The sequence below is a fragment of the Rhodamnia argentea genome, chromosome 10 (assembly GCF_020921035.1).
Source record: "Rhodamnia argentea isolate NSW1041297 chromosome 10, ASM2092103v1, whole genome shotgun sequence".
Classification (NCBI taxonomy): domain Eukaryota; kingdom Viridiplantae; phylum Streptophyta; class Magnoliopsida; order Myrtales; family Myrtaceae; genus Rhodamnia; species Rhodamnia argentea.
Window position 1 is genome coordinate 5,838,046 of NC_063159.1, and position 143,123 is coordinate 5,981,168.

The 143,123-nt window shown below is 39.3% G+C and overlaps 9 protein-coding genes across 21 annotated transcripts; 4 read left to right on the plus strand and 5 right to left on the minus strand.

Annotated features, from left to right (window-relative positions):
• Positions 1-22,821: 22,821 nt before the first annotated feature.
• On the minus strand, positions 22,822-26,436 carry LOC115749290 (phosphoribosylglycinamide formyltransferase, chloroplastic). Of its 3 annotated transcripts, XR_007196783.1 has the most exons (9): positions 26,276-26,436; positions 26,095-26,184; positions 25,681-26,064; positions 24,812-24,923; positions 24,246-24,422; positions 24,009-24,135; positions 23,672-23,806; positions 23,490-23,557; positions 23,185-23,458 (listed from the first exon to the last, which is right to left on the minus strand). XR_007196783.1 is itself a non-coding variant. In XM_048271779.1 (8 exons), exons 3-7 carry the CDS (start codon positions 26,051-26,053, stop codon positions 23,693-23,695), a joined length of 903 nt encoding a protein of 300 aa, XP_048127736.1. In that variant the 5' UTR covers positions 26,054-26,064; positions 26,095-26,184; positions 26,276-26,436; the 3' UTR covers positions 22,822-23,149; positions 23,672-23,692. The 3 variants fall into 3 exon arrangements, 2 of the variants coding, with proteins under 2 accessions (XP_048127736.1, XP_048127737.1); XM_048271779.1 differs by lacking the exons at positions 23,185-23,458; positions 23,490-23,557 and adding an exon at positions 22,822-23,149; XM_048271780.1 differs by lacking the exons at positions 23,185-23,458; positions 23,490-23,557 and having other exon boundaries at positions 23,770-23,906.
• A 2,244-nt stretch (positions 26,437-28,680) lies between these two features.
• On the minus strand, positions 28,681-42,418 carry LOC115749254. 2 transcript variants are annotated; one of them, XM_030685989.2, is made up of 24 exons: positions 41,892-42,412; positions 41,270-41,341; positions 40,419-40,462; positions 40,232-40,343; positions 39,851-39,922; positions 39,233-39,295; positions 37,484-37,561; positions 37,300-37,392; positions 36,766-36,885; positions 35,797-35,883; positions 35,387-35,590; positions 35,252-35,299; positions 34,909-35,163; positions 33,712-33,818; positions 32,902-33,146; positions 32,638-32,706; positions 32,482-32,546; positions 32,154-32,323; positions 31,960-32,038; positions 30,801-31,056; positions 30,370-30,415; positions 29,698-29,806; positions 29,334-29,396; positions 28,681-28,882 (listed from the first exon to the last, which is right to left on the minus strand). In XM_030685989.2, the coding sequence occupies exons 1-24, from the start codon at positions 42,234-42,236 to the stop codon at positions 28,802-28,804; spliced, it is 2,883 nt and encodes a 960-aa protein (XP_030541849.1). In that variant the 5' UTR covers positions 42,237-42,412; the 3' UTR covers positions 28,681-28,801. The 2 variants fall into 2 exon arrangements, with proteins under 2 accessions (XP_030541849.1, XP_030541851.1); XM_030685991.2 differs by lacking the exons at positions 28,681-28,882; positions 29,334-29,396; positions 29,698-29,806; positions 30,370-30,415 and having other exon boundaries at positions 30,903-31,056; positions 31,960-32,066; positions 41,892-42,418.
• LOC115749276 (pentatricopeptide repeat-containing protein At2g38420, mitochondrial) lies at positions 40,111-68,588 on the minus strand. 2 transcript variants are annotated; one of them, XM_030686015.2, is made up of 7 exons: positions 68,281-68,588; positions 66,321-68,123; positions 66,196-66,271; positions 64,962-65,145; positions 58,185-58,199; positions 51,452-51,457; positions 40,111-40,122 (listed from the first exon to the last, which is right to left on the minus strand). In XM_030686015.2, the coding sequence occupies exon 2, from the start codon at positions 67,935-67,937 to the stop codon at positions 66,414-66,416; it is 1,524 nt and encodes a 507-aa protein (XP_030541875.1). In that variant the 5' UTR covers positions 67,938-68,123; positions 68,281-68,588; the 3' UTR covers positions 40,111-40,122; positions 51,452-51,457; positions 58,185-58,199; positions 64,962-65,145; positions 66,196-66,271; positions 66,321-66,413. The 2 variants fall into 2 exon arrangements, with proteins under 2 accessions (XP_030541875.1, XP_030541876.1); XM_030686016.2 differs by lacking the exons at positions 40,111-40,122; positions 51,452-51,457; positions 58,185-58,199 and adding an exon at positions 63,694-64,837 and having other exon boundaries at positions 64,983-65,145; positions 66,321-68,588.
• An 8,210-nt stretch (positions 68,589-76,798) lies between these two features.
• LOC115749261 (protein LURP-one-related 15-like) lies at positions 76,799-78,459 on the plus strand. Its single transcript, XM_030685998.1, has 3 exons — positions 76,799-77,044; positions 78,023-78,250; positions 78,325-78,459. Exons 1-3 carry the CDS (start codon positions 76,799-76,801, stop codon positions 78,457-78,459), a joined length of 609 nt encoding a protein of 202 aa, XP_030541858.1.
• A 12,977-nt stretch (positions 78,460-91,436) lies between these two features.
• Positions 91,437-98,526, plus strand: LOC115749230 (TOM1-like protein 6). 3 transcript variants are annotated; one of them, XM_030685960.2, is made up of 9 exons: positions 91,439-91,874; positions 92,580-92,658; positions 92,795-92,893; positions 95,409-95,522; positions 95,983-96,146; positions 96,273-96,354; positions 96,433-96,518; positions 96,741-97,040; positions 97,391-98,526. In XM_030685960.2, exons 1-9 carry the CDS (start codon positions 91,753-91,755, stop codon positions 98,232-98,234), a joined length of 1,890 nt encoding a protein of 629 aa, XP_030541820.2. In that variant the 5' UTR covers positions 91,439-91,752; the 3' UTR covers positions 98,235-98,526. The 3 variants fall into 3 exon arrangements, with proteins under 3 accessions (XP_048127270.1, XP_030541820.2, XP_030541821.2); XM_030685961.2 differs by having other exon boundaries at positions 92,584-92,658; XM_048271313.1 differs by lacking the exon at positions 95,409-95,522 and having other exon boundaries at positions 91,437-91,874.
• A 710-nt stretch (positions 98,527-99,236) lies between these two features.
• LOC115749231 (O-fucosyltransferase 1) lies at positions 99,237-106,776 on the minus strand. 3 transcript variants are annotated; one of them, XM_030685964.2, is made up of 10 exons: positions 106,405-106,776; positions 106,151-106,307; positions 105,265-105,343; positions 105,105-105,175; positions 103,091-103,179; positions 102,849-102,965; positions 102,425-102,715; positions 101,598-101,727; positions 100,737-101,438; positions 99,237-99,559 (listed from the first exon to the last, which is right to left on the minus strand). In XM_030685964.2, exons 1-9 carry the CDS (start codon positions 106,410-106,412, stop codon positions 100,818-100,820), a joined length of 1,563 nt encoding a protein of 520 aa, XP_030541824.2. In that variant the 5' UTR covers positions 106,413-106,776; the 3' UTR covers positions 99,237-99,559; positions 100,737-100,817. The 3 variants fall into 3 exon arrangements, with proteins under 3 accessions (XP_030541824.2, XP_030541822.2, XP_048141989.1); XM_030685962.2 differs by having other exon boundaries at positions 102,425-102,708; positions 102,842-102,965; XM_048286032.1 differs by lacking the exon at positions 99,237-99,559 and adding an exon at positions 99,582-99,889.
• LOC115732360 (pentatricopeptide repeat-containing protein At1g09820) lies at positions 103,041-123,352 on the minus strand. Of its 5 annotated transcripts, XM_048286030.1 has the most exons (5): positions 121,265-123,352; positions 120,767-120,878; positions 119,497-119,751; positions 114,724-114,729; positions 103,041-103,052 (listed from the first exon to the last, which is right to left on the minus strand). In XM_048286030.1, the coding sequence occupies exon 1, from the start codon at positions 123,280-123,282 to the stop codon at positions 121,414-121,416; it is 1,869 nt and encodes a 622-aa protein (XP_048141987.1). In that variant the 5' UTR covers positions 123,283-123,352; the 3' UTR covers positions 103,041-103,052; positions 114,724-114,729; positions 119,497-119,751; positions 120,767-120,878; positions 121,265-121,413. The 5 variants fall into 5 exon arrangements, with proteins under 5 accessions (XP_048141987.1, XP_048141988.1, XP_048141985.1 ...); XM_048286031.1 differs by lacking the exons at positions 103,041-103,052; positions 114,724-114,729; positions 119,497-119,751 and adding an exon at positions 119,839-119,936; XM_048286029.1 differs by lacking the exons at positions 103,041-103,052; positions 114,724-114,729; positions 119,497-119,751 and adding an exon at positions 120,023-120,162.
• Positions 117,170-119,384, plus strand: LOC115732359. The gene is made up of 4 exons (XM_048286033.1): positions 117,170-117,292; positions 117,375-117,597; positions 118,170-118,318; positions 118,995-119,384. The coding sequence occupies exons 2-4, from the start codon at positions 117,465-117,467 to the stop codon at positions 119,070-119,072; spliced, it is 360 nt and encodes a 119-aa protein (XP_048141990.1). The 5' UTR covers positions 117,170-117,292; positions 117,375-117,464; the 3' UTR covers positions 119,073-119,384.
• Positions 123,353-138,186: 14,834 nt separating the features above from the next.
• LOC115749262 (glutathione S-transferase U19-like) lies at positions 138,187-139,458 on the plus strand. Its single transcript, XM_030685999.2, has 2 exons — positions 138,187-138,504; positions 139,099-139,458. Exons 1-2 carry the CDS (start codon positions 138,187-138,189, stop codon positions 139,456-139,458), a joined length of 678 nt encoding a protein of 225 aa, XP_030541859.2.
• Positions 139,459-143,123: the final 3,665 nt, after the last annotated feature.

Sequence of the window (143,123 nt, forward strand, 5' to 3'; positions counted from 1 at the left end):
GATTGAATTAATATCTATGCAATAAGTTTATAGCTATTTTGTACGTTTCCCAACTCCTTAACAAGACTCAACCAACGAGATTTCCCTAGCTTGTGTGCTTTTCTTTTCACCATTAGCAAATTGGGTTACTCACTCATGTGATGCGATTGACACCTTAAATTTAAATGGCCCACCAAAAGGTTTGCTTCTTTTATTGATAGGAGATCAAGTTAGGTCAAGTTTTGTTAGTGAGTTATGTTAGGATTCGGCGCACAATCGCAACGAAGTAAAACGTAAAAGTGAGAAAGAGAAATCGAAACACGAGATTTTATCTTGATTCACCCTTAAAATATGGCTACGTCCAGCAGAGGATTCAATTATAATTAGCACCTCGCACCTATTATTACATAATTCAATTACAAGCGAAAAATGGTATTAACCTAAAAGAGAACAGGACCCACGTACTTCCCTATCATTGAAAAGTATGAACCACACCCCAACATTCTCCCACCTAGTGAATACTTCCTCTGCTTCTTTAGACCCAATATTGTACACCATTCAAACATTTCTGCACTCTCTGCCTTAGTAAAAAATATGTACTATTCACCCGTGTGTCAACTTTTTCCAGCACTACAACTTTCTATTCTACTTTCTCTTAGATGAAGTGATATTGTATGTTGAAGTGCTTTGTTCTTGCATGAAATCCAAGATTTTTAGCCAAGAATATAGCACTGTGGCTATCACGCCCAATCTTCATTTCTCCTTGTGTAAAGCCTAGCTCTTTACACAATTTATGCATCCAAATTATTTTTTTAGCAATATGAGTAAGAGCCATGTACTCTGCCTCAATAGTAGATTAAACAACCGTGTTACGCCTCTTGCTCATCCAACTCATAGCTCCACCGAATAAGGAAATAACATATCCGGTGGTCAACCTACTGCTATCAAGGTCACCTCTCCAATCAACATCCACAAAACACTTCAGCTCTAACGCTTGCTATCCATTTGAGCTTTTCATGCCTTCGTAACATACGTCAAAGTCGGATGAACCACGAAGATAACGAAGCACCCGCCATGCTGCCGTTTAATGCTCTTTCCCTGGATTGGATATTGTTGATACTTAAATTTTGACTAATATTTTCAATCATTTATTTTGCATAACAAATTAGGAATTAACTTTAATTCCGACCAAAAATAATTCATTCAAATTTCATTTTAGCATACATCATATTTGCATTTAATTGGACTAGCGGCGGGAATTGAGCTTAAATTGACAAGCGTTTGGACCCAACTCAACATGAAATTTTCAACCAGGTATGGGGAGGTATGTGCCGAAATTTTGAAGCTGATGGGGGCCTATTTGATGCTCAATTCACCCCTTTTAAAGATCATTTAAAAGAAAAGACTTTAATTTTATTGTCTGGTTAATCATGCAGGGCCTATTTAAGCCCAAAAATTGTGCAACTCAGCCTACTATTTAAAAAAAAAAAAGTTCGGCTAGCCCATCAATGGGCCAAGCCGAATTCCATAGCTCATTCAAGGTTTAAAATTAAGCAATTTAGACTTTCCAAGACTTAATTAAAATCAGATTTTTGTTTAGGGGTCTATTTTGCGATAATTAGAAAACTTAGGCCCCAAGCTCGCTATCTTTCACTCTATCGCCTTGGGTTTTTTGGGGTGGGAAAATTTCATTCTTAGAAAAAAAGGGTGGAAAGTGAGAGGGAGAGAGACGATTTTCAAGAGAGAGTTCACGAGCAGAAGTTGAGAAAAGAGGTGCACCGCTTGCAAATCAACAACTCTGGTCCAAACAACCCGTATGGTTGCATCTCCCGGACTCTCAGTTTGCATAGCTTCTCCAGTCAATCCAGCCAGCATCCAAATCGGCGGTCTTGAAGTTCCCCTTGCGTGAAGATCAGCCATTAAGAAGCCCAGCCAATCCGAGTCCCTCACCGCCAGAACCATAGACTTCCACGACGACCTTGACGAGCTGCATCGGTCTCTTAACCTGCACTGAAAGTAGCTCTTGTTGCTCAATCCAGTGAGCCCCGTAGGCAAATCTGGACAAATTCTGGCCCCTCCAGAACACCCTCCACCGTCACAGCCGCTTGACAATTGGTTCACGTGTGAGTTCTCTTGCAGGACTCTTACCGAATTCTTCTTATTCTTCTTCTAGTGGTGAGACTAGCCTCACGTCCAAGGAGTCCCTGCTGCAAGCGAGTCCCCATCGAATCAGTACAAGATTCAAGTTTCATCCGCAAGCTTGACGCAAGTTCGAAAAGGAAAAAGCGATCTTGAGGGTTAAGGTAAATATTCCCTTTTTTGAAACTAGATATCTAATTGATTGATTTTTGACTTTCGCATATCGTGTTCAATCTTTTTCACATCTCAAATATCTTGTGAAAGACACTATTTTGCATGAATATTGACACCTAAATTTTGACTACTTTTTAGGATATCAAATTTTGCATATAAAATTAGAGAATGACACATAGTTCGCATTTAGATCAATTTAATTTCTGCATGCATCTCATTTATATTTTAATTTGATCGGTGGTAGTGGATATAGTTCACGTGAACTTAATTGACAAGTTACTAGGCCCAAAGTGAGAGAAAATTTGATGATGCCCATGCACGTTACGAGTGCCGAAATTCATATGGGAAATTGGTCCAATGATAAACCTCAATCGAAATTCATTGAACTTATTCACTGCATGAGGAAGATTTCGGGTGGAAAGTGTATACTTGAAAAAAGAAAAAAAATGTTTAGCCAGCATGAGGGTTGTAAATTGATTTTTCTTTGAGCAATCGAGGTTCGTGCTCGTGATTGGTGGTGACCATGAACAACACAAGAAAGAAATCAAAGCAGGATAGGTGCATTCGCGGCTCAAAGGAAGCAAGTAGAGATCAGAGGAGTCAATGTGGGAAAGAAAAGAAAAGAAAAGAAAAGGCAAGTTGGGACATTCCTAGTATTGTGAGATGGTTGGCCCACTTTACATACACTCATAGAAGGATAAAAGATAATGGAGGAATCCTGGGATTTTCCTTACTGCAGGAGGTAGTCCAGCTCACGAGACAGAGTCTCCAGAGGATTTTACGCAGCCAAATGAGAGAGCATTGATCAAGCAAAAAATTGGAAAAAAAAGGATTTGATTCAATGGCAATTTGATCATAATCGTGAGAGCTGGATATGTTATCAAAAGGAACAAACAAAGGCAACATAACTGTTTAAAAGATCTTCGCGCGTGAATAGGGGCAATAAGGGGGCCACGAGGGGGAATGAAATCTACTTTCCTCCCTTAACAGGTTAGACCTTTTTCACCTATAAGAAGGAACCTTCACAGACTAGATGGGGGCGGGGGCGTTTTGTTTGGAAAATCTTACTCTGAGAATGCGTGAAAGGGTTCATTCAGAGAGAGAAAAAGAAGAGAGAAGGTTCACTGCCATCCTTTTTTTTCACAGCCAAGAAAAGTGAGATTGAGGAGGGGTGATTCCGAAAACACCTACAGAGAGAAAAAAAAATGAGGGGACTATTGAGAGAAAAGTAGTGAAAAGCCACACAACCATACGGAGAGAGAGATTGAAAAGGAGGAGGAAAAGTAGTCGTTTCTTCATCCCCTTCCGTCAGATTTCTCCAGAGGAAGCGCTTGCAGGATTGCAAATTTTTCCTTGCGTTCCAATATCCCGCTTGCACCATCGAGTCTCCAAGCTAGAATCACATGTTGCTGTTTAACACTAGTTTTTGCGGCTCGTGTTAGAATGCTGAGCCCTTCACCGACAGCCAGGCAAACCTCCAGTTTGTGACGTCCGTTTCTATACAACTGTGATCTTTGAAGCGACTAATTGACGCAGCATTCAGCGAATAACGCAAGAAAATCCTTGCTAAAGTAGAGAAATCTCGAAAATTCTGTGAATATTATTGATGATGATTCAAAAAACATGATAAACCTAACCCTAGTCCAATAGGAATCAAAATATCAAAAAACGGAAAATTACAAAAGTGCCACTGAAATAAAATTAAGCTCTAAAAATACTAAAAAAAATAGGAAAACCCATCTAGACATTCTCGAACCGCCAAAATTCATCGTTAGTCACGGCCAAAGGCGGTGAGTATTGATCAGGACACCGTTTCGCTTTAGCTTGCCGAATTTGAGCTCAATCCGACGTCGTCAACCCGATCTGCTGGTTCTAGCTGCAGCACCGTTTCGCCTTCCGATTAGATTTATGTAGATCCAATCGATCCAGGAACGCATTACTAATGACATCCGCATCATTCTCCTCCACTTGAGAAAAACTCGTCCTCAAGTTAGAATTAGAATCCGGATACATCGGCTCGATTGACTCATGGAATGGCGACAAATCAGCAACATTAAAAGTGTTGGATATGCCCATGCTATGTGGAAGGTCTATAACATAAGCATTATCATTGATTCTCCTATTGACATTATAAGGCCCGTACTTCTTCTGCTGCGGTTCTTTGTAAGATCCAGCTGGTAACCGCTCCTTACGAAGAAACACCATGACCTAATCACCTACCTCAAACACCTGCTTTCGCTTGTGCTTATCTGCGGCTGCCTTATACTTCTTATTAGCTTCCTCCGGCTTACGTCTGACTTCATGATGCACCTCTACAATCTGTTTAGCCATATGATCCGCTGCAACACTCTTGTCTGTTTGCTTAGGCAAGCGTATCAAATCTAGAGTATGCTGAGGCGCCTTTGTATAAACAATAGAAAAAGGCGACCCGCCAATAGAACTATGAACTGCATTATTATAAGCAAACTCTTGCACGAGATAAAGCAATATCTCACTGCTTCGGCTTGTCTCCACAGATGCTTCGAATCAAGTTGCCCAGAGTTCTATTGACCACCTCTGTCTGACCATTAGTACGTGGGTGTGCTGTGCTACTAAAACTCAAAGAAGAGTCAAAGAGCTTCCACAAAGTCCTCCAAAAGTGCTCCAAAAACTTACTGTCTTTATCGGAAGTAATAGATTTAGGCACTCCATGCAAGCGAACTACTTCTTTGAAAAATATTCTGGCCACACTTATTGCATCAGACGTTTTCCTACAAGGAATGAAGTGTGCCATCTTGGAAAATCTGTCTACCACAACAAAAACAAAATCCACGCCTCTTTGGGTTCGTGGAAAACCAAGCACAAAATCCATAGACAAATCTTCCCATATATTGCCGGGAACAGGTAAAGGCATAAATAGACACGTATTCTTAGATTGCCCCTTAGCAATCTGACAAACATAACATTTTTGCACGTGCTTGCTGACGTCTCTACGCAACTGGGGCCGGTAAAATCGCTCCCTAACGGCAGCAATAGTTTTGTCGCGTCCCGGATGTGCAGCTAATCCTCCTTCATGTAAATCACGAATTACCTTCTCTCGTAATGAGGTCCAAGGAAGGCAAAGCTGATTACCTCGCATCAGATAACTATCCATGGCATAGAATTCTTGCACGGGTTGACCCGAAGCACATGACCCCCAAATCTGCCCAAAGTCATCATCGCCCGCATAACGGTCTTTCAGTTGCTCGAATCCCAGAATGTCTTGGCTTAACGTAATCAACAAGCCGGCTCTCCCGCTTAACGCATCGGCTACTACATTCTGCGCACTTGACTTGTGTTGTAATCCGAAAGGAAATTTTTGCAAAAATTGACACCACAACGCGTGCATGTCTTTGCTAATCCTCTTCTCACTATTCAGATACTTCAAAGCTTCATGATCAGAATATAACACGAATTCTTTTCCAATCGGATAATGCTCCCAAATCTTCAAAGCCCTTACGACCGAATAAAATTCTTTGTCATAAGTACTCCACTTCCGCCTCGTGTCGCTAAGCTTCTCACTGAAATAGCAAATTGGTTTGCGCTCTTGAGATAAAACAGCTCCTATGCCCACTCCACTAGTATCACAGTCCACTTCAAACAGTTTATCAAAATCGGGTAGAGCCAGAACAAGCGCGGTACATAACTTTTCCTTGAGAACAACACAACTATTCTCGGCTTCCTCCCCCCATACAAATTTACCTTTCTTCATACACTCTGTAATTGGGACCGCAATAGTACTGAAATTTTTAATAAACGACTATAAAAGGTAGCCAACCCATGGAAACTCCTAACTTCAGAAACCGTTTTAGGAGCTGGCCACTCTCTTATTGCTCTTACTTTCACCTCATCCACCTCTATTCCCTCAGCGGTGATAATAAATCCCAAGAATAACAACTTATTAGTCAGAAAACTGCACTTCTTAAGATTTACATACAGCTTATTAATCTGCAAAGTTGTTAACACCTCCCTCAAATGCATCAAATGCTCCTCCTCGGTTTCACTATAAATAAGGATATCATCAAAATAAACTACGACAAATTTGCCAATAAAAGATTTCAGAACCTAATTCATATGCCTCATGAAAGTGCTTGGAGCATTAGAAAGGCCGAACGGCATCACCAACCACTCGTACAGCCCCTCTTTTGTCTTGAAAGCTGTCTTCCACTCATCGCAAGGCTGAATACAAATCTGATGATATCTGTTCTTCAAATCCAGCTTCGCAAACCACTTAGCGCCATGTAACCTATCCAGCATGTCATCCAATCTTAGAATAGGAAACTTGTAGCCGACGGTTATCTTGTTGATGACTCTACTATCTACACACATCCTCCAACTCCCATCTTTCTTACGAGTTAACAGAGTAGGAATAGCACATGAGCTTATACTATTTTGAAAATGCCACTTTCGTAGCAACTCCTCCACCTTCTCCTTTAGAATCTCGCTCTCCTTTGGACTCATCCCGTAGTGCGGTAGATCAGGCAGACTAGCACTAGGAATTAAGTCTATATGGTGCTGAATATCGCGCATAGGAGGTAACCGGCCTAGAATCTCTTCGAGCATCAACTCGCTAAATTCCTTCGACAAAGGTCTAACTAATTCGGGTTGCTCCTCTACTTGTTGTTTAGCCTCTGCCTCAATTGCCTGCTTTACTATTAAAACATGAATTTCCCTGGTCTCCTTAATTTCAGAGTCAAATTTCCTTATAAGGGTAAGGAAATTACTTTCGGCAAACTGTTTGCTTTTGTTCTTCGGGGGCAGCAATGTATACTTCACACCATCCTTCACGAGACTATACCGATTGCTCCTCCCCGAATGCTGAGCATCTACATCAAATTGCCACGGCCTGCCAAATAACACGTAACATACATCCATGTTTACCACATCACAATACAATTCATCAAGATATTTACTAATGGAGAATGGAATTTTATATCGCTCGGTCACCTGAATGCCATCCGCTCCAGATTTAATCCATCCTAACGTGTATGGGTTAGGATGCTTCTCCACAGGTATTCCTAGCTTCTTCTTTGCCTCTTTCCCGATAATGTTCTCCATGCTCCCCCTGTCAATGACCACAGCAAAGATTTTTCCTAGAATAGTACATCCGGTTCGGAATAAGCGATGGCGCTGCGAATCATTCTTCTGTTTTGGGGCTAACATCATCATGGGCACAACATAATTCACCTCCTCCTCTTCCTCTTCTTCAAAATCATCCTCGTCGCCATCCGGTTCACAACAATATCCATCTTCCTCCTCTTCCCTTGCGGCCACATTAATTGTCTTTCTCTGAGGGCATTCATTAGATCTGTGCCCGGGTTGATTACACATGTAGCACTTTATCCCCACTAATTTAGCGTAAGGATTTGGGTTTACTGATTTCTGCACTTGCGTTCCCTTATCCCTTGTCTCGTTCATAGGGCGCTTCTCCACCACCTTATCATCCCAACTCGCTCTCGTATTATAACGATTGTTGAAGCCGCTCTTCTCTAAGGAACTATTCGAATCGCTACCTCTATAGTTCTCGTAGCCCCTCTTACCCCGTTCTTGCTACATCATCTCCGCCTTCATCGCCATGTTCTTCGCCTGGACGCATTCCGCAAAAGCTGTACTCCAATCTTATCTCGGATGAAGGGCTTCAACCCATCGAGATATCTGGCCACCTATTGCCCCTCCTTCTCCGACAGATTATTCCGCTCCGCCAACCTCATAAATTCTGTCGTGTACTCATGTAGAGACCGATTACCTTGTTGGCAACGTTGATATTGTTGGAACATGATCTGCTCATAATCAAGAGGAAGGAACTCCTCCGTCAACAACCTTCTCATCCTCTGCCAAGTTCGAACTTGCTCTTTTCCTTCTCTCTCTCTCTCTCCTATTCTACAATCTCTCCCACCATGCAGACGCACCCCCCTTCAATCTACGGGCTACTAATCGCACCTTTTTCTCACTAGGGGTTTCCATATAATCGAAGAATTTATATATATCAGCAACCCAATCCGGAAATTCCTCTATTCCCGGACCTCCATTAAAATAAGGGATATCGACTTTTAGTTTAAAGTCATTACCTTCACGATCGTCATAGCGTCGCCTGCCGTCACTTCTTTCATGATCGTTGTAACGTCCCCTTCGAATTCCTCCATAATTGTTCCGGTTTGCATAATCAGCACGTTCTTCATCCAAAACTTCGGTCTCCTCTTCTTCCGAACTCTCTGAATAAAGAGGATTATCCCGCCTGCGAACAGGAACAGGCCTATCGACAGGGTCCCGCGAGCAAAATCTGCACCCGGCCTTCTACCATGTCGCCGATTCCGATTCACATCAACGCCGAGACCCTCGAATCGATTTGCTACCTCGTCAAATCGCTCTTCGAAACGACAAAGGCCTTGATCAAATCGTTGATCTATGCGTTCCATTAAACGCTGCTCCAAACGTTGCAGCGCGTCGTCCCCAAGGATTGGGGCTCCAGGTGTCTGAGCATCGTCACGAAGACCACCGCCGGTCGCCATAGGCTCTGATACCACCTGACGTAGCGTTCGGCGAATAACGCAAGAAAATCCATGCTAAAGGAGAGAAATCTCGAAAATTCTGTGAATATTATTGATGATGATTCAAAAAACGTGATAAACACCTTTTATAGGGTGTTATCCTAACCCTAGTCCAATTAGGAATCAAAATATCAAAAAACGGAAAATTACAAAAGTGCCACTGAAATAAAATTAAGCCCGAAAAATACTAAAAAAAAATAGGAAAACCCATCTAGACATTCTCGAACCGCCGAAATTAAACGTTAGTCACAGCCAAAGGCGGTGAGTATTGATCGGGACGCCGTTTCGCTTCAGCCTGCCGAATTTGAGCTCAATCCAACGTCATCGACCCGATCTGTTGGTTCTAGGCCGCAGCACCGTTTCGCCTTCCGATTAGATTTATATCGATCCAATCGATCTAGGAATGCACTACTAATGACATCTGCATCACTAACCCAATGACAAAGCCGCTCGGCCTCCCTGTTTAGCCGTGACACTTCTAGTTATGCTCCAATTCCCCTGATTTGTGAGGCTTGTTGCTAACCTGATCTGTTGTCCTTGTCATTGATCCTTGCTGCGAGACAATCCCCGCACGTAAGGATGAATTTCTGGTTCCTGTCGATGACAACGAAGCTACCGTACAATGATGACCTGCTACGACCTCCTTTGGCAAAATTCACGTTGCTGATTTCCTGTGGAATCTTTTAGCTTTTCCATAGCGTGGAGACTTCTTTATTTTGCGGGTTTTACGGAATATCATCTTGAAAGAGCTGCTGGGTATTTTCCCCCATCATCCACCACGGTAACTCACGAGCATCGTCGATTACGATCCAAATCATCTGCGATTCGTTATCTATCATTACGAATTGGAAATCAAATTGTTCGAAATTAGGTGATCATTTGATCTAATTTTAAATTCCATTTTTTTTTCTTGATTTGGACTAATCTGATTTTATGTGATTTTAGGCATTATCCGATTAAGGGTTATCGCATAAAAATCAAATTTGATTATTAATTTGAGCCGCGAGACGATGGGTCATTTTTCTAATCAAATTTGAATTTATGCTGGTCAATATTTTGTCAAGATTACGATATCCGTTAATTTATGACGTGATACGATGGATTATTATTTTTCGGATTTCTTAGTGTCTTGCACGGGATCTCGCAATATCTTGCTGCAGATTGAATTGTGTTATTATCCTATACTCAACCTTTTTTTTTTTAAGGCATAAAGAGAAGGTTGCATTTTTTTCAATACAAATCGATAAGGAGCATGTTAAATTAGGTTAATTGTAGTTAGATTATTTTTTTCATGCCACGTGACATATTAGAATAGTTGCATTTAATTTTAATCGTGCATCTCATGCATTGCATCTTAGCATAGTCATCACTTAAAAAAAAACTAAAAAAAGAATTAAGTAAGATTGCATTTTGCATTAACAGTTTAGTTTGCATGTTAAGACCGAACAAACCAAAAAAGAAACTTGTTTTGCTTGATTTTTTTTTTCTCTCTTGCAATTTATCTATCATTTATTTTTATTTTTTCATTGGTTGTATTGCGTACCTGCATGGACATTTTCACATGTTAGGAGATAGGTTCTAAAATGAATCCCAATTGTCTGCCAAACATTTTTTTAAAAATGGTACCGAAAGGACGTTAGTGTAATCTAACGAAACCAAGTCCTCGGATTCAAAATCTCTGGTTCGTAGGAATTTCTCCCAATACTTTATTTAGGTGTCTAATCGACCTACCGTAAACAGATTAGTGACAATTCCAAATAAAAATCTTTTGCATGAAATAATTGAAACATAAGTCGTGAATTGGTATGGACTTGAGGAGAGTCCGAGCTATGTTTAACAGCTTAGCAATCCATTAACCTGAAAAATTCTGATTTTTTGGTTGCGACAATGGAATGTGAACCTTATGGCATGTTTCGGATATTTGCTTGCTTTAAAAAATCCCGTTGCTTGATTTAGAATATTGTGATATTCAAAAATTGCCTAATTTGGAAGATCGCACATCAAAATTGGATCTTCGATATCTTTGAAAATTTTGAAATACATTATTTTCCTAATTGGGGATATTGTGATTTCGATTTGAATATTCTTGGAATCTTGTGATAATCTGGGTAAATTTTGAAATCTTTGAAATTTACTCAAGATACTCCAAAATATTTACTTATGTGATCAATTAGGATATTTCCTAATTCCCAACCATATATATGGAAACAATTCTATATATTAGGCTTTAGATAAAATTATTTTCATAGCGGGTATTTCAAATCGCAGTGTTGATCTATAAGGCGTTATATCAAAACTTGATTCGGAAGCAATAGCGAAAATTATCCTTAATGGCTTATCTTTTAATTTCATGTCACAAATTCAGAATTTTTTTTTAAAAAAAATGTAATAAGATATGATTTCTTAAAAACCATGTCTTATAAGTTTATTAAGAAAGATAAGATTTTGTTGTGGATCACATTCAATATATAAAATTCTTTTGGATCCATTTTAACTTTAACAAATGTACACATATGGTTAAAAGATTTTTCTAAAATTTTTTGGGCTTAATGCGAATTAAATCCAAAAATTTTAATATAATCTTGAACCAATTCACTCTCATTTCTCATTTTTTTTTAATTTATAAAATACAAAAAAATACAAAAAAAATCATAAAAATAAAAACCAAGAATTCCACCTTTGAACTTCAAATCAGAATTTATCAAAATTGACAAACTAAACATTTTTTTTATGAAACTGGTACCAAAAGGGCATTAATTGAAAAATTAATGTAACTAAGTACATGGACTGTTACATCACTGGTTCGTAGAGATAAAATAATTTTTCTCGCGCTATTTTATTTAAGTTACTAATCAACCTACCAAAAAATTATTAGTGACGGCTTCAAGATTAAAATATTTTGTTCGAAAATCCCTTGAACCTTAAGTTGCAAATTGCTAGAGCTTGGGAGAGCTCGAATTATGTTATTTAATCTAATTAATTAATCTGGTAATCTATTAACCTGAAAATCTGATTTTTAGGTCGCGATAAACATATATATGCTCAATACTCCCACTGCTTGAGCAATATCTGGACGAGTACACACCATGACATACATCAAGCTCCCTATTACGCTTGCACACGGAATTGTTGCCATCTCCTCAGCTTCCTCTTCGGTCTTGGAACACTAAAACACTATAAATTGGAACTTGAGGACATGGGGATCTTCACTAGTTTACAGTATGTCATGTTGAATTTTTTTCAACACACTTTCAATATATTTCTTCTAATTTAGCCACAACTTTCCATTCTCATGCTCCCTTTTTATTTGCATGTCTAAGATGAAGTTTGTTGGGCCTAAATCTTTCATCTCAAACTATTTTCCCAACAGTCCTTTCACAATGCCGATCATTATCATATTGTTCCCAACTAGCGACATATCATCAACATATATGGTTAAAATAAAAAAATCATCATCTAACCTCTTTACATAGACACAATGATCAGTATCACAGCGAACAAAGCCAAGCTTCAAGGCATATGAGTCAAACTTCTAATACCACTTTCTTGGATATTGTTTCGGGCCATATAAAAACTTGTTCAATTTTCAAACAAAATCTTATTTTCCTTTTACCTTAAACCCTTTTGGTTGCTTCATGTAAATATACTCCTCCAAGTCACCATCGAGAAATATTGTTTTCGCAACAACTTGTTGTATCTCTAGATTGTATGCAATTGCTACAAATAAGACAAGTCTTATGAAATTTAATTTAGAAACAAGAGAAAAAAAATCACCATAATCAACTCTCTCTATCCGTAAATATCCCTTCGCAACCAAATAAGCTTTATATAGTCCTATTTCTCCATCTACAAATATCTTCTTCTTGAACACCCATTTACAACCAATTGCCTTCCGATTTGTAGGTAGTTTTACCGGACTCCACGCTTTATTTCTATCCAATGAGTCCATATCTTCTTTCATGGTTTTCTCCCAATGTTAGCATCTTCCACGCTTCTTGCTTCCTTAACAATATTTGGATCATCACCTGTAATAGTTAGAGCACAATTTTCATTACTAGCAAATAGGGTATACCTCTCAAGTGGTCTTGTTACCCGTGTAGACCTCCTCAAAATTAGTTAAGGTGGTCCTTCAATTTCAAACTTAGTATCAGAATCTACCATATCATCCTCCACATTAGGCTCATCGGCTTGAGAATCTGAATTTTCTGTTAAAGCTTGTGTAGCCTTTGTCTTTTTCTTCAAACCAACCTCTAACTCAACTGTTTGTGGTTGTTTAAGAGCCTGTGAAACAATTTGATTTATCATAAATTCTCTAAACACTACATCCCTATTGTAAATAATATGTTTAGTATCAGAATTCCATAGCTAATACTCTTTAATATCATCCTTGTACCCAATGAAGATACACTTCTCTGACTTGCTCTTAAACTTGTTCCTCTTTTCTTTTGGCACATGCACATGTGCTTCGTAACCAAACACTCTGACATGGGATATGTCCGGCTTCTTCTCAAACAGTACCTTAAACAATGTATGATCCTTCAAAGCTGATGTGGGAGACCCGTCCTTGAGATAGCACACGGCTGCCACTATTTTTGCCTAAAATATAATTGCTAAGTCTGCACCACTTAACATATTCCTTGCCTTCTTCATGAGAGACCGATTAAACCTCTCTACCACCCACTCTACCGATGAGTATAGGATTTTGTCTTCTTCCTTGCTATGCCACTGGTCACACTGAATTGATCAAATTTCGCTGAATAGAATTCTCCTCCATTGTCAGTCCGCAAAACTTTAATATTTCTATCAAACTAATTTTCCCCCAAAGTTCGCGAAAATTTTCTAACATATCATATTTTATCTGTAAGGAATATATCCATACATATCCGGAATAGTCATCAGTAAAAGAAACATAATACCTTGATTTTCCAAACGATCTTTGCGGTATAGGATCGAAGACATTATCGTGGATTAAATCCAAAATCCGTTTCAATTTCCCTGCTATGGATTCAAAAGGTACACGATTCTATTTCCCATGTAGATAATGTTCACAAAATTCAAAAACCATAGAACAGCTTGGGATTCTATCTACGGGTCACCAGCCCTTTCTCATTGATATAACCCAATCTCCGATGCCACAACATTGCGGGATCTTACGCTAGCTGCTCCATGATATAGCTCTCACTATCGATCATTGTGCTTCTTGGTAATTTCTATAGTCTTACACACCGTTCTCCTCTAGTAACCACCATAGATCCACGGGTTAGCTTGCATGAATAATTTTCGCTGGTGAAAGCAACACCAACACCTGTTATAGTTCCCACGTAAATAAGATTCCTAGTAAGACGAGAAATATGCATCACATTCTGAAGATTCTTGATTGTCCCTTCTTTCATCTTTAGCTTCACCTTTCCGCGATCGACAATATCAAGTGTCATATCATCTCTCATCCATATTGTATCTCCTTGTTGTGGCTCATAACAGCAAAACCAATTTTTATGAGGCGTCTTGTGGAAAGATGCTCCAGTATCAATTATCCACACACTGTGATCAACCTAAGATGAGTTGCGGATGAGATACATGTCTTCCGTGCTGCTGTCATCACCCTTCTTTGTACTAGAGAATTGTGCCTCATCTCGTTTTTCTAGACCCACACTTTTACTTCTTCGGTCCTTCTTCAAGTTTTCAACTTTTCCACACTTCCAACACTTTATTTTAGATCGACCGCGGCTTTTAGATCTTCCTCTGGACTTCTTCTTGCTAACAAATATGGATTTGGATCGTTCACTATTCCTTCCTCTTACGAAAAGAGCATCATTAGTTGCATTATCATACCTGCTTTTCTCATATTCTCAGACAATAACGCATATACTATGCTCTCAAAGGATAACGTACTAACACTAGTGCCAATAGAAACAATTATATGATCCCATGAATTCGACAGTGAACACAGCAAAGTACATGCTTTATCTTCCTCATCTAGATGAACATCAATAGATGCAAGCTACCCAAAGTGTGCAGAAAAAGAATCATCTTCACTCATTTGAAGGTTGTATAGTTGTTTTCGCAGAAATAACTTGTTCACGAGTGACTTGCTCTAATAAAGGCTTTCTAGCTTAGTCCATAGATCCTTCGTCATCTTCTCATAGGTCACATTCACCAAGACGTTGTCAGTGAGACATAGCCAGATCGGGCTTCGTGGCTTTCCATCTTTGCTAATCCATGCATTCAATTGATTGGATGTTGTCGTAATCTCTTCCTCCTTCTCTCTCTTTGGTACTCACCTCATGTTTATCTTCTTCGATCACGTACCACAGATCTCTGTCCATGAGCAATCACTCCATCTTCAACTTCTATAACTCGAAACCCTTTCCTCCGAACTTCTCTACTTCAATCCGTGATTGACCAACCAGCATCTTCTCAAGATTCGATTTTTGGGATCTCTCTTCACCAAGAAAACCATAACCTCAACCTCGCTATGATACTAGATGTTGGATTCGGGGCACAATCACAATGAAGTAAAGCCTAAAAGCGAGAAAGAGAAATCGAGACACGAGATTTTATCCTGGTTCATCCTTAAACTAAGGTTACGACCAGCATAAGATTCCACTATATATAGCTCATCGCATCTCTTCTTACATTGCTCAATTACAAAAGAAAAAGAGTGTATATAGCAGCAGCTATTCATGAGCCCAAACCCAAATTACCCATGTGCTTTCCTATCATTGGGGAGTATGAACCACACCCCCAATAAGTTCTAATGTAACATTTACGCTTTGCCCATTTCATTACCAAAAAAATAGGGCCCCTCGCATTTTATGTTTTTTCCAATCGAGTCCCCATGATGACACAAACTTCTTTGAATAATTTCATGTGGTTAGAAGGCTTATGAGATTACACACTGGCTTAGAATCTAGTAGAAAAAATTATTTCTCGCGATTCTTACATGCATTTAGTAAGGACATAATCTTTCATAATTATTATTATGATAACCCAATCTTTCGATTCCACTCCAAGTTTGAATCACAAAGATTGTGTCTTACATGCATTTGCTCGTAATATAGTAAAATTCAAAGAACTGTTCGTCATTGTCGATGAGTAACTGAAGCTTTTTGGTTTCAATTTTAGTTATGATCTCTCACTTATTCACAATAATTGACCTCTTTATGTCATTCCAATCTCAACTCAATGTCCTCTACCATTCGTTTTGTCTATTAAGACTACTATATTAGGAGTGGTTCATATTTCACATCGATAGGAAAGCAGAGGTCCCATTCTTTGGTGAGCGGGCGAGGGTCTCAAGGGGACAGTGCTCCCTAAACACCAAATGGCTTTTATAATTTGAACTCATGTTTTTTCAATGATAGTTTGGGCTTAAGTTTATAAATAGCTACTGTTATATATACTCTTTTTGCTTATAATTGAGTGATGAAAAAATAAAAGGTGTGATATGCTAATTATAGTAGAATCATCTACTGGACGTAGCCCTAGTTTAAGGATGATCTTCGAAAAAATCTTGTATCTCGATTTTTCTTTCTCGTTTTTACACTTTAATTCTTTGTGATTAGGCATTAAATCCTAACATGTAGTATTAGAGCGAGGTTTGACGTTAGGATTTCATGGTGAAAAGAGATCCGAAAAATCAAATTTTAGGACGATGTTGGCTGGTCAATTGCGAATTGAAGTAGAGAAGTTCAGAGGAAAGGGTTTTGTATTATGGAAGTTGAAGATATAGGCTTTTCTCATGGACAGAGATTTGTGGCACGTGATCGAAGATGATAAATCCGAGGTGAATCTAAAGGGAAAGGCAAAGGAGTGCAAAACGCAAGAATCCACATCTAATGTATTGAAGGAGTGGACCAGCAACGATTGGAAGGCATGAAGTCTGATTTGGCTATGTCTTGGCGATAATGTCTTGGTGAACGTGACCTCTAAGAAGACGACGATGGATTGCTGGACAGAGTTGGAAAGCCTTTATCAGAGCAAGTTGCTCATGAATAGGTTATTTTTGCGAAGAGATTGCACAACTCTCAAATGAGTAAAAGTGATTCTTTTCCTACACAATTAAAAGAAGTTAATACTATCTGTAGGCAACTTGCATCTATTGATGTTAATTTGTAAGAGGAAGATAAAGTATGTACTTTACTGTGTTCACTGCCGAATTCTTGTGAATATAAAATTATTTCGATCGGTGCTGGTGTTCTTGCATTGTCCTTTGAGAACGTTGTATTTGCTTTATTATCTAAGGAGGTTAGGAGAGTTGGTTCCGCCAATGCAAAAATAAAAAGAGGCTCTTTTCGTAAGAAGAAGGAACGATAAACGATCCAAATCCATATTTGGAGACAGAAATAAGTCTAGATGAAGATTTGAAAGCCAAGATCCATCCGAAATAAAGTGTTAAAAGTGCGAAAAAACTAGATACTCGAAGAAGGATTATAGAAGCAAAAGTGTAGGTTCGGAGAAGCGAGATGAGGCACCATCATCTAATCGAAAGAAAGATGATGACAACAGCGTAGGAGGCATGTATGTCGTTTAGAACTCATCTTAGGTTGACCGCGGTGCATGGATAATTGACACTGGAGCGTCCTTTCACATGACGCCCCATATTGGTTGGTTCTATTGTTATGAGCCATATCAAGGAGGTATAATGCGGATGAGAGATGATACGATGCTTGATATTGTCGATTGCGGAAAGGTGAAGGCAAAGATGAAAAAATGGTACAATTAAGAAGATTTCGAATGTGATGCATATTCTTGGTCTTATCGGGAATCTTATTTCTATGAGAACTATGGCAGATGTTGGCATTACTTTCACCAGTGATAAATATTCATGCAAGTTAACTCATGGATGTATGGTGATCGCCAAAGGTGAACTGTGTGAAAAACTGTGAAAATTATTGGAAAGCATAGTGATCAATAGTGAGAGTTACATCTCCAAGCAAGTGGAAGAAGATCTTTCGATGCTATAGCATCAAAGATTGGGTCATATCGGTGAGAAAGGGCCGGTTACCCTTACTTTAAAGAAGACGATGGATGGGATCCCATGTTGTTATATGGATTTCGAATTTTGTGAATATTGTCTACAAGAAACAGAACTGCGTAACTTTTGAATCTTTAGGATGGAGAGCGAAAAAAATTCTGGATCTGATCCATAGTACTATCTTCGATCCTACATCTATAACATCACTTGGAAAATTAAGGCATTATGTTTTGCATTTCGATGATTTTTCAGATATGTGTGGATATTTTTCTTGCAGAGGGAAGATGATGTGCTTGAAAAATTTCGGGAGTTCAAAGCTTTAGTGGAGAATCGGTTTGGTAGAAAAATCAAAGTTGTGCGAATTGGCAAGAAAGGAGAATTATCTTCAACGAGATTTGATCAATTCTATGCAACAGATGGCATTTTAAGCGGAAAACAACATTGTATTCACCTCAGCAGAATGGGGTGGCATGGAGGCTTAATTGGTCTCTCATGGAGAAGGCGAGAAATATGCAGAGTGGTGCGGGCCTAACAGCAAAATTTTGGGCGGAAGTAGTGGCCACCGCTTGCTATCTAAGGAATAGGTCTCCCACATTAGCATTGAAGGATCAAACATGGTATGAGACATGTTTGGGAAGCAGCTAGACATATGCCATGTTAGAGTATTTGGCTGCGTAAGCGTATGTGCACTTGCCAAAAGAAAAGAGGAATAAACTTGAGGGCAATTTAGATAAGTGCATCTTCATTGGGTATAAGGATGCTCTTAAAGGGTATAAGCTGTGAAATCCTTATACTAAATATATTATCCACATCAAGGATATGATGTTCAAAGAATCTATGAAAAATCATATTGTTCCGCAAGCTCTTGAGAAACCACAGACAATTGTGTTAGATGTTGGTTTCAAGGAAGAAACGAGGGCTACACAAGTTGAAAGAGAAAATTCATATTCTAAAGCTGATGAGCTTAACGTGATGGATGGCATATTAGTTTTAAACTTGAATTTGACACCTGAACCGATATTAAAGAAGTCCACATGGCTGAGAAGATCACTTGAGAGGTATACCCAATTAGCTAGTAATGAAAATTGTGCTCTAACCGTTACATGTGATGATCTTAGTACTGTAAAAGAAGCAAGAAATGGGGAGAATGTCAAATAGTGGGAGGAAGCCACGAAAGATGAGATGGACTCGTTGGATAAAAATAAATGTGGAGTCCGGTAAAATTACATGCGGATTGAAAGGCAATTGGCCACAAGTGGGTATTCAAGAAGAAGATGTACGCATATGGAGATATAGAACAATGCAAAGTTCGTTTGGTTGCAAAGAGGTACTCACGGATAGAGGGAGTCAATTATGGTGGGATTTTTTCTCCTATTACGAAATTAAATTCCGTAAGACTTGTCTTATCCGTAACAGCTGCATACAATCCGGAGGTAGAACAACTTGATGTAAAAACAACATTCCTTCGTGGTGATTTGGAGGTTGAAATTTATATGAAATAACCATAAGGGTTCATGGTCATAGGAAAAGATGATTTTATTTGTAAATTGAGAAGTCTTTGCATGCCCCGAAATAATATCAAAGAATGCGGTTCCAGAAGTTCGACTCATATGCTTTAAAGCTTGACTTTGTTCCTTCTGATGCTAATCATTGTGTCCACGTGAAAAGGTCGGATAATGATTTTGTTATCTTAACCTTATAGGTTGATGATATATTGCTAGTTGGAAACAGTATGAGAATGATCTATACTATGAAAGGACTTTTGGCAAAACAGTTTGAGATGAAAGATCTAAGCCTAGCAAACTTCATCTTGGGCATGCAAATAAAAAGGGAGCGTGAGAATAGGAAGTTGCGGCTTAGTTAGAAGAAGCATGTTAAAAGTGTGTTGAAGAAGTTTAACTTGGCTGATTGTAAATCGGTGAAGACCTCCATGTCCACAATCCCATATGTGAATGCAATAGGGAGCTTGATGTATGCTATGGTGTATACTCATCCAGATATTGCTCAAGTAATGTGAGTAATGAGTAAATATATGTCCAATCCGGGGAAAGAGTATTGGATGGCAGCAAAGCGGGTGCTTCATTATCTTTGTAGCACAAAAGAAGCGATCAAACAATAAATAGACAGAATAAGAAAATAAATCGGACACCGGATGTACATGGTTCGGTCGTAGAGACCTACGTCCATGGAAGAGCAACAAAGAATTCCACTATAGAATAAGCGATACACGGAGATTACGGACCAAACTCGAGTAACTCAAACACTCTCGGTATTTCCCAGCCCCAATTATATTCAAGAGCGCACACAATATTTAGCCCCAAATTCCTAACGAAACAATCTTTCAATCTCGCAAAGGAATTACACAAATCTAACCTTAAGATTTAATCGGCTTCGACACTTGAATTCTTGATGTAATTGAAGCACTCATATAATGGCGCTTCAAGACCTCTTCTACAAAATCCAACTCGCAATAAGCATATATATCGATCGACCATGGTCTTCAAGTGCATGTTGGATTTCCTATTTTAACCGTGATACCTACTTGACATAGGAAAGAATATTTTATTCTTTCTTGGCCCAACTTTCCTTTTCTTGCATGGAACTTCAAGGGCACCAGGAAATCCGTATCTCATGCATAGCCAATCTTCGATGAATCCAAGTCCAAATTTGAACTTTCTTCTTTTTGAAACTTGTTAACCGACTTCTGCTCCAACTCAAAGTCCACATAATCTAACTTTTCGACTCTGACCCCGAACAAAGAATATGAATGTTGATCGCATATATTTCAACATGGACAATTTATAATTCATCTCGGGTTGGAGCTTCGCTCGCAAACTCAAACTCAAGACATATTCTAACAATCTTCACGGGGTAGAGTTGTAAGTTGGATGAGTAAGAGGTAGAGAACGGTTGTTTTATCTCCTATTAAGGCAGAGTACATGGCTGCTACTTATACAGCTAAGGAAGTAATCCGGATGTGCAGATTATGTAAAGAGCTTGGCTTTACACAAGGAGAAGTGAAAATTGGGTGTGATAGCAAAAGTATTATATTCTTGGCTAAAAATACTGGATTTCATGCAAGAACAAAGTACATCGACATACAATATTACTTTATCCGAGAAAAAGTGGAACAAAAAGTTGTAGTGTTGAAGAAAGTTGACACACGGATGAATAGTACATATTTTTTTACTAAGGCGGTGAGTGCACAAAAGTTTGAATAGTGTACAACTGTGTTGGATTTGAAGAAGCATGTGAAGTACTCACCAAGTGGGAGAATATTGGAGTGCAGTTCATACTTTCCATCAACAAAAAAGTACATGGATCTCAAAGGGGTAGCGTCCCTTGGACACCAAAAGGCTCTTTTAGTTTGAGCCCATAATTTTTCATTGGTAGTTTGGGTTTGAATCCATAAATAGCTACTGTTATATATACTATTTTATCCTTGTAATTGAGTGATGAAAAATGAGAAGTGTGAGTTGTTACTTATCGTGGAATTCTCTGCTTGATGTAACCTTAATTTAAAGATAAACCGGGATAAAACCTTGTATCTCTGTTTTTCTTTTTCTCTCTCCTTTATGCTTTAATTCGGTATGATTATACACTGGATCCTAATATGCTAAAGATACAAAAATGTAGTAGCTCGTGGCGATGACGACGATGGGCTAAAGAACCCAAATTGGTGGTAACTCACTGCTTACAGCTAAATCCTCAAGAAAAACTGCAGAAGGGAAAGGTCCAAAACCACAATGATATAAATGCGTTAGGGTTAGATGTTCTTACAGACCCTGTACTTGGAGTTGTCTTTGTTTTTCTTCGGTATGGGTTAAGGCGGTCCTGCGTTTCATTAGCCCAATTGGTGTGTTCCGGTCCGTGCTTGATTGACCGATAGCATTTCTGGCTGATACAGGACTTTTGTGGTATGTGTCTTCTGTTGTACGGGAGCAATGCTCAGAAGGGCAATAATGGCAATGCAACTTCAAGAAAATCGACTAAGCCTTGGGAAGACTTTCGAATTCAGAGTCTTGGGACACGCAGGGGAAGGTGAAAGGAGGATCGCACGGACAGCTAACACAGTACGCCATATTATTTTGACAGCGTGAAAAGAAGATGCAACGAAACCGAGCAAGTCAGGCTCCGAAAGGGTGTACATTATTAAAAAGCCACATTGCCGCCCAGTAGTTGAGAACCCGACCAAATCGAGGCCCGATCTGTTGACCAGAAATAGTTCAAATGTGTTGTAGCCAAAGGCATGATAAGCTAAGGCTGGTTCAGTCTCTTTCCGTGCAGAAACTCTTGGACTCATAACATGGTCAGAGAGAGAGATACATGAGAAGCTGAGAAAAGCCCCTGCATAATGCATATACTTAGCTCAAGAATGCAAAAGAGATGGATCATAAGATATGCTGAGAAAAGCCTCAGATGTAAGCGTTAAATTTTACCCATCTTGGCGACAGCAAAAGCATAAAACACTTCAATCACATTACACATTCTATGTTTTAATGACACGCAAATAACCCGAAAGAAAAGCCTCAGATGGGTACAAGTTTCATTAGTATGATCTTTCGCACTTCATTAGTGTGATCTTTCGTACTTTATTTCGACAATGCAACATTTTCATCCTGCTCCAAGTATGAATCACAACAATTGCGTCTTACATTCATTCACTCATGAAAAGACCAACAAGCTCCATTTGTCATTCCTAATGAATACAAGAAACTTCTTGGTTTCAACTTTAGTATGATCTCTTGCTTATTCATGATAATTCACCTGTTCATTTCACTCCAATCTCAACTCAATGTCCTCTATCGAAGGTTCCATCAGTTAAATCGACAAAGATGCAACTACACATTCCTGGAGATTAAACAGAGTACATTAAATGGAGTGAGGCCATACTTAATGAAAGCTCCAGCTCTTCTATCTATTGCCACATAAAAAAGGGTGCTACCATAGGAAGAATTGTGCCCTACTATTGCCACAAAAATGAAAAAGGGCAAAAGAAACAAAGAGTGCCACAGAGCTCATTTGGGTCTTCTGTCCAATGCAGTATACAACTTGGAGCTAAGACCTTGGTTCTGCAACTTCTAATTAGCTAAAGAATCATCAACTCACCATTACACAATGGCATTGAAACCTTGTCACGGAAGCTACATTGTCAAGCTCCATGATATAACCAGAGACTTTCCTAGTCTTAATGCATGCATGTGAAGGAGAGGAAAAGGGGTAGCCATTGATTTTCTCCACTTAAGAGTAGAGAAACCGTGCTTTGCTCTCTAGTTAGAAAGCATGCTCACCTGTATAAGTGCCTGCAAAGAACCTGAGTTCAGTGATTTAGATATGTGATCAAGCTTGAATGCCCCTTATTCGATAGATCATGCACAACCCGTAAACTCAAGACTTATAACATCTATGTATAAAAGTACATTCCCAACCCCAGAAAAAGAACTGAAAAACTACTCTATGAGGGCCAACAACAGCGGTTGCCCCTACTTCAAAGAGCAACGACTGCGAAACCAATCTACTCAGCATTCCAGGGAGAGAGGCACACCGAGAAATTTCAAATATCTTCAGATTGAAAGAATCTGAAGAAAATTGAAAACCTCAATATTCCAAATGGCAATGTACAATTTCTTTTTTTTGGCCTAATGCAACCTACAGTTGAGCTCTTCACAATTCATGCATCTAACTAGCCTCCAAGATGAACAATGGGTGCAGATCAGGCAGCCTTCCAAAAACAAGAAAATTTCTCGCTTCAGCATCTTAAACTTCCATTTCTCTGTGAGCAGGTATATCTGATGAGGCAGATATATATGTCACAATTGAAAATATTAAGCCATACCAATTGCTGATAAATAGTCCGCTAGCTATATAAATTGGGATTGTCTATGCTCTGTATGAGGGGAATGCCGTCTTCCCTCCAAACTATCCGTTCTTGACATATTGCAGCAACTGCCTCCACATATAAACGATGCTCCTATATACAAACAAGATGTCACCTAATAATTAGCTGAAGGCATTCTCTGTTTTCTTTTTTACCTCAAAATAAAAGTTCACGAACAATATTTATCTAGCACCTGCTAGTTCGATAAAATTGATCAGAACAGAATCATAAATAATGCTATAATGAAATAATTGGGTAGAACTTCAGTAAAATCGCTATAAAAGTATATCATTACCTCTTTGAGAACCCTTGCAGCCAGTTCCTCCGCAGTGTCACTAGCCAACACTGGGACGACGCTTTGAGCAAGAATGCGTCCTGTGTCGTAATGCTCATCAACAAAGTGAATCGTAGGCCCTGAATATCTACCAAGAATATACAAGAGAATAAATTGCAAAGGAATGATAAGGAACCAAAAAAGTATGAAGGAGGACAAGACAAACAGGGACGTGTGGCGTCAAAGTTGGGAATCTACCTAGCCCCAGAAGCAATGACTGCTTTGTGCACCTTCATTCCAAAGTAACCCTTTCCTCCAAAAGCAGGAAGAAGTGATGGATGAATATTAAGAATGGATTTGGGATACGCCTGAATCAATTCGACAGGTATAAGTTTGAGGTACCCAGCAAGGAGAATGAAATCAACCTCATATCTCCTGATCAACATAAAAAAATAAGTGATTGTTATTATTGCTGTATAGTTTAATCTACTTTGCTAAGCGCTTAAAAGATCAACATGAAAGCTATCTTGTGGAGCGAGTGACAGGATTTCATCTAATCATTTCAAATTTTCTTAATATATTTTAACATTTGGCAGAAAGGCAAAAAATTACCTTTTACTTTTACTTAAGCTGAAACAAACAGGCTAGTTTCTTAATAAAATAACAACAACAAAAAAAAAAGCAAACTGCAATATAAATGATAGATTCTTCATTAAAAACTATAAACATGATTAACAGTTGAGTGGATTGTCCTTTCACATGAAACAAGCATAGCATGCAACGATTAGAAACTAAATCAATAGGTTAATGCTACAACAGCTCACCTAAGGGCAGCTACCAGATCACTTGCGAATAGTCCATTGGGTTCTTCTTTAGTTCTAGGGAATAAAACAACTGGGATGTCGTTGTCTCTAGCATAGACTGCACCTCCACAGCCTGTCATGCATGACATTCAGGAACATTAGCCATTATTTAATTACCAAAATCAATAGTAACTAAGGACCTTCTTACGAAATTGAATATGTCCTTGCAGCACATATGGCAAACAGGACTGCATGCAGCAAACAAACAAAATAAAATCCATGGCACTCTAATCAAGGAATAGCATTAGGAATCAGTTAAGGGGTAATTTAGAATATTAATTCAAAATGCTCCTGATATCAATGCTGTAGAGTGAGCGATAAATATAAACTAAAACTAATGGTGAATGCCATTGAATTTCATTCAGCAACTCAGAGAGGTAATAATTTTCAGATACAAGACCTTGTAAATAATCAGGTTATAAAAGAATATCATACTGGAAACATGTACAAGTAGATAAGCATGATGAACCTAGTATTAATTATTAGTATGCAAGGTAGAGCTTTCAAGACAATTCCACAAAATTGTGATTTTGTATCAAACAACACTGAAACATACGGAGAGCAGAAGATGCGTTTTGAAAGAAGAATGCCATAATCAAACAAAAGAAGTTGACTCATAAGCAGCAGACGAAGCGACAGATGGGTTATAAACAGATGATTATAATTTCCAAAGTCGTTCTCAGCACTTTTGAAAACACGGAAAATGTATATTCCTCCAAAAACTCCTTGCTTTTACAATTAAAAATAGGCATCCAAGGACAAAACATATATCTGATTGAGGATGATGAATGCTAAACTGTAAAGGCTGATGAGAGATGGTGAAGCCGTACCTCCTTTGTTAGTGACCAAAGCAACGACTTCTCCATGAACTGATCCGGCAACACAGGCCTCGTGGATGGACTGAAAATTGGATCCCCCTCCAGACACAAAAACTGCCAACTTCTTCTTCACTCCATGTTTCGCGTCCTCACCCTCAGAACTCAAACTCGCCACTATTGCCACGCCACTACCGGACTCTAACCTATTGTTCAGACAAGAACCTCGAAAAGCCAAGGGGTTCTGGGTTCTCAATGACAAGCAATCACTAGTTCGAGCAAGAGAGTGAGAACAAAACGAAGGCCGCCGCAAAAACAATGAGTCTTGTGTGTTTCGGATTACTGGAAGTTTTAAACTTGTACAAAACCCAGGACCTAAAGACTGCATCCTCACCTACTCTTGGCCGGGGATTGAGTCACGAGAAACTAGAGTCAAGTCAAGTACTCAATTTTCCATTTCAGCAATATGCAAAGGTTAAGGTAGTTCAATCAACTAAGCCAACCCAACACAAATTCGACCTGCGAAAAGAGCGAGAAGTGATGATTACACACTCCCAGAATTGATTTCCTATGCAGCGAAAAGACGGCGGGGAAATATGCGGGCGCGTACCGTCGAGTAGCTTCCGCTGGTTGTGGTTACCCCTTTGTTCGCCGCCGCAGTCTAGCGCCGTGGTGGGCGGCGACGGCGGTCGGAGAGAAGAGAGACGAGGGAGGGAGGGAGGGAGGGAGAGAGGCAGGAGGCGTGGACTGCGGAATGCGAAGTGGAGGGAGGGGGAGGAGACGAGGGATTTTGACTTTTGACCGGTCGTCAATAATTTTCCACTTTATTTTAGATTTAATTGCAAATAATTACAATATGCATAAGTATAAATGCTACATAACAATATTTAAAGTAATAGATAAGGATGAAATATTTATGATGTAGGACACTATAAATAAGATTAATACCACGAAAAATTCAAAAACAAAAGAAGAACAGAGGTATGTTTGTTAACGTCATTTAATTATTTTGTTCTTGGGATCGGATCAATAGCTAGGGAACAAATTTGTAACATAAACAAGAAGCCAAAAAAAAAAAATTCTACTTCTTTGTTTTCGAGAACAGAATTAGAAAAAATCATTTCTGTTTAGAATTGTTACTAAATAGACCCGTTTATGTTTCTCTGTATGTGTGTGTGTGTGTGTGTGTGTATATATATATATATATATAATATGTTTCTCAATTTAGAGGCAATCAGAAATAAGGTGATAAAAACAAAATGAAAAGAGTGGGAGGGACCGAGGGGAATATAAAATTCATGATCAAACAAAAATGAATATGCAAAGTAATGCTACACTACAAGAGTAATTTTGAAAAAAAAAATGAAGAGAGTGAAAGGAGCAAATGCAACAAATAAGGTATGGCTGTATTATCTTTCCAAATATTTTTTTAAAAATTTTCTTTAGGGCATGTTCATCAACACCTCGTTTTTCGTTATTAAATTGTTCAAGTATGTCGTCACGAGTTAAGGTTTGTATTATCTTTCGAGTACGAATTTATTTTGTAACATGCAACGCGTGAGCATATTTGCTAGCATGTTACTTTCTCAAGACACTCCCATGCCGAACCAACGCGCCGGATCATAATAATCTTGTAAATTCAAAAATGAAAAGGGAAAAGAAAATCAACAAAACTGGAAAAGAGTGCAAAAAGATAAAAAGAAATATATTTCAATGATATGTTGTTCATCTCTTGTATATTCTTTTCTTTTCTTTTCCTTTTATTCTTAAGGCCGGCCACTTGATAAGGGTCTGCGAGCCCTCCTCGGCCACTAGCGGGAGCTCGCGACCATCGCTCGGATCCAGCCCCACCGATATTCACCTTTGAAGTGTTAGTTGAAGGAAGCCCCTATATGCTTCCTTTGATTCTCTCACCAAGTGTTAGAGAGCTCTAACAACTGCAAACCATAGATCCTATCTGTCTTGCTCAAAAGTCAAAACCCAGATCGTCCCTCTGTCTCCGGATATTCCATAACGCCGCAACGACTAAATCGACCAATGTCAACACCATAGACATTCCGTACGCCTAGCCCTCACCGGCGGAGCCGGGGCCTAAAACTTTAAGCCATAGAATCCTTTTGCAAACAGGATAGATAGGAGTCGTTCTTTCACTTTTTATTTATTGGAAGATACTCTTTTCTTAGTAAAGGATACTACACTCATACGACTTAACTTTCTCTAGGTCTATAGCAAAAGGCTCGTCAAACGTTAACTCTTTTCCCGTTTTCTTGAAGATAGTTGCTCCTGTGTTATCAGCTTGTTTTATGATTTCTTTTTCTGAGGGCAAGAGTTTGAACGGCTTGAGATTGAACTTGGGCTGCATTCAACATTTGTTACTTTTCAATCTGGCTTAATTTAGGTTTAATAAGGTTTGAGGTGGGGAAAAACTAAGATTTTGGAGAAAATGATGTCGTTTTTTAGCATTGTAGACACCTGAGTTAAAGTTAACAACCATGTATGAGGGAAAATAACAATAAAAAGATCACGCCAACATTTTCTGTTAATCGAATCAGATAGAGTTCACATGGGGACTTCAGTGCACCCATTTGATAAAATTTAGGACTCAGGTGTATTATCTTTCGATCTTTAACTTCAAGCTTCAGTGAGAGCACAACTATAACCCAGTTTGAGAAGAAAAAAAGCTTTAGGCACTCCAAGAGCATGAATATTCTCTCATCTACTCAAGTTTCTATTCGATTCTTGAAATTGTTATCACTTCCAAAAGGAAAATGAAGAGAAATTCGTAATATTTGACACGTGATGATTGACTTAGATGACGAATATACCATTCACTTGGACTGCCTAAAGATTTTCTTATTAGGGGACAAAGTAAGTCAATGAGAGTTCAACAACAGAAAGAACCTGCTGACATGACATTTTCATCAAATTGTTTGAAGCTAAAGCAGCTAGTTATGCTAGCTGAAAGGATTGAGATGACTGTTATAAATATGTTTCTAATGTACCAGCAAAATACAGTTGCAAGAGCTGATTTTCCGAACGGAATCGACAAGGTTCAGCATCATCACAAATCCATGGTAATTTTGGTTATTCCCCCCCAAGATTTTGTAATCGACACTCGGAAACTTTGCCAAAAACTCTATGCAAACCTCTCAGAACCCAAATCGAGGAGGGTACGGAAGAATTCATGAGGGTACATGGGAGGCTTCTCAGCAAGTGCCTGAGAAAAAACACAGAATGCTTCTCAGGGAAAACATAAGGGATGTATGACACTGCAGTATGAGCACAAACGAAGTTCGATTTCTAAAAAGACCGCATTGGTACAGCATTGTGAGTGCATTAAATCGCCACGCTAGAGATCAATTGTGATTTTTGCTTCTTTTCAATACTTGCAACCATTTCTTTACTGAGAGTGATCTTAGGCAAACTATGCACCAGTTTACAGCAAGAAAATTCATCAGTTTGGAATCCTGTGCTTTATAACTTGTGATGGATAAGAATAAACTTGGACTGTAACGCTCGTTTGACTAATCTACTGCTCACTGTTCTTCCTCACTGGACCGATTCATGAATCCGTCTTTTTTTTTTTTTTCCTTATATCGTGTTCTATGTTATGCATATCTGCTCTCACTTATGCATTTTGCTTATGATTTGAGAACTCTAAGAACTACCTGATGAATCAATACGGTGGAAGGTGTCATTCCGGGTACAGTATTGACCTCAATAATTAAAACCTGCAAACAAATGATACCACACACATTACTTTGAGAAGGATTATGATATCAGAGACTGGATTGGGCTAGATGATGTTCTCATCCATTTTACATGTCATCAAGCAAAAATCTTTAAAAATTAGAATACTTTTCCAAAAGGAGGGGCTTAATTCTCGGTTCCCTCAAAGGATTAATTATGCTGACTATCATCAGCCATTGGACTTGGAATTAACAAGCATAAACACTGTAAAAATCAGGAGAAAGCTGTGCTTTCATTCCAACTAATATTTAGGACATCATGCACTCCTTAAATAAGAAGTACCTCTCCTGTATCGACATTGACAAATGCATCGATGCGTGAAAATCCTTCTAACTGTAGAGTGTTTGCGATCAGCTCAATCCTTTGTTTACATCTCTCTAAGGCTTCATCACTGCATCAATCACAATTCGCTCAGATGAGTTCCAGAAAAAAGTTAGTGGAAGAATTAGAGGATAACAACCACCTGGCAGTATTGCATAAAAGAAGATAGTCCACAAAAATCGAATGTCTCGAACGGAAGCAGATATAGTTTCCAATTTAGAATAGCAATTACCGTGGAAGACATTAAGTACAGAGACGAATCATGCGAATAAGCAGAAAAGAATGCCTGAAATGCCAAAAATTGTGAAATCCACTAGTTTGCATTGCTGAAAATACCTAAACAACGTAAAACTAAAATGGCAATACTGAATTTGCTGCAGTCTTTTCACTCCTATAATATCCACGCAGACAATTTAGTATTCAAGGATTCCCTTGGAACAACTCAAGTTCAGTGAAATATGAGGACCATACAGGAGACAGGCACTTAAGTACTCAGTAGTTCATTGACCCACTTGATGCTTAGTGATAAATATACTGATTCAGCCATCAAAGCAGAAATCATCTCGTGAAGGACCTCATTGTCCATAGTGAGAGTGATGTGTATCGTATATGGAATAGATGTTCGTAACAAACCTCATAATCGACAATGGTGGTGGGGTCAAATTTATGCCAGTTCCACCTGTCAAACACGTTCACGCTATGTTAGATTATCAAAGATAAGATATGGAATACCTTCAGGTAAAGTTTAAAAAGTTCCACCACATGAGAAACGAAAATGCAACCAGCACAAAAATTCGGGAAAAAGAGTTAAAAGGGATTGTTCTTCTCACTTTGTTGTTTGACATTACTTTCTGAGTGTTAAAGGCAAAAAGTGCAGATTTCAAAGCATTCTACCACTGAAAATAATCATTAGCAACACATGCAAAGCTTGAATTGAACAAAGTTTCATTTCAAGATCCACTGCTATCCTCACTGAAGTATATCTGGCTACTGGAGACAAAATAATGAGGTACAGAATTAGGTAAAGTTATGAGGCATGAATGAAGCGATTGTTGATAGCACACCTTGGAACTTCTCTTCAAGTGATAGAATGTCTCCAGTTTCCTTGACAGTTACGCTAGGACTTAGTGAATGAATGGATCCTCGCTTTCCTATAACTCCGGCTGTAATTTCTACCCATCGGCTGCGTCCTTCCCACATGAGGCCAGAAGCATTTTCATTTGTGGTTTTAGATGACATAGTGATCTCATCAGTTTCAATAAATGGTTCGAAAATTAGGAACTCTGGAGGAGGGTTCGGCATCTCAATCATTCCATGAGCCTAAAAAGTAAGGAAAAGGTTAACTCAAGTATGGCTAATTGCAAATACACTTCCTTTCAGTTGATACTTAAGAATAGTCAATGTAATTGCATGGTGAATAGACGAGTTAAGGAAATTTCAGTTCAAAATTGTTTATCAGTCAAAAGACAGCTACAAGTAAATTTATTGTGCTCTATACAAGCAGCAAGAATAGTTCACAATATTAAGCCTGGTGCTCCAACACATTAAAAAATGCAAAGCAAATAGGTAACATTCATCATCTTCAAGGATGCAAGCATTATGTTAGCTACTTAGCTATGAGAATTGAAGGCTTGTCATCATGTCCATAAAAAGGTAGGAATGCAATCAGCATAGGCAAATGCTTCATTTGATTATGAAGAGGAAGTTAATTCAAACCGACTGTATGATTTTCTCATCGTTGAAATCAAATAATTGTTGAAAAAGGGCAAAAAGCCTCTATATAAGTGCTGGTGGTTGGTCACATATTTCATACCATGAAAGATTTTCACTGCACCATTTGAAGAAACTTGAGTCGTCTTTGACTTGGGTTCAAGGATATCAGATAATTCAGAACCATCTATGGACATAAAAAGACAAGCAGATGCATGTGCAATATATAGCTAACATGTTTAATCAATCATTCAGGAGTACCAAATAACATTTCCTTTTTCATGGCATGCATGTATCTTGAATTGTTGTTTTGTATAGTTTCTTCTTATAGCACCAGAGGCATTAAGTTTTTTCTTAATTCGACAGGCATATTAGTTATTTTCTTTTCAAGAGGCGTTCACAAACATGACAACAGTCTTAGAGCAATTGGTCAGTGACGATCATGCACAGAAGTACGTTTGGCAGAAGATACTTCTGAAATGAGCGATACGTGCTGCAAGAATGAGTGCATACCTTTGAAAAACTGTTTGGAGGAATACGTAGAAGGCCCTCTTCCAAGGCTTTTACATACACTTTCAGGTCTTCGATACAACTGAAACGACAAGAAGGTCAAACTTCTTCTGTTAAAAATAAAAAAAAAACGAAGAAGAAATATCAAGAATACCAATAGAGTGTAGCGGCAAATTTGAAGAGCGTCAAAAACCTACCGAAGTCTTGCAACGCCAGTAGAGCATCCATCCCTAGCTGGCTTTATGCATATACTTTCACACTGTAGCTTTGAGATTACATCTTGCCATACATCAAGTATTGGTGTATCTAGCAGATCCTTTTTGCTCCATACTTCTTTCTTTATGGTAAGAACTCCCAAGTTTTCTAACTAATAACAAATTACAGATTTCAGTCACTTCGGATCAATTTTTGAATCTTGATACAAAATGGGAAATTAAAAACTTAAGACACCCGTTTGCATTTTCTTCTCGTCCTTCATTTTTCTTTTTTGTATTCCAAAAATGCTTAACAGCACCATCAACATACATTGCTTAGAGAAAGAGATGTTGAAACTTTGTCCATACACGTCCTTGAAGCCATCACACCAGGGCCTGTGAAACAAGACCAAAAAAGTAAAAGAATTGAGCAACTAAATAGCAGACATTTACAATCTCCTTGAATTATGTGTTGGTAACTGAAAACCTGTATAAGGAACTCCTTCATTCTCTAGCAAAGACTGTAATGTACCATCCTCGCCAATGCCACCATGTACTGCAGATGATATGGAGGAACACAGAATGTGAATTTACTAAATAAGTATCACTAGCTAAAGTTTGTACATTGAGACTTAATGTTCCAGTACATTGACCTTTCTGCGCTCAAATGCTAAATAAATTGCCAAAGTTGGTGCAACTCAGTGAATATACATCTATCATATTCAGAAAAATAATGACTTCTGGAAAAAACCTGCAATGAAAACAGTGGCTTGAAGTTCCTTGGCTTGCAGGATCCACTGCTCAAGTGAATATCTGACTGGCAGTTCATCAGCTATATCAAATCCTGAAAACCACTTTTGTTTCCTCAGACCTTCCATGAGATCGCTAATAACCTGTTTCCGCAAAAGAGATGTCAATGCAGCCCGGGATGGTTCAATTGCCTCAACACATGCGGCAAGAACTTCTTCAGCTGTGTGTCTTAGCACCAGGGAGTAACTGCAGCCATCAAAGAAGAGCGAGATTGTGAATTAAAGAACAACATCAAAGGTATATTCTTCATGCAGTCATTTAAACAGGTCTCATGTCAAATCATGTGAGGGATGGTGCATTCCACAAATACTCGAAATGTCCAACAGCGGTTCTTATCCAAATGACAAAAAAAATTTACACATTTATTACCAAAATAGACATAATAATTAGAGATTTGCTAGGATTAGAGATTGCTAAAGTGACCATCAAAAACAAATTATTGGGTAAAGCTTGCACGTGAGCATAACATGTGGCTTAACCCCGCACGAGATTTATATTCATATACTGCTGAGGGAAAATTAAATGAAAAGTTTGGTGTAGTAATTGAGAAACAAAAGGACTGAGGCAAGAGGTCCAACAAATTATCATTGGCCAAAAAACTAGAACAAATACAGCGAGAACCCTCAAACTGTTGCATAATTTTCCTTGAAAACCACACAATTTGCCAAAACATGGAACCCTATCTCCACTATCAAAATATGTATCATCAAGCATGACTAATATTACAAAACAGGCGTAGAGTTACACTCACGGTAGAGACCAAACTGCCCATGAGCTCAACTGAAAATCCTTCCCACTCAAAGCTGTGCCCAAAGGATGTTGATTTGAGGGAGCAAGCAAACACGGGATCACTTCAAGCTGTAACCACCAAAGTTCTACTTAGCACAACTTACATGCACTACAGTAGTAGGCAAAAACATCGATTACATGAAAATATTGCATAGTGCCTTTTTCCTGTAACAAGATCCACACGTCAAAACGCTAAATCCTTCGGGAAAGGCCAGTCAAAACACGAAGGTAAAGCAGGGATAAAAAGTAAAAGCACATAAAGTAGGGATATTTTTACTAGCCCTTGATCAACAAGATGACTCATGACTTGTTTAGACCAACAGGCAACAGCCATAATCCATTCATAAGTGTAAGAATTGATGGGACCACAGCCAATTGCTCTAAAAGCTTAAGCTGTTAGAAGAAGGCGTGGTTTAATATTTATATATTCTAACACTCCCCCTCACGCTTAGTCTGGTCTTTTTGCCTAGTACTAAGCGTGGAAATATTCATTTGGGGAGGCAAATAGGGGCCTGGAAAGATTTGAACTCGGGACCACCTGCTCCGATACCATGTAAGAATTGATGGGACCACAGCCAACTGCTCTAAAAGCTTAAGCTGTTAGAAGAATGCGTGGTTTAATATTTATATATTCTAACAATAAGGACAGTAATCAAACTTATCCAAGTCAAGGCAGCAACCGACTCATCACAAATATTCTTATTGCAGCCTCCTCTTTATTTAGCAGTTAACAAGTGGAAGTACACACAGGTCGAAGAAGGAAAAAGATCCAAAGGCTTTGCGAAAAAAATCAGAAAATAAGTACTTTGTGGACGTAACAAGCTACTTAGTTATGATGCAATAAAAAGCTGATATCTGAATTCCAGGAGTAGTAGGATGACAAAGGCTATTTGAGATACCAAAGTCTGCCTGGCATTTTTTGCTGCTATGGTTTTTCTTTTGTCCTCTCACAAAAATACTGTTGCTCTCATTGCCATTTACAGATAGCTATCCCAGGACTAACGCTCCAAAAATTTATCATCTTCCATTAGAGGCTTGCCAACCAGAAAACTCAAAAAAGGGATTTATAAATCCTGCATGCTGAGTAGACATTCAGTGGTAAAAGAATTGGCATTCATTTATATGATTGTAAGAGATGTGTAAGATGTAGGAGCATTACATCATCAAATGCTTGCAAGTTGAGCCAAACATTAGTGCCACTCATGAGGGATACTTGTCTCTCAGAAGTGTTTCCGCCGAATATAACAAAGATCTTGTGACGTTTTTCCAGTTTTCTGGAAGTTTCAGCAAGTTGTGAGGAGTTCTCGACTCTGGGCAAATGGCCAGATAGATCTTTATGATATGCAAGATCCGGAAACCTCAAACAAGCATGATTAATAATGCTCCGAAGGATGTTTGAGTGAGAAAATCCCACCTGAACATATTAAAGTACCCATTAATGCGGAGCAGTTGTATAAAGTCTAGAGATGCAATTCTTCTTACCATACATAAAGCAGAAGTACCTTCGAAGCTTGCTGAAATAGGAAGCTAGTTTGCTCCATCCCACTTATCTGGCTCATATAGGAAAGTAGTGTCAATTGTCAAGTGTAAAATACAGATATTGCTAATATTGGGAGGCAAAATGTAACTCTTCTTACCAGATTTATGTCGGTGAAAACTATCGTACCATAGCCAGTCGCACCAAATACTTCCTTAGAAGGTGATAAATGTTTGGAAGGCAAAAACCAGCCATCAATCCTGGCAAAGTCACGTAGACCCAACCGTTTAAACAACAGTGATGCTCCTTTGCGTATGTCTTCTATTACGTCTACTGGAAAACGAGGCGGAGTGTGGTATGCAACCTGTCAATGATTGAATACACTTTCTACTGAGTGAAAGAACTAATGGCCATGTGGAAATATAGTTATGACATCTCAAACTAAAGAACTTTAAAATTGTACAGTGTATCCCAAGATGTCCCAAAGCAGATATTCACAGATATGCCTGGTATGCTATCTAAGAAAAGTAAAGAATAAACCTTATGGCAATATCATATGGATATTCCTACCTGTTGAGTTGGAAGATACTTCCTACGGTAATTGAAAATTGCATCTTTCTCCCTCACATCAACATCGCCACTAAACTGGAGCTCCACCTGCACACACATGCTAAAAACATTGTAAAACCCTATCATGATTTTGACATTTGAATTCCCATCAAAATCAATTTTTAAAAGTAAATACTATGTGTGTGACAACATTATAGCAAGTGGATAACCTGGTCAATAAAAGGTGTCTCCCAATGATACTGTCTCGCGTGCCAAAGTTTGTCCAGTGGCAGATCGTGTCTATGGCCACACCAATGCCAAGGATGTTGAGGAACAATTCCATTTATTATAGATGTTTCAAGGCGTATTTACAATGTAAATTATGCATTGTTAAAGGAGCACAGTGAACCCCAAACATTTATTGTTAAGTTTATTTACTAGATTAAGTGTTTGCGATGGTATATTGCAGATAGTTGTGTATTACTGTTGTAGTTCATTGAGTAGTGTTAGCCATTAGTTGGTATGTCTGTATTGAATTAGATGGCTATGGCTTTATGTAGCAAATATGAGTTTGTCCTTATGCTCTATGAATATAGTCCTTTCACCTTTGAGATTTATCTCTCTGTCTCTTGCAATCCTAAGATTGTATCATTTACAAATAGACAAGGGATGCACAATAAAACCCAGCAATCCAGAATTTCATTTCTCACTTGTTCTTCACTTTCATAGAGGTTAACTTAGTGCAATCCAGTAGTATTTCATTTCTCACTAGTTCTTCACTTCCATAGAGGTTAACTTAACTAACCCTACAAAGCACCAACCAACCTAAACAGTGCTACAGTTCTTTTCTCTTCTTGCTGCACAGTTACTTCACCAAATTAAAGGGAGCCATCCTTTCAAGGAGTAGATGAAAGGCTCTACAAGTTCAGGCAATTCAGCATGAAGCCAACTGATAGGGTGAAAGACATAATCCTTTAAATCTTAAAGTACCTCAGTTGGCAATAACACAACAGGATGGCTATCGAACCCAGAGCCAACATCAAGTACAATGGCAGTGAATTCATTTCCTCCTTCAAGAAATATCTCCACTACGACCTTACTATCAATTCCCTGCAGATAATTGGAAGGAAAGAATAATTGCATGTTTAGAAAGTGACAAGAAACCAATGGTGTATTGACAATTTCAAAGGCTGGCATTCACTTCCGATCATTCAGGCTACTGTACTAAGAGAAGAAGACGATCCAAAGACCAGAATGTCAAGTGGACTGAATCAAATTGCAATTCCTGCTTGGGATGGTACATAAAAGTGTCTTCTTTATTGGTTTCTCTGCTCTCATGGCTCTCTACAGGAGATGTATTTCACCAAACAAAAAGAATGCAGTCACATTAAGAGAAAATGTATTCCTTGCCTTGAAGTCTAATTGAAAATAATCTGCACCCACTTATTAATCTTTCTAGGCTCTCCAGTGGCTTTGAAAGTTCAGAAAGAAATACTGCAGAAGTTTCGGACCAAGCTCAAGTACCTCTGAAATAATTTCACTGGCTTTTTTGAGAGAATCAGCAGTGCCGTAAGCGACTGTTACACCAATGCTTGATCCAGCTCTAGCTGGTTTGACCTAAAAGAGAATGAAACAGGGAAATTTAAAACTTGAAAACTTCTTCCTCCTTTTTAAGGCATTTTAGGCAAACAAAGGTAGTTTTCCTAACCACAACTTTCCCAGAGACAGGATCCAGTTGGTTTCGCTCAAACCACTTTGCAAGTTCAGCTTCATTCGCCTCCAATCCCTAATGCAAGAGAGAGCCAATGAGAATGATATTGAGAAAAGTTAATTATACAACAGAACAGCACTGAGTGACACTAATCTAACCAGATATCATGCATTTTTTCTAATTTCCTCGAATCTCTGAGAAAGCAAGGTCTAAACAAGAATCTGATTGCATATGCAACTTGAGAAATGACAAGAAGGAAACTAGATTAAACATTTGTGAAAGCTCGTATACAATTAATAGAAAGACATAGAAACTTATGCAAAAAGAAGATGAGAAAGTCTTTGTGCTTGAATTTAATGTGCCACTGCGAAACTTAGATTATAAAGGCAGGCCAAAAGGACATGGATACATTCTGAAGTAAAACTTCGCCAAAAATCCCCATCCTCGGTCACAAGCCAATCAACACATATGTGGGCTACTATTGATCTTTACTCGCAGAACTTTCTTGGGTTTTCTATGGAAAAATGCAGCTTGAATCTACTTTAATATTCCAAGCAGATGACTCTAAGTAAAAGGACCTAGAATAGCTAGCTACTTCATATCTAATACATGGAAAGGGAGCTGAGACCAACCGAAAAAAAAAAATGAAATGAAGCGAATCGTAACATGATTCATATGTAGAATAGATGTGCAGGACATGCCATGCCATAATCAAATATTCTGGGCCAAGGCACCAGTTTTATCTGTTCATGTTTCATCAAACTAGAAAATGCAAGATAGTATCAAGATATAAATTCTCGAAAAGACCACATAATGACTCTGAAGATAATAAATCAACATGCTTTTCAACATAATCCTCAAGGGAAAATACTTAAAACTAAGGAACTGATTATAAAAATCAGAAGTTCCACAATTTAGTAACTAAATGACGATGTACATCCATAAGAGAAAATTAATTGTAAATTAAAGACACCAGTTTAACTCCAACTGAGATATAGACTATCCATTCTCCCTGAAGAAAGAATTTACAGATGAAAAATAAAGCAATGTTTTTTTTTTTATCAAAAAAAAGAAAAAGAAAAAATCCAGCAACGCAAAGGCTATCACTGACAAAAACAAAAAGATTTGCCTTACACTCTCTTTCATAGTTAATAAGCAAATAGATACATAAAAAGCCAAATCATTTGCCTAGTAGCCTAGGAAGATCGACTCAATTTTCAAAATCACTTTTAGATAACTACAAAGAACATAGGACCAAAACAGCAGAAAACATTCTCATTCCACTACCACAGGCTGAGGTTCTATCTCAAGCCAGTATATGGATGACCAAGGAAAAAAATCAGCACAGGACAAGAAATACCGTATAAAATAAGCAAGCATTTGCACAACACAAAAACTTCAAAGCATATCAATGCGGAAAAATGACATTGGTCTACATTACATAAGAAACTGATGGACCTCGAAGAAATGTACTCTTGAATAGGATGGGAATGTCTCTGAGGCATATCAGTCAGCTAAAGCTGATTTACAAAGAAATAGATACTTGATTTGGAAGAAGCAATTACATGGACAAACGATTTTCATTTGTTTTGACTTTCTCACAGAATATTCAGCATGTAACAGCATTTAATGCCGAACGTAGAGGTAGTTTATGGTAAACTGAAAAAAAAAAGAATGACAAGTGTAGATACTGTCTTTCACTATTGGGGTTTGACAACCAAGTAATAAAATTCTAAAAAGGCATACCTGCACAAGAAAACTGGGTACTGTAACAAAACCATGTTTGCTCAGCTCCAATGATGCATGGTACTGCCAAGAATTACAACAAAGAATCTTTAGCATGACAAGAGCAGAGGAGAGATAGCAAAATGTATCCGTCTCACACTGACCAAGTGTGAAGGTCTTTAACATATATAGCGTCACTCAGAATCATAGAATTCCCTATTCTATGAACTACTATCTAGGATGATCATTACTCCACAAGGTCAATGTAATTTAGGCACTTTACAATTGGCAGTACACAAACCAAAAGACAGAAAGTAGCTTATATTTCAGTTTGTGGTGCAAACTGCTAAGTAGGTAAAAAGTTAGCAATGGTATTTTTTCAGAATCTTAATACAATGTGTACACCATAGCATAAGTGGTTGTGACTTTGAAATGAATAAAAATATTCAATTTCAATTGGAAGGCTCTGCTCAAAAGTTCCCGAGTTGATACTGTTAATATGGAAATCCAATTGGCTATTTTGTTTGGGCCTTTAGTACTGAAATTTGAGACATGCATCTATTGTCAATCAGGTCGATGCCTCAGAGTTGTCACCGAAAGTATTAGAACTTTGGCAGAAAATAAAGTTAGTTGGCTAACCTTGTCAAATGCTTGGCAACACTCACTTGATCCAGTTCCGACAAATGGAATATTGTATCTTTCCAGAAGTTCCTGACAATTTCAACAGACGCAGTTTTAGAGGTGAAAAAAGTTGGAAGACAAGGTGCAAATGTGGTGCACAGGTTGATTCATTCACAAGCAAACTTTTTGTTGCGAAAACAGATGTCTGAGTGACTGTATCATTAATCCAAACCTGTGTTTAGATAAGTCCAACTCTAATTGAGTATGCATGCGCTTATGCATGGTCAGAGCTAATGTATGCTCAATCTCATCACTCAGGCTCAGGATTGGTCTCAGATATTGTATTAGATACACCACTATCAGACTATCAGTCCCTTTTATAAAGAAGAAGTACTACACCTGGATGCCACCATCTTCACCAAACTGACCATGGATTACGGGGAACACTATATCTACGGAAGCTGCTAAATGCGCTGCAAAGTCAGATAGAGAGCGGAAACCCTGGGCCAGGCTGCATAGACAGTAAATGCGGCGTATCAACATCTTCATCACTGTAGCTGAGCAATATTGGGATTTGCCAGCTTACCTTTCAAGTTTAAAATCAAAATCTGCGGGAGTGTTTGAGTATGCCTGTATAGGGTATGTATGAGGAAATCAGAACACAACTTCAGCAACGGAAATCAAAGATTGACTATAGTTTTGGGGAAAGAGCAACATAAGTATGCGGGGCTCACTGGCCGTTATGTAACCAAAATTTGTATCTGAAGTCAGAAGCAGTTGGAAACAAAGACCAGACACTACATATGTGACTAACGAACAGCAACATATATCAGACAAGGAGCAGACTTTACTCAGAGGCTCATTTTCAGAGACATAAAATTTATCACCTTTGGTCAAGCAAACACATCACAAATTTTCAGCCAAGTATCACCTTTATAGCCTCTCTAGTGGCAAATGTCTCACTTGAAATTCATATCCTAAGCCATGCCCTTCAAAATGACTAATCCTTAACCCAGTAAAAGTACACAGCATTTACTTGTCATCCTTGTGACAATAAGCAACTGTTCAAGCAATTCTGGGTAAAGCTCTAGTCACACATCCTGACCTCCAAGATGTCCATCACCAGGTGATGTAGATTAGTTATGATTGCCCTGTACTAGCCTCTCAATTCTCAAGTCTCAAAATAACAGCAGACGGAGTGCTTTCCCTACATAATGTAATGAATTATCTTGATCTTTTCACACAACTGCATCTGATTTCAGAACATACTCGCACAATTATGCTTCTAAGTAGCAAATAAAGACAAAATACATTAGACAAACGTTTAGCAAACTTGGTTTTTAATTTGATCTTCTATTCTAATTGCCACACACGTGTAAGCCTAACCCATTAGCTGATAAAAAGGGCATGAGATTACATATAAGTGCACGTACAAACCTGAGAAGATGATATAGCATATGCATTTAGGTTGCAGTCAATGTAATAGCAGCTGACTTGCAAATCTTCCCCCTGTCAGGAGAAAGAGAATTATCACCTCAGTCACTGCTTTCACTCATAAATCAAGGAGTAGCAGTATCACAAGGAAGCTCATAATTAATAAATTCATGCCTAAACATCACTTGCTAGTGATGCTCAAAGGACCAATTGGTACAAGAAGATTAGCGTAAACAAATTCATATTCTCTCTACCGAATGCGTAGCTCCAAAAAGATTCTCCCAAGAGCCTACTCATTCCAGAAACTTTTTTCTGCTCTATTACAGTAGTTCAAGTGTACAATTTCCTAACAGGGAAAACATCGATTGCAGGTCCCTGAAACACCATGTTTTTCCACATGTTGACGGGTTAACTAGCTTTTATATCAATAAGTATAAGTTAACAATGGCATTGTTTCAGTATCACCACTCATTGCAAAAAGTAAATGAAAGTAATATAAACAATTAAATTCCCGAACTTAATTTGAAAATAAGAAAAATAGCATCTTTTTCTGCACAATCCATTAGCCATCAGCACGAATTGTGAAGTCTACTGTGCTATACCAATATAGAATCCCAACGATCACCTGAATGTGATCAAGCACCGACCGCGCAGAATTCAGAGAAATCCCGCGCTCCGCGGAGGGACCTCCGCAAATGACTCCGACCCTCAAAACCCCATCTCTCTCCTTCTCCCTTGCAACTCCATCATCCACGGCGACCGCTGTGGCCGCTCCTGGAGCGGCACGCGGGATCCCAACTTCACGGAAGCACGCCCTTAAGCTCCAGTCCTTCGGCTTCGAGTTCGATTTCAGCAAGCCAAGGGAGTGAACCAGCGGCTTCGCAGCAGCAACGAGCATTCTCAGGTCAACAGCATCACTCCCCCTGTTCTCCACCGGAGAGAAGTAAGAGCTGAAACCGAGAGACGCCATTGCAGAGAGCCAGAGGCGGGAGCCAAGAGAGAGAAGGTGAACAGGAAGAGTGACCCCAGAAGGGCAAGTTTCAGTGAGTTATAGTGAATGGAGTGCCACCAGGCGAGCGATCAAGCCCCCTCCGTCTCTGTCTCTGTCTCTGTCTCTTTCCATTTTTTGAATATTAGTTTCAGACGGCAGACCAACGCTATTCGAAGTGGTCGGTGGACATTGGTGATTGTCGTTTTGGACCAAACGCAGAAATTAAATTGATCAAAATGGATTGATAATCAATTCGTTTTTTCGCAGATTATTCGTAATCGAGGATGAAGGAAACGACAATTGATTGGGAGGTAATCTGCTTAGTGGGAAAACAAGAGCTAAACGACAGAGGGAAGCGACACTAATTACAGGACTTTTTTTCTTTTGTGGGAAAAATTGAAAGAGACTTTGGAGCAACATTGTAATACTTTATTGTTTTGGACCGGACCTATATCGGTTGATAAGTTAGGGCGCATACGGTGTCACTGCTGAAATAAAAATCGTGTTTGGTAACACAATTTCTGAAGCAGAAATTCGTTTGATCATACTATTTTATTTTTCTACTTTTGAAGCAATTTTTTTATTTAGAAGTTATTTTTTAGCAACTTTCGGAATGAAAAAAAAAATTACTTCCCTTTAGAAGTTAAAATTAAACAAAGGCAATCCGCCACCGGTGAACGCCATCCGCCACCACAAGTCTCCTCCGACTGTTAAATAAAAAATAATTATTTTTTAAATAATAATAATAATAAGTTTTCACTAAATTTTATATGCATGAAAGTGTTTTAGCAATATTATTTTTTAACGAATTATAAAAAATAAATGTTCCATGATATGATTAACGGCATTCCCCAAAGACATAATCATGGCAAAGTAGATTGAGCAATTGACCCAACTTGGTTAAATGGCATCCCACAAGTATTTTAAAGTGGAGCAAGCAATCTCACAAAAGACATAATTAAACTATCGTTATATCTGTCTTTGAATTTCTCAAGTCATCTATCTTGTTTCTCATATTCTTGAAAGCAAGACAATTTGATATTGAGAAGGCAAAATGCATATATATTTCTGTTTGTCGATACTCCTCACACCCTTAAAAGCACTATGTAGAGTTTGTAAATGTCATTTTCAATATACTCACTTAGAATTTCTCCTTACGTTCTTAGCAAGTACCAGACCAAATTATTGGAAAGCATTTTTGCTTGTTATAAACCAACTTGTTCAATAGTATGGTTTACTAAATGTATCATGATGCACCTCTGAACTAGAGATGGTTTAAGCATGAAGAAAGTTCATATATTATGTCCATTGGGACATAAACCATGCTAGAGGCATAGCGAGGAAGCACTGGAACTACCCGTGCTTTTAGCGTGGATATATCAGCTCAGCCATCATATTCATTAATAGAATTTTCCCCATATAATTGATCCCTATTTGCATAAAATAATTAAATGATAAATTATACATAAATCCGTCAATATTTGCATTTTACTTTTCTCGAATAACATGCATTTTAGGTTAGAATCAATAATTTTTCGCAGAAGATTTTGTATTAATAATATTCCAGAAGTAGAAATTTTTAACCATTACCAAAGGAATGTCTGTTCCAACGGCAACAATTTTGTCATGTTATCAAACGTCTTTATCTTATCAGAAATTAACTTTTGAAATGCGCCCTTACAGCCTCAGTTTGCCGAGATTCGATTTTAGGTGAGAGTTTGCCTTTCATGAAATGGTTTTTGCTTCCAACAATTTCACCCGTCTTTCTTTCCGGAGTCACATTCTTGTAGGCGTATACACCTAGTCTTTTCCAAGTTAGATGGGCTCTTTCTAACGTAATCTTCCCCTTTCTCTTTGCTCAAGACAGGGGCGTTGGTGGACAAGAGGAGGGAGCGATCGGAGCGCGTTGGTCATAATAAGGAAAAAGATGTCTCCAACTCAAGCATGTGGAGATATCCATTAACGAAAGTTCATCGTGCCCACCTAGTAAGGTCCTGAGGCCATCGTCGATTCACTGCCTATTAATACTTCGTTCTTGACTTTTTAAATTTCACGATTATTTTTGTTTTTCGACTTTCTGTATTCTATCAGTACATCATATTTACACCCATATCTCAAAAGTAAAGTTCTAACTTTGCGTCATTTAGAATATGACATTATTATAATATTAAAATGATTTACAAGGACGTATGACTTACATGCGTCATAGACTATGTTTGAATTTATTGTTATTGCAGAAGTATATTTGGAATATCTATTTAAACTGGGTAGATATGTTATATCATTCAAAATGTGTTAGAGATGGGCTTATAATTTAAATAAAAAAGGTAAAGTAGAAAGCCCAAATCCAATCCCATAATTTTTTGTAGTTAAGCCTTAACCTACTCTTTTTTCTCTCAGCAATTGATGCAAATTTCAAAGTAGGGCCCGAAGTCCTCTTATTTTCTCAAATAAGGGCTCCAAGTGAACCTTATTTTAAATAAGAGTTCTAAAATGCTCTCATTTTTTTAAACAATGATCCGAAGTGAAAGTTATTTCAAATAAGGGCCTGAAGTGGCCATGAAATCTCAAAAAAGGGCCAATGGCATTTTCGTCTTTTCCCTTATATGATTTTTTCTTACTTATTAGACTTTCTTTTTTCTGTTTCCTTAAAAATTAACCAAAAAAAAAGGGAAAACAACATGCAAAGGTGGTAGGGATGCCCCTCTCACCTATGGTCGCTGGCCTACCCCTAGAAGTGGGGTAGCAAAGGCCGGCAGGGTCACCGGTGCCTCGGAGAGGCTAGCGACCTTGCTAACAAAAGGCAACGGCCTCGGGGAGAGGGTTAGGCACCATCCCAAATCTGGGTGGGGGTCGTTGGCCCCCTCCCTAACCAAGGGAGGGTCGACAACCCCCTCCCGGGCTAGGCGAGGATCGTGAGGGTCGGTAGTCCCGCTAGCCATAGGTGAGAGCCTCCGGCGCTCTCCCGATTTTGGCAAGGGCCAAAGGCCCTCACCTCTAGTCGATAGGGTCACCGGCCCTCCCCCGGGCGCTTAAGACCCCGCCGACCAAATGCTTCCCCCGCCAACCCCCAAAGTAGTGGGTCGATGACGACAAGCGGGAGGGGCGACCCTCCCGCCCGTGTGTGGCTGTTTTTTATTTTTTATTTTAAAAAAAATGAAAAAATGGAGAAAAAATAAACAATAAATAAAATTGAAAAATGGTGAAAATGCCTTTTAGCTCAAGCCCTTTTTTGAAATTCTATGACCACTTCAAGCTCTTGTTTAAAACATAATATGTCACTTCGGGTTTTATTTTTTTTTAAACAACGTTCACTTGGATCCCTTATTTGAGAAAATGAAAGGACTTTGAACCATTATTTGGAAGTTTTCCTAAGAAAAAAGATATCTCGAACTCACGCATGTGGAGACATCCATTAAAGAAAGTTCATCATGCCTACCCAATAAGGTCCCGAGGCCATTGCGGGAAGAAGGTGAGCACTCGAGGAACACGAGTCAAATTGATACTTCGCTCTTGAATTTTTAAATTTCACGATTATTTATGTTTTTCGACTTTACGTACTCTATTAGTACATCATATTTACTTCATATCTCAATAGTAAAGTTCTAACTTTGCGTCATTTAGAATATGACATTATTATAATATATTACAATGATTTCCAAGGGCATATGACTTACATGCATTATAGACTATGTTTGAATTTATTGTTATTGCAGAAGTCTCTTTGGAATATCTATTTAAATTGGATAGACATATTATATCATTCAAAATGTCTTAGGGATGGGCTTATAAGTTAAATAAAAAAAAAGGGAAAAGTAGAAAGCCCAAATCCAATCCCATATTTTTCTGTGGTTAAGCCTTAACCTACTCCTTTCTCTCTCGGCAGTTGATGCAAATAAAGTATAATAGCAAAAAAGAGAACATTAGTCGGCAAAAATTAAACAAGAAGAAGAAAACGAAAGAAGAAAACTGAATAAAAGGACGAGAAGAAGAAAACGAGAAAGAAGTGCTCATTTAATCTTTGAAGGGATAAGTATATTAAAGTGTCATAATTTTCATATGACTTTCACTTAAGTAGCATAACTTTTTTTTTATAATATGATTAGCGTGACTTGTAAGAAACATTCATTAGAGTGTCATAACTTTCAATTAATTACTTGAGTGCCTTAATTTTTAAAAAGACGTTTATCCAAGTGCCAAAGATTCGACATGGCATGTCACTTTAGTGAACGTTTTTCAAAATTTATGACATTCTCTCTCCCCCTCCTATGCAACAATCTCTCTCTCTCTCTCTCTCTCTCTCTCTCTCTCTCTCTCTCTAGGGTTTCCATTGCCGCCAGTAGCACCAAATGAGGGAGTGAGAGGGATCTCTCTCTCTCTCTCTCTCTCTCTCTCTCTCTCTCTCTCTCCGTCCCTCTACCTGTTTGTCTCTCCACCTTCAAGTTTTTACTTTTTGGGCTTTTCTCTCCCACTCTATTTTGGCAGTTTTTATGTGTGAATAAATTTCTACATCCGATCTTAGATGAATGTGGAGCCCAGTTTAGCTATTCGTCCAATTGGCGACCATCGACGAAGATTTTTCGTAGTGTAATTTCACAATCGCTTCAAGATTAGTTTACTCTCCCATCCCGATTTAGATATAGGTTTACATTCAAGGGTTTTACTCTCTTGAACTAGATTTACATATAGATCTAAGAGTTACTTGCAGGTATTTGATCAGTATTCTTCCAAAATATTGATGTTGGTCTTGTTGCTTGGTGATGGGGATGAAGATGTAGAACCTAAACGCATGCCACAAGCCATTGTAAATGACATAAGAGATCTTAGCGTGTGCTTATCACTAAATATAGTGATCAGCCATGGAACGTTTACGGTAAGAGATATGTTCTTAAGAGATGAGAGCGCGCTTCGTTATATACTTTATGGTATCTGCTTTGTTCGACAGTAAAAATCCTTCTATGTATCTCTCGAGCGTTATTAAGCAATGAAAATTTCCTTTAAAAAAAAAAAGCAATCTATTTGAAAAGTTAAATGATACTCAAGTGACCAAGAAAAAAATTATGTCACTCAAATGAGCGCCACATATAAATTATGTCACTCAAGTGAGTGAAAAAAAAGTCATGACACTCGAGTGAGCCCTATATGAAAATAATGTAGCTTCTCATGTTCTTTCCCAATCTTTGAAGTTTCAACATTTGTTTTAGAAAAAATTTCAAATAAGAGCCCGAAGCATCCTCATTTCTTAAATAAGGGTATTGAGTAAACTTTATTTTAAATAAGAGTTTGAAGTGTTCTCATAGTTCAAATAAGAGCCTAAAGTGAATATTATTTCAAATAAGTGCCTGAAGTTGTCGTATCAATCTCAAAAAGGGCCTAACTCATCGGATGGTTAGGGGTATTTTCATCATTTATTATTTTATTTTATTTTTATTTTTTCTTCTTTTTTATGTTTTTAAAATTTTTAAAATAACTAAAATTTAAAAAAAAAAAAAAAAAAAAGAGAAAGGAAACAATACCAAGCTTGCAGCCACCATCCTATTGGGGTTATCGGGGTTTAGGCGAGGGCCAGCAATCCTCTCCTAGCTCTGGCGAGGTCGCCGTCGACCCCACCACCCCTCCAGCTTGTGTTTACTTATATTTTAACTTTTTTAATTTAATTTAACTAAAAATTAGGTTACAATCATATTTGACGAAAATGCTCTTGGCCGGTCGAAATATTTAATTGGTCAGCAGGCCAGCAAGGCCAGACTCTTATTTGAAGCAACCATGACTACTTCAACCATTTATTTGAAATTGTTATGCCACTTCGGGTCTTTATTTAAAATAATTACCACTCTAGGTCCTTATTTGAGAAAATAATAGTATTTTAGGTCTTTATTTGAGCCTCTTTTTTTTTTTTTTTGTCTATGCAGCCCTTAATCTTAGAAAAATTTTCAATTGGTGAACAGGTCAACGATAATCACTATTTTTTTTTCAGCTTAGTGATACTTTAAATTAGTTATTGTTCTTAAATTTTCAAATGTCACAATTACTGGTTGATCTTTCTCGAGTTACCGTACTTTATTGTCTATATTATAAAATAAAGTTTCAAGGAGATATGACTTATATGCGTTATAGACTATCCTTGAATTTATTGTTGTTGTAATTATATCATTTGGAATGTGTAAGAGATGGGCTTTTGAAAAATAAAAAGGAAATGAAGAAAGCCCAAATCTAAGCCCATATTTTTCTACAGCCAAGCCTTAGCCCACTTTCTTTTCTCTTTCAACAGTTGATGCAAACGAAGTATAGAAGGAGAAAAGTGAACATTACTCAGCAAAAAATATACAGTAAGAAGGAAGGCGAAAGAAGGAAATTGAGAAAAGGAAGAGAATATGCCCAAAAATCGTTCTTAGGGCCTGCATGGTAACCATTCTCATTCTCTGATTCTCTTTCTGATCCATAAAAATTGATTCGGGTTCAAATGAATTTTTTGATTATGTTACTGAATGAGTTTTAGAGAATCATAACGTGTTTGATAACTGCACAAAATTTATGTTTCAAAAAAATGATTCCTTCCCTATTTTTTTTCATTTAAGTCAAATAACTATGCAGTTAATTTATAAAATTTCATCCTAAATTAAAGACTAATTTTCAATGCACACTCAAATAATTTAAAATACATTATTATTTAGCATGTCATGAATGAAATATAAATTTTAATACATGATGTTTAAAGTTCTTTAAATGTTGCGTTTTCTAAATACATAGAAACATCTTGTGACGCACGGCTACCAATATGCATGTTGGATGCCCTCATCCTCTGCAATATTCTTTGTAAAAGAGTGAAATCTATGAAATTTATGAAATTTAGGCCCAACTTTATGAAAATAAGGTCAAACTAGCATAATCTAAGCTTTTTCTATTTTTTAGGATTTTCTAAATTTTTTGTTATTTTCTTAAAAAATTATTTTTTATTTTTATTTTTATTTTTATTTTTATTTTTATTTTTATTAGGTAGAGGGGAAAAAATGACGAGAAAATTACAAGGAAAAAGTGAGAGATGTGAGACTTTATTCTGTTTGCTATTTTCAAAAGTCATTCTTTTTTCGAAGTAACTTTTTTTTTGCTTTTGGATTTTACTTTAAAATTGATTCTGATTCTCCAAAACCGATTTTGAGAACAGAATCAGAATCATAATTATTTACGTTACCAAACAGCATTCTCATTTTTTACTGTTCTGGAATGAGAATCAAAGAATGAGAATGGTTACCATACATGCCCTTAATGTGCTCAATATTGTCTCGCGTGTCAATAATGAACTTAAAGATCATAAAAGTCTGATAATACCATCTCGAGTTATTGATCACAATCCGATAGAAGCAATACGATCTCTAGTATCTTAAAATGTGGTCCCATGTTTCATGTTGAAGCAACTCCGCCGTACTTATCTATTCACGGCACAAAGCTAGTCCAAGAAATTCAATGTCTCATGCGATCGAGTAACAACAGCAACAACCACCAATTAGCTTGCTCTCCTAGCATCGAAACTTCAGAGTCCTTTTAGGATCTCCCGCTCCATCACAGCACACAAGGCCGCAATGACCACGGTGGAGATCAATGGGGAGGGGGAGGAGGAGGAGGAGGAGGAGCAGAGGCAGGGCCAGGATAGCTAAGAACATACGGACCAAGCTGCCCGGTCGCAGGTCTTGTAAGTCAGGGTGGAACCCATACAGGATCAACCCGATCTTACGACCCTTAAATTTCGTCCCAATTCACTTGAGAACTTGCTACTTGCGAGTCTGCATAACCCTTTTTTATTCCCAAATGCAAGTGGATCCAGAAAATGGTCCGTTTAGGTTGGGTGGGCTTCGTCACAACTGAGCAAATACATTTTGTCATAGTTTGGCCAGCTGAGCCCTTTCCTCTTGCCGGTCTTATTATTCCATATGCAACTGATTTTATGAGTTGCTAAGTTCATAAGTTCTTTTAGGTGAGAAAAAGGGACGGAGAGGGGCGACTGGAGCTAGTGATTCCCATTGGGGGCGTTGTCCTAAGTGCTCTGAAGCCGCTACAAAATGTTGGGTTGAGCCATAGCTACTGTGCATCGCTCGCAACCCCGAAGCTATCAGGTTGGCAAACCCATCACCGTATTCTCATCGGAGATGAGCCAGGGAGTCCTCTCCATACGAGATATGCCACAAACAGACAATGATGGAGCACAAGCCGTTTGTTTAGATGTTCGCTTACGATGTGTATTGAACTCGTGATCTTGTGGTAGACGGGTGATCCATTTGCCACTAGGCCAACTACTTGATGGAAATAACTTAATAAGTTAACCATATGAATTTTTGTAAGAAAAAAAAAGTGTACCACATAAATTTCTTTCACTGATTACCGTCGTCTTACAAAGCATTCCTGTGCTAAAATACTCCGTCTTACCCCATAACTAGTCACGGCCGGTTCGGTGGAACCGGCCGTGAAAAATGGCGGTTCCGGGCCGGTTCCGGTTCCGGTTCGGAACCGCCGGTTCATTCCGATTCATTTTTAATAATAATTTTTAAAATAATAAATAATAAAATAAATATAATAAATTATAAATTATAAAATACAATTAAATTGTACATTGTAATAAAATATGGGAAAAAAAAAAAAGAAGAAATGGGCTTGAACTTAATGAATTATCATTAAGCGGCCTACATATCTTCTTGGGGATAGAAGAATCAAAGCCCATGTAGTTCTTTTTACCTTTGAGAACCCCAACTTACCTCATCGTCAATCGTCGCTACCCGTTGTGGTACCCGTGGCGGTGGTATCTCCAACATCATCGCTAAAAAATTCGTGTTCACGATCTAACTCTTGGTGTCGATATTTCGCCCTCGTCCAATCGCCGACACAAGCTTGAGCTTCCACAGAATCCGGGCTTAATCTTGAACGGCGAGAGTCCAAAATTAATCTTTTAGAACTAAATGCTTGTTCAACCGCAACCGTTGAAGAAGGGGTTGCTAATATTTGACGAGCGATGAGGGCGAGAACTGGATACTCGATTTGGTGACTCTTCCACCACTTCAGGATTTCAAAATCTGTACTATGTTCTGCATCACGAAACTCAAATTGAGTGGTTAAATATTTTTCTAATTCAGAAATATTACCCGTTGCCCCTTTTTGTTTTTTTTGCCTACTCTTAAGCATATTATACCCTCTACTAAGTGAACTACCACCTTCGCTACGTGATGCAGTAGATTGTAAAGATCCGGAATCACTTAAACCATATCTACTACAAAATTCTCCATATAATGCTACTATAGATTCTTTAACATGTCCTAATATATTTGAAATATCTATTGAATCATCCAAATGTAAACAATCATGATAATACACATTCAAATAATCTTGTAAACCGTCTAATTTAATACGTGGATCAAAAACAATACCAACTAAATAGACAAGAGGAATTTGCAAATAATAATACAACCATTTTTCTCGCATTACTAAAATAGTTTGACCTAATTCGGTATCTTTTTCATATTCACTAAAAACACTACTAATATTAACACACTCTATTAAAAATAAATACGTTGTATGATAATAAATACCAGATAAAGTCTTAGTAGCATCATTAAAAATTTTCAAAATATCTAAAATTTTCTTGCAAACGTCCCAATGTTGAGGAAGTAAAGTAATTTCGGGAATATTTTGTGAAATAAACATACATAATAAATCTTTATATTCAAAAGTTTGCCGAAGCAACTCGTACGTAGAATTCCAACGAGTCGGAATATCTTTTGGAAATCTTCTTGGCCTTCTCCCATTTTGTTTACAAAATTTTCCCCACGATTTCATACATTGGGGACGACTCCATAAAAATTTAATTGCACTTTTTATTGGGGCGAGAGAAGTGTCAAGAGTTCGTAAACCATTTTGTACACATAAATTTAAAACATGACAAGCACATCTAATGTGAAAAAATTGTCCGCCAAAAGTGGGTTTGCAAATATTTTCTAATTCGGGAATAGAAGCAGTATTTGCGGCGGCATTATCAAAACCAATTGAAAATACTTTATTTATTAAATTATATTCTTCTAAAACTTGCCTAATTATTTTATAAATATTATGAGCCGAATGGCTTTCATCAAAAAACTCGGAATGCAATAAGTCTTTTTTGAATCATCCAATTGTCATCTATCCAATGACACGTGACACCCATATAAGAATGAATTTGCCAAGGATCACTCCAAATATCGCTACCTATATGCACACGTCCATTGAATTCCGCAAAAAATTTTCCTAAAGATTTTTTTCCTTTTTTATAAAGATGAAAAACTTCGCGTTTAAGAGTATTTTTTGGAATAGTTGGCGCTTCGGAACCAACGCAGTATTTATCAAATATTTCATATTAAAATTTTCACCAAGTATTAAACGGAGCATGATCAAGGGCAACATATTCACCTAATGTTTGTTTATAAAGTGCTTCGGTGAAACGAAATAAAGGATGAGGCTTAGAAGTGGCGTACCCGGAAATTTGTTGTTGCGTATTGTCGATCCCCGCTTGCGTTGGATGTTTTTTCGTCAAATGCCGACGGAATGTTTCGTAGCCGTCTCCTTTCGTGAATTTATAAGTTTGCGAACAATATTTACATTTTACATTTTACTTACCTTCGACTTCATCACGTACCTTGTCGAAGTGTAGCCACAAGTCCGATGTATTATCTCGGCCCTTCCGTTCCGGCTCATTTGCCGTTGACGTTTCTTCGACACCAGTGGGAGGATGAAGACTTTCTTGTGTTGGGATGTGCTCGACGTTCGGAATCGGGACATAGTTGATATTATCGTCGTCGTCTTCCCAACTTGCATACTCACGAGGATCGTATTCATGAAAGGGATACTCGGAATCTCCCATAGCCATCTTGCCCTTGTCGCATTTCGCTTCCACTTGCCATTTTTGAGAGAATTGATCGGAAATCCGATTGAGAGAATTGAGTCGGGATTGAGAGAATTGGGAGAATTTGAGCGATTTGAGAGGATTTCGGAGAGAATTCGAGAGATTGTTCGGAGAATTTGTGACAAAAATGAAAGGGGAAGCATATGCATTTATAGGCAAGAATCATTTTTTTTTTAAAAAAAAAAATTGGAAAGCAACGGCCCAAAGCCGCGGGGGGAGGGGGGCCGGGGCGAGAGCCCTCTCGCCCCGGGCCCACTTTTATTTTTATTTTTATTTTTTTTTGCGATTCGGAACCGGCCCGGAACCGCCGGTTCCGGGCCAGTTCCCACGTTTCCGGAACCGTGGGCCCGGTCAACGGGCCGGTTCCGGGCCCACGGGCCCAAATGGCCCCCTTTACCCCTAACCCTATGTTGTGACTTTTTCCAATTTCTTTATTTTCTCTCCTTAATCGAGACCCGACACCATAAATTCTCTCTCCTCCGGTTCTTCCGCTAATCTGACAAAATAATATTCCACGCTTGTCTTGTCATTCCCAACGACTGGTTCTCTTCTCTGTCACAGCTTCCTTTAAAGTTCAAAAATGTATTAGGGTTTAACCAAACTTTTTACCTAATTAACCACAGCTCAGAAGAAAACCCTCGAGAATTAATGAAGCTTGCGTTAGCATGACTCTTGCATGATTTATTTACACTTACTTAAAAAATCGCCCGCAAAAGAAGAACAAAAATTCTTGCACATAAAGATAAGCGACCACTACGTAGTGGACATTATATCTGAAGCTATTCAACACGTCTACAGATGATAAGAAACCACTACATTGGCTTCAAATTCACCAAAAAAAAAAAAAAAAAACCAAAAAGGACAACAGACACTTGACATTGTAACTAAAGTCATTGTCGTAAATACAATAGGGATTCGAATTAGTTTAGTTTATAATACGCATCAAGTCGACATGCTCGAAGAACAGAAGTCCTCTAGGGTTAGCCAAGCGAAGCTTGTTTTAAATCGGCACCGGAAATTTAGCTTTGAATCCCGACACTTCCTTTCATCTTTGTGATATCTATTGCTCGTATGAGTTTACCTATTCTTATCTCTAGTTATACATCCAATACGATTAAGCCTGCATCACGCGTGGTATCGTGTTAATAAATCTTATGTCCATGCATTGCTTATTAGATGAATTTTGATAGATTATAACTCATGGCTAGTAGATAATGATCCACAGAATGGCATTAGTACGATATCTCTTCATTGACGTGACCCGAAGAGATTGCGCCGGATAAAATACTCAAAATTTATCAATTATGGAGAGCTAATAATTGAACCAATTCTTCTTGAAGAGAGACCTAACTTGCCCCAGTGCTTGAAGAAAGACAAAGTGCAATTTGTTCTTGATTAATTTGTCGGTAGCGCTGCAAACTTCGAATCAAAACATTCCTTTTGCAGAGATTAGGGAGCTTGTAGGAGGATTTAGCTAACCCTGTATTAGTTGATTGGAGATGGAATTCCTCAAATTACGGAGAAAAAAGGACATCAAACAAGGGGGGAAAAGACCAGGAAATAGCCCTAAAACCACAAACGTGATCAAGTATTCATCGATCATTGACTTTACTTTTGTTCTTTTGTAATGGACTAGAGACAGGAAATGACACATGAAATGAAGGAGGAAAACCTTAATCATTCCAATGTTGGACTCGAGCTTGGTCACACTTGCTGAATCTTTTTGACTTGTCCAAACCCTAATTGACAAATTCGCACACCCATTGATCTGAAAGGCATCAAATTAAATTCGATGCCAGTTTAATTAATTATCAGACCCGTCATTGTCTTCCTCCACTATGTTATGCATAAATGAACCTAAGTAAGTCCTTAAACTGCTTTATCCGAAACCTCGTCTGAATTTCAGAATCCCTCGTATATAAAGAAAATAGAGAGTTATTTCATGCACCATCAAGGAAAAAAAAAAGATATGATTGGCAATTGGGCATGCATAATAGACGGATACCAACACGTTGAAATAAGGAACACATCTAGGCAGTTCGCTGGATTACCGAATAGGCACCGGAAGTCCCTGTAGGAGAGAAATCTCCCTTCTTTGATGAGGTAACTCCTCAACCACACCAATTTAATTAATTATGACACCCATCATTACCTTCCTCCACTGTGTTGTGCATAAGATTATGCTCTTGGGTGATAAGTCCACTGTATGTGTTAGCGTGCCTACTGGACAACCTTTACCTAAACACCATGCTTGTGCTCTCCACTAGATTAATTATCACATAATCTTAATTAATTACCACCTCACCCAACCACTAATTTGAACTTTTTCCCATCACTCACTATTTTCCCTCCCCCCTTTTCTCAAAGCTGATGTCAAGCATGGCTTGTGAATTGACATCTCTAAATATTTATAGAGTTTGTACCATAAAGGCTTTCTGAATTGTTGTCTTGCTTTCTGTTCATGGGTTAGGGTTTTGTTTAATGGAATGGTGCGGACAACGGAGATCGTCTCCTACTCGTGTCATTATCGTTGTCTGTCAGTGTATGCCAGGTCGAATCGAGCGAATTTGGATGCATGTAAGATCACAAAGCCCACCATCCAAAGATAAAGGCCACCACCATGGCATATCCTTATTTAAATCCAATCTGCACTAGTCTAATGGTACATAGAAAACTATAGATTATATGTTAGATAATTGAGAGCCCATGCCCTTCATTCTCTTTATATGATATCCATAATAAGCTTGTCAATTTTTGCCTTCTCTGTTGTTGACACGAGTTGAAGCCCCTACCCCCAAGAAGAAATTATTTGTAACTTAGTAACATCAAATCAAGTCGATCACATTTGAACGAGAAGTGCGGTTCACACCGGAACAAAAGAAGTTATATCTAAACATATTAGTTCTTAGTGGTGTTTTGGTTACCACATTACTAAGCAAATAAATGGATTGTACACCATCTTTCCTTTATGAAAGTAACAAGTTATATTATTCCTATGCCTCTCCTCTAGGCTAGGGCTTGGCCAATGTGCTTATTTAACCCAGAAACATGTAATATTGCACCACTGAATGAAAATCAAGCTTGCTTGAAGGGCATGCACATTGGCAATTCTCTTTTTCATATTTGGGAGCATTAACGAGAGTATCTTTTATCCTTACCAAAAAAAACGAGAGTATCTTTTATGAGGTCTTATTAACGAGTGCCCTTGAGGCTGCGGTTAAGCATGTTTAGTTAGGATTACTTCAATCTTTGAAAAATTGATTACACATAAAATAGTAAAAGCAATCCATGAAAAAAAAATGTAAATTTTTCTTAATTGCTTTTGTTAGTATGTCTACACTCGTTAATAAAATCCTTTTTTGATGTAGTAAAATATGCCGAATACACGTGGCATTCGAATATTGATCAGGGTTTTCGGTGCTGTGTGACTTGAGCATGGAATCATTTCCCGCCTTCGCCGAAACCCTAGTTTCCACCATTTTTTACCGTACAAAGGGCTTCTCGAGAATCATCTCGTCGCCAAAATATTGTGAGATTGGGACAGATATATGGCGGGCCAAAGGAATCAAACGAAATTATGCCAAAAAAGAAGGGGGGACGTTTGCATGTTTATATGCCTTTGTCTACGGCTTATGTGCTTTTCCGCAATCTGGACCATGCAATTGATCCAAGATATTTGATAATTAGCACGCCTCATAGGCCAGAGGAAGATTTCCTCAATCTCTAGGAAAGAGATAGAATGTGGATGTCTACTCATAAGTTGTTTTCATCTCTTTCCCATCTCTCGTGCGTCCAAACGCCGAAGATCTTCACAAATAAATATCGTACATGCGCTATCTTTATGTAATACACATTAGGGGTGACTGCTCCCATTCTGGTCACATCCAAAAATCAAGAATCAGATCGGAAGGGCCGGTTCTCAATTTTTGGGACCGATCTTGTCCAGTTCCCGAGCAATCCAATAAAACCGGTGAATTATTAGTAAAAGTGAGCAACACGGACCTTAATTTTATCAAAAATCTGAAATTTGCAGTTTCGGACAAAATCCAAAACTTACAAGACCCATCTACCCCTCTTTCACGTAGGTCCACACTATCTAGAAGAGGCTAGACGGTGTTGCGCCGGGATGAGCCACCGGATAATTAAGGCTTGGGGTTGAGAAAACACTGGCGAGTCGGCGACGGCGACTGAAAGAGTTGGGGAAGAGGGAGGAGGAGGAAAGGAGGGGGGATAGTTAGAGTTTTAGGGCACCCTCGGGAGGAGGAGTGAAGAGAGTGATGCGGTGGAATTGATAATGAAACTTTGTTGAATAAGCGGACAAAGATCATTTTGGTGCGAGATACGAGTTGACATTCCGTAACGAGGAAAAATATGATGCAAAACATAGATTTTCAAAAGTGAGGATCCAAATTATGGTACGGTCGCAGAAACGAGGATGATAACCATGATGTTCCCAAAACCAAAAAATAATATGAAGAAAAACCATATGAGGCCGAGGGGCAATGGAATTTACAAGACGTGGCTCAAGTTCTCAGAGAACGACGGGCGGGCGTAGCCAGTAGTTCTCAATAATTGTGATTTTGAAATCCAATCCAAAACAAATTGCTAGTAGTTAGATGTCTATAGCGAGGACATGGCATATCGATGGATTGTCGCACGTCATAAGAACAAGAGGGCGACAAGCACACGCGAAAAGCAGGCTAGGTCTTCCCCGACTCTAATCCCGGGGCTTGCTGGCCAAAAACGTTGCATGAGCGGCACTCCGGAGGCATAGTACTTGCATAAGATCCCCCGGCACGAGTAATTGTCATTGTATTCGAGAAATTATAATAAGAAATAGCATAATTAGTTAGCATTAAATTGATTTGAATAAAAAAATTGGCCAAACATTCATTTTTTTTTAATAATTCTTGAAACTCTCATCCTTAATCTAACTTTAAAACGTTAATTTTTTGGAGATTAACCAAAGACCAATCCTATTCGTTTCCCCTGTTTTAAGACATGACAAGCATCTAAAGGACCTTTCACTGTGGTTGGAGGGAAGTGGACGTTGAAAGAGTCGGTGGGTCTAGTAAAAACGACATCGAGTGCGATCATGATTATCTTCGGACCACCTAATTAAACTAAGAAAATAAAAAAATAAAAATATTTTTTTAACCTTATTATTCAAAGAAAAAATGTGAAAAAATATATATATATTGCACTGGTCAGCCACGAAACCCCTACCACTTGTTCTTGGTCAACTTTCAATCACCTCATTTACCAATCTTAGAGGAATAATTGAGAAGAGGTGTCCGACACTTTCAATCGTGTTGATTTCGTAATGTCCGTTGACTTTTGACTGTGTGGAGGAACCTAAGATTATCCATATGTTGCGGTTATTGGAAGAATTATATGGTGCAATTTTTATCTGGGAAGTTAGGTTTATTTTACCATATTTTTAGCGTGCACGTACACAAAGAAAGCGGCGTTTGAAATATTAAGTAAAACCGCCATGTTAAGAAATATTTGCATTAAAGAAATTGACAAAAACACTTGATAAGAAATTACGATGAATTTTGATAGAAATACATGATGCGAGAACATTATACACACAGAAACAAAAATTCTTCCCAATTTCAATTTTTTAAGGTTGTAAGATAGAAAATCGGGATGTGCATGGTTTTAGGGTAGAACGGGAACCGGGTCGGTGGAAATCGGTTCTATTTGAAGTTTCAGAGTATGTAGGGTAGGTTCCGAGTTCCAAAAATTAGGAAAGTTATATCGATGGGTAGGTTCCGGATTCCAAATTAGTGGACCTTGGAATTTGAAATTTGGAACCTATAGCCTATAGCAATTTTTTGTGTTTTTCATTGTATATATTTTCACGCGATCTTGTAGTATTCCATGTTGGCCGATGATGTGTGTTTAATCTGGAACCATTAGTTTGAACTTTTATTTCTAATGATTCTTATGGCTGGGATTTTTACTTCGTTAATGTTTCAAATTATTTGTGTATCTATATATGAGTTGTGGTCAGTGGATTGTAGCAACAAGTAGTGGTCATAAAATATGATGATTCATTGCAATCGTTTGATTAGAAATACGAGTGAAACCTGGGTGGACCTTAGAACCAACACCGACACCTATGACAGGGTAGATTTTAGGTTTCAAGGTATGTAAGGTAGGCTGTAGCTTTCAAAAAATAAGAAACATGTTCCGATGGATAGGTAGTAAAATCAAAACCCGAAACCGCCCACCCTAAATAGAAAAGATTCAAGCCATCGTAAAGTGTTGAAATATCCAATCCGTAAATAGACACACAAGCAAGCCTAAAATGGCTAACAGGTGGAATTTTAAAGAAACTTCCCAATGCATTTCGTAAAATAAGGATCACAGCTATGTGGTGTCTAAATAAAAATTGTGATTAGTGCATTGTAGCAACAAGTGGTGGTTATAAAATGTAATGATTTATTGTAATCATTTAATTAATAACACAGGTGGAACATGGTTAGACTCTGGAACCAACATTGAAACCATGTCTAATGTAAAGTCTGTCTAAGTTTTCAAAAGGAAATTCTAACACAAGATCATACAAGAAGGATTTTACCTCTATTTGCTTATTTCTTCGTGGGCGAAAAGCTAAATCTATTTTTTTATGTTCTCCATATATTAGAAAACATGTATGATCTCGCGAGGTATAAATCAAGGAATTAGCAATATGCCTTGCGAATCAAAAGCTAAGCACAAGGAAAGATTGTCCAAAAAGCCTCAAATTTATTGCGTTTTTGTCAATTCAATTCTAAATCTTCTAATTGTACTAATTGAGAGTTAAATCTTTTCACGTTTTATCAGTTGGATCCATATGACCATGAACGAATGTCACCAAACTCTTGTGCATTTTACAAGCATTCTCTTTTCTTCTTAAACTCCTAATCTTTCTTTTTCATTTTTTTTTACTGGAGTAGCCATCGATTTCTTCGCGTGAGCCAAGATAGCAACCTCACGAAACAGGACAATAAAAACCACGCATGTTCTGTGGCGATCGGCAGCCTTCAAAGCATTCTAGGATTTGGACGTGACGATGATACAAGTGGTTTATGTTTCGTTTTCTCTACTTTGGTTCTGATATTTTTGGCCAGGCAAGTTGTTTATGTCGACCCATCGGAAAACTCCCTCCCTCCATAGGATTCTAAAACCATTTGCACGTTTTTTGTTTTTTTTTTCATTTTTGTGCTGTCATTAGTCAACCTCATCATTGCTTTCTTATTCACAAAGACATTTTATCCCATAATGTGAAAAAAATTACCCAAAAAATCATAAATTTGTTACAATCGTATCAATTTAGCTCTAAACTTTTTTTTTTTTGCCAAGTCAATCTTAAATCTTTTGCATTTGTATCAATTTAGTCAATCTAGCCAATTTTGACGAGAAATCATGACGCGACCGATGCCGACTTGGCCAATTTTTAATTGTATTTCAATATTTTTTTAAATTTTTTTTCCTTTATATTTCTTTTTCTTTTCCTTCTTCCTCCAATCGGCCGCCGAGCCCGATGACCGACTAAAGGCAAAGGCCAACAAGGTTAATCTCGCTAGCCTCTAGGGAGGCTCGCCCTCACCCGCCTTAGCCTTTGATCGATTGCCGAGCTCAACGGTGGGCTAAAGGAAGGAAGAGCAAAAAAGAAAAAAAAAAAAAAATAACCAGATAATTCAAAGAATTGTAAAAAAAATTATTAAAAATTGCAACATCATCGTTTGCTGCCCCACATCAACATTTCTTGCCAAAATTGATCGAAATGACCGAACCGACATAAATGCAAAAGGTTTAAAGTCGAATTGGCAAAAAAAAGAAGAAGAAAGGATTAGAACTGAATAGGCATAATTGCAATAGGGTTATGACTGTTTTGGTAATTTTTTCCTATAATGTTGAGTCTAGTCTTGTTCTTGGAACGTGTTTGAAAAACAGGGAGAGGGAGAGAACTTGATTCCAAAGAAACAGCAGCCCAAACTATTAAATTTGCAAGTGAAACCAAAGGTGCCCCCAACTCCACTACCTTCTGTAGCCACATTTGACCTAAAAACAGCTTTTGCATGTACGTGTTGTGGTCACGAATGGTGTCATAAGCAAGGCACACCAGTCGTTCTCTAGCCGAAACGAATCTGACCACGGAAGTCAGAAGATTAATCTCACATTGGCTCATGTATGTGGTTCTTCTTTGCTCCGTGTCTTCTCCACGTGGGGAAGTTGACCACCCATTGGGGCAAAAGATTTTTAGCTCAGCTCTTATAATTCCATAAAAAAAACGTGAGGATTGAGGCGTCAAAACGAAAATGCGTAAGCGTGACGATTCGAACTAAGGTATCGAGTCAGGGAAAACGATCATATTTGTATTTGATAAAACATATTCCGTTGAAATTCGCCATCTTACGTATTCCTCTAGCTATTACCCGATCAAAGACGCAGAAAGGCTTGATTCATTCTCTAAGTTTTGACTTTAATAAAGTCAATATTTGTTTTCGACACACACTAACACTAGGTGTGGAAGAAAATTGTCCAATAAATCCTAAGCCTCTCGCACTTTGGCCAATTCAATTAGAAAACCTTTCGATTTTTGCCAATTGAGTCATATATACCTTTTGACTCGTTGCCGATTGAGCGATTCCGGCCAATTTGATCCGAAAATCGCTGGCTCAAACGGCCGGCATCAATGTAGATGATTTTCGTACCCAACAATTGTCCCCTTGCCCCTCGGATATCACCGCTCTATCCGCAACTGAATTCGAGTCGTGCGGCAAATCAAAGCTGAATTGCACAAATGCAATGGACAATTCAAAAGATGGAAAATGGAAAGAAAGAAAAAGGAAAAAGAGGAAGGATCCTGGAATGATTTTCGGGAGCCCTTTTTTGAACGACAAGTGTGCAATCCAAGGGGATTTCAATGCGTGTGGTCCGCTCTAATTCTGCGACAAACGTCAACGGTCCCACGATGCCAACGAAAGCTTTGATTGATTCATTCCTTCAAGTTGAATGCATTGTACTAAAAAGAAGAAAATTTTACATAATGAATGGGATTCATTTCGTGAATATCACGAGATGGAAACAATTCTCGTTTCCAAACTAAACTAGGGTTTAACTTTTTTTTGTTTTTGTTTGGGTAACTTTAGACCAATCTTTTTGATATGGTATTATCGTAATTTGTTGGACTAAATCTCCCATAATAGATCCTCCATCCTTTTCTTTGTTATATATTGGTGAGGCCAAAGTAGTACCTACCAACATGGTTTCTCTCTCCCTCTCTCGCTCTCTCGCTCTCAATCTTGCTCGCTCTCGCTTGCGGACATGAGAAGGTGTGCGAAGAGCACGATGGAGAAGCAGGGCACGTGCATTACCGACTTGTGCCGTACGTACATGGAGAGAACCAAGAAATTGGCTGAACCTTGAAGGGTTGGCGAACCATGAGTGGGTTCTTCATGTGCCCTTCTTCCCCATCGTGACCAGCCCACCTCTGAATTCATCCATGAAAGCTTCTCTCAGTATTGCTTCCGGAATGCTCGGTGAGTTCACACCTTTAAGTTCATCCATGAAAGCTTCTTCTTCTTCTTCTTCTCCTCTCTCTCTCTCTCTCTCTCATATACGCAAAAAGACGTAGACATATAATGTATGTATGAGGAATCAGGCTATTCATCTACACAGTCAGCATAATGAGGTGCGCATGAATGACATCCTTTCGGCATGATCGAAGAAATGAATATCTAGTTCATTCTAATGTATAAAATCTGAGCATATTGGCATCTATGGGTAAATAAGGAAGCCTTAGACCAATCTCGAGCCATCAATTCACTGTAGATTTCATGTTCGACAGAAGCATACTGTACATCAGTGTATGTTTCTTTTTCAAGTAGGTATTATATTGCACGAATTGCTGATTAACCATGAGATTATTCGAAGGACTAAGCTGTCGAAAGCAGCGGAGGTTCCTAGACTGGGGAACATCTTCAACTCTTTTCCTCTTCTTTTTTGGGGGATTAGGATTTTTATCAGTAGGACATCTCAAAATGTTGCTTCCCTCTCCGTCTCTGTTGCTCCATTCTTCAGGGGATTGCCATTTTCAGCACTTGGAATTGTCTCCTTGCTTACTAAGTATTGTAACATGCATGTTCAAGATTCAAGAAGTTGCTGATCCATGTGTTTGTCTATCATGGGCTTGTTTCGCCGGTAAATGGCTTCTTATCGCGATATCAGAAGCTCGAATTACTTTACGACGTTTCTGTCTCCAGCTGCTTCGTTCATATGGCTTTTCCGTGTTCAACATTCCCCGTGTAAATCCGACTTAGGTAAGAGGAAAAATGGTTGACAAGTATGTATGCTGGAAAGTAGATTATGCATTGCTGTCCTTTCTTTGAGACTTTGTTCTTTGCTTCAATAGATGCTAATGCCCTTGAGGAATTAATGGGGAAAATTAGAGAATCGCTATCATCCCAAAACTTAGAAAACTGAAAAACCCCCAATGTCCGGTCCATCCATTATTTTTAATTTGCCTCTAAACATAGTCGGCACCGTCCAAGGAAAAAAAAAAAGGTACCACACGAACATTGGAATAGATTAAAATTAAGACACAACCGCGCTGTGCTTGCTACGTATCAGACGCCTTGTAGTGGGCGCTCAAGACAGATTGCAACCAAGATCGTCCAAGTTTCTTATCAAAGAGGATCCATAGATTGAATATCACAAAATGGATGCTTTTCAAAGTGGAGTGCTTAAGAGAGACTGTGAATCGTTCTAATATCCGGAAGGACCAGTCGAGCCGAAAGGTCGGATATCCCGCATTAAAGAAATCGGGATTATCATAAAGAAGAAATGCATAAAGTGCGAACATTGTCGACATTTCACGTTGAGATGCTAATTGTGTATTGATTGTTCGAGGGTGTCGATGGCTACATATGTGAAGTCATCGTGGTGGATGCATTGTCAAGAGATAATTAAGCCACAATACATAATAGAAGGGGACTGATTGACGTTTCTTAACAGCTAGAAATTCATATGAAAACTAATGGGGTTTTCTTGCAAAATTGGCATTAACCAACCAATGTTTGTATACCAAGAAAACTACATTCTCGCTTGCACAAAATATGGAAAGCTTACCATCTCACTTGCACAAATATAGAAAACTTGAGAAGGGCGTCAAATTGATCCTTTACTCATGCTTCTTAGTCGTATGTTGTTGATATGCGCCAACTGATTCTAAGGACATTGACATTTTGCTAAGAGCTTCGGATCTCTAAGTTCGATTCCTCAGTCTTCATCGCTCCAGCGTACCACCTTCACGTGCTTTAGGCAATCGTTGCCCCAGGCAATAGCCTTGCATGAGACGACACACTCGAATAGATCGCTGGATGTCATCGAATTCCGATCATCCCTTTACCCACATGACAAATGCAGCACTCACGTCCATGCCTTCGTCCTCCCATTAGCTTCACATGAGAGGAAACACAACCAACACAGGGTGAAACACATCCCACAAAATTGGTGGATCGATAACAAGTTTAGGAAGCTTTAAGGACAAGGAAGGTGTTAGGTGATGATAAGTTGGTAGTCTCAACATGTACAAAGCACAATGTATGTGTGTATTTTGGCATTGCATTGTATTGACTCTGACTACAAAAGTACAAGAAGGGACCTGCATGTAAGAAGTAGAGGATAACCACTAAAATCTAGCTACATGTATGCTCCAACTACCTAACTACATCTACTAACCAACTACATCAATGCAAACGTCAAAAAATCTCTAACATTGCATTCACATTCTGGTTGGATTTTCCTACCTGACATTCTGAACCATGTAATTATCACTACTGTGACCTGAGGACAGCTTTGTGAAGAATGTAGAGAGCATTTAGAAGTAGTCGGATCACTTATTGTCATAAATTTCATATTTCAAGAATCGATGAAAAGTTTTGTTACCATTTCCTGCAACCCATGCATATTCTGCAAAACAAGGACCCAAAAAGTCCGATTATAAAACAATTGGAAGAAGCCCTTTAAGTGATTTTCTTTTATAGGAATAAAAGGATTTTGCCAAAAATAAATTTTCAAGAACATCAGAAATGTACAAGGAAGGAGAAAGAAAAGAAAAAAAAAAAAAGAAGGAAAACCTCACATGACTATGTGAAGTTAGAACAAGAAGCCCAAAGCCAAATAAAAGAGTATAACATAGAAGCAAGCAAAGATTCTAAACCCTCAAGGAAAATACTTTAATAGATAGGCGGTTGAAATAGGTATTACTCACTGGGTGGAGGAAACGATGACATAAAAAGATAGTAAACTGAGGTGGACAGAAAGGAAAGGACAATAATTCAATGCAGGCAACAGAATTGCGAGTCTAATCACAAGAAAATGATACGGAAATAAATCTGACATGTAGACTCCACTGCATTTAGAAACTCTTGCATAGATGTGCGAAACCTCTGAGAATATTTTAGTTCATTAAGGAATTGAAAGCAATAACAATTCAAATCTGCAGTCAATAACTTGATATATAAACCAGAACCCAAGGATTCTGAAGGTTAATGGCCTTAATAATTCCTGAATAACAATAGACTATAGCAGGGAAATGATAATTACATTGATGCAAGTTTGGCCAGGTAATTCATGTCAGACTAATTTGGACTGATAAGATTGTGAGAAATTTCACTATCTTTTCAAAATAGAAAATTTCAGGCATCTCAATGCATAACATGTATTTAGTTCAAGATATAGATGATCTTATAAAGAAACCATAAAACTATTTGTCAAAGACTTATTATCATCCCCTTCTGGACAATCATTTGTTAAGCTCCAAATACCAACCCACAAGCAGTGAACGATGCACTTCATCTATTTCAATCCAAGTACTATATCATGCCATGTAGAAGTGGATATGAATCTCAATAAGAAAAGAGAGATGCAAGTGAAATATGCGAAAGGTATAGATGCAATTTCCACAAGCAAACACATTTTAACCATCAATGAAATAGCAGAACATCAGTAGTCAATTACCTCCTCATTAGGTGGAAGGAGAGAGTTTCGCACTGCCATGTTGTTCACCAAATAGGCATTCATCTACAGGGCACCAGTTCACCAAATAGGCATTCATCTACAGGGCACCATATCTTCTATGGCCCTTTGAATACTGGCTTCTTCATGGATTTCAAATTTTCAATTTTCTACGAAACAGGGTTCAAACAAGGCTGCCATTCAACAAAAGCAAGCGCACTTCATTCAACTTGTGTAGAATTCACCAACTCAGTTAGACTACTCTCCAGCGAATTGATTTCTGATCTGCAGTTACGAACAAGTGCTTCCCAAGTCATAGCTCCAGGAATTATACCCTTCCTGACAATCGCCTCAAGTAACTCTGGCACTTTTGAGAACAATCTTCGCTTGCACAAACTACATACTATCTCATCAACTGTTAAACATTCAAATTGTGAACTCTTAATCAATAATTCATCCACTAAATCACCAGCTTCAGTAATTTTACCATTATCACTGAATCCCTCAAGCAGAAGCATATATATCTGCAACATTAGTCCGAAACTTTTCAATCCTATTTCTCTCACTAACTGTCTTGCCCTATTCAGCTCCCCAACTTTACATGATCTCTTAATTATCGTGATGTAAGTAGCATCATTAGGTATGCAGCCAAGTTCTTTCATACAAGCTACCATTTCAACAGCTGCTTCAAGATTATTCTGCTTACACAAACCATCTATATACACGTTGTAGGTATACACATCAGGGACCAAACCCAGAACAAGCATTTCATCAAATAACTCCTCTGCCTTCTCATAATCCTCCTCGGCAATGACCCCACTCAAGACCATAGTGTAGCAAACAGTATCAGGTTTAATGCCATCAACCTTCATCCGATTCAAGACATCCAAAGCATCATTGCCTCTTCTACTCTTCACCAAATACTTCATGACATTCGTATAATCCACTAGCCCTGGGAGAAAACCCATTTTCCTCAATTGTTCCATAAAGCCCAAAACCTCAACACTAGAAAAGTTCCTCTGTCCACAGAATGATGAAAGTATCAGCGAGCAGATTCTCCCATCAACTGAGAATCCATCACTTATCAGTCTATTCAATATGTCGATAGCATAATTCACTTTCTTCAACCGACAGAGTGTGCCAATCATTATTCTAAAAGTCGATTCATCTATCCTGATATTCATCTGTTGACTCTTCAGCAAAATCTGAGGCACCATCTTCAAGTGATCTCTGCTATGACAAAGTACTAACAGTAGAGCATTCAGTGAGTAGACAGTAGGGACACACCTGAACTTAGGTATATCGAGAAACAAACCAACAGCATCTTCAATTTTGTTGAAATCTCCATAGAACTTAATAAGATCGCTCAAAATGTACTCAGGAGTTTCGAATTTCTCCACACTTCGAATGTGATCAAGGACTGGTGGAATCAGGTGGAACTGCGAGGTTTCGCATAGACTCTGGATGATGAAGCGGTAAGCATTTGGGGTTGGTTCACAGTTGTAAGCACTAAAGGAGTCTACCAGAGTGGTAACAAGATTGGGCCCAGTAGGATTTTGCAGTAGATGCTGATTGCGGTGGTGGCACAATGGCTCTACGGTGGTCTTGACTGCGTCTTTTAGAGTTCGCATGGCTTGCTCTTCACAGAAAGTTTGGTGCCACTTTGTTTTGTATGGGGACAATGGCCACTTCCTGTTCCTCCTCAAAAATTGGTTCGCGCCCTTCAGAGAAGCCAGCCTTTTCATATCGAAATCAGGAGCGAACAGCCTCGGAACGAAGACTTTGGCTCTTCCCAAACCGTGGCTGCCCTACCGTCATGAAGGTAGGGAATTCACCTGTAATTTCATTCAGGCATTCCGTCGAACATCTAGAACGCAATTATTAGCTCAAGTACTACAACCTTAATTTACAGCTTAATGAGTCAAAAAAATCTTGCCCGTCAAAGAACAACAGTCAATCAATCTGCATCAATTCAAGATTGTGCAGAGATCAAACAAAGGATGTTCATTTCTTTCACCGCCTGACCATGACAACCTCTTACAAACATACAAGAAAAAGGTTTTGAAAAAGGCAAACTTTGTTCTCAACCTGCAAATGGAAAGCGTCAAGATCGGATGACTGCTTTCATCGACATGGGTCCGCTAGAAACAAATCCCACCCCGCGTGTTCTTCTCCTTTGAGTCGTTCCTCAGATGAAAAGTGTGCTCGTATGACTCGGTTCTTTGCCTTGGTAATCAAACCTCTTCGACGACGCACTTGACCACTTCATGGGCAGCCAGAACAGATCAAGAAGAACGCAAATGCTGTCTGAGCTGTAAGGAAGTCGTCGATATCGATAGACGAAAAAGAAAAGGCATTTCGTCAAGCGAAACAAGCTGACATTTTTTTCACAAACGAGGTCGCGATTTATAACGTCTGTTTGCCAAATTCAAGTTGGAGGATATTTGAATATCACAATAAGAAAATTCTTTCACTTCTCGTATCACAATTTCAAGTTTGGACAATATTCTTAAAAATAATTGTTTATATAGTTTGAAATAATTATCGAATGAAAAATATTTTACTCATTGACATTAATTTTATGTCTAAAAATTTTCATGAACCATGAAAGTATTTTTCGTTCATTAATTTTTGTAAACAATGTAAACGACCTTTCATTTTTTGTGAAATTGCAGAAATTGCTTATATCATTTGAAATAATTAGTCAATAAAAAATATTTTCATTATCGACAACGTATATGATGAAAACGGCTTTCATTCATTCATATTTATAAACGGTACAAGTAATCATTTTTAGAAAAATATTTTCCAGTCCATTGGCTCTCTGCAAAACAAATGGAGTCTTAGTGAAACTAGAACTTTCTTTTTATTCATACATGGAGCTCATTATTAGGTTAAATTTCAAATAAGGGTATGGTGGGCAATTATTTTTTTCAAAAAATGGCCTAAAGTGGATCTTGTCTTAAACAAGGGTCCGAAGTGGCTAATTTAGTCTCATATAAAGGCTCAAACTCGCCCAACTTATCCTATGGTGACATTAGGTGACATTAAAGTAGAATTTTTCGAATTCAGAAACTCCCATCCTTCAAAATTAATACGATATAAATCTCAAAGACAAATAAATACACGAGATTTGAAGCAGAAGTTTAGGATCGTAAATTAACTCAATTTACAAAAGGAGCCTTGGGGGTTTTTGTTCCATTCTAAGACAATACATGTAGGCCCTCAGTACTTCCTCCCTTATCCGGTCGATCTCCGGATCGTGAAGAAGGTGCTCACAGGGCAGCTTCGTCGTCATCGACACCGCCGGCTACATCCTCTTCAAAGTGAAGGACGTTCTCTTGACCTTCGTGCACCGGAAGCGCATCCTCCTCGATGCTGCCGGAAACCCCATCATGACCCTCCGACAAAAGGTTTTATTCGATGATCATTCACATACATCATCTGCTTCTTGTTACTTCTGCTCATCCTATTAACGTGAAGGTTCGAGTAACTCACTGCTATGAAGAACTTTGCTCCTTTTTGAGCCCGCTTGATGAGATCAAGTATGTCATGAAACTCAAGATCTTATCGAATGGTGTCAGTTCACATAAGACCACAGATTGGTAGAGAGATTCTAAATTTTGTCAAACTGTTCAAGGACGATCAGTGTCGCTTTTCAAAAGAGTAGAGGGGCAATTTTGATTTTCGAATAAAAGTACCGGGGACAACCCTCACATACCGAAATGTTACCAAATACATACATCATACATGTTCGGGTTCCTAAGCCAGGTGATCCGAGCTAGGAAAACGAAATAAAGTTTACGCTCTTTGTCATCGTTGAAGCAATAACAATGTCATTTTTGTAATTACTAGTATTATCAATACTATCACTGTCATAATGTTTGATGTTTTTGCAGTTCATGACGGCGCATTGCGGATGGCAAGTGTCTAGAGGAGAAAGCACAGAGCCTCAAGATCTCGTGTTCAGTGCAAAGACATCGTCAATTCTCTCAAGAAGAAGTCGCATGTCTTCTTGGCCGGTAACACCAACGAAGATGTCTACGACTTCTGGTTCGAAGGGAGTTGGTTCGACCGCTCTTGCACCATTTATGCCGGCGAGACTCCCACCGTCGTTGCCCAGGTAAATTTCGACACTTCTCTTATCAATTAAGGAAAAATGACATAAATAGTCTCTGAATTTTGGCATAATATGTAATGTCATTTTTAATTTGTTCAATACACTAACTTTAACTTAATGTGTAATATCATCCTTGAACTTTTAACTTGTTCAATGTAGTTCTTAGACTTTTTGTACATGTTCAATTTAGTCCATTCACTATATGAAAATGTTTAATGTGGTCTCTGAAATTGAATTGATGGAAGGATAACATTGATCATTTTCATATTTTTTAAGGACTATATTGAATATGTACCAAAAATTGAATGGTTACATTCAACAAATTAAAAGTTCAAGGACCACAATGAACATTGAGTTAAAATTCATAGACCGCATTGCACATCCTGCCAAAATTCAAGAATCATTTGTGTCATTATCCCATCAAATATTTAACTAAGATTGTATTAAATGTTTAAACAAACCAATCATGTGTGTGGATCCCACTTACTTTCAATATATAAATTACATAGAATGTTTGAATATGTTTACCATATTCCTCGAACAGAAAACTAAGAACAACGAGTGTACTCAACCGTGTTCGTATTTCTAAATTTAATTATTGCATGCCAAACGTGGGCAAGGTAAATGTTTCATAAGAAAACGATTATTTATTGGATAAACTTAATTCTCGTCACAAAAGGAAAAGGAAAATTATATGTGTGGCATGTTTTAAAGGAAAAAATAATAATTGACGGGGACTGATAAGTCAATGATAATTGACTTATAGACGTATCGTTCCCTTGCCTAAATGTTTCATGTACAAGATGTACCGACTTTTGGGGTATATATAGGGCGTGCATGGCAACACTTCTACTCTAGAAATCAACTTCTGGCTACTTCCGGAGAGAAGTATTTTTTTTTTTTTTACTTCTTTAAGTGAGTTCAAAACTACTTCCGAAATAAGAAAATGCTTTAGATGTAGAAAAATAAAGTTGCATAACCAAAATGATTTTTGCTTCGGAAGTTGCGTTATCGCCGGATTTGTGCTCTAGAAATACTTTTGGAGCAGAAATTCTATAGCGTAAATGTTGTCACGTGTGACAACGCTTTCTACAGAAAATATCATATAATTAGTTTTTTACCATATCGCAATTATGACCCTACAGTGCTAATTATAGCGGCATTAGACTGAATTTGTGTGATAAATAAATTTGAGTATTTTCATATAAATATGGCAACACTCGTTAATGCTACCTTACTTGGGTGGATTGCGTTTTTGTGTTGGTGTTGGTGTTGTTGCAGATGCAAGGAAGCACACGGTTCAAAGCGTGCTGATCGGGAAGGACAACTACATGGTCACGGTGTGTTCGAACGTCGACTACGCTTTCCTCTCGAATTTAGGGGTGTCAAAAAAGCCCGTGCCGGTCCAACCAGGCCCAATCCGACTAGGCTCGAAAATTCACCCTAATTTTCGGGCCTTTCGGGCTAGCTTGATACTGTTAGGATTGGGCCGGCTCGATTCCAGCTTTTTTTTTTTTTCACTCACGTTTTCTTTTTAATTTATCTTATTTTCACTTTTTTTATATTCTTTCATTAAACGAACATGTTAAGTGATTTTAATTCAAAAAAAAAGAAAAAAAAAAGAAATCGACCCGACCCCGCTTGAAGAGGGTTCGGGACGGGCTTGGCACTGTTCAGTTTTGGGCCGGCTTGGGCCGGGCCGAGACCCGGCCCGTTGACACCCATAGTCGCACTCATCGTCGTCCTTGACGAGATCAATCATAGGGGTTGTCAAAGTTGAAAGGAAACACATGGGTGGATGCGCCGTGTTTGTGGGATTTTCTCCATCAATGTGTATTTTTGGATCGTACTGTGTGATTTTCTTCGTCGATGTGCTTTTCCGATTGTACAAGGAAAAAGCCTTGTTCACGGAAATTTTGAAAAAAGGGTTGTGGTGATGTAAGCATTTTAAGTGGGAAATGGTTTGGTTTAGAAATCATTTGATGAGTCGCAATTGCCACACCATTAGAGTAGCCGATAATGATACGAGTCTCACTTTTTCCGCGGCGCGTCCTAAAGTTTCACCGATTCAATCATTTAAAACGACAAAGAATGTATCGCAAATAGTACCTAGGGTCGAAGCCCATGCTAGAGCATGCAATGCGAAAATTCCATTACAAAATGACGCATTCGATTCTCATTCTTTAACTCTGTGAATAATGAAAGTTTGACAAACCCAAAAATAACCAACATACGGAGGTAACATATCGCCAAAACATGTGTATTTACGTATTATCTTTTATATACGTGTTATATATATATATATATATATATATATATATATATGTTTATAAGTAGTTACTCTTCTTTTTAATAGGGGTTATATTTTGGTAGTATGTAGTTTTCTAATTACAATATTAGGTAATATTAGATTCTATTTTTTTGTTACAGAAGACCTTTTGTAATTTCTATGTTTCTCATTTTCTGCAAAAGAGGTGCCGTAGAATAGGGTGAGTAAAAAACGGTTTAAACCGTGAAATTACCAAATTAAACCAAACCGTTCAAGAGTACTTATTCAGAAAAACGGTTCACAAATTGAACCGAACAGTTTTTTGAGGTTTGGTTAGGTTACAACTTTTTGAAACCAAATCGAATCACTAAGCATCGTTGTATGATAATTTATTGAGTTGTTACAATGAAAAACTCCAAACTAGTACACATGTGAAAAATTTATCAATACATCAAGTGTCATGGTCATAATTTGGGCAAAGGGGCCCGGGGTTCTTTCCCAAGGTCTCAATACCCAAGTGCTGAGGCCAAATGTCTAGGAGCCGGATCCCTAGATGTCCTTCTCGAGGGTGCGGTGCCTAAGACTCCTAAACAAGAACATAGGATATGGAAGGTCGAGTATAAGTGATTGTAATAGTATAATTCTCCGATTTATTCATGGATTATTGGCGATTATCTCTTTTCATAGATGTAAATTTTGACATTTGAATAGAACCACGTAAATCTCTCGTGTCTATTACTGTTACTCGTTTTGTTTCTCTGTCGAGTTCTTCTCGCTCCTAATTTAATTGCAAAATTCCGATCCGCTTCTAAAACGTTATTTTCCACAACCGCAAGCGAATCAGTTACATTGAGGACGTAATTTCGAAAATTACCGTTTTTAATTTTCAACCAAAAGAGAGGAAAAAAAAAAAGGAGGAAAAAGACATTTTCCTTTAACTGTGCACGACTTCTTGTTAATCATCCGCTCGTTGTCTAGCTGGACTGTTTCCGAAACAATGGTGCTCATTCGTGAAAATTAACGTACGAGCCTGCCTTAACCATCTTCATATTCAGCATTTGTATTGCAATCCCCACCTCCCTCACGCCCTCCTCGAATCACCATGGCCGGACAGCCGTTGCCATTCCAACCCGCGCCGTTCCAACCAGCGCCGTTCCAACCCCCGCCGCCGCCCCCCGCGCCGGTCATTGGGCCCCAGTACTGTGTCGCTTACCCAATCGATCTTGGGATGGTGGAGAAGCTCATCTCGATTACCGAGGGGAACTTCGCCGTCTCTGATGCTGCCGGCAACGAGATCTTCAAGGTCAAGCACATATTCAGCTTGCTCCACGCGAAGCGCAAGCTCGTCGACGCGGCCGGCAACACGATCCTAACCTTCAAACAAAAGGTTCTTATCTCAAATTGGGAATGTGTCTCTTATCTTCACGAAGCAACCAATGAGAGAACAAAAAACGCATTCTTGTTCTATCCTGATACGGTCTTAATGTCCAGCAAAACCTAATCATCACCCTCTCATGCCTAAGAAAAAACGGGAGTTATCAATCTTTCTCCCTCTAACTCTATTCCAGATTGGTGGTTCTCAAAGGATTCTCAGAATTAACAATCTCCTTCCTCCTCTCATGTCTAAGATGATAACGAGACGACAACGACGATGATGATGGTGACTGTCTAGATAAAGCAATGCCAAACATCAATCCGCCGTCTAGTTTTTATCGTAGTGTGTTTGCTATAATTTATAGGTTGATTAAACCCTCTAACTTAGGCGCAAAATATTTCGTATGCAGAATCTCACTGCGCATTCGAGATGGCAAGTCTTCAGAGGGGAAAGCACAGAGCCAGACGATCTGGTGTTCAGCGCTCGGACGTCCTCAGTGTTCCAACTCAGGACCAAGTTGCACGTGTTCCTAGCGGGCAACAAATCCGAAAGCACCTGCGACTATCGGGTCGAAGGAAGCTGGATGGACCGGTCTTGCTCGATCTACGCCGGAGACAGTAGCTCCATAATTGCCCAGGTGTGTTATTCTTTTACCCTAGTCTTAGGGGAATACTCGGATGGTGGATTCAATGATAGCTCACAAGCATCATCATCTGCCATCTAGACACGAAAAAGCAGCTCTAGACACAGATTGTTCATCGTTCCATGTCCTTATCATTGATTCCAACTAACGAAACGGGACCGCAAAGCGAATTAGGTCAACTGATTTCGCGCTCTTTCACGTAGTAGCGAGCACAAAGAACAGAGAAGCTTGGTTGATCATCAAACTGAACCTAACTGTTGGCGTTGCGGTCTTGTATGGCTTTGCAGATGCACATGAAGCACACGATCCAAAGCATGGCGATTGGAAGGGAGAGCTACGGGGTGACCGTCTATCCCTACGTCGACTATGCTTTTATTGTCGCGCTTGTCGCCATTCTTAATGAGATCAATCGCGACAAGAGAGACTAGTAACTTCGACAAGACAGAACGGAAAAGTAATTACTGCGAGAAAAGGAAGAGGCAATGTTTGCTCCGCAGTTTTTCCTTAAATATATGTGAAAAAAAGGGTGCCATAGCTTATGTCCCATGGTTCATGGCGTTATCGTACAACATAGTTGCCTCACCTATCTTCGAGATGTTGTAAGTTTAACGTATCGCTAAACACTAGGGTTGATTGAAGGCCCCCCTCCTTCTCCCCCCCACCAAAAAAAAAGCACTAGGGTTGGGCAAAAGAAACCGATGGCCCAAAAACCCATAAAGGCCGAAGTTTTTCGAGCCTTATGGGTCCAGGCCGGGCCAACGAGCCTTCAGTAAAGTTTCATTTCCGGTCATTTTATATGTATATATGTGTATGTATGTATGTATTTCAAAGCCTAATGAACAAAACACTACCTCTCTTCTTCATCCCATTTTTTCAAGTTTGTCTCTTATTATGCTATCCGAGGTCACCTTGAGTTTGAGGGATGCTAGCAATATCCATGAGATTTGCCACATCTCTCTATATCTCCTCCTAATATTGTATATTTCCTTCGAAATGTTCATGATCACAGTTGACTATGATTGATACTACAGATCATGATAAGATAGTATGGATATTATATTACCTTACATAGTAGTCCCTTGTGCAGTCTATAAGTAAGTACCTATGTTGTACTCTCTACCGAATATACCGGAGTTACATGGTTCTATCCTTGTATTGACTTTAAGACATGATGAGTTCATTAAAGTTAAGAAAGACAGGATTAGTTAATTAAAAGTTTCATGTCGTTGTTCGACGGGGAGTCATATCTGCCTCTGAGATGCATTAACACGTCATTTGGCCGAATTATTTGACTAATTCCAAGGACAATCTTTCTTTCAATTGGATTCCTCGTGAACCAATCTAGTTTTATGTGTGAAATGAAATGTTCTTTAAGATTGATATTAGGTGCAGCAGACGTGGACACAAACACAACACAAGTATTGATATTCTGGTTTACTTTGTAGAAGAGCGAGAAGTAGAATTACAAGCACAGAGTACAAAAAGATGGCTGAAGGCAGAAGAAGCATTCATCTTGCATCAGAGCCTAAAAGACTAAAAGTCAACTTCCCTGTCCCTCTTGAACCCGTCAGGACTGACCCATATGGCTTCAAATTTAACATTTAAGTTTGTTACAATTGAGCAAGACTTAGGCTTAACATAACCTTTTCTCCAATAAGTTTGATACTCCCAAGAATGTTGTATTAAGTAGTTCTCTATATAGTCGGTTTCTGCTTACGTAGGTGTTGGGATGTGATTTATATTCCCAAGAACCTCTTTCAATGAACTTTGTAATTTGAGCCCGTGTTTTATGGGTAATTTAGACTTGAGCACATGAATAGCTATCGTCATAAACAATCTTTTTTCTCTTGTAATTGATAGTAGTAACAGAGGGGTAAAAGGTGATAATTATAGTGAAATTTTCTACTGGATGTAGCTTTTATTCAAGAGTGAACTAGTATAAATCTTATATATCGATTTCTCTTTCTTATCTTTATTACTTTATTTCGCTGTGATTTTGTATCTAATCCTAACGGTAACAATCAACAAGTTTCCATAGAAAGAGAGAGAGTAATGTGATTGCTCTCAATAGCACAAAACATTAAACTAAGTTGCTTTCCAGATTGACACTTTCTGCTATTATGTGTCACTATATATACAAGACGCCCTAACATAGAAACCCATCAGTTTCCCACATACACACACAGAGATTGTTCTCCAATGGCACAACCAGTTGGGACAATCCTTTTTGCTCCACAACCCGTTGTGGGGCTTCAATATTGTTGCCCTTACCCTGTGGACGTGGCCATTCTGAAGAAGGTGATGCACTTAAGCGATGGCAACTTCGTGGTCACCGACAACAACGGCAACCTCATCTTCAAAGTGAAGGGAGCTTTGCTCACCCTCCATGACCGTAGGGTCTTGATTGATGCCTCCGGGAACCCCGTTCTCACCCTTAGGCATAAGGTTCACTCTTGACTGGCTATCTACCCAAGCATTGGATATCTACCCTTGCTTTTCATAGGTTCTAGAGCTAGACACCGATCAGTTCTTCGTTTTCCTGTACATGGGTGAAGCTGGTTTCGAAAGGAACTGAGAACCAATAAAAACATGATAGGTTTCAAGATATGTATGATAGATCTAGAATAAGTCTTTGTGTTTTTTTTTTTTTTTTGGTTATATGTCTCTGCGCAATTCTATAGTATTTAATAGTGTCCGATGGTGAGTATGAAATCTAGAACCATTAGTTTGAATTTCTATTTCCAGCGATATCCATGACCGAAAGGTTTACATTGTTAATGTTTCCATGTTCTTCGTGTCTAAATATGAATTATGGTAAATAAATTATAGCAGAAAATGGTGATCATTAGAGATGATAATTCACCGCAATTATTCAATTAAGAATACATGTAGAACTTGGATAGTCCCTGAAACCAACCTTAGAACCTATGACGTGATAGGTTCTAGGTTTCACAGTATGCATGGTAGATTTTCAGGTTCCAAAAAATATGGAACTATTTCCGATGGATAAATTCTAAGTTCCTAGTTCAAAAAAATGGAAAAGCGGTTCAGATGGGTAGGTCTTAGGTTTCAGGAAGGAACCTAAACTACTCACCTCGACACAGAGTCATTACACACTCACTGATATATAGTACGAGGAGGACAAACTTGCACTGTATAGACAACGAGAAAGTGGAGAGTGTGGATAGTTATTGAGAGTGTGAGATAGAGCGAAGAAGGTGTTGTGTACCTCTGCTTATGCCTTAGGACGAGTGAGGCCTGTTAACTAGGCAAGTACATGAACCAAAGAAACTGAAGTTCGACAAATCGGTTAAGCAAAATCCAGGTTCAACAGTGATCCATTTGCAGACTATATGACAAGCAGAATCCGCACGAAAATGATGTTTTGTTATCAAGAGGCTCAGGTGAAGATGATTGGTGTAGATAATGACTGCTCATAGCCGGTGGCAAGCCTTCAGGGGGGAGAGCTCGGACATGAGAGACCTCATCTTCACAGCCAAAACGAGTGCGGTGATCCAACTCAAGACCAAGTTAGAAGTGTTTCTAGCAAATAACAGGAACGAGCAGGTCGGCGACTTCAAGGTCAAAGGTAGCTGGTTCGATCGGTCTTGTGTCATCTACGCTGGAGAATCCTCTAATATTGTCGCGCAGGTACGGAATAGACTCAAAGCTCGACTTTAAGATCGTGAACGTATCATTGATTCTGACTAATCTTGATGGTGCAGATGCATGAGAAGACGAGCATTCAAAGCGTGCAGCTGGGGAAGGACCAGTTCATGGTCATGGTCTATCCGAACATCGACTATGCATTCATCGTCGCGCTTATCGTGATCCTGGACGAAATAAACGGCGGAGACTGATGACCGGTACTGCGTTGTGAACTGAAGTGGGATAGTCTGTGTGCTTATGTAAGTTTTAGTGAAGTTTCTGGCTTGTAATTCTGTCTGCATGTTTATATACATTCCTAGGTCACTTCTCCATCCGTTTTCACGACAAAGTACCATGCATTCGAAGTGTACTCCATCAAGTATTTCCGTAATTTATCGAATAGGAACCTCGTGCTTTTTCACAGTAGAGGTTAGCGGTGGTTGTGGTTTTGCCACCGATGTTAATGGTGGCTAAAAGCGGGCGGGTGGTCGTTTCACCGAAAAGGACCTAAACATCTTTGAAGGATATGGATGGATCGACATGAATAGACATAACTTGTGAAGGGTCCTTTCATTCTTTTAGACTGGAAAGTAGCGTGGAGACCGGGGACGATCGTATGTAAAAATAAAGATAAATTTGTGAAAGCGTTGAATCTTTTTATTGACTGAAGATTCTTTACAAAAAGTACGATGTCACACGGGTTATGAACAACAGCGTTTAATAACTTTCTAATTTTATCCGCGGTTACAAGAAGTTACACCGGCGTCACTTCTCTGCAATGAAGTTATTCAACAGTACTTGTTCACAAGAAAGTACCAATATCCTAAAATAACGGTAATAAATTTTGTATCGATTGCCCACCAATATCCTAGAATAACGATAATAAATTTTGTATCGATTGCCCACTGTCAATGAATTTGTCATTCAACTTTTTTAGTCTTGATGAAGGCTCTCTTCAATAAATTTCGAGATGTTGTTGATGACTCCTTTAGTGATTATCGATTACTTCAAGTTGTTGATTGTCTAGTTCATTGTTGACCAAAACCTGCTCTCATCAACTAAGTCCAATAGTAGTAACCAACATTTGATCAGTTTTTGTGTCAATATATGCACCCTTTTAAAAGAATTGATTAATTCATTGATCATTCAATCTTTTAAAATTAGATAATCAAGAGTTATCATATGTCCACTGTCATCTGCAAATTTGATTTTTCCATGCTGAATTACGTCGAGCCTTTGAATAATTCTAATAGGGGCTTGACTATTCTGACCAACATTATTAGCATCAACAACTGGAGAAAGATTAGGAATAGCCCTATTACAACTGGACTAACATGGAACAGTGTGGTGGATTGGACAATCCCGGCCTCGACAAAGCATCATTCACATGATTAATGACAATTGGCTTGATCACATCCTACATGCGACTCACGATGTACTTAGCCATATTAGTGTTCTTCGAGCAATCTTCTCATGGTAGACACCACGTTGGAATTCGGAGCAACATCCCTTAATTGCTCATTAGTAGGATGCCTTGGAAGATCACCCCCTTCGCGTTGATTTTCTTCGCCACCCTTCCAGCGGTTGAGGATTCTGAATATGCAGCAACATCATTTCCAGTTTGTGATACTAGATTATTGTGGCCAGCACCATTGTCGGAATGTTGTTGATTTCTAGTTCTTGCCATCATAGACTTTTCGAATCAACAAAATGTGTCCCATTGAGCATGCCAAAAAGATTCTTCACCAAAAAAAGATGAAATATGCTTGAGAATCAATTGAATCGATAAAGATTTCTTTTGTTGATTTTGGATAAGAAAGTAAATGACGTGAAATTTAAACAGCAGATATTAGAGACCATCGGTGTCCGGCCACGTAAATTGCGGGAAAATGAAGAAAAACATAAATTTTGCGAGAATATTGAGTTTTTTGACAGAATTTGGCTGCTTTCCAAAGAGTACAAATTGCTTATATATAGCCCACTATCGATTGTCACAAACAACAGCTCTGCAATTCAAAATTAAAAAAAAAATAACTTTTTAATCTTATTTGTGGTTACGAGAATTTACTTTCGCCCAACACTTATCAACAAGAAGCTATTGAACAACACCTATCCATAGAAAATTACAAAAATCCTGAAATAACGACAATAAACATAACCACCCAACAGTTATGTTTTTATACCGATTGCTTGATGTCAATGACTATATCGATCAACTTCTTAAGTCTTCATAAATGCTCTCATTGATAACTTTCATGATGTTGTCGACGACTTTCCCTTCAAACTATCGATTGTCTTGTTCACTGTTGACCAAACTCTGCTCTCATAGATTAGGTCTGATACTTGTCGATAATGATTGAAAGTCTGTCATGGTTAAAATACTGAAAAATGATTTATAATTGGTGATATGAAACTTGTATTGAGTGTTGCACTTTCTATTATTATTATTATTTTGTCAGAATTGCACTTTCTATTATTATTATTATTTTGTCAGAATTGCACTTTCTATTATTAGCAAAACTTCTAATGAGAGATTAGACATCTTAACACTGTGAACCAAAGATAGATATATTGGGAATTATTGTTTATCTATATAAATAAATATGTCTTTCTTAATTCTAATCGGATAGTGGGTAGTAATAGTGAATCTCAACTGCGTTTATTGTATCTCTTTTAATTTGTATGGTCATCTGATAGACAATTTTCTCTAAGGAAACTCATGATAATATCAATTCTTTATCCGTCACAGCTATGTTGATTTTCCCTCCTTATGTTTCTGCGATAAGCGACCACATATGGCCAATTCGCATGCATTACCATGTCATTTCCGTCTTCTATTTTACTCATCAAGCCAACTAGTAGTTTTGATCTTTGCTCCAAATTCGAGGATACAGGCGGACATATATCGGCATTTTTTCTTGAAAACACATGAGAAAGGTCCGGCGTTACCGTGATAAAATCAAAGATTGATATCATCATTAAATTCTATTATAACCAAGAAAATCTTACACGTTACAATGAAATTATTTGAATTGCAAGATTTTAAAAAGAATACGTACAATTATTGCTTCAACACACCAGTGGGCCAACGGCCCATTTTGGCTGCTGTGAATTGAAACAGCATCATTTTTGTGCCTGCAAGAGCCTTCCGACTCATCCATGACTGTTTATGCCCACGACATGTATATCTGCCCATATTGATGTGCGTAATGTTACGGGATTAGCGGTTAATAACCTTTGAAACCTAAGCAGGTTAAATATTCTAGAGTGTTCGACCAAATAATAATATATATATACATATATATATATATATATTCTAAAGTGTATTAAGTAAGTTATATGGGAAAAATCACTAGGGGTGGGCACAGGGCGAGACAAGGATAACGTTCCTTACCCCTCCTACCAGGCAAAAAAGCACGCTGAGTGGGGCGGGGCGAAGGCCGGGGACCGGGGCTAGGGCTGTTTTTCCATCACGGGCCGGCAGGACCATTTTCTATTGCGTGAGAAATATTCCGCATTTGTTATCATTATAGATGTTGTTATTAAATGAGCTCATGGGTTGATTTTACAGAGCCAAAGAAGTACTAAACTTTATAAAGTAGTCGATGTTGGACAAAGTGACAATGGGAAACATGGAAAATAATTGTCCCACATCACTTACCTAAAGCACTTCTAAGCTTGTATCACCTATAAAATCCGGGCATTTAAGAAGAAGATATTGATCTTAAAGTGATTTTCACATGTCTAATATACTTGTGAAATTACACAGATGACGCGGATTCGGTAGGCGAGCTAGGGAAATACTAGCCTCAACCCACCCCACCCCGCACCTTGCCTAATACCCCGCGAGACAATTTTTGTGAGGAAAAACAAAAATTGCCCCGACCGGGGTTTTGCCCCACAAGGTACGAGCTCTACACGGCCCACACCATGCCCAAAAGACTCATCACCAAGGACGTTGGCCTAATAATAAAGGGGCCACGAGATTACAAGTTTGGTTCATGCCACGAACCTCTAGACGATTCATGTTGCATTGCATTGCAGCATTGCCCAGCAGTAGGTTTGATACTTTCACCGGAGGATTTGTAGCACAAGCAAGTCTAACCGAGTAATTTGTCGTCGTGAACAAGTTGCAATTTGGTGAATGAGGCACTAGAATTGCGATAAAGCAGGGACAATAACAAGAGAATTGTCATTACCGGTGAGGCTGTGATGGGACCAAGACATAGGATTAGCTGTTTTGTCTCTCATCCCTTTATGAGATAAGAAGTGGAATCTGCCAAGAAGTTGGAGTAATTCACGTGTTAAAGAAATGACATAAGATTAAAAAGCAGCTAGTCGCCTAATGGCTTTTCTAGTCAAGAATTAGTGTTTCCTTGAATAAAGACTGGACTAATCATTAAGTTTTGATCGGATTTTCCAGTTTGAAACTGATTGTGAACTTTCGCTTTGCACTAGTGGAGAAGGTCTCCATAAGTTCGCTGAAGTTTGGAGGAACATTACCCAACTTAGTGGTTTTAATTCGACCCGATTGATCCTTGTCGAAGATGTAAATTTTACTTAAGGGGAATCCAATTCAATAATACTTGGTATATTGAAATTGATCCGTTAAATTGGTCCACTAAGACTCATTCGATGAGATAGAAAAATAAGCGATGAGAATTTTTAAGCAATGAACGTTCAGTTTTGAGTATGTAAATGCCGAAAGTTTAATTCGAAGGCTATTTGATAAAAACTCGAAATTGATAAGTGAAAATTATTAATTTCTTGCTACACATGAACTTATGATAAATATTGGTAGGATTTAACAACATTTGACAATGCCTAATCGGTATCAATTACATTTTTTCTACTTGATCAATTAAGTAACCAGTTCTTTACTTACCTAATTAAGCAAACAAAAATAGGCGATGCACCATCCTTGCTGCTAGGAATATTGACCTTGCTTTCCAGATTCATCCACGCTCAAAAGGACCACAAGCTCAAGGCTCAATGGAAGAGAGAGTATTAGTTTTAAGAAGCTTCTTGAGGTTAGCGGTGAAAGAAAGAGCGCATTATTTAGGTAGGATATATTTCGAGGGAGATGAATAATTTGAAAAATATTTTTATAAAAAATGGTTGTTTATATCGCTTATAAAAATAAATGAATGAAAAATCTTTTCATCTTTCACAAAGATGTTTAGACATAAATTGTCGTCTATAAGAAACATAACTTTTATTGACTAATTATTTTAAACGATACAAGATATCATTTTATAGAAAAGAAATTTTACAAATCGTTCATTCTTCTTGGGAACAAATGGAATTTTAGTTAACTTTCAAGTCAACAAAAGTTAAATTGTAAAAAAAAAAAAAAAGGGTTCATCTCATTAAGTGCCGAATTGTGGTGTGACAAAATCTAGTAAATGTTAAAGATGATCCACTTATTCAAAGGATCATTTGAGCATTCAGAGACTCACTAAAGCCCGTTTAGTAACACGATTAAATGTGCAAACTTAAAAAGCTCGTACTAATTGAGATTTTTTGTAGGATTAAGGGCACAAATACCACGAAATAGAGTGTAAAGGAAAAAAAAGTGAAATCGAGACACAAGGCTTATCCCGATTCATTTTTAAATTAGGGCAACATCCAGTAGAGAATTCTACTATAATTAGCACCTCCCACCTTTTTATTACCGCTCTCAATTAGAAGAGAAATAGATTATACATGGACAACAATGCCCTAGGCCACTCAATAACAATTCATGGGCTTAAAGCCAAACTATAAATAAAATACGACCCAAACTATAAAAGCCCTTTGATGGCCTTAAGGGCGTTACCCCCTACGATGGGAGTATGAACCACAACCCAACAATTTTAAACTTTGTTTGAAATCCCTAATGAATATTTAATTAAGAAACTTAGCTAAGGTTCCGTTTGTTTTGTGGAAAATAAATAATTTAAAAAATATTTTCTTAAAAATGATCGCATGTATCGCTTAAAAAAATGAATTGACGAAAAACATTTTTATCATCCTCGAAAATATTTAGATATACATCATTATGGGTAATGAAAAAGATGGGTAACCAAAAAATTTCATCGACTAATTATTTCAAAAGATACAAATCATTATCTTTGTGAAAAAAAATTCAATTCATTCTTTTTCATTAAACAAACCAACACTAAATTAGGAAATCTTTTTCTTCCTCCTAGTTAGTCGCTAGACCTCGACGATCGATAGAGACGAGGACCCGTGAGGTCAACCTCGCCGACCTCTAGCGAGCTCACTCCGCTCACCATTGGCGAGGGCAAGCCTTGCCTAGAGACAATGAGGTTCACCCTCACTCGCCCCTAGCAAGGTTGCAAGCGAGCTTACTAGAGGCCAGCAAGTTGACACCATCGGCCCTCGCTGCTATCCGATTGCCGACCCGTTGGAGGAAGAATGAAGGGAAGAAAAAAATATATATCAATATCAATATAACATTTGAAAAATATACTAAAATATCATTAAAAATCATTCACGTTAGCGGCAACCTTGTCATCTAGGATAGCCGGCTTCCAAATCGGTAGTTTCCCGCTAAAATTGGCCTTATAAACTGAGTTAATATAAATGCAAAAGGTTTAAAACTCAATCAATAAAAAAAATTAAATTGATATAATTAAAACAAATTTAGGATTTTTTTTGGGTAATTTCCTCAAAAGAGATAAAAGTCCCTCGAGATAGCCCATATGCTGGGCTCAATTCGTAAAAACGTCTGTCTCAGTTGCTTTTCCCAGTCCATCATCTCCTGCGCTGCGTTGTGTGTTGGAGGTGGCCTTCTAGGAAATTATGGGAGAGAATTGTTCTCTCTGACTCCGACTAGTCAATGGAATGAATTCAGTGCTCGTCTTTCCATGTCCCCTTCTACACGAAACTGGTGGTTCGATGAATCAATCCATGCACCGCTTCCGGGGAATTTCCTGGAAAAAACGCAGGGCTTGTGAAATCCGTATGTGATTAAGAGTTCGTTCATTCGGAGGAAAACTGTTTTCGGAGAATTATTTTTCGACTTCCAGGCTACGGAACGGCGGTTCAATCCGTGCACTACGAGCACCAAGTTTGTTGGACCGGTAATAAAAGGTTCGCACGTATTATTCTATACTACAAGGTTATGAGTTTGATTAGCGTCGTCAACAAACATTTAATAGGCTCATGCTGCGTCACCTAGTTTAGTTACATGGTGCCCCATGCATAGAGACTCCTGGCTGCTAGCATCTTGGTGGGGCTTTGGCGGTGGACACGTCAATTTTGGATCTTCGAGTAGCCATTGGGAGGAGTGTCAAAAAAGTCCTAAACCTATTGCATTAGTGCCAATTCAATCCTTAAACTTTTGTTTTGTACTATTATCAATTCAGTTCTAAATCTTTTGCATTGATGTTAATTCAGTCCTAAATTTTTTACATTTATGCCAATCGAGATAATTCGGCCAATTTGAGCCAAAAATCACTGACGTGGATATCGATTGTCCTATGTGGCTCGGCTAGTGCCGACTTAGATATTTTTCAAATATTTTTTTATATTTTAAATAATTTTTAAAAATATTTTTAATAAAACCAAAAAAATGCTTAAAATATTCGGCGTAAGATATAATTAGTGTGGGCGCTAATTATACCTTACACCGAATATTTCATAGTGGGCGCAAGATTCTGATGATAACGCTCGGACGAAGCCCCTAGCACCGGTTGTCCCGCTTCTACTTGTGAAAAAGTCGTATGAGAAGAATCTGCACATCTTATATACCTCATAGTTCATTCTTCCATTAAATATGGCACGTCTATGTAATTTAACCTGATCATGCCTTTGTGATTACGTAAATCCTAACGATCCTAGCTAGCTAACCATCGATCAAAATTCTAATCCTATTTCAACATAAACACTCTTTGACATAAGTGATGTTCCTCCTTTAACCTTTTCTTTTTTTTTTCCCCAAATAACCTCTGTATCTAGATTTTTGAACAAAATTTATCCTATGAATTCATGAAAATTGTCCATTTACACGTGCCGAGTAAGGTTCGCTCGCGTGGTCACAAGCGGAAGACGCTCTGATTCTAGAACGAGATTGTTTGCACGAAAAGTTAACCGAAGCCGCAAGACATGAGTAGGCACGTGGCTAAAGGACAAGTGGTTATCAACATCGGAACCGGTAAGAATTAATGTCGATATTAACACACATCGATGACCATGAATCATGCAGTCGGCACGTGATAAGAGTATGGTTGACGATTATCATCTCACAGTTGGTCGACAAGGATATCAATTAAAAGGGGGATCGAAAGATCAACAATTGAGACAACAAGTAAAGACTGAATGTCTGAAAGGCACCGAACAGTTACCATATTAAATCTCAAAATCATCGGTAGATAAAAGCAATGAAGACCAGCAGATCGTGGAAGAAGGAATGGAGTTAACTCAGCAAACAACAGAGTGCAAGAGATTGAGGCTTTAGATTGTCGAAGACGTGGAAGAATCGTTGAAATTGAGGAAGAACTTACGTTGTGAACAAACAAACAAATCTGTTATCTTTAAATTATCTTTCAATTTATGAACATTAGTTATAGTTTTCAAATTCACGTCGTCGATTAAATTCCGGCGTATGTCTTAGCTGTTGTTTCCAAATTTGCGTCGTCGATTAAATTCCGGCGTGTATATTTGTCATAGTTTGTAGGCGCCTCGTCGTCGATTAAATTTTAATATTGCATCTTTTATGTCCTTAAGCTTTGTTGTCAATTAAATTCCTACAAAATCCGAATACTTCCGACTCTGTTTGAAGTTTCCCTACCTAAATCAAGCGGCAAACCGTGGTCGGGAAGGTTATGGTAGCAAATCCCTTGTGTACTTGCGATATTTCATGTCTCAAATCGCCACGTAATCCGTCTCCTCTAATAAAAAATCGAGAAACGACTTTCGATGAAAGGTACTTCGTCGTGGAAGCCAGTTCCGACGAAACAAAGATCAATCGCATTCGAACCGATATCCAACCTCCGAATCAGTGTACGAACGAAGGACCGATCATCGACTCGATAGTCGATCCCTTATGCAGATCTAATTCACCAACAAGATCTCCATTCTAGGACACCAAAACGCGAATGACACAAGATGAATCCGACGTTGCCCTTAGATGGACGATTCGTGCATCTAAAATCTAAGGACAGTTTTAATAAATTGTTGACCACAGCATTTTCGCAATGTGTCACCTCTGTGGTCTCCACAACGTGCCTGTGCGACCTGCAAACGAACGCCTGTCGGTTTTATCGAATGTCGCTTTTAGGTGGAGTGACGTCATAATGCCTTATCTAAGTGGGATTAACATGATAATCAACGTCGTGCGCACAAGTCAAAGTTGACAACACATAGCAACACTTTTTTATGGGGCCAAAGAGGATGTCCACCGCACATCTTTGGTCCTTTCTTGGAAAATGATGAAAACATCTCTTTCTAAACATGACTCTCTCATAAATAACCACGTCACCATGTTCGTCTTTTTTTAAAAAGAAAAATTAATATTCGGAGAATGTGATGGTATAAACTGGTTTGACTAGAAAAATCAAAACGAGATTATTCTAGACTGCGTTTATTTCATGAAAAATATATTATTTGAAAATCATTTTCTTAAAAGTAATTATTTATTTCTATTGAAATAATTTGTCAATGAATTTTTTTTATTAGCAAATTATCTAAATATTTTCCTAGACATGAAAATATTTTTCGCTGACTCATTTTTGCAAGCAATTATTTTTAGTAAAATATTTTTCAAATCATTCATTTCGCGAAATAAACAAAGCCTAAAACTTCAATTTGAAGAGGGCTTACTTTTTTCTCTAGAAAGCGTTTTTGTTGTTATATTTTTTTAAATTGCATGTACATAGCTCACCACCAATCGGTTGATCATATGTCAATGAATCTCATATCGCTTGTCTACACAATTTATATGCTCGCTATATATACATATACACGCACATTTGATGTGTTTAGGTGGCCTCACCCCGCCTATAAATTTAAGCTTTTGGGCTATAACATTCTCACACGATATCCGAGACAGGCTCTGCCCTAGTTTATTTCATATTTAAAGCCTCCATTCGTGAAATTTCACGTGTTGTTCCTAATCCTACTTGTACATGAAAGGGAATTTACATGCTCTTTATATACCTATCGTGTCCATTCATCCATTACATAACTGATACCTTGAAATAAAAGTTGCAATCTTTTTGGATTCCAAAGTTGCGTGCCGAAGTCATATCACCGTAATATTATCAAATTTAGTAGAACCATTAGTTCTAAATGGGTAATTTTGTCCTTGTAAACAAGTGGCAGCATGGTGAATGAGGACAACAAGAAAATAAATTGTCATCTCCTATGACCAAACTTAGGATTAACTGTTTTGTCTCTCATGCCCTAATGAGATAAGAAGTAGAATATGGCAAGAAGTAGTAGGGATTCACGTGCCCAAGAAATGACCTGTAATTAAAGAAGCAGCTGCTCACCTACATGGGTTTCCAGACAAGACTTAATCGTTAAGTTTAAATTGGATTTTTCAGTTTGAAGCTACTGTGAACTTTCATTTTGCTTTAATGGAGAAGGCTTCCAAGAGTTCTTTAAATTTTGGAAAAACACTACCAACTTCGTGGATTTAATTCAACCTGATTGATCCTTGTAGAAAATGTAAAATTTCACCTAAGGGGAAACCAATTCGATAATGCTTGATGTATTGAAATTGATCCGTTAAATTGGTTCAATAAGGCTCGTTTGATAAAGCTGAAAAATAAGTGTTGAAAATCTAAGTATTTGATGTTATGTTTTTGGCCATTTCAAATGCTAAAAAATGGAAATAAAAAGCTACTTGATATTGATTGAAATTTGATCATTGCATATTCTTACCACACATGAAACTATGGGATGTTACTAGTAGGTTTTAAATCAATGATAGTTAATATATCGAATGAGGTTAATTTTCAAGAAACCTAGTAGATGTTACAAATGATTCGCTTAGACATTTTCATAAAATGATTCATTAATTTTCATAGAGTCTAGTGAATCACTAAGGTTGTTTGGTAGCCCAATTAACCGCTGAAATTAGAATAATTTTGTACTGAGTGAGATTAAACTTGTTCGATATCCTTAATTGATATTGAATTAAAAAAATCGACCGAGTTAAAATATCGGCAAATGTGACAAGTAAAAAAGTGGTTGCATAATTTACTCGGCAAAATAAAATAAAATAAAAAATCGACGACAATTAGATGTCAGTAAATATACTCGGTAAAATTTGTGCCGACCATGATCATCGTTCCATATTAGGTAGGAAAATAAAAATATTTAGCCATCAATTTTCAATTATCAACAAGCAATGGTTTCATTTAGGTTTTCAATATTTATGTTTCAATTGGATTTGGACAAAGACAAGCCCTTATCGTACCTAGCAATAGTCATCCTTTTTTGACTAGCCAAAATGGAACGACGAAAGTTCTAACTCCTTTGCCTAGACACTTTCTTCCGTGGACCAACCTCCCTTTACAAATATCGCAACGAAGTCCATTCTGTCATAATTCCATGCCATGTGTGGCGTCTCATAAATCAGTTACCCCGTTCATCTGACAGCTAAGTTGGAAGTTACGAACTCATCCATACCAAATTAAATATAAAAGGATCTAATTTCTTTAAAAAATCACAATTTTAGGTTTAATTTCAATTTCACTCCTAACTTTTTTTCTTTATTTAAAAGAAAAAAATCCAACTTTATGTCCAGTCCAATCCTCTATGAACATCTTTGTCCAAAAAAAAAAAAAAAAACTTCAAATCTAATCTCATATCTAGAAGAACTTTTTTTATCTAAAAAAATCATCCACTTTAACTCAAGTCCCAAATTTGACTCTTTTGGCACTTCGTTCAAAAATCGCCATTAATCATCCCTGATTTTTTTTTTTTTAAATAAAATTCATATTAAAGAATAGTTTTGTTTTGAAGAGAATATTTAGCATCACTTTGTTGATGTAGATTTTTTTATACCTGCATGAAAATAGGGGTGATCAATCCAGAGTGGGCAATTCCCACTTTAGAATCGAGAATTGCTCACCAAGGGTCGGTTTCGAAAAACTGAAACTAGGAACCGTCCGTTGGTTCTATGGAACCGGTCCCACCAAGCTTTATGCGATCAGTGACTTATTTTCCAGCAAGCCATCAACCGGTCCCATCAAGTTGTTTTTTTTTTTCAGCAAAAAAGAATGCATGTTCTTTAAAATCCTTGTTGTTTGTAAAAAAAAAAAACTTCAAACATGTGCAAAGAATACTTCACTTTCCTCCCAATACTTCGAACTATGAGTATATTGAAAAAACTAAAAGTGGGAAAATGGCAACAATTAGGGTTTCCAACTTTTAGCCAATGGAGGTGACCTAAAGCGAGAGAGGGAGGCAAGGCTATGAATCATGTTTGCGAGGAGCGATTGGAGGCATGACTGTGAATCGATGGGAGTTAAGAATTGGGAGACAGAGAGACTAAAGAGTTGCTTGAGAGAGTTGAGATGAGAGAGACCGAGATAAGACAAGACAACCGACAACCTAGATTAGGGATTTAGGGTTTTAATTTTTCTTAAAATTAAAATGCATACATATTACCATATCAATCCGGGTGGGTTAGTGGGTGGGCCGTTCCACACTTAAAATCGGGAACCGAACCAATCCTCTTTGGACTCGCTTAGTTTTAGGCCGGTTTTGAGCGGTCAGGGTGGTTTTTGGTTCCTTTGCACACCCTCACATGAAAATACCATGTCAAATAATTGATGATGATTTTTGAACGGACGGTTACAAGATGGAATTGAAACTAGACTTTTTTTTTTTGTTGAAAGATTTGAAACTAGATTGAAAATCATTTTATTTTCAGTTTTTAGGGAACTAGGCGAATAATGAAATGGGTGAAGGTTGTCTTTGCAAAGGGTGAGTCCCTTCTTCAATGTGCTACTTGGGAGCCGATCCCTTTCTTGTTCCTTAATCTCTCTCTCTCTCTCTCTCTCTCTCCTGGCATTTGACTCCAAAGGCAGGCTAAAATCCAGGAAGGAGACAAAGGTAATTAACAATTTTTTGGGGGGGCAGCGAAACGAAAGCAAGAGCGAGAAAATCGCGATTATGGATTCGACTGAGTGGTGGTGGCGATCTCTTAACCCAAAACAAAAGTTCAAAGACACCCAAAAAAAAAAAAAAAAAAGGAACACGAACATACGACAGAAAAATCGATGCTTTGCCCTTTCCCTTCTTTTGCTGGGCTCGATTCGTAAAAATGTCTTTTTTAGTTGCTTTTCCCCAGTTGTTCATCGTCGTCTCTTGCGTTGTGTCGCGTTGGACTGCTTTTCTAGGAAATTAAGCCCTTGCGAGCCAGAGAATTTTCCCATCGTTTCCGTCGGAACAAGTAGTCCCCCTCTTTATTTTCCTTCGCCTACCACCCCCCAGAAGACCAGTCAAAGTCAAGAGCCACAGAGAGAGAGAGAGAGAGAGAGAGGATGTTGTCTGCATCATCTTCTTCGGCTACTGTTCGGGTGGAGAAGGCGACGAGCGATCTTCTGATGAACCCCGATTGGACCATGAACATCGACATCTGCGATTATGTCAACTCCTATCCTGGGTACTCGTTTCTATTTGTTTTTTCCCTTGAATTTTTCGCCGAAATTTTGCTTCTTTCGTTGATGGGTTGGTTGACCTTGGTCTCGGTTTGTGTTTCGTTTCGTGCTCGAATTTGTAACTCCTGTTTCGGTGGGTTGCTGTGAGTTTTTAGCTGCTGCTGATTGTGATCGTCGCTTGCATGCGTGCCTTTCAAACTTTTTTCGTTTATTGTCTTTTTCCGTGTTGCATGAGAAGGCAGAGATATGTATTAGGGGGAATAATTTCTCAGGGGAGAAAGGAAAAATTAGTCTTGAGGACAAAAAGGAAATAAGATTGTTCTTCTTTTCACGGTATTTAATGGGAATTTTTGTTTCTGATTGAGCAGAAAGGCTCATAGCAACTGCTATTATTATTCAATGGATTTGTTGACGAGATGCGTATGGAACACTTGATAATTGTTGCTGCAGATACCGATAATATAAATTTATAGTTGCATGATATTAGAATTGAATTTGAAGAAGAATATAATTTGACAATACATGGAAACAAAACTTGTAAAGCTTGCCTTTTTACCTTTCCAAAGCTTGGTAGTCGTAGCTAAACTTGTTGTATGAAAGCAGTAGCTAACAAATCCTTTTATTAGACCCTTGTTCATTTTGGGACTGCATGAGAGCACATTAGAGAGAAAAGATTGCATGCTGATTTTTATTTTTTCTGGATTGCTCAGACAGGCTAGAGAAGTTATAAAAGCAGTGAAGAAAAGATTGCAGCACAAGAGCCCACAAGTCCAATTCCTTGCTTTGACGGTATTTTTGCTCTCTAGATACGTTACATTATACATTCTTAACATGAAAATTGGATTTTAACTTGCAGAAAACATGCCACTTACTGTTTGCTGTGAGAACTTGTTAGAAATCTGATCTCTGTATTCTACTATTGTAGCTTTTGGAGACAATGGTGAAGAACTGTGGTGATTATGTGCACTTTCAAATTGCAGAGAAGAATATACTTGGGGATATGGTCAAAATTGTAAAGAAAAAGGTAAATGCTTGATGGACTGTTTTACAAGCTGTAAAATGCTTTCACACAGCATCACTTTGAATTGTCACTAGTTTGATGTCTTGAGGCTGTTTTTCTTTCATCAAGATTTTGGTAACCTTTTTGGCGTCCTTTGGATTTGTAAATCTTTTCCTTGTCCTGAGAAGCATTCAATTCATTGAGTTCAGAAGAATTTTGTGGGTGGTGGTTGTGCTAAGGTCTTGATCCACGCCAGGTTTGATCTGTGTGCTGCTCTCTGATTTCCCCCTAAAATTTCACAATGATTCATGCGCTAGATGTTAGAGAATTCTGACATGTGTGGTTGTGAAATCGTAGGACGAGTGAGATTTGACCCTTTTTAGGGATAGGAACTCTGTGCTTGTACTGAACACTTCGTACCTACTGCCATGCATTATAATGCCAGAGCATAATTCAGTTTTTAGTATTTGAAGTCTTTTGTCTTATGTTAAGTCTTCTATTATGTTTAGGTACTAAATAGTCATGTGTCATTTGACTTTTAATGAACTGTAAGTTGTTATTTTAGATTAAGCATTGAGAAAGCATCTGTCGCCTGTAACCCCTTGTATAAATTGGTCTTTTAAGTCTTTGTTGTTAGGTTTTCCTCATTCCCCAACTTTCATTGTCATTATTTTTGGTCTTTTTGCTATCTTTTACTCCTCCGACTACGTCAAATTGGTAACAGAGGCCTTTGTTGGCGTCTTTCCAACATCAATTTGGTGTTGGAGTGAAAAAGGTCCTAACTAGTGATTAAGATTGTCGTTTCAACATGATGGTTGTGCGTGGAAGAGGCAATCAAGCCCAACAAACCGAGATGGCTGGGATGAGGCATATCATTGAAGACTTGTCGCGGGCGGTTCCAGCTTTGAAGCAATTGGAATTTGTGGAAGCCTCTAGGAAAATGGGAAGGCGATTGTGATACCTTGGACATCAAATCCCTTTCATAATGCTGGACTGATAATGTAGTAGGAGGTGGATTGGAAGAGCGATTGCATTAGCCTTTGATCTTGAAGAGAAATAACCTTTCTGTGACGATTTCAAAGGTGAAGCAGCAACAATTAAGTGGGATGATCATGAAGTCATGCAAACAGTTGTATGGGATATGGCGATGAGATGAACTGTTTCCAGCAAATTTACTGGCAGGAGATGAAATAGTCGAAAGTATTGATGATCAGAACAAGATAGGAAAAAGTATTTCTGAAGATTGTGATCCGGCTAGATATGTATTAGTTATTAAAGAAGAAGATAAGTAAGCACGTGGAGGAGATGCTAGCCATTTAAATTTGAAGAGTATTAATCATGTCGAGGATAGATTTTGTTATGTCATATCAATTTGAAGGTTTGATTGACAGGTTCAATTATCAAGCCTTCGTGAAGAAGAAATCAATTCAAATTCTAATGATGATGGGAAGGAATTCGCTATATCTCAATAATTAGCATTTAAAACTTGAGGTTGAGTTTCTCAAATTGGAGTAGAAGGAAGCTGACTAGGAAAGGAAACATGGCTAGGAAGTTCCTATCGAAATGGTTGCATAATTCATCTTTATGAAGTACATGAAATTGTGGAGATAAGATAAAAAAGATTGATCAAAAGACATTCTGAGTTCATCAAAGTTGTACATGAAATTGTGGAGATAAGATAGAGAAGATTGACCCAAAGACATTCTGAGTTCATCAAAGTTCTCAATGCTGAGCTTGATTCCTTCCAATTTGGGGAGAATGATGCAGTAGCATATTCAGCTTTTAGTATTTTAAGGCTTTCCTCTTTTATTTAGTCTCTTAATATGTTTTAGGTCCGTAAGTAGTCAGGTGCATCATGTGACTTTTAATGAACTCCAGTGGTCGAGATTGGAAGATTTTTTCTAGTTAGAGGTTGAGATCGTCTTTCGTCAGTAATCCTAGTATGAATAGGTCTTTAGGTCTCTTTGTGATCAAATTTTTCCTCATTCCATAGACTTCATTTATTTATATGAGCCCTAGAATTACCTTTCTTTGTTCCAGATTTAATTCAACTCTATTTTGGCCCTGGTTGGTTCTTTTTGCTAACCTTTACTTCTCAGACTACCTCAAATTGGTTTCCAAGTCCTTATTTGGGTTTTTCCTATGCCACAGTAGTTATCTTGCTTTCCTGTATTGAGTTTCTTTTGGGTAGTTGTGTTTAGTTAGAAAGAATTTAAAGCTATTGGCCTTGTTATAATGGAAGAATTGGTTTGTGGCTTTGTAATCTGAGATTGAGATCTTGATGGGGCTTGTTGCCAGTAGCTTAGAGTCACTTTTTATATGTTTATCGCCTTACTTCAGGCTCTAGCAGATTAAATTTGCACTATTTGATTCATCACTTTTTGTAGTTGATGAGGTGTGATAATTACCTTTGTACATAAAATCAAGATTATCTAGTACTTCAGCTGCTTTCCTTTTGTTTTATGATTGTTGCTTATTTTTTATGTTAGTAATACTGCATTTCTTTGGAGCACTTAAAGCATGTGTATGCCTTGTGCAGACAGATATGAATGTCCGAAACAAAATTCTAGCATTGTTGGATGCTTGGCAAGAGGCTTTTGGTGGACCAGGAGGAAAACATCCGCAGTACTACTATGCATATGAGGAACTTAGAGTGAGTATCCATCGAGGAGTTGCAAGTGTTTCTGGATGAGATCAAATTGCCCTTTTTGTTTTCCTTTTCTGCCTGAAAGGCTGGTTATAGGCTGTTTGTTACAAAAAAGTGATGCATATGCTGTTACCTATTATTTTCGGCTTATAGTTGGTGGTATCACTAGGTCCCCTCAAAATATGTCTCTTCATTGAGAAATATTGTGAATCTGACTGTGAACGATTGTTTTACATTCGTGCTGTTGAAGTGCTCTGCTGAGGGTTTCATCTTCTGCGGTATTGAATGATAATGGCATCTTTGGTTATTTGTGCGTGCATGGAATTATAGTTGGGTATCACGAAAGCATAAAGCCGGACAGGTGAAAAAGAAATGGTGGTTGTTCGGCTGTGTAGAGGCATTGTCTAGAAATTACTATTTTAATGTGGAAGGCAATTTTTATGTGTTTTCATTTTCATAATTCCAGCGTTCTGGCATTCAATTTCCCCGGCGCTCGTCGGATGCAGCACCAATATTTACACCGCCAGTGACCCATCCAACCGAGAGGCATCCTCAAGCTGGATATGGCATGCCAAGCAATTCCACAAGAAGACTTGACGAAGCAATGGCAACTGAGATAGAATCTCTGAGGTCAGGGTTTTGCCTCTCTAAACTCCATGTGTGGTTTTCATCATTTTCTTACTTTCTTTATTGCTTGTCCCTGTCATGTTGCCTTTTCTGACTTCTGTTCCCTGCCAATTCCCTTTGATCATCCAGTCTGTCTAGCATGGATTCAATGCGGAACATCATGGAGCTCTTAAGTGAGATGCTGCAAGCTGTGAACCCCAGTAGTCGTGAGGTAAGTGGCACGATATTCTGCAGTGATGGAGAGTTGACTGACTTCTGAGTCTCTGACGCTCATCTGTTGTCGCTGCAGTCAGTGAAAGATGAACTTATAGTCGATCTAGTGAATCAGTGTCGTTCCAACCAAAAGAAGCTTATGCAGATGCTCACTACAACTAGGTAACCTACATCGGTGTGTCGTGTCTCCTTTTTTTCTCATTGGATGCACTGCATGGATTTATCTATCTACTTTAGTCTTGAGGAACTTTCAGTTCATTTGTGCTTTATATTTTTGGCCTGTTTACTGCTATGTTTTCCTCTCCATTGGCATTATTTTGCCTGCTATTTGGGATTTGCTTGTATATCTTGAGTGGATGTATGACATATGTTGCTTTCTTGCAGTGATGAAGAACTTCTTGCTCGAGGTCTTGAATTGAACGATGGCCTGCAAATTGCATTGGCAAAACATGATTCTATTGCCTCTGGGTCCCCATTGCCAAATCAAACAGCAAACTTCAACTCACAATTGGATGAAGCTGGTGCTTCTGGCATTAAACGGGGTGAGGTTAAACAGAGTGAAATGAAACGAGACCCCAGCCCAAGAGCAAATGCTGCACCCTCTACACCTCCTGCTACTCTTGCAAGCCACTTTATCAATGAAGAGGATGAAGAAGAAGACGACTTTGCTCAGCTTGCACGAAGGTCAGCAGATTCTTGAACCATGAACAATAGATGACGCAACATTATTTTCTCAAAACTGTCGTTCTGTTTTATAGTTGAGCTAGTATCTAAATCAGTGCGTCAGCAGATTTTTGCAATCACGCCACAAATAAAAGAAGATTTCATGTATCTGATTGCAAACTGAAATCAATGTTAAAATTTCATCCAATGTTTCCAGGAGTTTCGTACAGCGTACATGGAGCTAAATCTGCGTCTTGAACTCTGTAATTTCCATTTGCTAGTCATGGATAGTTTTTCTCTGAAGCATGAGATGACAAGTCATGTGGAGGCTCGTCTGGGCCATCATACTAATGTGAATCCTCTAAATGCAGGCATACTAAAACGCAAAATGTTTCTGGAAGCACGACTGCTGTTGGGAGTACCAGTCTTGCATCAATGAACAGCCTGAGCAGCACAAGTTCATCTGCTCCATCTACGTCAGCTGCCGTTCCAGCTGATGCTCTGGCTTTAGCTTTGCCTGACCCGCCTGCTCCTGTTAAGACTACAAAAGACCAAGACATGATTGACTTCCTAAGTCTTGCCCTGACGACCACGTCTCCCTCGCCCCAACCCCCTCACACTCCGTCCTCGAATCAGAATATGAATCATGTACCTGTTTCTCCTAGTCCGGAGGCCAATCCTTATGCGTCCCAGAATAATATTGGATCTCAAGGACAGTTAGCATACAATAGTTATGTGGTTCCATGGGCTCAGCCACAGCCTCAGCCTCAGCCTCAGCCTCAGCCCCATCTACAATCATACCCTCCATTTTCTTCCCAAATGCAACCTCAATTTCCATCGCCCTACCCTCCACCACCATGGGCATATGGCACTAGTTATCCCAATCACCAACGCCAAGTTCCCACATCGAATGTTGGCGCATTTTGGACTCCTCGAGCCGAGACCCCTGGGTCTTACACGCCTCCACAAGGAATCAGACCATTGCAGTCGTTTAACTCGTTCCCTGCTAGAGGAAGCAATGGAGCCGCTCCATCTCCGGTTCCCAGCAATACTTCTGCACCTCCACCTGGACAGAAGCCTTTTGTTCCTTCTTACAGGTTGTTTGAAGATCTGAACGTCCTTGGCAATGCGAATGGGAGGCTGAAGACGACGAGCGGCGGATCTCCTACGCTCTCCGGGAGTCCTGGTCCGAGCATGGTTGGCGGGAGGAAGTGAAGTGAACATAACAAAGCTTGCTCTGAATTTCTTATAGGGTGTAAATATGGGGCAATTTGTCTTTAGGTTTTGAGTGTATCTAGACTGATTGGACACTAGTCACATTTTATCGATTTCTCATACAGCGGAGGCTTTCTTCATCATCAAATTCTTCTTAATAAGGCTTCTGAGTGCTGCATGGACAGGCTCTTGACGGCAAACATTCGATTTTCGGATTTGTTTTGCTAAATGAAACTTCTGACTTGTAAGCTGATTGTGATGGTTGAATGGCGTAGGCTGATTTGAGTAGTGTTGTAGCTTTTTTTACCTCTTTCCCTTTGTTTCTTCATAGTCTTACTAGAGGCTGCTCCGTTGCTTTTCAAGTTTGTGATGCCTGTGTTGTGACGAAGATTTTGGCATTGCCTGTCTCCTTATTGGAAAGTAAATTTTCTGGATAGGGTCTGTTTAGTAATGCTAATGTTTTTCTGGTTCTTGTTCTTTTATTCTTCTTGTTCTTCTGTTTTCTCTGGTCCTTGTTCTTTTATTTTCAAAAATAGAATGACGTTAGTTCTCGAGAACAGAAATATTACCAGACAGGCTTTAAGCAATACGTGCAGAACAGACTGAAAATTTGAGGGGTTTCCTGGATTTACTCGAGCTTTCTGAAAATTCAGGTGTTTTACAGAATTCCGAAGAGGTTTCATTGGCTGCACCAAATTGCCTTTGCAAGTGAAAGGGTTCTTATGTTTAGGGAAAAAGGTAATCGAAGTACACATCATGAACCTCATAGTTGAATTGCGAGACCTGAAGCTGTACAAGAACTTCTATTACATGCACGTATCAATGTGCTTGAAGCACCGCAGTCGCAACTCGCAAGAAAGCAGTCCAGTTTTACCTGGTTTGATTTTAAAACGTAAGGCTATGGCGATTCTTGAACACTGCCGTTGCACGTCTATCTTCGAAATTCTCGCAACCACGCACATCTTATCAAATTTTTAAAGATGAAATGGAAAACCATCACTTGAGATGAATACATATATGATTAAAGGTAGAGCTCAGAATCATAAGGTCTGAAAAAGGGTGTCATAAACCTGAAAGCAGAACATTGCTCAATGGCTTTCCTAAAGTGATATCACTGAATATTTTACAGCCTCAACCTTTTGTATTAACCAGGCATTAGTACAACACACGTTCGAGCTAAATAATTGGCGCAAGAAATTACCATCATTCTGGGCTGCTTCAACTAATTCCAAAGCGCAATACTCCTGCCTTCGCACGATATACCTCACAGTCCACAAATCAAAATTCCGTGTTGCTGATACTCGCGTCCAACATTGTTTCATTAGCTGGTGCCATGGATATTAAAGAGAGGACATCGGACAGATGATCAATTTGAAACTTGATGCAAAAATATAAACACAACTCGGATGTAGTTTAAACTAAAGACTGCCATCGGAAAATTTCGTTCAGCACATTTAAGAGTTACTAGAAACAAACAGATGAAACACATCATATCAATGAGCTTCCATTTGGCAAAGATTACAATAATCGAAAATCCCCAGAAAAAAAGTGCATTCTTGTGTCTTGAGAACTATTCTGACCCTAATGCCAAAGGTTATAGTCTGATACGACCTTTATTAACTAAGTTCAAATATTTGAGGCCAGGGTATCATAGGCTCTTGCTTTCCCATCAATCAATACCTCTATAGTCTAGAAAATGTGCAATATCAACTAGGAGCCACACTTAAAAACATATCCTCATGTGACATATTTAAACCCAGGACAGTCCTGGTATCGGACTATGGACAGAAAAGGCACTTTTTAACTCCAGCTTAAACAAAGTATAGTCAAACATTAGATGAGACTCGAAGGAAAGGAAACTAGAAGAAACAACATATTAAAACTCAGGACATCACGACACAATGCATTCATAAAAATAGTGGTTACAAAAGTTCACTGTCAATCATTTTAACAGATCAGAAAAAAGACCAACAAAGAGCGATTAGAAGGAAAGGAGCTAAAGTACAAATATCTCAATGGGTGAAATAGGAAGGGCAAATGGCATTTTGACTGAATCTACCTACTAAAACAAACACAATGGTCTCTGCCACTCAATAGACAAACAATTGTTCATGTCTATCTCCTGGAAGTATTTCCAAATTTTTCATAAAGCACAAAGACCATAGTTTGACATGAATTCCACTCAGCCCCATTCCCAATCCAGCCACTATAATTAGCTTTCCACTATTCTCCAAACACAACAGTCAAAATGTCATGATGATTTCATGTGATCGTCATGACTTATTTCAGTCTTAGCCTTGACTCTGTATCCTGAAAGCGGTATATCAAAATGCACCCCAGTGGCAGGAGGAATTCTGCACGCAGTGCAACTGATGCTCTAGGCTTTGAAACCCCAGAATGACCAAAAGCAAATGGGACTAGAGGGAGGGTTGGAGGATAGGGTTACAATCTACTCGAAAGATGCACAATCAAGCCAAGGGCCAATCAAGTTGTGAGGATTACCTGAAAGGCCAGTACCAATTTCTCTGCTTGGGTATTTGGGGTTTGCTGAGATCAAGAATGCTATTAACTTCTTCAGCTTTCTCATCTTTCTGCGACAGATACCGTAGAATTAGATGCCGTCGATGATTCCAAGTCATTGGCCCCTTCGCTCTCTAGTTGACTGTCCAGAATTTCCATGACATTCTCAGGTGGGCATTTATCAGCAGGATTATTTGTTGACATCTGGCAGAAACATTCAGGCCAAGAATTTGTGTAAAAGGACTCAGGAGAGATGCGCTTGTGGGGCCCGCCAAAGTTTGTTTTAAGCATGACTCGCCTGGCAGCTTCTTCAAAACCAGCTACATGTCCCTTCGCTCGATTGAGGAAGATCGGTGCAAGAGCTTTTCTGTCGGGTCTGATTGTAGTCCTAAAGCCGTAATATAGGCGATGACCAAGAAGATTGTTTGCAAAGTTGCTTGGGCCGTCATACGTTGGCATAAAGATATCCGAAAGTAGACAGACCATGTAATCTACAGCAGAGCCTGCCAATCCTCTGGCATTCGCCACTAACTCTTCAGAGGGATCTACTGAACTGTGGTTCTCGAGGCGAGGAAATAAAGCCCTGAAGGGTCTCATGAATCTTTCACCCCCAAATAGTTCACCAGCAGCTAAATATATTCTCGTGGAGTTGTCAAAACCCATAGCTTGTAGGACCAAACCAACCTGCAATGCGGCACGAGAAAACAGGGCATTCATTACTAGCTACAAGACTACAAGTCCTCAGATAAAGGAACCGATTATAATCAAGTGGTTATTGGGGAGCACTGCTGCTACCAATCTACTAACAGTTCTTTGCTATAAGATGCTTAATCGAAGGTTTACCTCTTCAGGAGTTAAAGGACATTTGCCAATTGCCCTCCTTTCACTGGGGACAAGTCTTTTCTCAGCAAAATTTTCTTCTCGATACTTCTGCAATATTTTCTGCTCCGCAGGGATAAATATATCGAAGCACCTGTAGAGATGCATACCATCAAAGAAAGCAGCAGCAGTCAATTGAAAAGCAATTGCACATAATCTCGATAACTGTCCAGTATGGGGAGCATGACAATCTTAGACAGACTCTTGCAATCTCATCTTAACAAGTAATATCTAGCCCTTTAAGTAAAAGGGTCCCAATAGTTAGTCAGTCTATCATTTTCAGTGTAAAATAAAGTCTTCTTGATAATCAGCATACCATAAAACCAGTTAAAAGATTCTGTTTTTTTCTTTCTTGTTTTTGGTCATAAAAATGAAACATTTTGTCATTCTTCTCCAAAACCACACATTGTCCAACAACTATATCATAGATGAAAGACTATATATATACCAACATCAATAGACTACAGCGCAGAACAATCTCAGCCACTCCAATAATCTGTTTGCAACTATCTTCCACAGTTGCATGACACCAAGGCAAGTAATCTTATTCACTGTGTCCTGAAAGATCCATTGCGTACAAATAGATAAAGCAACAAAATTTTTTAAGCATCAACTAGTGCAGTTCTTAACCTCAATTGCCAGAGAAATATATTATCTTTAATACCCAACTCCTTAGTCTGACAAGCACTCTTACTATATCACTAACCCCAACATGGAAACGCTCTCCGCCATCAGGTTTGACTCTAAAACCCTTCAAAATTAGAAAAAGTCCCAGGAAGCACGAGACATACCCAGCAAATGCCAGCATATCTTTCTCAAAGCGAAGATGTATTGACATGAAGTGACCTTGCGAACGGAGCTTTTCCACTATGCCTTTGCTTAACTTCATAATATGTGGCTTAAATCTCAAAGCATGATAATTTACTCTGCACCTCAATCTCTGGTACTCAGGGCTGTCAATTTCTTCAGCCAGACGGTGTGAAAAGGGGGTAAGATAGATAGCACCATGTTCTTTCATCTTCTCTAGAGCAGTTGTCAAATACCAACTGACTGGAGCATCTCTAGGTGGACGTAGCTGAATCAAAAATTGACAAAAGACAAAACCATCACTTCAAGAAATCAAATATACAGATGTTTGATTCCCTTACCTGCACTCAATAGATGAGACAAATTCTAATCTACCAGCTAAATAACTTCTTATGGATTACCTGGAGAGATTTTATCTTCTTCATTTTTCCATTCTTGCGAACTTCCGGTATTTTTTCCACTATCCGCACATCATATCTCAGCATCTTGATGAAATGTTCGACGTCATATATACCATGGAAACCACTGCATATAAGCAAAGTTAATGTAATTCCTGCTCATCTCATAGAAAACCGGCATAACTAGATTATAGCCTCTACAGAATCTTGACCACTTTCTCTAGACTATTAGAATAGCAACACAAACTATACCTGTCATCATGCCAGTATGAGTTTGCATCCAGCTCAGGTAGCACAAGAGTAGCATTCATGATCCGGGCAGCAAGCACAGCATTACAAATCTTAGCAGCCAAAAGGAACTAGACATTAGTTCGTGTCATCCGTATGGTACTAGAGGAATAATCAGTTTAGTGTCCAGATTTGGAGAAAACAAGTTCTTTGTCTGATCTAATAACACAATTTCCACAAAGAGCCATCACCAACATTAGGAAAGAAGCAAGGGAAACAAAAATCAATTCTTATTGGCTATTAAACCTGCATGTAGAGGAATGCCGATATAGAGGAATGCTGATAAAAGGAGTTATGCTTATTTAAATTTAATATCGCATGTGGAAATGAAGTCCTGCAATCCACTCATAAGCATTCAGTCCAAGTTGAATATGGCATTTCAGTTCATCACTCGAATTCAAACTACATCCAAATTAGCGTACTGTGCCTGTGTGTGCTTGTGTAGTTCAAAGTAAAGCTAAACGCTCTCTGCACTTAGAAAAATTAATCAAATAAAATAAACTGCCCGGCTTATTACTACCACTGTCTTCCATGCTTAATCAGGAACTAGTCTAGATACTGTATCAATCTCATCCTCAAGTGCCATCAGTATAATAAGGACCAATACAGCAGCAAGCTCCCAATGCCAGTGAAGTTTTAACCTATGCCCCTAAGGCTGCAACTTATCCACCAAATGAAGAAGGGTAGGATGGCGCTGCTGGCATGGCAACCCTTAGTAAGCATGACTGTAAGAACCCCTACCAGTGAAGAACAAATGAGTCGGGACCTAATCCAACTCCAAATTGATTAGTAGCAGTAACCTTTCTTTATCAGCTCGTACGTCTTACTTGATTGACTAATAACCAAACCAAGACCACCAATTAGCCAGAAACATCTGCTCTTGACCAGAACCTTTCAGATTTAAGAATCACGGCTGCTACTTCATCCTTGTGACCCAACCTATTCTCCAAGCATTAAGTTTACCCAGCAACCATTATTGTACTATGAAATCTCTATTTCTCATGACTAATTTTGCAGCAACAATATTCAGCTTCCTTTGATGTCAGCATTAGTCCTAATGAAGACTAAATTAAGTTGGCAATTTTCGTAGTAAATGCTTCATTATTCAAACCAGTGGAGCAAAGGGCAAACCCCTAACATAATAGGGACAGCTGGAGACTGGCCATTGTCAGTGATTGCTTGACTCTCTCCTCTTTTAAAGCCAATCTGTTTGTTACCTCCATTAATGCCTTCCACCAAACAATGCAAGGCATAATCCTATTTGATCCAGTTGAAGGCCCAACAGCTACTTGACCCACAAAAGTCCATAACTACCACACTCCAAAAAGAATTACAGAAGGGAGTAGGTTCCATATCTTTTATGACTCAAAGTCAAGATCCTTTGCAATTTTCCAATTTAGGGTGCTCAAGCCATGAGGTTTGATAGCCAAGAAGTTATCTTAATTGGAAGATTCCCTCCAACAAACATCTCAACTTTGCATAAAGGATGCCAGATGATGTACATAACTCAGGCACAACTTACCCCAACAAGTTGTTTGCTTTGCCACATCAAGAATCTTAAGAACAAAATACACAAGATTTGGACTAGCAAAGGGCAAGTAATAACTGACCCAGCCAAAAACTGGATTAAATTAACTATCAAGAAATATTAGTTGATTGCCATATCAGAAAGCCCCACTAGCATCTTTTTCATAGGTATTCACCAGCATCTAATATGCAATTTGAAGATGCACATCACTATCACTAAAAGTTAATATCAAGAATACTTCTTATTCAATTAAATTAAGAGGAATACAAAACTTGTTTAGCAGATTACATTGAAATATCAAATCTCTTTTCCCACCAATTAATTAGCCACCAAGTAATTATTACTTCATTGTGATCAGACCACACAACGTAATCGCAAAACATTACCAAAAGAAAGCATAGACCAAACAAACAAAACAGAACCCCTTCATGGCCAGAATAAGAGACGAACCGCACTGCGTTGCTGATTTAAACCGCCATTACAACGAACTCGTAGATAGCCATTGCTCTCGCTTGGAGGAGCTGGAGCAACATAACAAACATAAATTTGAATGTTGGATTGTACAAGCCAAATATGCATTGCAACAGACGTATTCTGGAAAGTTACTTACGAGGCCAATCAGTTCTTGGAGCAGACGATGGTCTCCAACCAACAGAATAAGCAGGTTTCCAAAGCTTCTCTACATTAGCCTAATTAGCAAAAGAACACATGAGGTGATATTGAAATGGTTGGAGAGGTCAAAACCAAGACCACTCAAAATGGAGCGTACAAAAAGGGTAGCTGAGTATCTCAAACATTACCACCACAGATGAACTTTTGAAAAATAACTCGCTAGTTGCTAAATAAAGACAAGGGAATAACCATACAATATGAAATCTCCAACTAGGACCCTTTCTTCTTATGAATAGATGGCATCGATCACTCAATTCTGGTCATTCCCATATAGGAGTTTGACACTACCTATCAAAAAGAAGTTTTGACACCTAGCAATTAGCATTTGCTAGTACAATGAGATCGCGCACCATGGTTAACCTTCATTCTACTCCAACATCCCTGATACCAACTGATGGATGCACATAAATCTGATACAAAATGAATTTCGTACCCCCATCAACATATTGTAGGAGGCCCTGTGTCACCAACCGAAATGGACAAAACACGTACAGCACTATATAGAAATTTCAACAATAATTAGCACCCACGATCTCAGTTTGAAATTGTTAAAAGTTCATAACAGCCAAAGAGTGCCTAAAGGATCTTCAGTCCGCCCTGTATTTCCAATGGTGTAAACCCACAAACCAACTGGCAACTGAAGACAATGTAGTTGGTCTAAATTCACGGAAATGATTGATCAGATCAGATCATCGAGCTTTCCCTAATTAGCAAGCCATCTCGCACAGACCATGTCTTCCCTACACCTGAACAAAGACTCCAGACCACTTTCCCACGTCATCTCCGCAACCAAACAAGCTAACTAAGCAGTACAGTTAACAGACCTCCAAGGAGTAGCCGGATCCGCCACTGCCGCTCATCGACGAGGAGAACAAGAAAGACACGGTGCAGATCAAGACCACAACGGCGGCGAGCGACAACTTCCCCAGAATTCCCCTGAGCCCGCCCTGCCTAGCGTGCTGCCTGTGGTGGAGGCCCGACCTGCAACGACCAAACAACAGAAATCAAGCACGGCGAAACTCGATGCGACGCTTTGGTCGTGAGGGAAAATCAAATCTTTATACTTTGTGCCTCGTACCTCCGCATTGTTCCGGAGATCTTCGGGCCGATGGCCTTCTGGGTCTGTCGGCGTCCAAAGGGATGTGAAGGAGATTGCGACAGAGAATGGGTGTCGGAGAATTTGAGTGGGGAGTCAGATGGTTTTGCGGAAGATGAACGATAGTGGCAAGAAAGGTTCAGCTAGAGCGAAAGGACAACGTTTTCAGAGCGCACTGCAATCGAAACAAGACTGGCTCCTGATTCCCAACGCCTGCCCAGATCTTAGCGCCATCGGAGAAGAAAGTGATTGTCCATCCCCGCGTCGGAGGTAAGTGGCAGCGAGGGAAATTCTCGACCGACTTGGTTCCATCTTTGGTGAAACTTACATAAATTTCACATTTTTATCAATGACCAAAGTTAACTTGTCCATTCCAACCCAAAAAAAAAAAAAATTAACTTGTCAGTCACTGAATTTTTTGTCTCTATGCAATCATGTCCTTAAATTATGTGCCTTTTTGTTCAAGTTACCCATTTCGTTAGATGTATAATCAAAAATGCTAATGCCGGGATCACATCGGCACGACATTTATATGCCGATGGGGTTATTTGCTCATAAAAGTAGCGTCGATATTGTCTAGTATTTAAGGTAGAAGTTCCATTTTGTTGTGCCAACTTTGTATGATTGCTGCTCATAGGGAGTGGTTTAGTTTGATTGTTGTTCTCTGCTTTTTTGTCCTTGTATTCAACTGATTTCGACAGTTTTCATTTTGAATCCGTTTGGTACAACCATAGCGTCGTTCTGCTGTGTCAAAGCGCATACAAATGGCGACACGTCATTTAAAGTGTTGCAATTATGAATGACTAATGCATTTGGCAAAACTTATTTACGAGGTTATTAAGGTTGATGAAAGGATTTGTTTTACCATCGTATGCTTGTATTATTACGGCAATGACCATGATGTTGATAACATTGTTATTAGTATTAGTTATAAGGGTTTTTTCATTTCTATTACTATCGATTTTTGTATAACTATATTAATAATATCACCGGTTATTATTCAAAGTACAAGAAATGTTGCTATAAGTTCCTTTTATGAAAAAATATAAGTGGAAAATTGAAATCTATAATAATAATAATAATAATTTTAATATGATTGTTGTTGGTATCACTATTATAATAGATGTCTATGTTTTTATCATTACAACATCAGTATATTTATGACTGTTTTTTGTCCTAATAATAATCCATAAAAAAAAATTACAAGTTAAAGCGCCTTAAAACTATTAGCTGAGATTTACAAGTTACGGAGGTGGTGGCATCAACTTCCGTGCTAAGTTCGCATGAGCTGGCCCAAAGGGCGTCAGCCCTTTGCCGACCGTCCAAGTAGCATCGGCTCTCTCCATTTTACTTTCACACATAGTTCAAAGGTTTTCCATTGTAATGCCAACGTTTATCAGGTTAGCATGTTTGTCCCCACCTTTTTTTATTTAACAAAAAGGGGCCAATTCAAATAAAAATACATATAGTTCAGGAGGACTCAATCGAATAAAAAAAAAAGTTAAGATACTTCATTGAATATTTTACTAAAGTTCCAAAACCTTTATGCCATATTTCAATTAGTCCCCTCAAGCAAGCTCATTTTCGCATGTTATCTTTCTACTTGACAAATGTGCATCAATAATTCCTATCTAGAGCTTGTGTGGAAGAAGCAGCTAGGGGGGGAAGCTCAAGGCATTTCTTGGCCCGGTCCGAACAGATTGGGCATGGTATTTGTAGGCCTGGTCTCCAAGACCGGCCCACCATACCGGAAAAGGGCTCAAATCGACCTAAATTGGTTTGAGCGTAGCCCAACAGCCTTTTCTTTTCTAGATTAAAAAATGATTTATTATTGTATTTTCATCCTCAAAATTCAAATTTTTTTTAATATGTGTTCGACCACTTTTTTTAAAAAAATTTAACTCGAATCGGCATATCAATTCTCGTTCATTTGATTTTAATTATGCAACTTTTACTTATTTATGCTTTATTAATGTGTTCTGAGTATAAATAATGTACTTTCTATTACTTATATTTTCATTTCACGTGTATCACAACATGTGTTTTCGTTTTTAAAAATTACTTCAAGCCAGTGAGGCTATATGCTTCAGAATCTTAGGCCCGAAGGCCCAGACCTGCTAAGACGTTAAAAAAAACAAAAACCCGGCAAACCCGAAATTCCTATTCGGGCATATTTTGCCTCCGAAAAATCGGACTAATCTGGGCTTTACATCTCTAGCTCTTGTTTGCTCACCCCTTAGAAGCAGCAGCCATGATGGAGAGTGAGAGAGACACAAAAAGCTGTGGCGGAGCGGCAACAAAGCACCCGTGTTGTCACATTCGCTTCAACCTAGCAAAGGACGTCGGACCCACTCGTCCGATTCGCTAAGATCGTATAATTTGTCCTTTACATTCACCCAGAAAAGCAATTAGTGTTTGACATATTTATTGGGTCTAGTAATCCAATTAGCGCCATACATGCAAATCTCATTAACATAAAAAGACAAATCATATAAAAATAATAATGTGGAATTTAGTGCACTAAAAGAATAATTTAGTTAACTAAATCGTAAGGAGTGCTCTTTTTTTTTTTTTTTTTTTTTTTTTTTTCTTTCCTCAATAAAACAAATTGACGATCCATTTCTGTCGTGGGAGTGTCGACATATTTCTGGTGGCAACTTTGGACTTTGTTCGTACCGACCGTTTCTCAAAAGATTGTGGGTGGTGTCAGCTTCCGGATGAGTTCATGATGTCTTCATCCTGCGGCACCTAATTTCGTCCCTGCGGGGTCCATCTTTACGGTTTTGCCCTTGTACTCACTCCGTAATCCCCGCGAGCTGCCACTGGAGCTTAATATGAACAGTTCTTCAAACAAATGAACTGTAATTTTTTCCTCACCTTGCCCTCCTTGGGATATAGCAGCAAAAATTGTTAAGTGCCATCGAAATCATAATCGAGCATCTCTCTTTATTTGAGTTATTTATAGTTTTTGTTTAAAAAGACCGGTGTCCCGGTTAAATTTATTGATGTTGATTTAGGGTGTGCTTGTTTTATAAAACATTCAAGATTCGAAAAACATTTAAAATAAAAAAAATGATCGCTTGTATCGCTTAAAAAATGAATGAATGTGAAATGCTTTCATCATCTGTGGAAATAGTTAGTTACGAATTATTGTCGATAATGAAAACGTTTTCTATTGGCCAATTTTTCTTAGCGATATAACCAATTATTTTTCGAATAATATTTTTCAAATCTTGAGCTTTTCGCGAAACAAACACACCCTAAATTGAAAATGATAAAGAGTTTCGAGAATACTTAAGGAGCTTTAATTAGCTTGATTTTAATATATGGCCTTTTTTTCGGAATGAAAGATAGATGAATTAGTGGGAATATGAGGTAATATACTGGTTGTTACATACCACGAACAATGGAACCTCAATTTTGTTTTTTGATTTTTTTTCCCACACTTGATTAATTGGCTCAAAGAATAAAAATATTGTTCTATCCGATAAATGTTCCAGCGTTGTATGTTTTTTAAAAAAAATATTCTCAACGAATATAAACTTTTCAAAATGTATAATAGGAACTTAAAAAAAAAGAAAGGAACTGACGAGACCTTTGATTCAAAGTTAACATCTCTCCCTATAAACGCTTTATTCCATGGATAATCTATCAACATTAAAAAAGTAAACGATTTGAAAATATTTTTCTAAAAATGATTGTTTATATCTCTTAAAAAAAATTAATGAAGGAAAAATATTTTGATCGCCTACGGAACGATTTGGGCATAAATTACTGGCGACAACGAAAGCAGTTTTCGTTGACTAATTAATTTGATCGATACAGACGATCATTTATAAAATAATATTGTTTAACTTATTTATTTTCCGAGAAACCAATGAAGTATATCTATACAGATTTGTCAAAGGGGTGTTTCCGTAAATGCACCCTTCGACATTATTCAACCTTTCTCTCCTTACGTAGCGCCCCCAAAGAGTGTCCAAACCCAACCCCAAACCTAATTTCTCTCTCTCTCTCTCTCTCTCTCTCTCTCTCTCTCTCCGCTGAAAGTCTTTGCCAATGCCAACAACAACGACCTGAAGGAGAAGGAAATGACAAGCTTCTTGGGAGACGCGGCGTCGGTGCTGATGAAGGTGTTGCTGAGGAAGAGCATCAGCATGTTCGCCGAGCTCTCCTGCCTGTTCACAGACCTCGCCTCCCTTGTCTGGTCGGCTCTCCGGTTCTCGACCATCATGGCCAGGCACGCTTCTCCTTCTCCTTCTCCTTCTCCTGCTGCTGCTGCTGCTGCTTCTTCTTCTTCTTCTTCTTCTTCTTCTGCTTCTGCCAGAAGGTACTCTCCGATCCTGATGTCAATGGCCATTCGACACCGTGTGTGTTGAGATCGATTGATGTGATTGATACTGTGCTGTCGGATCTTTCTTTTCTTGCCCTCTTCTTGTTCTTAGGTTCGTGTACATGGGGGTGTTTGGAACTCGCCCATGGTTTGTTCGGTATGGTCATGAGGAGAATGTGTACATGTATCTGGTTTTCCAGGTGCAAAATGTTTGTTCTTCTTGATGAGGGTGGGTTCTTCTTTGGGGTGGATTGTTATCCGGTACACCGCGCTTGTGTGTCCGATCATTGTTTGCATTTGCTGATGTAACGGAAGGACTTGGGGCATCCCAAACCTTAATAGCTATTAAAGTGGGATTGCGATTTCGAGTGATGGGATGGGTTTGACATTTCAGGTTTCTTATAGGGTTACAAACGATCTGAGATCTGTCATTCAAATAGTTATGAACTCGAATTGAACAAGTCACTTTAATCACTTGTGATGAATCATTTCGTGTATCGAAACACATAATAATCAACAATTACTAATCTACTTTTTCTTTCTTACAAAACCCACATCGGTTTCTTTTTTCTTTTCTTTTTTTCACTTTTCATGATTGTTAAAATTTAGGAAATTAAGGTTGTTTTATTACATGACATTGATAACATCAAAGAATGGCAAAGTGTTGTGAGATAATCGACGAGTAGAGTTTGGTCTACAAGAACAAGATTTGGTCATAGAATTACATCAGTTGAGAAGATTCGCAGCTCAATGTCAAGCATGATCAATGGGGGTCTTCATCAAGAATTTAAGAATTAATCAATAAAGTTACCAGCTATAAACTCTATTAGATTTTGATCAAGTGTTGAGGCAGAACAATCGACGAAGGGGATGAAGAACTGTTAGCTTGTCGATTACAAGACATGGGTGGAAGATCGACTTGAGTCTGTAACTGTCAGACAGTAGAGGCGATAATCTGGATATCTGTAACTTCTTGTAGATAAATGTTGTCCAATTATAAAAATCATGTGTGAAGTTTGTAATTGTTCAGTTACCACATATATGAAAATGCCGATGGCGGGTTATGAACACTTCCGGTGTATACATTGTAAAGGCTCGCTCAATCAATCACAGAACATCCAATGTTGTTTACTTTTGTAATCTTTTAATTGTTTGTATTATTTACATTGCCGGCAACCGTTGTTTTCGGTATTCTTGCATTTAAGTTTCCAGCCATTTACTTTCTTGCCTAAAATCAATAAAAGCCCCCTTCACAGCCTTTGTCGATTCATTCAATTCCATCGTACTTGAAAGCTTCTTTCACTTTTCTGGTGAAACAGATGAATATGTCCACTCGGCATTAGATAGATTTTCATAAGAAAACAAACCACAAACGCAAGCAACGTTGGAGATCATGCAACATGTCTTATGTCTTCTGGAGTGCCGTTCGACATTTCAGGAGGTTGTCCAAGAAAGATGCACAGTAATCGTCAATGCAGTTCTTAGGTTTATGAACAATTTGGCAAAGTTTCAAAATGTTTAGGACTAAATTGACAAAATTGACAGGTTTATGACTGAATTTGGCCACCGTACAATAGGTTTAGGACTGTTTGAATAATTATTCCCCTGAAGGACATGAAGAAGAATGCCATGGAATGCCTCCAGGAACTAGAAACTCGTGCGTCGCAAAGTAAATTTCCAATCGCCTCCCCAAACTATCCACATGGATAATCAAGAACAGTGCTCAATACAAGAACGGCAGTCCAATCTCTCGTGCGCTATCCTCAAAAGGGAAACCCTAAGGTTCTTGTTCATTTATTGTGAGTGCATACACATCGACAAGTAAACATAGAACTAAACGAAATCTAACACCAACTCAAAGACTATGCTCGACAGCCAATGTGCGCATATAGACTGAAAATAGAAAACCGACTTAAGTGCACGTTTACAACGCAAACAAAAAGCCAGAAATAGAAATAATTTGTAAATATGCTCTACAGTTTGCATAACATAAACCTTAAAACGAACTTATAAATCATGCTCAATGGTCCTCAGTCCCGATAGAGAAATTTCATCTTGTTACGTTATTACATGAGCAATACATGGAGCTCTTGATAATAGGTCTGCTCTAAGTCAGCTTCAAGGTTCTCAAAAATGGGGTTCAATGGATGGAGTTTTCCACTCTTCAAAATGAGTCGAATTAAGCAAGGATTGCGGAGCCCAAAGATAACTGCAGAATAAGTCACTAACGTCTTAGCCTCTAGCCAATTGATTCAGAGTATTAAACTCGCCGCTAATGGATTTGCGACACCAGAAACTCGACGTGGCTCTCAAGTACGTTTCCGGCCATGTAGTGCTTGTTGACAACGGGTCCTTATCGCTTTTAGTCCGATTTGACATCGAGTCCTATATATTCTTTACATACATGTGCCTTGCAATCTCTTTTCCATATGATAGTTTAAGTTTTTAAATTGGACTTTCTAACAATATTAATTAAAGGCCAAGCCAAAGGCACGTAGGAATTCTAGTGTTCGCTTGACAATGAGTCTTATATGATCTTTATATACACATGATCTCCCTCGATATAATAGTTTAAGCTTTTGGGCCAGAATTTTTAACATGGTGTTACCCCTTTCGCTTGTGTGTCCACCCCCGTTAAACTTCCTAACACCTCGCCTTAGAAACTCGTTTCTTTGAACGACAAGATTCAATTGATCAATGACCGAAACCTGCTTGGCGGTGCTTCGAATACCGAAACATGATTCCCACAAATATGTGGGCCTCGCTTGGTGCGGTCGCATGCTTAGTGGTTCCCATAACGGCCCCGGGACGTCCCTTTCATGTTAATATACTATTTCGAGGTCAAATATGACAATCTTTAGGCTCCTAGGACTTGTCGGGAAATCAAATGATGAGCTTGTGCAAGATAGATGGAATCAATCTTCATCGCCCAACATACTTATCCCCATTTATTCCCTGCAACTAAATCCATTCCACTTGAGATAGCATATATCCAAGCCTTTGCTTGCTGTGGGGGACTGATGCTCCGAGTACATACATTATAAACGTGTCCAACTCTATATATCTGGTACAAAACCCTCATCTACAAGGCTACAATCTCTGATTAGGTTCGATCTGATGGGTAGTTTGGATTTGATACGGTGCCTCTCCCCGACGCTTTAGTAAGCAAGCTATTTCCATCTTGTAGTCCACTCAAATTACAGAGAACTTCTGATTTTGCTTTGTGCCATTAGAGTATCATAGATTGAGTATGCAAGTGTCAAACGGGTGGCTTGGGTCGGGTCAAACCTATATTGACCTATTTTCATGTAGTACAAATCTAACGATCCATACCCGATCCAACTCATACTCGATCCATACCCGACCCGACTCATATTACTAAAATACTTTCATATTTGATCCAATTTAGCAAAATTTATGATTATTAAGAAATTACATTACTATAACATTGTGGAAATTTTTTTATAAATATTTTAAAAAATATATAAAATAAAATAATAAAAAAATAGAACTTTTTTACTTTTTTATTTTTCTTTGCATTTTTTATTTCTTTTTCTTTTTCTTTTCCCTTTTTTTCAAAGTCTGGCAAGGGCTACCCGACCCTTGCAAAGATCTACAGAGAGTTTTGAGGCCCTTGCCCAAATCCGGCCCTCGCGTGTGATCGGCGAGGGTTTGCCGGCAACCCTCGCCGAACTCGTTCGGAAAAAAGAAAGAGAGAAGAAAGAAGAAAAAAATTAAAATAAAAAAATATTGTTGTGTCTCGCTTAATATAGGTAACACATTTATAACTCATTTAAGATCCATTAAGTTGTCGAGTGACCTATTTATGACCCACTTAAGTTTTTTAAACAATCAATTATGACCCACACTCTTAAATGTGGGTTAGAGCATGAGTTATGAGCCATTTTGCCACCTCTAGTTGAGTAGCAAGCCCTTCTGTGCAATAGAGGCAATAAGCCTGTCACCACAAGAAACTCGGTCTTTGGCGACAATTTAGAGGCCCTAATTCGGGTCGGCACAAATTGGTCGGGTGAATGCAATCGTGAAAAGTTTTTGCAATCGAAAGCTAATTTTCGGTGGTTAGAATGGAAATAGGATCTAAACATTACCATCGTCGATCCAATAAGTACGTTTCTTTCATTCCTAATTTCTTGGAGGAATTTCTGTACTATTTCACCCAAGAAGAAATGCACCTTGTCAATCCTTCTCAGACGTGTGGATTCGTGTTTTGGAGGTGGATCCTGCAGAGCTCGACCTTCATGTCTTAGAGCATGATCTGCTATTCCTGGAGTTCTTTGAGGCCTAGGACCTTCATCTGCCCCTCGAACATATCACCAATCCACAGCCAACACATCCTCCACCGTGTCCAAATCATCCCTACTCTCCACTTCCTACATCTGCCTTATTCTTTTTTGGTCCATAAAATACCCTCAACTTTAGGTTTAGTTCTAATTCTATCTGGAACTTTATTTTGTCTCATAAAAATCCACAAACTTTTTACTTGAGTCCCAAATCTACCCCTGATAATCCTCTATCTAAAATTTCTCTTGACAACCGAGAGATGAAAAACTCCCGAGCGCAAGCTGTTTCGGCCTCCGGAGCCGAGTGTCTTGAGAGTGAGCTCTCTAATCGCGAGAGATGAAATGCTCCCTGGAAGGAAGACTCTCTTATGAGTAAGAGCAATTGAGAAAGTCAACCCTGCTCAAATTTCAAATCCAATAATATGTGATTTGGGCTGACATGGAAATTCATCTCCAAGAGATGTCTTCTTAGATAAGAAACTTTGGAAAAAAAAAAAATAGAGCAATGACATGGAATGGCACATCACTAAGGACGGGAGATTTTGGAAAGCATAGGACTCAAGAAAAAGTTGTGGCTTTTTATGATATAAAAAAAATAAGTTTATGGTAAAATTGAGATAAGACCAAAATTTGGGATTTTTTTAGAAAAAAAAAACCAAAAAAATGTTCAAGATAGAATTGAGACTGGAGCTAAAGTTTGAGGTTTTCTAGGATATTAGCCCAGCAAAACACTACTAAATACAATATAATTATTGTAATAAAAAGATATTGGGGGTTAATGGCACCATTAGACCATGTGTTTTTATTAAATTTGTTTACTTGTACCTGGAGATTTATTTGCCAATATGATCTATAAACTCTCTCTATATATTTGTCACGTTAGTCCTTCTGCTAAAAGAGTTTGACATGGCGGTTAAATTGCTGTCAAGTGATGACGTGGTGCTAATGTGGCATCTATAAAAAAACACGAAAATAAAAACATTTGAAACCAAAAATAAAATAGAGAGAGTACTAATGACCTTAGCAAGCGCTAGCGCCACTTGCTAAGGTCAAAGCTGCAGTTTGGTGGCCGTCGAGGTTGTGTGACCCTTGCTCTCCGGTAGCCTAGTATTAGGTGTGCTTCGATCAAAGACCGTTGGTCTTTTTTAAAATTTTAAAAACAATAACATTTACTTGTGATTAGGTTTAGGTCATTTAGGGTTCGATCCAGAGCTGCCAGTTAAAAGGCTTATTCGCTAGCCCTTGCCTTATTTTCGCTCGAGCTCATGTTTCTTCAAGTGTGTATCCACTTTTCGATCCCGGGGGGAAATTTTTAAAACCCCCGAAAAGGGGGAGCCAACCCTCCGTTCGAGGGTGGCCGGCCCCCGCTACCCCTACTTAGTATGGTGCTTCGATATTGCGATCGTGGTAGTGAAACGAGTTTGAAGAGTTTGATATGGCGGTTAAATTGTCGTCAAGTGATGACATGGTGCTAATATGACAGCTTCCATTGTTTCAAAAAAATTTCGATTAACATAACATAATATCAATATATTTTTAAATACAAAATAAAAGAAAATAAAAACACTTGAAACCGAAAATAAAATAGAGAGAGATACCATTGACCCTAGTTAGCACTAGCGCCACCAGCTAAGGTCAAAGATGCAGCTTGGTAGCAGCGGAGGTTGTGCGACCTTGCTTTCAAGCGGCCAACCACCTCTCCATATCACACACACACACACTTTGTATCTATGCATGCGTATGCTTTGATTGAGGACGACTGTGACCGTGGAGTGGTCGACTAGAGGAGCTCGGAAGGCATTTGATAGCCCTCGATTATGCCTTCTTTTTTTTTAAACAATGAGGGCAGTTCAAACTGTTCTTTGAAATAATATACACTTTAGACCTTTTATTTGAAAAATTAAAAGTATTTCAAGCTATTATTTTAAATTTCCCTTTCAACATTCCAAAAATAGTAAAAAACAAATTCGTACACATGACAATAACATCTCAATTACCTCGGCCTCAATTCCTTTTTTTTTTTATTTTTCAAGTATATAATATTAACTTGGCAAGAAATTCGGAAAATTAGAAAAGGAAAAGGTATTTAAAATTGTATTAGGGCACCCAGTATATCAAATACGAGGATCAAAAGAAGAACCCAGCAGTTCTCCCCCATTGCGTCCCCCGACTCTCTCGCCGACGACGGCGCACCACCGCCGGCGCAAGTTGCACCCCCACCGTGCCTCGAACTCCGGCAAATATCTCTCTCTCTCTCGCCTGCTTTTCTTGCTCTACGCCGTCAGTTCGCAGTTGCTGATCTGGTTTCAAATTCGCAGTGGTGCTGGAAGCGAGAAGAGAGACGAGAACCGAGAGGGCTTTCGTCGCTGTATCACAGCGCTGCGAGACTTTTCCCTTCGCAGTCGACGATGGCGATGGTTTTGCGGCGAATTCTTCTCAACGGGAAGGCGATTTCGTTGCCTAGTGCCTCGCCGAATACGCAATCAGATTCGTTCGTTCCTGCATTTTCCAGATTCTTCTCCAAATCCGCTCCGTACGCGGGTAGGTTAAGTTTCGATTTTTTTCACCGGTTGGGTAGTTCTAGTAGTACGCAGAGCTGCTGAGAGAAGCATTAGAGAGCAAAAGGTTCGTTCTTTCTTCGGGCCAATTGTCTGAATGAGGTAGAAATGTGTGCTTTGAGATGGTTTTTGAATTGTAGTGTGCTTGGAGCTAAGTAGCCTATGATGGGTCTGGTTGTGATGATGTACAAATGAGCTTAATCAGTGAAAACAGAAGGGTGTTTTGGGTGATGCATAGTGTGGTTGTGACGTTTAATTGTTGCCATGCCGTTTATAGTGTATGGTTGGCTAAAGAGGCTGCGAGTAGTACAACGAGTTGATTCTGATAAACTTAGTTTTTAGCCTTCGTGATGGGTGGATTTAGAGTTCGGTGTGGTGTCCTGCCATGTCTGTCTTGCTGTAGGTTTGAACAAGGTTTGATGGGGGTCTTCACTTTATGCTGGAGTGAATGACAAGTGATGCTTTAGACAACTTCTTCTGGTCGAACCAAAAGCTCGTAATCGTGCCGGTGTAAGCAGGTCGAATGACGTGTCTTTTTGTGCACCGTTTGTGCAGTGAAGGTTGGGATTCCGGAGTTTCTGCAGGGGATTGGCGGAGGGGTGGAAGCCCATGTTGCCAAGCTCGAGTCTGAGATTGGTGACTTCAACAGTTTACTTGTTTCCCGCACACTTAAGCTCAAGAAGCTCGGCATCCCTTGCAAACATGTAAGTCATCTTTCCCTGGATCATTGCTCGTTTGTCTTTCTGACACTTATCATTTTCTTGTATATGGAAAAGTGCGGACATGGCACTACTCAGTGTCTGCCCTTCTATGACGTTGAGGCGTTTTGCTGGTACAAGATTATCTTCTGGCATATATGTGCATTAAATGATCTGGAAACAAGTCCTTGAATGGCTGAAGTATTGACTAGGTTCATAGTTTTGTTCTAAAGCCCCACCACATCTTATTCATTCATCTGGAAGACTGAAACTTATTTGTTTTGTAGATTTGCTTTGACGGCCAAGGAAAACGCTTTTTGACAGTGACTATGGTCTATTGAGTAGGCTACAAATGTTCATGTTATTTGCACAATCGCCAGGCGCCTAACATCTATTCTATTTGTGTGGCATTGCTTTGAACATTATTGATTGACAAAAATGCATGCATCTAAATCTGATCATAATCCTCATAATAGCTGATCGGAAATTGTGCTCATTGTCAAGTGTGCATGTGGTACTAACCTTATTGGCGTAAATTTTCAACTGAGATTGATAAGGTGAATAGTTGTTCCGTCAACAGTGGTCTATTATTGGATTGATCTGAATGGCATTCGTTTGACAACTTACAAGGACATTTCACTCTCTTTGTGAAAAGGTCCTAAGTTCTTGTCTGGTTTTGCAGAGGAAGTTGATATTGAAGTATGCCCACAAATATAGGGTCGGACTATGGAGACCTAGAGCTGCATCCGTGAAATCTTAAGAGTGGTTCTGCCTAAAAATTGTCATAGTTAGCCACTGCCGAAGAGCTCTCCCATCGGGAATGATATGAATTAACTTTTACTTCCATGGATAGCTTCTTTGAAATTCAGTTCAGATCAAATTGTTGTTTGCTTGCTGCCTTCTGGTTCAGGAAACAATCAGTTTAATTAGACTGTTCAAGCAACATTGATCTGCCAAGTTTTACTGTGGTGTAGATTATGGAATCAATGTTTTGTCGGGGAAAAGAGATCATCGCCCTTTTTGTTTTCCATATCCTGGTGCAATTAAGAATCACTTTTTCATTCATTTCTGGTATATGGCTGCACATTGCCTTATTTTTTACAAAGATCATTTAGGGCAAGGTCAACTAAGAGCTTCAAACAGGTGCTTGTCAAAGCATATGTCGAATATCATCCATGTCCAACAGACAAGGGCTTGAGAGTAATTAGGTAAATCACAATACTAGTTGTCACAATATCTTATACACGACCGCCAAGAAGTCTTTCTATTAAGTAATATGATGGATTGATTAGTTCTCTATCCTTTGATCTTCAAGGAAGGGCAGAGTGAATATCCGACGGTAGTTGTGCGACAAAAGGCACATCAAGGCCTCCTCACAAATTGAGTGCAAGCTCATCCGCGTTGCTCGTCCAAGCTGCTTTAGTCTATTGTTTTTTCACCTGATAAGCCAGAAAGACAACGAGTGAGTTCTGATACTCCGAGCAACGGGAATGAAACTTAGATGAGATTTGCGTACTTTCAAAATGAGTCGTGCGACAAAAGGCACATCAAGGCCTCCTCACAAATTGAGTGCAAGCTCATCCGTGTTGCTCGTCCAAGCTGCTTTAGTCTATTGTTTTATCACCTGATAAGCCAGAAAGACAACAAGTGGGTTCCAATGTTCGAGCACACGGAATGAAACTTAGAAGAGATTTGCATACTTTCAAAATGACCTGAGCTACTCATATCGAACTGCCAAGGTTATTGTTATTCTTAAATTTGGTAAAGCTCTTCACAGCAAAAGCAATATGTTTTATACTCCCTTTCTTTCCGCACCATGAGACCTCTTACGCATACTCACATTCAAGTACCTGGTAGTATGGTGCGTATTATTGTCGATGATCAGGAAAAGAGAAGAATAATTGAGAACCAGAAAGATGATTAAAGAACATGCTCTGTAACAATATCTAACACAAACACTGATTAGAACTCGAAGAGCTGCAGAATGCAATAACAGAACCTGACACAAAATGGAGATGAACCACAAGCCAAAAGATTGCTGATGCTAATTGACTTTACTAGTCACAATGCCTAGGAGATCACTGAGAGATTTATTATATACAGTCTTGCCGAAGCAAAGTCTCTCAACCCCAAGAAGAACTTCATGTTAAAAGGAACCTATACTTAATCCAGACATCCGTTAAACTAATCAACTAGTCTAGATAGAGACAATGAATGGGAAATGTAACTTTCTTTTTCACCTCAACGTTCTTCAGGATGTAGTGTCACACATTTTTAATCTCCACAGAGCATTTAGCTTCAACGTACCCCAGTCAGAGCAACAATTCATGCCTTTGCAAATTTAAATTCACATACAATCGGTTCACCAGATTCCACAGTCAAATTGAAAAAGAACACTATTGAAAATCATCTCCATCAATCTTAAAAATTAAAACTGTGGGCGAGCTTGCAGACCTGGATTTCCCCATGGCAATGCCGTCAAACAATCCACGTATTTCCAGGTCAAATCAAAATCACTGAGCTGGCATATTATCCTTGTTGGGCTCAATTATCTCACGAAACTTGGCTGTGGCAAGTGAAAAGAAACTGATGATATAATACGTATCTCATCAAAACAAAGGAAAAAAGAACAGTATTCCTCTCATTGATATCGATGTTATCTTTCTTCATGTTACTGGAGAGAACTTATGAGTTTCTTTTTTTTTTTTTTGGTCGAAACTTATGAGGAGTTGGATCATATACATTTGTGATATTTATGGCTTATGGAACTCTTCAGAAGAAGCATATCCTAAGCTAGCCCCAAAGTATTCATAAAAGGGGTCTCCTGAATGACCTTTTCTCTATTTTAAATTGAGTGGAATAGGCAAGTAGTCCAACCCCATTAACCATATCAATCACTATAATACAAAATGCATTGACATGGGATAGACATACCTCCAAGTCTCTGCTTACCGGCAAAATCTCCAAGGACAATAGCTCTGTGAATTTTTACCATCCTATGGTTCATTTAACTGCCTCCTTGGCACAATAGCTTGTGAAATCCCACCAAACAAAGGCAATCTGATACAAAAATGGCTGACTCCTCATAGTATTGTGATTGGTCAGCCTGAAACATTATACATGTGCCCATCTATATCTGGTACAAAACCCTTTTCTACCATCTCCTCTCTAATTATATCATACGTAGTTCGATTTGGTACCACGCCTCTCTGCAGCATTTCATTAAGCAGGCTATTTGCATCTTCCATTTTACCCTGCTTACAGAAACCCTTAATCAACACGTTAAATGTAGCAATATTCGCTCGCAACCCTTCCTTCTGCATCAGTTCCCTAACCTTCAGTGCTGCTCTGAGATTCCCTTCTAGGCAATATCCATCCATTAGAGTATCAAAAGTCACATGATTGGGACTCAAACCGATTTTGACCATACGATCCAAGAGCCTACGTGCCTTTCTAGACTCTCTCTTCTTGCACAAAGATCCAATTAATATGTTATATGTAACCACATTGGGCTTTAAGCTGTTATCCTTCATCTCCTCAAAGAGTTTCTCAGCCTTGTCCAGTTTCCCTTCTCTGCATAGACCAGTAATCAAACTATTATATGTTGAAACATCAGGGAGAACTCCTTTGCTCGCCATTGAAGCATGGATCAAGAACGCTTCTTCAATTTTTCCACTGTTACAGCAAGCATCAACTAGAATGTTGAATGTGATAACATTGGGAACCAGCCCTTCTTTCTCGATGACATCAAGCATCTCTCTAGCTTCCTTAAACATATCATTCTTCCCAAACCCATGTATGAGCACATTATAGGTGATAATGTTCGGTTTCAAACCAGAACTCGACATTTGATCTTGCAAGCTAACAGCCTTACTAATCTCCCCACTGTTACAAAGCCCATTGATCAAAGAATTATACGTGACAAGAGTAGGTTTCAAACCTTGCCTCTGCATTTCCTCGAATACCTTGTTCGCAGCCGCCACATTTTCGTCCTTGCAATATCCATCAATGAGGATATTGTATGTAATCTCATTCGGGCAGATCTTGCTATCAACCATCTCCTTTAGAATTGCATCTGCCTTGTACATTCTGCTCAATCCACCACTTTTACAGTGTCCATCAATGAGGGCATTGTAAGTGACCACATTCGGGGATACCCCGCAAGCTTTCATGTCATCGACCACATCACAAGCCTTGTTCAATTTCCGAGCTTGGCACAAGCCCGATATTACCGTATTAAAACTCACCACATTGATTTTAATTCTTCTCCTGATCATCTCTTTATAAACAAACTCCAAATCCCCAACTGCCCCGTCTTTTGCCAAATTACTCATCAATGGGTTACAAGAAATAATCGACAGCTTATACCCATAATCACCAGCTCGCTTAAATGCCTCAAAACCCAACTGGGTCTTCCCATTCTTCGCATATGCCCACACCAACATGTCAACGATGATCGAGCCGTTGCAAAACCCGCCGCCGCAGTTTGATATAGAGTGGAATATCGAAGAAACGGTGTTCCCGTCACTCACTCTCACGAACTCGTCCAAGAAAGATCGCATCTTTGAGTACTTTTTGGCACTCGCCAGCGAGTGCGAGAGCCCGAAAGTGAGCTCAAGCGTGTGGGAGAGCTTGAGCTCGTCCCGGGACCATTTGAAGTACCTGAGAGTGAGCTCCGGGTCGGACCCAGAATCAAGCATTTGTCGGAGGACCGCGGCGGGGTTTGATCTTGAGGCCCTGAGTCGTGCTTTGAGCTCCGAATAGTGCTGATTCGATACCAGCTCCGTCAGGGTCGGTATGTCGAGTGAGGGCGACGAGCAGAGCGAACGAATGGCGTGCTCGTTTCCCGGGAAAATTGGGAGGGAGAGTTTCCTCGTCGAGGGGGGACAGAGGAACGAGTTGACGCGGACGAATTTTCCCGGAGGGAAGCACATGAGTCTGGCGAGCGAGTTGAGAGCAATGGAGTTCATGGAATTGCAGAGGGAGTGAGTTTCATCGCGATGATGCGGCCTTCAGGCCTTGTCCTTCATCGCCTCGAACCCGAAGTTGCGTATTTTCAAAGGGTAAAAACCATTCCGACCCGAAAAAAAAAAAAAAGAGGGTCAAAAGTAAAAACCAAGAAAAAAAAGGGTAAAAACAAAATAAAATTTTGGAATATCCCACTTCAACAAATTTACTCTAACTTTTTTTTTTTTTTTTAAAGGAAACTTAGATTTGCGAATTTATTTGGAAGATCGATAGATTGTTTCACGAGAAATTATGACTACTAAATACTATATAAATTATTGGGTGTGATTGAGATTGAGAAACAGTGAAAAGTTTGAGTGTTTCGAACGTGTTTGTAATCTTAGTATATAATTCAATCTACGATGGAATCTTGTTGTTCTCTCCGAATATATCCCTAACCAAATCATATCATATATCCCATTTTATTTCTTTGTTTTATTTATTTTATTGTGTTCAATCACTTGTTTTTTGAAACAGATTTTCCTATGACGTTCTCAACCGAAATTAAATTGCAAATTTCATCACAGGTCAACCTTTCTTGACTTGGATAAATTACTTGGCAGTAACAATAGTATTTCAAATATTAGTAATAAGGACAAAGAATCAAAGCACGTGCCTCATCATCAAAGTTAAACCCAATCGAACTCAACGAATGACTACATTGAATTAATTGTCGGCTCATCGACTTATGTACCTTTACCCATTTTGAGTGAGATAGACGCCACATTAAGTAGATCTTATTCATTGCGGATAGTTTTTCACACAAGTTCAGCACGCATTCTTCGATTTGGTAGTATTCTCTTTTCATGATGTTAAACATGAGACTACGAGATAACTTTAGCTAAATAACATCCCATGCTTGCTTTGTTGGGGTATAGTTTATACTTCCTATCGACGGGAGGGCATGAGCTTTAGTGGGTTGCCTCGGCGGGGTGGCAAGGGGCAGCGCCGTTGAGATACTAGAGGGTTATAGTTTGAGCTCATATTTTATTAGTAATTTAGGTTTGAGCCCATGCATAACTATTGTTATGTATAATTTCTTTCTCTTGTAATTGAGAGTTGTAACAAAGGGGTGAGATGTGCTAATTATAGTGAAATTCTCTATTGGATGTAAACCCAATTTGAGAATGAACTAGGATAAACCTTCTCTCTCGAATTTACTTTTCTCCTTATTACTTTCTATTCCGTTGTATTTGTGTGCCTAATCCTAACATGCTTATCCAGCTAATGCATCTTGCTTGATTAACTTTGACTTCTCCTCGGACAAGGATAAGTATAGATCCCTCTAGTATAAATAATTCTCAATCTACATCTTGAAGGAACTAAAATCATTCATATCCAATTTGTCGATTTTCACTTTCTTTTCGCTCTCGTCATCTATATACTTCAAATCAACTAAGGCTGAATTTGACACAAATTATTACGACAAGCAAGCGATGGACCACTACAATAAACTAAACAAGAAAGTAAATCCAACATCTCATTTACACAATTGGGTCAGCGTGGCCTACATCACAAGGAGAGCAGTATATGATTTCGCCATATATTAATTGATAAAACGGGGATCGCAACCATACTCGAATAATTTACATGTTATCATTGTTTTGCATCATTCGGTTACACCCCATAATCTCACAATCTTTAACCTCACATTATAATTTCTCAATCTCACCAAAAAAAAAAAAAAAAAACTTTACCCAAAGAATTTCGCCCCTTGAACATAAAATTCATTGGGATGTAATTCATGGAAATTCTCCATGGACATTCCCCATCGTTGACACTCAAAATAAACCAAGAGAGACTCATGACAAGCACGTGAGGAAGCGATAATCAGCTACAGGAAGAAACACTGAAGCAAGGAACGTTTCAATCAGAAAGGTGCCACGTGTCGGGATAAATTCGCGCCACTTCCTTCTAGAACAAGAAAAGGCGCGGAGGGAGGCCACGATCAAAGCGGTTGGCGGTAATCCCACGAGGTAAAAGAAAAGGCGCGAAGACTAGGAAACCGTCATTCCACGTGGCTTATGGAAAAAGCAAAGCGTGGGGCCAAAGGAAGAAACCGCTCGGCGGTTACTAAAGAGCTTGCCTATAAATACATCGCAATAGCAAAGATACGGACACACAACAAATCCAAAACACTGCATTATCAAACTAGCTCTTAGCTCTTAATCTTTAGCCTTTAGCCTAGCCTAGTAGCTTTGAGATTCCGTCGTCGATTCAATTCGAGTATCATATCCGAGTTAGGTGTCGTCGATTAGATTCTTCGTTAGGTTCGAGTCGATTAAATTCCGGTGTTGCACCCTTCACCCATCCGTCCAATACGTCGATTCAATTCAATTGTGTCCTATAATTCCCTCCAAGTTCCAGCATTGTGTCCTACGATCTGTCGATTCAATTGGTCACGTCGAAGTCTGTCAACTATCGTCACTATTGCGCATTGGGCCGTGAGTTGTCGAAAGCCCGTTTGTAACGCGCCCTTTTGTGTAAATCTATTGCATTTGACACTCTGCCAAAACCGACCCGGAACTCCTTTTTGAAAAACGAACGGATTAAGTTCGATAAAGATTCTGCGCAAGCAACCTTCTTTGGGCATCCGGGCCTAGAACCCATAACCGGAAACCTTGTCGAAGGATTTTAACGCGCAACAATCTTTTTTGGCACGGTGGGACCTTTGGTGTCGGTTCGAGAGAAGTGCTATGCCACGCACGCGAGGACGTAACAACATAGACGGTGGTGGAGCGCGGGAAGAAATACAACGAATGGAGTCATCCACGGCCCATAAGAGGACGTCGAGGTCTCTCGACGAACGTTGAGGAGCCAAGGAGAAATCCTGAAATGTCGGTCATGCTAACATCGATAAGGCGGACCATCGAAGAAGTCCGAACGAGTTTGCGATCACATGGTACGCGGATGGCCGAGGTTGTCGGGCCATTAATCATCAACACGTATCACGAATTGCGGGACAACATGGGATTACAATTAACCCACCTCATGCTCGGGAAGGGAATGGTTTCGTACCGCAGAAGTGGCGGTTTACCGAGAACAACACCGCCAAATATAGGCCTTGGGGGATACTCGGCCTTTAGCACCTCCACGGATTCGCAACGAGGAGAGGCGTTACCGGCCAACGAACCCCGGTAAATGCGACACGGTATGTTCCTAGACATCCTATTCGACAAGATATACTCGGATCGTTATGCTTCCGGGACATCCCGTTCGACAAGACGAGAATATTGCTCGTCGGGAAGTAGCTGCCCAACATAACCCTCGTCCCTATCAATGAACAACGGTACCCATGATTGTCGAAAATCGGGGGAATACCCTTTAGGGGGCAATGGTAGGGGGCAAGATCAATTACCCCAAGCCGGGGGGCAAGGGCGGCATGGATACCGGGCCATACGACCTGGATATCGGCGGATGAATCAGCCTTTCAACCAGGTCCTGGCCGATGTTTAGCCCGTTGTGCAACCCATATATCATCCTCAACAACCTGGATATCAAATGCCATATCAACCGCAGTACCATCAGCCGGTGTTTGACCAGGCACCCGTATACATTGACCCAATGGTAGGATACCGGGCTAATGTTTACCGAAACCATACCCGGATTGGATGGATACGATCCCATATCCAAGAGGGTTTAAAATACCCGAGTTCACACTTTTTTGGGGAGGATGATCGCCACGTATGAACATATCAACCGTTTTCTAGCACTATGTGGGGATGCTACACATGCGGATCCTGGAAATTAAGGCTCTTTCCATTATCCTTGTCGAAAACAGCCTTTACATGGTATCTTGCATTACCACCCAATTCGGTGTTGACATGGGAACGGATGGGCGTTTGTTTCATGGCCGGTTCAAAGAGCGGTGTCAAACTTTCGGAGATTTGTCGACGATGAAGCAAATGACAAACGAGGCGGTGACGGTTTGTTGCAAGGTTTAAACGGGCTAGGAACAAATGTTTAGTTCCTTTACCGAAAAAACATTCGAGTTCGCTTTCAACGGGTTGAAATTGAAATACGAGATAGGATAGTGGGTCATCCATGTGCGGATCTATTCGAATTATCCACGATGGCAACAAAGCACGAAAGTCCGCTCAAGGAAAAGACAAAAGGCACACCCGAAGAGGAGATGTAAGTTTTGTCGAGCCACCCGATTTCGACGAAGAATCAACGGAGCCGTCGAGTGGCCGTCGCCCAATTAACCATCGCATAGCCATACACTTGCCAAGCCTTGAAGCCAGCAAGGATGAAAGAGAAGTCAACTATAATGGCTAAAGCAAAAGAAGCAGTGTATTATTCATTCGATGCGAATCGGGCGAAGAAATTTTCGACATATCATTTGGTGACGGACAAATCGGCGTGAAGGGCGGAAGATACCGTCAAAGAAGAATTAGCGGGGAAGAAGTATTGCAAATGGCATCACTCATGGAGCCATAACACATCGGATTGTCTAGTCCTTAAAAGAACATTCAAGAAGCGATTCGACAAGGAAAGATCGATTCTTAAGACAAAGGGAAACCCCGATGGATGTAGCGGATCCTTTTCGGTGATGGCCGGAATGGTATCTTTAAAGCGATCGAGTAAAAGCCATACGTCAACAAATTTATGCGCTTATTGCGGGCGAAAATTGGAAAACAATAGTACACCCGAGGAAGGGTACCAAAGAGCGGTCAAACCGGTCATAGCAATAAGACGCCTTTTCACCTGAAAGTGCCGGACCTCGAAGAAGTTCCAATCATCGGAGAGTTTATAAGTCGTTTAAGCGGAGATACGATGAAGGGGACCCTACAATTGGTACTTTAGGTGAGCCAAGTGGCAAGTTTGATTATTACGTAAGCTATGGTCCATCGACCCCACATCCCCGGGAAAGAGTCCACTATGGATGGGGAAAGGAGTTCGACGAGATTTTCGACAAGGCCTTCATGAGCCACATCGTCGACGCACTCTTAAGATACCAATCAACCCCGTAGAAGGGTCATGGTATGAGGTGACGGAAGACCAAGAAAAGGAGAAAATTTTGACCCGAACTCGAAGAGAAGGGTGCAAAGAAAGAACGGGGTCCGCATACTACGGCACGGGAGATTCCGGCCGGTCATGACTCGATGGCGCGGCTCCTAACCACACCAAACCGTGGAGGCCGAGAAATTGGTTTGGCGACGACGACCGGAAGAGACACACCCGGCTCAAGAAAAAGAGGACAAGGGTACAAAGACACGGAAAACATCTCGCATCCAAATCTCGATTTAAAACCCCGCTAGCGGGTCGGTTTCCCTAAGCTCTTGTATGGTACGAGTTAAGTTACCACACGAGTTTCAACTTGAGTCGACCTCGGTGACGACGGCTATAAAGAAACGACGCAAGAAAAGGAAGGGGCTCGGTTTTGCTTCGGCGATGAAGAGACCATGGAATTGGGAAACCCATGGAGGATCTCTCGAATCACTTGAGGTCGCTCAATATAAATGCCAAGATCAACGGGCGGCCGGTAATGAAAGTTATGGTGGATGGCGGTTCAACGTTAAATCTCATTCCATACCGCTTCTTCAAGAAAATCGGGAGGAATGATGATGAAATAATCCCATCGAATATACGGTTATCGATTTCACTAGCGAAATTTAAGTAAAGGGAGTATATGTGCGACCGGCGTCGGATCTAAAACATCGAGGACGTCTTTGCGTTGTCGACGCCGACGGATCTTATAACTTGCTGTTGGGACGAGATTGGATACATGGAAACCAATGTGTCCCATCGACACTTCACGGATGCTAGCATTTTGGAATGGGGACAAAGTGGAATATGTAAAAGCAAATCCCCGGACTTGTGTTACCTGACCCGTATATCCGGTGGACAAAGTGATCGGATGATTGCCTTCGCATATCTAAGCCGCTCGAAGTGGACCCAAGAGATATTGCATTCGCCGTTTCGACAAAGGGAGTACGAGTGGATCCCAAGAAAGGAACCGGTGGAACCGATCGACCGTTTCCGATGGAAAGTCGGTCATTTGCGCAAAACCTCGCGAGAGGTATGCGGCCTCTGTGGCCGAGCAAGCGATCAAGCCCGGCTTGGACGGCATTTTAGATTTTGAAAACTCACCAATTAAGGAGGACGACAAGGTAATTCAAGCTCAGACCCATTGGAAGAGGTCGATCTCGGAGATGAGGCCCGTCCTCAACCTACTTATGTGAGCCAACTACTCGTCGAGATACAAGATTCAAATGGTAAACCTATTGAAAAAATATAAGGATTGCTTTGCCTGGAATTACCATGAGATGCCGGACTCTCGAGGAGCATAGTTGAGCATCGATTACCAATTAAAAGAGGATTTCGACCACACCAAGGCCGCTAGAAGATTCGCTCCCGAAGTGATCCTTAAAGTTAAGGAGGAAATCGAGCGTCTCCTTTCACGGATTCATAAGACCAAAGGTATGTCGAATGGTTGTCAAATATCGTGCTGTCAGAAGAAGAACGGCAAACTCCGAGTGTGCATTGATTTCGAGACATTAATGCGGCCACCCCTAAAGGCAGTACCGGATGCCCATGCCGATATGTTGATCGATTCGGCATCCAATAACGAAATGATGTCTCTCATGGACGGGCATTTGGTACAATCGGATATTCATAGCGGCGGAGGATGTTCACAAGACGGCATTTAGATGCCGGGCTATTGGTACGTTCGAATGGGTCGTCATGCCTTTCGGTTTGAAGAATGCTGGTGCTACGTATCAAAGGGCAATGAATTATATCTTCTACGATATGATTGGGGAGTTTATGGAGGTCTACATCGATGACGTCATCGTCAAGCCGGGTAAGTCATCTGGACCACTTAGAGCAAGTTTTTGAGAGAATGCGCAAATTTAAGTTAAAAATGAACCCTTTGAAATGCGCTTTCGGGATAAAAGCTGGCAACTTTCTTGGCTTTTTGGTTCATCGAGAGGTATAGAAGTAGATATGAACAAAGCTAAGGCTATTTGATTGCCATCTCCGATAATAAAAACATGCAAATGTTAATCGGGAAATTAAATTTCTTGGGCGTTTTATAGCTAACCTCTCGGGAAAAATCAAAGTTTTCTCCCGTTGCTCAAATTGAAGAATGAGCGAGAGTTTATGTGGGAAGAAAACATCGGGTGGCTTTCGAGTTAAAAGAGTATCTCATCAAGCCACGGTGTTGACGCCACCAAAGGCGGACGGCCTTTAAAGTTGTATTTATCGGTGATACAACGATCGGGAGTATGCTGGCTCAAGAAAACGACGAAGGGAAAGAGCAGGCCGTATACTACCTAAGTAGGATGCTCAACGATGCGAGACAAGATACACGTCCATCGAAAAACTATGTTTATCATCGTACTACGTCGTACAAAATTACGACATTATATGTTGCCGACTACGGTACATGTAATTTGTAAAAACGTGATTAAGTACATGTTGTCCGGCCAATCATTAGGGGCCGGATTGCAAAATGGGGTTTACTCTAATAGAAATCGATTCGATTTATGTGGCTCTAAAGAGAGGGCGGACAATATCCGATTTCATTCTGAATACCCTTCAAGTTTAAAAGTCGAGGATGATGAAAATTATCTGGGTATTGCGCCTTGGATATTATATTTGATGGGTCGGTGGCATCGGTTCGGCGGCGCAGGAATCATGGTCATATCACCTTTTCGACGGAAAACAAAACTCATATTAGGCTTGACTTTGAATGCTCAAATAATCAAGCCGAATATGAAGCCTGATCGTGGGTGAATGTTTTAATTGACATGGGGGTGTCAATTAAAGTGAAGGGTGATTCTCGGTTGGTGATCAAACAGCTAAATGGTGAGTATCAATGTTTGAATGAAAACATTATTAGGCATCACCACCTGGCAAAAGAATTGTTGTCGAAGTTCGTCGAATACGAGCTAATCCATGTCAAGAGGAGTGAAAATTCGGAGGCTAATGAATTGGCTCGGATGGCGTCGGGATATCGTATATCGAAGGAATTAGCGGACCACATCATTACTCAAGTAAGAACCTTACCATCAATAGATGCCCGGGTAATGATGATTAAGCGATCCAAGCTCGGGAGAAACCCGGCCAACAAGATTGGAGAACCCCTTTGGTAAACTACTTGAAGAACCCGGGTTACGCGGTAGGGACTTCAAAAGGAAAGCCTTAAAATATTTGTTGATCGACAACGATTGTATCGAAAGACAATCGACGGACTGCTTCTCAAGTGCTTAGGGCGGAGGAAGCAATGCTAGTCATGACGGAAGTCCATGAAGGGATTTGTGGTGCACATCAGTGGATTGAAAACAAAGTGGTTGTTAAGGCGACATGGGTATTTTTGGCCAACAATCACCCAAGTGCATCGATTACGCGAAGGGGTGTCAATCGTGCCAAAGGCATGGACCAATCCAGCAAGTACCTACCGCTCGATGAACCCATTATTAAGCCATGGCCATTTCGAGGTTGGGCAATGGACATAATAGGGAAAATTTATCCTCCCTCGTCGAAGAAGGTTTCATTTTAGTAGCCACAGTTACTTCACAAAATGGGTTGAAGCGGCGTCATATAAAAGCGTGACACAAAAACGGTTAGGGAGTTCATCGAAGAGCGAATTATTCATCGATTTGGAATTCCGGAGACTATCACCGCTGACCAAGGGACGGTCTTCACAGGCTAAGAAATACGAGACTTTGCTAAGTCGAGGGTATCAAGATGATTCATTCGACGCCCTATTACGCTCAAGCTAATGGGCGAAGCCTCCAACAAAATAATCATCGGATTGATTAAAAAGCATTTGGAGGACAACCCAAGGGAATGTGACTCATTGTTGTCGACGGTGTTTGGCCTTATCGAACTTCCAAAAGATCAAGCGGGGTCACTCCTACATGCTAACATATGGACAAGAGGCCGTGTTACCCCTGGAGATTACGGTGCAATCATTGAGAGTAAAACTCCGGGATGGTATGGCTAAAGAGCAGACGATGAAATGATGTACACCAATATTGATGAATTGGGAGAAAACCGAGCCACAACACTTGGAAAAATTGATGGCTCGAGCGAAGAGTTGTCAAGGCTTACAACAAACACGTGAAAGCCAGCGTTTCGACGTGGGAGACTTGGTGTGGAAGACTATTTTGCCTATGAACCTCGACAGTGAAAAATTCGGCAAATGGTCGTCGAAGTGGGAAGGACCATACTTGATAGTAGACGCCTCCCGGGAAATGCATATCGAGTAATGGAAATTGATAGAAGAGAACTACAACGCTCAATCAACGGAAGTATTTAAAAAGTTCCACCCATCGATGTGGGAAATGCGGGAAGCGTTAGAGGACAAGGAGTGAGAAAATCCAATTCATTCATAAAATTTCAATACATCCTCACTCTCTCTCTTTTCCCCTTTTCTCTTCTCTCTCTTTTCTCTTCCTTCCTCTCTCTCTTTCGCTCGCCCAAGAAACCTTCTTGGAAGTGCTCCCGAAACGAACCACGAAGCCCCGAGCCGGCACTCCAACTTGGCGTTCTCTTCCGCGCGGTGATGGGCTTCACCAACTCTTCCTGCCGCCTCCGCTGTCCTTCTCGCCCTCCGGCCGCTGAAAGTGCTCTTTCGACCCTGAAGACCATTGGTAGAGTCCAACATGGCCTGACCCTCCAAAGGGGGCCCTATGGAAGCCAAGGAACGGGTCTCTTCATGTTTGTCGCCGTTTCCTTGAGGCCTTCGGGTGTGCTGGCTGGTAGTCGGCGGTTGGAAACAATGTTCAAGTTGAAGGACGCTAGCATGAGAGGCATGGAGAGCTTCTTGGACGTTGCGAGTTCCTTGTGACCACTTCTCCGTTCTCAATCTCTTCGATCTTACACCAAACTTCATGTTCGGTGAGATCATCTTGAGACATGATTGCATCCGGCGAAACTTATCCAGCCCGTAGTCGAAGAGCGTGACAAACTCTTCGTAGTCGATGGAACGGATGGTCGGAGGGAAGATTTTGAGGTGGAACGGTTGAGGTTGTGAAGTTTATCGAGGGCTCGCGGTTTCACCACCAGCATGGTGTATGTGTAACTTCGAAGGGAGATAATCTCCTCCGGATAGCCGAGAACTCACGGCTGAAGTATGTAGGGGGAGGCGAAGAAGAAGAAGCACGCTCCATTAAGGCTTTGAGGAAGTTTTCTCTAAGAATCAAAGGACCGAAGGGTTGTATCGCTCCGGAGGAAGGATGAGATGGCATCTTCGAAAGGGCTTTCGAAGGCAAAGGGCGTCCACCGGTCGTAAACTCAGAAGTCACGCTAGGGCTGGAGCGAAGTATTGTTGGGATATCTCCGAAAACCGTGATGCATCATGGTGGTAATTTCGGCACGGTGAACGGCCCATCAATCTTGATGTTATAGATCTTCTTGTCCATCGATGGGAAATCCATGAGATAAGGGATGGGCATGGGTCGTTTGTCGAAGGCCAAACTGCCTAGCAGTATTGGGGGAATATGGTTCAAAACCGGGATAGAACCTTCCCTTGAGACATAGCCGATTGGAAGGTCTCGAGGAAAGAGGACAAAGGTCCAAAATCACGGTGGTTGAACCGTTTTAAGGTTCGAGAGTTAAAACAAAAATCGAATTCACCGAACGGTAAGGAAAGAAATCTATTCGATCGGCCTCGAGAGATAGAAGTTGTCGAAGAAAGAACCGAAAAGGTCGAACATCACCGGGGACCTTCAAGGGAACGGCTTGGAGTAGTCGTATGCCAAGCTTCAAGGGAACCATGTTGGGATTGAAGGAAGGGACGCTCTCAAACATGAAAGGGAAGTAAAATGCAATCCAAGATTGAAGAATCCAGGCGCGACAATACACCATCCTCTTCGGATTCGACATTAGCCGGCGGCATAAGAAACGCTCCTATACGGAGATGCAAGAGCAAGAGGGCCAAGGGCAACTAGATTCCCTTTTGCTAGAAGAAGGGCGAGATCGTAATAGTCCTTGGACACTTTGAGTGTTGGGCTAAAGAATAGATATTTCGATGCGAAAAGAAGGAAGGCTGTTCGTTCCTCGAGGGAAACATCCCCGGACGTTTTACTATGGGCATCGATGAACTTCCCATAAGCAAGAGAATCGTCGAAATGGGGCAATCCTTAGTTTTTCCTAGATTCTTGATCGAGGCCCCATAAGGAGAGAGACCAGTATGGCGAAAGTATCTAGAAGGGTTACGGACATAGGACCCCACGGGAAGAAGAAGCAATTAGTGGAGTAGGACCAAAAGCTTGTAACGGACCCTAGGACCTCTATTCAAATCATGAGACAACATGACCTCAAGTGCTGTCCGATTTTTGTTTCGAGGCAGCTGTTGGAGTATCCTCTTGAAGCCTTTGGAACCAAGTATAAGCCCGTCATCAAATGACGGAAAACTCCTAAATCGCTGAGCCGGCATGGACCAAATGTCCTTTAGCGAAGAAGCTTGAATGGGAAGTGCTCATCGGCTCGCATTGGAAAGCAAGACCGAAGAGATGATGGAATATGGTGGTGATCATGGGACTAGGCCCGAGAATGAGACCGGCGTGCTCTCGTCGGAGTTCAACAACTTGAGAAAACAATGATCAGCGTCATCACTATTAATGATCCCATCGAAGCGGGCGATGAGTTGGTGAGGAAGGAACTGGAGTTTGGTCGCCATGAAAGCTTGGAATGCTCGAGAAAGGGTTTGGGTTTAAGGGAAAGCCTGATGAAGAAAGACGACAATTGGGCTTTTTAAGATCCTTAAAGGCAAGGTGAAAAGGTGGATGAAGTCGAAAAGGTTGCTTTCGGGAAAAGAGATCAAAGGAGAGCTTAATCATCATTTGTATGGAGATCACCAAACCGGAGGAAGATATTTTAAAGAGGTAAATCTTGATTTACATCTTTTAAGGGGGCATATGTTGACACTCAAAATAAACCAAGAGAGACTCGTGACAAGCACGTGAGGAAGCGATAATCGCTACGGGAAGAAACACCGAAGCAAGGAATGTTTCAATCGAAAGGTGCCGCGTGTGGGATAAATTCGCGCCACTTCCTTCTAGAACAAGAAAAGCGCGCGGAGGGAGGCCACGATCAAGCGGTTGGCGTAATCCCCACGAGGTAAAAGAAAAGGCGCGAAGACTAGGAAACCGTCATTCCACGTGGCTTATGGAAAAAGCAAAGCGTGGGGCCAAAGGAAGAAACCGCTCGGCGTTACTAAAGAGCTTGCCTATAAATACATCGCAATAGCAAAGATACGACACACAACAAATCCAAAACACTGCATTATCAAACTAGCTCTTAGCTCTTAATCTTTAGCCTTTAGCCTAGCCTTGTAGCTTTGAGATTCCCGTCGTCGATTCAATTGGAGTATCATATCCGAGTTAGGTGTCGTCGATTAGATTGGCTGTCGTTAGGTTCAGTCGATTAAATTCCGGTGTTGACCCTTCACCCATCGTCAAATACGTCGATTCAATTCGATTGTGTCCTATAATTCTTGTTTTGTCGATTGAATTCCGATTGTGTCCTACGATCCTGTCGATTCAATTCGGGTCGTAAGTCTTCAACATCGTCTATTGCGCATTGGGCCGTGTTGTAAGCCCGTTTGTAGCTCGTGTAAATCTATTGCATTTGACACTTCCCAAAATTCCTTTTTGGAAAACGAACGGATTAAGTTCGATAAAGATTCTCGCAAGCAACCTTCTTTGGGCCATAGTCAGTCTGGGCCTAGAACCCATAACCAGCAAAACCTTGTCGAAGGATTTTAACGCGCAACACCCACTTTGCCCGAAACCACGAGCACAGCACATCAACATCAGTGCACTTTCAGCACACCAACAAACTCAACTCAACAGCCCAAGAAACTAATAGGAAAGTCTTGTGGCCGACCAAAATCGACTCCTACTTCATTTAGGAAATATTTGCTTTTACATTCCAACATCGGACACCCGATACATTCACTTTCAAGCGATCACGGCTTCCTCGCAATTCAATTCAGATTGGGTTTTGTTCGCGTGGTCAAATTCGAGACATATTTCTAACTAGAACAATGATTCTTGTTCAAAGGTTTAGATATCGAGTCTCCCGGATCTCATAGCAAACAAGTTCTATAAATCTAGAAGTTTAGCATTCCCCTTAAGTTTAACGCTCCAGTAGACCTATTCATTATCCACGAATATGGCCAATAGATCGTCCATTATTCGGACGCATGGATACAAAGGTTTTGCACTTTGATGGAGCTCTTCAATGACGATCTATACAATCCGAATGGCTCGGTATGATTTTGCTCATTTAATCATATTGTCATTTATCCGTCAATGCTCTCGATGTGGGACAAAGCTCAAGGCTCAACCGCTAAGCCACCGATATGGGATTAAGGGACTTCTTAATTTTTCTTTTTGTCATTATCGGTGGGCGACCTTAGATAGTCGAGCACAGAAATTTCATAAGACTAGCTGGTGCGAGCTCTTCCACGGCCGCCCCATGAGCATGTCTAGTTTACAATGAGTGTCATGATTTGGCTTTAGTTAGGGGTGTGCAAAGGAACCTGAAACTGCCCGGACAACCCAAAACCGGACCGGACCGGTCAAGAATTAGTGGGTTCCAAGAGAACCAAATCAGCCTAGATTAGTGGGTTCCAACGGAACCGGTCCGGCTCCGATTCTAATAAATTGGAATTGGTGGGTATCGGTCTGGTTCCTAGATGCAGTGTGGAACCACCCATTTGGACGGGTACAAATGTATATATATATATATGTATGTATGTATGTACCCTAAATCTCAAATCTCGCTTGCCGATCTTCTCAACTCATTTCGGTCTCTCTCATCTAAACTCTCTCAATCAACTCTTGGTCTCTCCATCTATTGACTATTATCTCCCACCAACTCATGGCCACGCCATCGGCTGTTTCTTGCGGGCATGACTTATGGCCTTGCCTCCCTCTCTCGCTCTCGGTTGCCTCCATTTCCTATAAATTGGAAACCATAATTGCTGCCATTTGCCCCTTTTTAGTTTCTTCAATCTACCAACTGTTTGAAGTATTGCAAAGAAAGTGAAGTATTCTTTATGCGTGTTTGAGTTTTTTTGTTTTTTTTTTTTTATAAACAACGGGGTAATTAAAGAACATGGCATTCTTTTTATTGGAAAAAGAAGAAGAAGCCTAGTGGGGTGGGATTGCTCATTGGAAAACAAGTCACCGATCGCGTGAAGCATGGTGAGACCGGTTCCATGGGCCCACCCAAGAACCGGTCCTTAATGGGCAGCTCCCGATTCCAAGGTAGGAATTATCCATTCCGAAACCAATCACCCCTAGTTTTCATTGTAGCTGCCATCTTTTGTTCCATCCTTGAAACTTTCTTTCAACGAAGCCTTTTAAAAAGTATGGTTACGGTTGTGTTATTTTGCACTTATTATCATTCATAAACCTATTTCGACAAAAAAAAAAAAACAATTTCGAAGAATGCAATTACTTGTATAAGTTTGTGGAAAATAGGGGCCATGAAACATCTAATGAGTTGACTTTTCTCATCTTATTTTGTTTAAGTGGACTTTATAATGTTGCATCACCGGTGGCAAGTTTAAACCAATAAACTTCCCAACCTCTTGTCGACAAAATCGAAGTGGGAAGACACAAGTCTCACACCGATGGAAAGGCTTAATCAGAACTCTTGATCCACACTCAAAATCAAGAAGCTAAGAGTTAGGGTCATAAAGCGACAATATAAAGATGATCACGAGGCCACATTGTCACATAGAGGGACATACCAAGAAAAAAGTGCAAAAGCAACAACACTAGGATCACAATGCTGCATAGTGTTAGGCCACCATCTCTTGTATATAAGTCACTCATGACCTCTCTTGTTGAGCACAAGAGTGTGAAGCCTCACAGCATTTTACAGAGATCAAAGCAAAGAAGATGTCTAAGGGGGAGGTGTTGCTTTTGGATTCTTGGGTGAGCCCATTTTGCATGAGGGTCAAGATTGCGTTGAACGAGAAGGGCGTGAAGTATGAGCACAGAGAGGAGGATTTGTTTGGAGGCAAGAGTGAGGTGTTGCTCATATCGAATCCGATACACAAGAAAGTGCCCGTGCTCTTGCACAATGGGAAGCCCTTGTCCAAATACGTCATCATAGTTGGATACATTGATGAGACATGGGCTTCGCCACCTTTGCTCCCAAGTTGTGCATATGGGCGCGCCAAGGCCAGGTTTTGGGCAGATTTCATCGACAAAACGGTTAGGGTTTGATTCCATCGTAGCCTTCTTTCTTTAATTTTGAGAGAGAGAGAGAGAGAGAGAGAGAGAGAGGAGTTGCATTAACGAAACTTTGCATAGAAAGGGAAAATACTCATAACTCAAGAAGGTAGGAAAAAACAATCTTTCGCATTCTTAGAGTATTTACCGCGTAAAGTCACTCTACCATGCCAAACTACTTGGCACGATCCATACTAGACCTCCTAACCGAACACACTTTCGAACATCTTTTATCTCCGCTCGGTTATATCCGTTGGAACATAGTTCATACTCCCCGGAGAACCCATATTTTATTGGAAGTTTGAGCTTGGATCCATCAATAGCTAGCGAGTTTATATTATAATCTCTCTCTTATAATTGAGAGTTGTAATCGAGAGGTGTGGGATGCTAATTATAGTGAAATTCTCCGCTGGATGTAGCCCTAGTTGAAGGTGAATCAAGATAAAACCTTGTACCTGAATTTCTTTTTCACACTTTGCTCTTTATTTTGCCGGGTTTGTGCACCTAATCCTAACAATGTCGTCCGTTTACTACGCTTTAGCGACGTGAATAGTAATTATGATTGCTTGGGAGCAGCTGTACGATGCGGGGACCCGGATATGGAGGACCGACGGAGAGGCGAGGGAGGCGGCAACGAGGGACTTCATAGAGATATTGAAGCAACTAGAGGAAGCCCTTGGGGACAAAAACTACTTTGGTGGAGACGGAGATGCGTTCGGGTTCGTGGACATCATCGCCATTGGGGTAGCCTCGTGGTTCCATGCGTACGAGAAGTTCGGGGGCTTCGAGGTGGCGGATCACCGTCCCAAGTTGTCGGGCTGGCTCAAGAGGTGCAAGCAGAGGGAGAGCGTGCGCAAGGTCCTCCCCGACCCGGAGAAGGTCTACGAGTTCCTGGTCATTCTCAAGAAGATGCAAGGTCCTGGTCCAGGAACATAAGAATTTACTTGTATGATTTGGAGATTTGTTCCGACCATTCTAATAAATCTTATGGTAAAATTTGCACATTTGCTTGTTAAAAGAACGAGAGGTTGTTTCGTGAGAAATTGTGAGTGTTAAGCTCTATGTGAGTTATTGGATGTTTGGGGGTTGGAAAAAGGTGAGAGTTTAAGTAACTTGAGTGTGGTTGCAATTTCTATTATATATGTCATGCTAATTGATTTCTTTGTTTTGTTAATTTTATTGGGTTCGATCACCTATTTTCCGTAACAAACTTTTCCTATGATATAATTACTAAGAGTCAAATCGTGAACCTCATCAAAAGTCAAACTTCTTGACTAGGAGAAATTACTCAACAATAGGTAACGAGGATAAAATAGAACCAAAACATGTACCTCATCAAGTCATCATCAAAGTCAATCTTAATCAAACTTAACAAACAATAACATTGAATTCATTGATAGCTCATAGACTTTTGCACCTTCAACCATTTCTAAGTGAAACAGAAGTTGCATCAAGTAGGCATTGATAAGTTCAATAACTGCATATAAGTTCAACAGTTTCGCAATGGTATTCTCTTTCATAATGTTTTACACAAAGCTATGAGATAACTTCAATTGAAGAACATCCCATGCTTGTTTATCCAGCAACTACTAATCCGCTTGCTTGATTACGGTCCGGCTTCTCCTTAGACAAGGATAAATGAAGACTCCTCCAGTATAGATAACCCTCAAGCTGCATTTTGCAGAAACTGAAATTCTTCCCACTAAATTTGACTATATTCACGTTCTTTCTTCTATCGCCATCTATTTACTTCAAATCATACACCTACTATACATGGTTCGGCTGATTTGATTTAGTCCACGAGGAGAGCATCACAGAATTCCACGATAGATTAATCGATACAATAAGGATCACAATCACACTCGAATAACTTAAGTACTTTTAATATTTCCTACCCTCCAATTGGGAAAACTACCAAAAAAAAAGTCCTTTAATCTATTGCATTTATGTCAATTCAGTTCTAAACTTTTCAATTGTGCAAATTTAATTTTAAACTTTTTCACATTTTCGCCAATATAGCCCATCCGACCAATTTTGGTCAAAAATCGCTGATGTGGATGCCAACCGTCATACTTGTCGGTGCCGATGTGTACAAAATTCATTAATTTATTAATATTTTTTGAATTTTTTATATTTATATTTTCTTTTTAGTTTTCCTCCTCTTCTTCTTTCCTTTATTTTTATTTTTCCTTCTTCCTCCGCCGATTATCGGCCTCCGATGATGGCTAGCGTCCAACCACATGCTACGACTAAAGCCTTTGACTAACAAGTGTCATCCTTGCCAGCTACAAACGAGGTGATCCTTGTCGGGAACCTCGCTGGTAGGGGTGATCGGTTCCCGGTCCGGTCTTGTTCCCTTCAAGAACCGAAAACCGGACGGTTGGTTCATTTTTATCGGTTCTCGGTCCGATCCGGTTTCCGGGCGATTCTAAGGAACTAGTACATGAGCTTATTTCTCTTGAAACCACCGTCATGTGACTATCTCTTCTTGAGTTCATTGCTACTAGGTAATCGTCGAACCGTTTATATTTTACGTGCATCACCATAAATTCCACACTTAGATGTTTGTTACTTCACCTAATATGGCCTTTCGTCATTAGTTTGTCTCTGCACTCACTTCTCACCTCGAGCTCGTTTTGCTTCCACTTGGTTGGTAACGCCAACTTTTCCTTACAGATCATTTTGCCAAGTGATAACTTTATCCCGAGGAGCCATATAACATGGATTTTGATCTAAAGAAGAACATGGCGAATGAATTGGTGGTGAGAGCATCGAATTTATGGCTAGAGCAATGTCATTGGATCTAGAGGGCGGCGGTGGTTTTTTATGCCTCTAGATCGAGAATCGGACCGCCACCTCTAAACCGGACCGGACCGGTCCTCCGATCGGGTTGGTGATTTGTACCTACTAGTTGGCTTTGGGCGAGCCTCGCCCAAAGCTAGCAAGGCCTCTCCGGTAGTTGCCTTTGGCCGAAACATCAGCCATTACCGAGGCTCGACGACCAACGACGGAAGAAGGAAAAAAAAAAAAAGAGAAAAAAATTATAAATTTTATCCATATCAATGCCAACCATGCCAAATAGGATGATAGGCATCAACGTCAATGATTTTTGACCAAAATAAGCTAAATGTATTACATTAGCAAAATGTGAAATAGGTTTAGCACTAAAACGGCACAATTGAAAGGTTTAGGACTCACTTGGCATAAATGCAATAGGTTTAGGGTTTTTTTTGTAATTTTCCCTCCTCTATTTACACCTAATAATCTTTTAGTGTTTTGCCTCACAATTGCTTTCGAAACAACCTCTGCATCTCATGTAATGAGCACACAAATCCTTGCTCTAAGAATTTTTCGACTCCAACACTAACTTCATGGGATATAGTGTATGGACATTCTCCCTTTGCACGACACCACAAGCGCTGCACATCAACATCAGTGCACTCCCAGCACACCAAAAAACTCGACAGCCCGCGAAACCATTCTTATACATATGGCGAAAATAGGAAAGTGTTGTGGCCGGCTAAGGCCAACTCGGCCTCCTACTTTGATTAGGAGATGGTTGCTTCTATATTCCAACGTCGGACGAAGACTCAAAGATCGGACACTTGAAACACTCACTTTCGTGCCATCGGGGCTTCTTCGCATGTCTATTCAGGTCGATTTCGTCCGGGGGGTCCGCTAATAGGTCATAATTCTGACAAGAGCAATGCGTCTTTAAGTTTAATGCTCGAATAGACCTCTTCACTATCACCGAAAATGGCCGCTAGATCGCTCATTGTTTGGGCACATTGCATACAAATTTTTTCACTTTATTAGAATTCTTGAAGTCGATGTATGCAGTTCGAATGGCTCGGTATGATTAAGCTCATTTGATGAGATTATGAAATCTCAATTCTTCAATGCGCGCAAAAGCTCTAAATTTACCGCTAAACCACCAATGTATGCAATTTGAATGGCTGTCCTTTGTTGATAAAAATCCCAAATTGATTTTGATGTTGACAAAACTATCGCTATTCTCTTATTTATGAGTTAATGAAATGAAATACTTGTTTTGTAAATTGTCATAATGTATATTCAATTATTAAGGAATAATTAGACATGATTGAATCTAGTAGAAAATGTTTAGATACTGTTTTGTGGAGCTCAGATGTTATCGTATGGCTCAAGCTCTGATGGAGTATTTCATAAGCAACGATCATATTATCATGACTTAATTAGTAGCTTCATTGGATGTTTCATAACCCCTTTTCCAATAAATCTGTAGAAACAATAACTCAACATTTGTCAGCTCTAAATCAATTAGACCAATTTAGTCCTAAATTTTTTAATTTTGATACTAATTAAGTCCATTCGATCAATTTATGCTTGAAATTGTTGTTATGGAAGCCTAGAGTCCTATGTAGCACGACCGACGCTAACATGGATACTTTTATACACTTATATATTTTTAATATAATTTAAATTTTCTTTTTTTTTTTCCTTGTTGTTCTTCCATGGTTGGCGAGGCTAACCCTCGCTCAAGCAAGGGCAAGGGCTGGGAAGGCTCGGCGAGGCCCGTCCTCGCCTAGGTGACAATCGATGAGATCCACCCTTGCCAGCTC

Coding starts and splice junctions, on each gene's coding strand:
- LOC115749231 (XM_030685964.2), bottom strand. Junction 105,176..105,264: donor TCCAAGAACTGATTGGCCTC/GTAAGTAACTTT, acceptor ATGTTGCTCCAG/CTCCTCCAAGCGAGAGCAAT. Junction 102,716..102,848: donor AAAATGAAGAAGATAAAATC/TCTCCAGGTAAT, acceptor TTGTCAATTTTT/GATTCAGCTACGTCCACCTA.
- LOC115749276 (XM_030686015.2), bottom strand. CDS start 67,937: ATGAAAAGGCTGGCTTCTCTGAAGGGCGCGAACCAATTTTTGAGGAGG.
- LOC115732359 (XM_048286033.1), top strand. CDS start 117,465: ATGGCGATGGTTTTGCGGCGAATTCTTCTCAACGGGAAGGCGATTTCG. Junction 117,598..118,169: donor CAAATCCGCTCCGTACGCGG/GTAGGTTAAGTT, acceptor CCGTTTGTGCAG/TGAAGGTTGGGATTCCGGAG. Junction 118,319..118,994: donor TCGGCATCCCTTGCAAACAT/GTAAGTCATCTT, acceptor CTGGTTTTGCAG/AGGAAGTTGATATTGAAGTA.
- LOC115732360 (XM_048286030.1), bottom strand. CDS start 123,282: ATGAACTCCATTGCTCTCAACTCGCTCGCCAGACTCATGTGCTTCCCT.
- LOC115749254 (XM_030685989.2), bottom strand. CDS start 42,236: ATGGCGTCTCTCGGTTTCAGCTCTTACTTCTCTCCGGTGGAGAACAGG. Junction 40,463..41,269: donor ATGCTATATCATCTTCTCAG/GTTTGTACGTGC, acceptor TACCCTATACAG/GCATACTCAAACACTCCCGC. Junction 29,807..30,369: donor CCACCATTGTCGATTATGAG/GTTTGTTACGAA, acceptor TGATTGATGCAG/TGATGAAGCCTTAGAGAGAT.
- LOC115749290 (XM_048271779.1), bottom strand. CDS start 26,053: ATGCAGTCTTTAGGTCCTGGGTTTTGTACAAGTTTAAAACTTCCAGTA. Junction 24,924..25,680: donor TTTGGTCACTAACAAAGGAG/GTACGGCTTCAC, acceptor CATGCATGACAG/GCTGTGGAGGTGCAGTCTAT. Junction 24,423..24,811: donor GATCTGGTAGCTGCCCTTAG/GTGAGCTGTTGT, acceptor TATGTTGATCAG/GAGATATGAGGTTGATTTCA.
- LOC115749262 (XM_030685999.2), top strand. CDS start 138,187: ATGTCTAAGGGGGAGGTGTTGCTTTTGGATTCTTGGGTGAGCCCATTT. Junction 138,505..139,098: donor CAGATTTCATCGACAAAACG/GTTAGGGTTTGA, acceptor GCTTGGGAGCAG/CTGTACGATGCGGGGACCCG.
- LOC115749261 (XM_030685998.1), top strand. CDS start 76,799: ATGGCACAACCAGTTGGGACAATCCTTTTTGCTCCACAACCCGTTGTG. Junction 77,045..78,022: donor TTCTCACCCTTAGGCATAAG/GTTCACTCTTGA, acceptor TGATTGGTGTAG/ATAATGACTGCTCATAGCCG. Junction 78,251..78,324: donor CCTCTAATATTGTCGCGCAG/GTACGGAATAGA, acceptor TTGATGGTGCAG/ATGCATGAGAAGACGAGCAT.
- LOC115749230 (XM_030685960.2), top strand. CDS start 91,753: ATGTTGTCTGCATCATCTTCTTCGGCTACTGTTCGGGTGGAGAAGGCG. Junction 92,659..92,794: donor TCCAATTCCTTGCTTTGACG/GTATTTTTGCTC, acceptor CTACTATTGTAG/CTTTTGGAGACAATGGTGAA. Junction 96,355..96,432: donor TGAACCCCAGTAGTCGTGAG/GTAAGTGGCACG, acceptor TTGTCGCTGCAG/TCAGTGAAAGATGAACTTAT.